This window comes from Sphaerodactylus townsendi, linkage group LG05, assembly GCF_021028975.2.
Source record: "Sphaerodactylus townsendi isolate TG3544 linkage group LG05, MPM_Stown_v2.3, whole genome shotgun sequence".
Taxonomy (NCBI): domain Eukaryota; kingdom Metazoa; phylum Chordata; class Lepidosauria; order Squamata; family Sphaerodactylidae; genus Sphaerodactylus; species Sphaerodactylus townsendi.
The window spans coordinates 8,569,155-8,710,969 of record NC_059429.1 but is presented as its reverse complement, the minus strand read 5'-3'; the positions used below and the strand labels follow the sequence as shown (position 1 = coordinate 8,710,969).

Here is a 141,815-nt window from a genome sequence, read left to right as displayed (position 1 = left end):
TTCGCCATCACTGGTATAGTTTGATCTGGCTGGTCTTGGAAGCTAAGCTGGGTCAGTATTTGGAAGGGGGGACAACTGAGGAAGGCAATGGCAAACCACCTCTGCTTCTTACTTGCCTCGAAAGCACCTTGCTGGGGTCGCCAGAGGTTGGCTGTGACCTGACCGCGTTTCATGTGCACACGAGGTCATGCATAGCTCTAACGGGGACATTGCAACATTTCAGGCCAAAGTTCTGTATAACAGAACACTTTTTCACATGAACTTGATGTCTGCAAATAGTGTCTCGCCTGCACACAACTTCACTACCTGGCGGAAAGTAAGCAGCCGATACCAAAACAAAATTTAAAAACCTGCCCAGCCAATTAGCTCTCCAGTGGCCAGTGACTAACTCTACAGGGCACCAGGGCACCGCACTGGAGTTGCTGGCCCAGAGACGTATGGGGGAAAAATGGCACCTGAGGCAACGCCTGCCCCTGCACCCCCCGCCCCTTAATGCCCCACCTACCTTAGGACAGTGATGGTGAACCTTTTCGAGACCGAGTGCCCAAATTGCAACCCAAAACCCACTTATTTATCGCGAAGTGCCAACATGGCGATTTAACCAGAATACTGAGGTTTTGGTAAAGAAAAAAACGGTTGGCTCCGAGGCATTGCATTACTTGGGAGTAAGCTTGGTGGTCGTTGGTGGCTTTGCTTTGAAGCAACCGTGTAACTCTTCCAACGGGTGGATCACAACCCTAGGAGCGTTTACTCAGAACAAGCCGCATTGCCAGCAACCAAGCTTACTCCCAGGTAAAGGATCGCGCTTTAGTTCTTCACATGAAAATCAGTGGGGTATAACAGCGCTTAACAGGGTTACCTACACTGCTTCCCCAAAACTAGGTCTTAGGTTTAATGCTAATAATTGAGTCCAGCGGCCCAGACCAGCCTAGATGTGGGGGCGGGCAACTCTGTTTGCACGTGCCCACAGAGAGGGCTCTGAGTGCCACCTCTGGCACCCGTGCCATAGGTTTGCCACCACTGCCTTAGGAGCAACTTGGTGGGGCAGGGTGGAACTGAGGGGCAGCAGACTCTTGGCCCAGCTGCTAGGAGTAGTCAGGTCAGGAACCTGCCGTGGCCCACCAGGCGCCCCCATGAGATCCAATGGGGGCGCCTGGTGTCAACTGCCCCCTATGTCCCTCTGGCAGATACGCCACTGCGCTGGCCTTAAAGACGAACATTTATTTCAAATATGAGCTTTCATGAGTCACCACCTGCTTCTTTGGATATGGGGAGTTCACACAGGGAAGTTTACTTAAGACAGACAGGAGGGGTGGGGGACTCAGAAGAATTCAGGTAGACAATGACGTCACGAACCTTCCAAGTGTAAATCTGCGGGAAGGGGAAAAAATGTAGATTTGTGCTTAAAAGATTCCTGATGGGATCCATTCTATGCCTTAGTCCCCCCCCCCCCAACATTCCCAGTGTGATTTCCACATATCTGAAGAAGCGAGCAATGACTCATGAAGGCTTGTACTGAAATCAATATTTTCAGCATGTCAGGTCATACTGGACTCTTCTTATTTGACTAGAACAAAAGATGAACGTGGCTACTGTCAGGCTCTCGAACGTGGAAATAATAGAGACCGTAGGAAAGTCCTAAAGCAGTTTATTTCTACAACGCGTAGAGTAACAGAGAAAGCTGAATCTAAGCTCTCCCGCTTAGATCCAGCAAATATATCCTTCAATCCCCCCCCCATTTGATTCCCACCAAATGTGTTTCACAATGTGTATACCATTTGCACTACAGAGCTTCAAGAAACCTGGGAACGTTCGCACCTTTCCACAGGAGGGCTGGCGCCAGGGAATTGCCAGGGAGGGGAGAGGGAAACAGGAAAGCATTTACAGGAAACATTTGCAATTCCTACACAGCAAGACATCTAAGCACTGACAGGCATGGACCTGACAGCTACTCCTAAGCAATGGTTAACATTGATGCCCAGGTGCTAATTTTGCATGCCCGAGGCTTGCTGAGTCTAGCTTGGTAAACTCCTGGAGACTTTGGGGGGATGGCTGGAGAAGGTAGAGTTTAGGGGAGGCAGAGACTTCAGCCAGGAAGTGATGCCATAAAGTTTGCTCTCTGGAGCAGCCATTTTTCCCAGGCGAACTGTCAGTTGGAGACCAGTTGTAAATCTGAAGAACTCTGGGTGCCATCTGGAGGTTGGCAGCCCAGACTTTCCCGGTTCTACCCCGGCCTCTCTAGCTAAAGCAGCACTCCTCGCAGGTATTGGGAAAGATATTTCTCTGCCAGAGAGGCATTGCCTGACACCAGGCAATATGTGGCAAGGAGGACCAATGGTCTTAGCTAGCAATTCTGCCGCAAACACGGAATGTTTCCTCCTTGGAGTTCCGCATTGTTTTTACCCCCCAAACAGAGCCATAGCAAGGGGGAACTGCGCCCGGGGCACGTGTGTGTCCTGCGCTCCTGCCATGCCCTGGAACCCCCCCGGAACGCCCCAGAATGCTCCCACCCCCGCACCGGCACGCGCCCTGGCAGCTACATGTCTGCCCCCAAACATTTTATTGGCAGCTTCCAAACATTTCAAATGAATATCCTTTTAAAACGATTCTTTGATTGGAACGTTTTGACAACATCCTCAGTTGCCTGTGCGATCTCTTGAAAACATTTTCCACACCTCTGTGCTGCCCAGGACGTCCTCCTGGGAAGGAAGCCACAGCTCTCAGATAGCCAGGTGGCGCTTATTGAGTGCACACACAAATGTCTTAGCCGTCAGGGCTTCTAAAATAAGAAGAAATGCAGGGGCACCCTATTCAGCCTCTTGTTTCCAACTTGTTTCCAACTTGCGGCCAGCCACACTTTTCAGGAGCATGGAGGAGGAGGAGGAGGAGGAGGAGTTTGGATTTATATCCCCCCTTTCTCTCCTGCAGGAGACTCAAAGGGGCTGACAATCTCCTTGCCCTTCCCCCCTCATAACAAACACCCTGTGAGGTAGGTGGGGCTGAGAGAGCTCTGAGAGGCTGTGACTAGCCCAAGGTCACCCAGCTGGCATGTGTGGGAGTGCCCAGGCTAATCTGAATTCCCCAGATAAGCCTCCACAGCTCAGGCGGCGGAGCTGGGAATCAAACCCGGTTCCTCCAGATTAGATACATGAGCTCTTAACCTCCTACGCCACTGCTGCTCCAGTTCAATTAAGTTGAACCAAAACAAAAGAAGAAAGATTTAGGCAATATATGTTCCACTATCAGTGGCGTAGCGCCAACAGGGCCGGGGGGGACAAGGCCCCGGGCGGAGCCCCAGCGGAGGCATGGCCAGGCCACGGAGGGGGCGTTCTGGGGCAGGAGTGGGCAACATCGTGGCAGGGGCGCAGGGTGTGTGTGCACCCCCAGTGGAGTTTCCCCTTGCTCCGCCTCTGTCCACAATAAATATATTATTAGACATTAAGACATATTGAAAAGACAGAATAATGTAACACTAATTTTAAAAGTATCAATTTAGATAGTAAGCTCCATACAATTAGGGCACAGGTGTCAGACTCGCGGCCCTCCAGATGTTATGGACATCATGCTGGCAGGGGATGATGGGAACTGTAGTCCATAACATCTGGAGGGCCGCGAGTTTGACACCTATGAATTAGGGGGGCATACTAATTGTATGAATGCAAATTTTTATGTTTTATGTCTATGTTTTGTGCATTCAAATAAATTTTTTAACTAAAAAAAAGACTTGTAAGAACTCCTTTCTTTCCAAATTAGGGTCGGATTAAAAAAAAAATGTGCTGGAGACCCATTCATAACCTTTCCTGGATCTCATCCCGTTGGAAAGAATTGGCGTAGGAGGTTGGAAAGAATTGGCGTAGGAGGTTAAGAGCTCGTGTATCTAATCTGGAGGAACCGGGTTTGACTCCCAGCTCTGCTGCCTGAGCTGTGGAGGCTTATCTGGGGAATTCAGATTAGCCTGTACACTCCCACACACGCCAGCTGGGTGACCTTGGGCTAGTCACAGCTTCTTGGAGCTCTCTCTAGCCCCGCTACTTCCTGCAGGGTGTTTGTTGTGAGGGGGGAAGGGCAAGGAGATTGTAAGCCCCTTTGAGTCTCCTGCAGGAGAGAAAGGGGGGATATAAATCCAAACTCTTCTTGTTCTTGTTCTTGTTCTTGTTCTTGTTCTTGTTCTTGTTCTTGTTCTTGTTCTTGTTCTTGTTCTTGTTCTTGTTGTTCTTGTTCTTGTTCTTGTTCTTGTTCTTGTTCTTGTTCTTGTTCTTGTTCTTGTTCTTGTTCTTCTTCTTCTTCTTCTTCTTCTTCTTCTTCTTCTTCTTCTTCTTCTTTTTTTAAAAAATGAAAACTTTGTTCCGATCCAGTTTTGTTTCTAACAGCTGCTGAGCTGACTCAAGCCACGTGCCGTCCGGAGAACAATTCTGTGCAGTCCTGATAAGGGGCTGGAACCTCGTCCTTAACTGTTATGGAGGGAAATGAGATGCTTGTCAAAGCTGGCTTCAGGAGATAATGACTTGTGACAGATAACCTTTTGCATAATACTGCCCAGTTGATCGTCACTGACTCTCTAGTATCAGATCCTCTCCCCTCGGATAACCAGACGCACTAGATTTCAGGCCCCTTGACGGTTGACTTAGCCCCGGTCATTGAGAGTCACAAGAAAAGCTTCCATTTTGGTTGGGACCCAGATTAGAAGATTCAGGGGTGGGGGGGTGTCATTTGCTGAACAGGCAGTGCTTGGCCTCAGAGGAAGTGGAGTGGGCTAGGCTGGGACTTGGAAATTGTGTGCCAACGGAACAGCAGGCATACGGCGAATAGGAAGAAAATACGTTGGATGCTAAAACTGCAAAATTGGCATAAATATGTTTTCAACTGATCCTAACATTGATGGTACATCTATCACAATACAGTACTGTATACCCATCAACCCAGGTGTATATACATTAATATGCTTATACTTATAAGTACCAATCTATTACAATAACATCAACGGCAGTGACTGCACTTCATCTTGTATTGGATGTATAAGACTTACCTGTAAGAAAATTAGGAAAGCATTTGACAATATGGATAATTATGCAATTTCCTCAAAGAGCGTACAATCAGTTTTGGACAATTGTCTAAACCAGGGGTCTTCAAACTATGGCCCCCAGATGTTCATGAACTACAAATCCCATCAGCCCTGCCACTTAGCCATGCTGGCAGGGGCTGATGGGAATTGTAGTCCATGAACATCTGGAGGGCCATAGTTTGAAGACCCCTGGTCTAAACCTATGGCACCTATGGCACTCCAGATGTTCATGGACTGCAATTGGCCGTGCTGGGAGGGGCTGATGGGAATTGCAGTCCATGAACATCTGGAGTGCCATAGGTTGGCCACCCCTGCCCTGTGGAGTATTTTTACCAGCTGTTTGTGTGTGTGTGGGGTGGGGTGGGTGTGGGTGTGGGTGTGGGTGTGGGTGAGTGGGTGTCCTGTGCTGTGGGAAAGCCTTTGGAGAGGCCAAGATGATGCCGGAGCAGCCCTATCCCCATCCACCTGCCCGATCTGGATGGGGCTAGAAGTCTATCAGTGGTGTTAGCCATGGTTTGGTAAAGAGAGCCTCCATGTATAGAGGCAGCCAATTTCTGAATATCACTGCCTCGGCCTCTATGACCTGGCTGGCCACTGTGCAAGACAGGATGTTAGGTCCACTGGTCTGGTCCAGCAGAGCTTTTGTGACATTTGTATACAAGCAACATGTTTTACAATCCCAATTTGGCTGTCAAATCATAATCCCTGTTCTTGGCAGACACAACGTCTGGCATTTCCTCCCCCTGGAATTACGCTTCCCTCACCCAGTCCTTCCGACATCAGCCAAAGACTCCTCCCCTCATTTTGGAAGATTTTTTAAAAAATTGAGTTCTTGCACTGACATTAAGCTCTGTGTTCAAAGTTTCCCTGAACTTTTAAAACAAATGTTGATTTCAGTGTTTTTGAATCTCGTTACCAGGCTTTCTCAATAATGTACATTAATTTACCTAATATTGAGGATAATTTTGATTTTTTTAAAAAAATTGCAATGCAACACTATGTCAAATAACTTTTAAAAAAATGTTTGGGAGAACTCACCCTCCCCCAGAAAATTATAAACAGACATTATAGCCCGGAAAACCCACCAGAACCAGTATTAAAAATAAATATAAAGCTGATAACTTGTTGATATAACAGTTACTTAATTATCACTGTTTTGACTATTTATTCGTTTCCATCATCCTATTTAATATAAAAGTGAGGCACAATTGTCCCAGTCTAATGTCTCATTTAATTCCTTCCTCCAGAATTCAAAATAGGATTTCCAGGTGTCAGAAAATAAGCTTTTAAAAATATGATTGTCATTTACTTGAACAAATTCTGAGCATTTTGGTAGCATCACAATGCTCCAGAGATTTTGAATGCAAAATGATTGAGAGATGTTTATACACTTTCCATTTTTTTGCTAGTAGCAATTTTGCCACTGTAATCATATCACGCATCCCGACGTTTGAACTATATGCATTAAGTAGTCCCTAGAAAACTCCAGCCTTGCGTTCTAAAAGAGTATTAACTCAGTAAGGAGCAGGGAGGACTTTTTTTAAAAGTGGGGCAAACGTATAAAATTATGCCCCCCCCTATATTATATGTATATATTTTATTTTATATCCAATCCAATCCAAAAACCTTTATTAGGCATACACCAGAAATACCATACATTCCAAGCACAATATCAGGATCATTGTTATATATCATGTAGAACACGGATTAAAAATGTAGCGACTGCTTCAGAAATTTCTACATTAGGGCTGTTCAGTCGCTTAGACATTTTTAGTTTGTCTGAGAGAAACATAAATTCTAGAGGTAGCAAAGCTCCCAGATCGGTTCTAATATCATTATACCTCCAACAGTAAAGCAGGATACGAGGGATTGAGTCCATAGCGTTGGGACAATACCGACAACAACACTCACTTTGTGGGATGTTAAGGAAACGACCTCGAAGATAGACAGAGGGGAATGAGTTGCACCTTGCTCTTGTCATGACCCATCTGCACATAATTAACAAGCTGTTCTAAATATACAGCAGGGCTAGATTTTGGGGGTGTGATCCCAAAGTTATATTACTTTGGGAAAATGGGAGCGGGAACTAACATTGGAATAAAGGGGATAGCAAACGCCTGATTCGCCAGAATTGTCGTTGTCAAGCTGGGTGCTTCGGTGCCTATCAATAAACATTTCTGATCAACAATACAGAGTCAATTTATTGCTTCAAGGTTCTAGATCTAACATTAAGCCAGTTCTCCTGGATCCCCGCGCATACTTTCATTCCTGCAGCTATGGATGGAGCTACAGGTGGGACGGCTTCCAACAGTGGTATGGACAACAACAGTGGGCCCCAAGCTGCGAACGGGCACCCTACCGGGGATGTCCATGGGACCCAGGTGAGGTGCACACATTGTGATAAAGTCTTAGATCTGGAAGAGCCCAGCCTCCCCTTTCCTTCGCATTAATGAGTGATAAATATTTAATTCTAGGCTTTTTTCCCTGTCCGTATGAATTCGAAGATTACTTGCCTCCAAGTTAAAAAGACTTTTGGTGACGTTACTATTGACATATTTTGAAAAAGACACAGTATAGGAGTCTGGGCAGAACTATCATCTTAATTAGGGCTATATGTCCCGATAGTGAAATGGTTAAATTTTCCCAGTTTTAAAATTGTCCTTTCATTTCTTTCCATATTTTTTCATAATTAGTTCTGAATAAATTCTTATTTGTTTTCTCTAAATTAATTTATCTAAATATTTAACCTTTGTTGTTGACTGTATACTCGATTGCTCTTTTAATCATTTTTCTTTTTCTTTTGTTAAATCGTAGAGGAACATTTTGATTTTGGTCTTGTTTAACATATATCCTGCCTGTGCTCCAAAATCTTGCACTATTTGTAGAATAGAGTTCAAGGTTTTTGTAGGATTATCTGCAAACAATACCACATTTAATTTGATGCTAATTTTCCTTGATCTTATTCCTTCATATGCACTACTCTTAACTTGTTCAGTAAGACTTAAACAGTAAACACCAACATTAACAAAAGGAAAGTAATTTTACCATTCTCTTTTTTTAAACAAAATGTTTATTTAAGTTTACATATACAGAAGAAAAAGGGTTTGAAAAGTGAAGTAAAGAGGATAAAACATAATATAATATACTGAAAATACATTTTACAGTAGTAAATTAAGTCGTTTAACAAAGAAAGAAAATAATAGCCTTACCTGTTGTACCTAAACTCTTATATAAAGTGAAATAGAGACCCTTAACTCCCCCCAGACTGTGTAAAAATGACTCCCCCCTCACCAAATCTATTAAGTTTAAAAAGTTCATATCTAGTCAAGTAAGTAGTAGTAATTCAGTTAACCCTAAAGTCTTTATGTATAACTAAAATATATTATATCTCGTACTTTTAATTATATCAAGATAATAATGCCATTGAAGTTTATGTTTGTGTCATTTATCTTTGAAAGGTATATATATAAAAAACACATTTTCCAAGATTATATCTTCAGTTAATATAGTTTGACCATAAATTCCATATCATTAAGTTTCTGTCGTCTTGAATTTTTCTTCCCTGTTGTCATATTCAATAGCTGTGAAATTCTGTCCATAGTATGATATTTTCCAACTTTATGGATCCATTCGTCTATTGATGGAGTGGTTGGCTTTTTCCAATTTGCAGCTAGAATTAGCCTTGTGGTTGAAGACAGGTAAAGAAAAAGATGTCGTTCTTGCTTTGTAAAATGAAGATCGGCAAATGTTGGATTTAACAGGTATGTTTCTTTAGACATTCTGAATTGTGTTTTCATAATTTTTTGGATTTCTTTATGCAATTTTTTCCAAAAACATTTTATTTTTCTGCAGGACCACCAGAGATGTATATATGAACCAATTTCTTTCCCACACTTCCAACATTCTGGTGAATATCCTTTAATCATTTTTGCTAGTTTCTGAGATGTGTAATACCATCTGTAAAACATCTTGATATCATTTCCCCTTAAGACTACACAAGGGGTAAATGAGTAAGTGTTTTTCCAATATTTTTCCCATATGTCTAATTGTATATTTCTTCCTAGGCTACTATAAACCACATCATCCTTGTCTGCTGTTGGCCTCTCTACCAAACACACAGCATGCAAACCTTCCCTTAGGAATTCCAGTTTTGGGGTACCAGCAGATAGCGTTCCCCAGACATAATGTTTGAACTAGGTCAGTGATGGCGAACCTATGGCACGGGTGCCAGAGGTGGCACTCAGAGTCCCCCGGGCATCGCACAGAGTTCGGGCTATGTGGGTGCGGTACTCACCCCACCCCACACACATACATCTAGGCTGGCCTGGGGCCACTGAGCATCTACATGCTATCACCCACGTGAGCAGGGAGGACTCGGCTGGAGGACCTGGTGCCTGTGTTCCTGCCCGAGGTGGGGGTGCAGAGGAGGCAGAGATGCTAGAGAGGCACAGAGCAGTGTGCGTGGGACTTGCTGGAGGCTTGAGCAGGCTGGCCCCTTCTCGAGCAGGTGGGGCAGAGGAAGAGGGAGCGAACCGGTTTGTTCTAAACTAAAACCTCAGCATTCAGGTTAAATTGCCGGGTTGGCACTTTGCGACAAACAAGTGCGGCTTGGGTTGCAATTTGGGCACTCGGTCTCAAAAAGGTTCGCCATCACTGAACTAGGTGTTACCCACAGCTCTGTTAAAATGCTTCACTTGTACAAGAAGACAAAGCTCTATTGTTATTTTAGTTTACATGTGAACTCCCTTGAGGCTTCTGTTATCCTGTAGACAGGATATATATTAATAAATGCGAACATTAAAATAGCAGTTGTCTAGGAGGGGCGCTGCACACCATTTTGTTGCGTTTCCTCTGTTCACGCTTGCAGGTAACGTGGGTGGGCTCCTCATGTGAGGACAGCTCATGCACAAAGAGAAACCGTGCCCAATTAGGAGAAGTGTAAAAAGGGAATAAAAACTCACTTGCATTTTGCTCTTAGCCTGAAACCCTAAGCGATGTCCTTAAGCGATGTCTTACAGCCATTGATTTTAGCGGGCTTAGGTGCACCTCACTCTCTACACGAATCTGAACAGTCTCCACATATTCTCCAACTAGCATGTGAACTCCGCTCTGAGCACGCTAAATTTTTTTGTAGAAAATAAGAACCTGCTGGACATTTGGCTATCACAATAGCACATGAGCACACTGAAGAAAAATATGCTGCAGAAAGCCAAGGAACCATAATGCAAACTGAGCAGTTGACTCATGTAAGAACATAAGAACAAGCCAGCTGGATCAGACCAGAGTCCATCTAGTCCAGCTCTCTGCTACTCAGTACCACCAGCCTTTGGGAGCTCACATGTAGCATGAAAGCAACGGCCTTCATGCTGCTCCCGTAAGCACCTGGACTGTTAAGGCATTTGCAATCTCAGATCAAAGAGGATCAAGATTGGGAGCCATAAATCAACTTCTCCTCCATAAATCTTGTCCAAGCCCCTTTTAAAGCTATCCAGGTTAGTGGCCATCACCACCTCCTTCTGTGGCAGCATATTCCAAACACCAATCACACGCTATGAAGAAGTGTTTTATTATTAGCTCCAATTCTTCCCCAAAGTATTTTCAATGAATTTCCAATTCTAGTAGACAGGAGAAAGAGGTATCTCTCTGTCAACATTTTCTACCCCATGCATAATTTTATAGACTTCAATCATATCCCCCTCAGATATGATAACTGGCAAACCCAGGGCTGACAAGAGTACATCATTTTTGAGGCCTGATGGTGAGGCCAAGAAGCAGAGCTGTAGCAAGGGGGACCAGAGCCCGGGACACGTGTGTGTCCTGTGCCTCTGCCACACCCCCACCACGCCCCTGGTGCGTCATGTCCCCCCACCCCCTTGGCGCTACGCCACTGCCAAGAAGCAACTGTGCAGCCTTTAGCTCCAGCTAAACGGCATCAATAAATGGGAACACCAAAAAGGAGAGATTAAAGCCATAACCTTAAAGAGGCTTAGTAGGAAGTCGGAAATCAGTGGGCTTTATTTCTGAGCAAATAAGTCCAAAATTCAGCTCTAAGACTGCAGTCTTATATAGAAACAAGGACTCTCATCTGCACTGATTTTACTAGCCTGCAGAGCACCGAACTGGAAAAAGTGTGTTTGCCTAGAAATAAGCCTCTTTAAAAAAACAGTGGAGTTTACCCTGAACAAACAGGCACAGCTGCAAGACTACCACCCAAACAGGTAGGCAATAACAAATGAATGAAACAACTTCTGAGTAAGCTCTCACTGAACTGGAGTGGGTAAAGAGTTGTATCTTTACTACTTTGTGCCAATTGGTCCAGCAGGGCAGGACCAGTTTGTCCCATTTCCTACAAAAAGGACATAGCACTCCAGCCCCTTTGTCCAGATTTCAAAAGCAGTTCAGTAATGGGCTGGCAAGGAAATCGGGAAACTGAGTAGAAGAAGGAGTTTGATTTATTTTTCCCCTTCTCTCCTGTAGGAGACCCAAACGGGCTTACAATCTCTGCCCTTCCCCTCACAACAAACACCCTGTGAGGTGGGCGGGCTGAGAGCTCCAAGAAGCTGTGACTGGCCCTACACGTTCTAGAAATGGCGTGTGTGGGAGTGCCCAGGCTAATCTGAATTCCCCAGATAAGCCTCCACAACTCAAATGGCAGAGCTGGGAATCAAACCCGGTTCCTCCAGATAAGAGTGCACCTGCTCTTAGCCACTACGCCACTGCTGCTGGAGCAGCAACGCTCATCAGTAGCGCCTCTCAGACTCAGGGTCACAGAGATGGATTCATTGGCTGTCCATTAAACCAACCACAACAAAGGGATTCTGATAATTCAAGAGGGGTATTCTTGTTAGTCCGTTGCAACAGAAACAAGCAAGGAGGCTGCGGCACTTTAACAAGATTTTGTTCCAGCATCGGAAGAACCACTTTGTAAGGGGCGTGTCCTCCGCAAGGCAGACGCTGATATGAGGTTAGGATAAAGAGGAGTACCAGCAGGAATATTGGGGTGGGGGTGGGGGTGGGGGTGGGGGGGGTGGGGGTGGGGGGGGGGGGAATTTGGATGGTTGGGGAGTGGGAGGACTTCTGTGGCTCACAGATCAGCTGATCCTGTCTCACACAGTGGGCAACTAGTTGCCCTGGAGGGCACAGGCTTGCCCAACCTGGACACCTGAATCTACACTGGTTAGACTACAAGAATACACTCTCCGTGGGTCTGCTGTGAAATGGAATTGTAGACTCAGATTGCCACAGGCCCCTGGGTTGTTATCGGTAAGCTGGGAACAGAACAGCGCGTTTTCCACATTATTTGACATTTCTCTGTTTTGGAATACGAATGCCTTTTTCCCCAAGCCGCGGTTGGCATTATCTGGATTGTCCACCTTGGGTTTCAGTGAGAAAGGCTGTCTCCAAACAACAGAAACAAAACAGAGACCAAAGCGCCTCCCCCCCCCCCCAAATGATGATGCATCTCAGCCTCAGCATCCACGAGGTTTAATACTTCTGCATATGGAGGCTCATTTTAGCCAGCAGCCAGCGATGGACCTCCTCCTCCTCCTCCTCCTCCTCCTCTAATTCCATCTCACTCAGGCCGTGTACATTCATGCATCCACTTGTTCATTTCTGCTGTCCATGTCTTCCCAAATGGGGGACCCAGCAGCTGGACTTTTGTGCCTTTGCTCACAACAACTCCAGTGAGGGGGGGCGAGCCAGGTTCGCCACATCACCCAAGATCCCCTGTGAGCTGCTTCCCAGTAGAGGAGGGGTTTGAGCCTGGGTCTGCTCTGCTCCCTAGCCCCCCCCCCCCCCCCTCCCCTCAGGGGCCATCCATCACCAACCAGCGGCAACGCCACCCCCCCCCTCATTACTGGGATCAAGCGGGACTTCCTACCTGAAACACAAGAGGAAGTGGGAGCTGCACACGACAAGATGGCTCCAGGAGGGGCAGAAAGGGAACGGCGGCCCTTGGCCGGCTCCGCTGGGCAGGTTGAAAGGCTCCGTTTCCGTCGGCACAGAGTTCTTTCCCTGGTTGCCCTGTGTAGCTCCTGCATGTTTGTCTTTGAGCACTTTAAGAGAGCCCCGCGAGTTGCTGCTGCGGCCCCATCCCCGAAGCAGCCCCCCCACCCCACCGCAGGTCCTGGGAGGGAGACCTCTGCTGGCCGCTGGGAGGGAGGGAGGGCCCCTGCCTGCCCCTGGGCCAGCCACCCGCCCAGCCCGAGAAAGGCGGGCTCCCTCCGCACCCGCCCACAGCAGGTTGGATGATCGTGCCACGACCCTACAGAAGGGGCTCTTGACCCTCCACGCACGGGGAGGGGAAAAGTTCCTCGCCTCCTTACCTGGGGCTTCATTCGCAACCCCCACCCTGAGAAGCAAGTGGCGCCCAATCGCTGCTCCGCGCACCAGACCCACGGCGCCCCTGCCTCCCTCCCGACGGCGCGGCTGGTTGTACCTGGGCTGGCAGGGCCTACCTGGAACTGCCGCCGCCATGCCCGGCCGGCTCGACGGCAAGCGCCGCTCGCCCGGGGTCCTGCCCTGCTGCCCGGGGCGCTGCGGCTGTGTGCAGCCTCCTCCCCAGAGGGAGGCCAGGCTGGCCGGCGGGGGGAGGGGCGGGAGGCAGGCTGTAGCGCCCGCCCAAGGAGGAGGCCGCAGAGGTGCCAACAGTGGGCGGGAATTCTGAGGGAGGTCGGGGCCCAAATGCCCCCACGGACCGCCCCGCCCAGAGGTGGGGATCCAACCAGTTCTCACCCACCCCTCTAGAAGTGGCTACTAATTTTTTCCAGTGCCCAGAAGGCTTTACCAAGCAACCCTCCCCTGCCCAAGAGGGGACTTGGGGTGTGTGTGTGGCGGCGGCGCCACTGTTTGAATCCCACCACCATCGGAACCTGTTAAAAATGTTGATCCCACCACTGCCCCCCATCCCCTGGCAAGCAGTTCTCCTCATCGCCGGGACAGGGACGTAGGTGACTTTAGCTAGCCACTCCCCGCACCTGCCCCCCTGTGGGCATGGCCATTATCGCCTCCCCACCCTTGGCTCCAGGGCATGGCCAATGCCTCCCCAATTCCTTGGTTTTAAGAGCCTGTGAGTGACCTTATATCTATTAGATACAGGACTACACCCTTATCACCCCCCCCCCACCATGCCGAATCAAGGGCTGGCAGGTCGAGGCACTGTAGTCCATAACATCTTGGAGTGCCAAAGGTCTGCCACCACTGCTGATAAAAGTAATGAGGTCAGGACAGCAGACTCCTCCCCTGCCTCCCACCAGCTGGTCGCCCACGGCAGAGGCAGCTGAAAAATGGAGCCTGGTGCAGCACCCGAGGGGCCCCCCCCTACTGGGCAGCTGCTGTGATGGAATCCACCCCACACTTTCAATATGTTTAACTAGAGAGCCCAAATTCTCCCTTTAAATCCACCTTTGGGAGTAAAATCCCAGTCCCCAGCTAAACAACGTTGAAAGTGATGCTGTTTTGGTAATGGTCCCCCACCCTGAAACAGCATCACTCTATTGTGGTGTGCGTGGTTAAGAGCAGGTGCATCTAATTTGGAGGAACCAAGACCCCTGCCTGTCAGCTGAGCTGTGGGAGGCTGATCTGGGAAACCCTGCATTAGCCTGTGCACCCCACATGCCAGCCAGGTGACTCCTATTAGTCAGCTTCAGAGCCTTCAGCCCCACCCACTTCACAGGTGTTTGTTGTGAGGGGAAGGCAAGGAGCTTGTAAGCCCCTGGATGTCTCCCCACAGAGAGAGAAAGGGATATAAATCCAAACTCTCTTCTTCTAAACTGACTCAGATTCTCCCTTTAAATCCATGCCAAGGGTGGATTTAAAAAGGAGAATCCAGGAGATTTGGGTGCTCAGCTGTCGTAGTGCAAGTGTTAAGCTAGAAGCACCAGTTAGGAGACTTCTCCTATCGATAGAATAAATTCAGGTTTGCGAAGTTTGTTCAGGGGTCCAAAGTTGTGGACCCTGAAAGGTGTAGCCCCCATCTCCTATTAGCTCCCATTAAAACAATGGGAGTGAAGGGGGGCACCCCCTTTGGGTGGGAGTCTGAGCAACTTGGACCCCTTAACCAAACCTCAACAAACCTGGGCAGTATCACCAGAGAGTCCCCCCAAAATCAATTCCTGAAAGTTTAGTGCTGCAGCTAGCTAAAACAATGCGTGGCCCCCCCCTGCAGGCCAAAACCCAAAAAAACACTAAAATGTTTTAAAACCCACAAACGGTATGGGCGGAGCTGGACATGAAATGGGGTTCAAACCCGAGAACCCGCCCTTACCTACGGGATGTCGCCGTTTGCTGCGCCGGTTTCGGTCTCTATGCCACCTAGAGCTTGGCAAGCTTCCAGAAACTGTGCGGCAGGACCCCAAGCAAGGCAGCAGGCCAGGCAGCATCTGTCAAAGCAGGTAGCCAAAAGCCAGACAACTCCTGCCTTGAAGAGGTGGTGGCTCAGCAGAAACCCTTTCCAGTGGAGGAGACTTCTGGTGGGCTGGGTTTTTCACCTTGGTTGAGTTCTCTGAGTGTCTCTTAGTTACACGCCGCTGAGACAGGCTATTTTGTCGGCCTTAGAGCAAGTTTTCTTCGTTTGGCTCATTCACATACGCAAGAATAACAATCCACTTTCTCAAACTGCTTTCTGTGCTCTTTGAAGTTGCAAAGGAATAGCAAAATCCACTTGCAAACAGTTGTGAAAGTGGTTTGAAAACGCATTATTTCATAAAGCGGAAGGGGCCACTCTGGCTCCCCAAATACTTTGGACCTTAAATTTGACTGGTGGATTGGCTGATCTGGATTTAGCCCACCAGTTCTGAAAAAAAAAAATCCAGAATCAGCAGTGTATGTGATCTGCTGGAGCTATTGGAAACAGCCTCCCTTTCCTTTGTTTTTTCTCTCATTAATCTTTGTTTATTTTCTTTTTATCTCTTTTATTTTTTTAATCATAGGTGGATCTATATTACTTGAGGGACTAGTAAATGCAGATCCATTCTAATAATTTCTTTTTAAAATATACATACGTCATTGTTGTTAATTTTCTTTATACACTCAAGTAGATCCCACTCGTGTGTAACGAACAAATAATTGAACCTAAAAAATCACACACACCAAAAAAGACGGAGGTTAAACTAATCCAACATGTACAGCTTCATTTTCACAAATTCAAACACATAGATTCATATGGAACAATAATATATTTATCCAACTGATAAGTATTCAATGAATGATAGACCCAAAAACATGGTTCATCAAACTGAAAGCAAGTCATATACTCAATGTGTTCTCATATGAGGACGAACATATCCATTTCTGCAATGTTTTATAAAGTCAATAAGTTCCTATCCATTTCCAGTAATGTTTCTTTGTAAGTCAATCTCAAACGCCTCATGCGCTTCAAAATGCTTTTGTAGATGTCTCCTCAGGAAGAGTAATTTCTTTTCCTTTTTCACATTTCTTAACTGACATATACAAGTGTTTTTGTCTCTCCTCAGAGCTGACAAGTTCAAATACTTATCAGTTGGATAAATATATTATTGTTCCATATGAATCTATGTGTTTGAATTTGTGAAAATGAAACTGTACATATTGGATTAGTTCAACCTCCGTCTTTTGGTGTATGACGCGATTTTTGGGTTCAATTAATTGTTAATTTTCTTTACCTGTCTTCTTTTGTGTTTTGGATAAATTCTTAAAAAAAAATCTCTTTACAGTCAATAACCTTTTACCCAATTCTCACAAGGGGAGACACTCTTACAGCAGCAGGAAATACTCTAACAAGGGATTGCATTTCAGGATTTTCTGAAAAGACTGAGGGGGTAAATAAACAAATAATTTTAGCAAGCATGACCACCACTCTATATTTTCTCAGCCTCAAGGGTTCTAAACCCTTTACTATCTCCAAGCACTTTGCAATGTTGGGTTAACATCTTGCTCTGTCACCTACATTTATGCTCTGTAGGTGAATTCCTTCCCTCCCAGACAGAATGTCCTCTGGCCATTTGCAAAATCCTATTTTTTTTTGGTAAGATAATTTTAAGTATCTGCACATGCTTATATATCTAATAACCTGTTTATTCCATATTGAATCCAAAATAAGAACCTCTAGGATTCTATCTTGAATTTCAACCTCTTTAACGAGGGAATATATATTTAGATTGCTCAGCCAAAGACTGATTGATATGGAATTTCAGTCCCTTCACCCAGTACAAATCTGTGTATGTTCCCAGGTTTTCTAAACCTACCCATCCTACATGGAAGATAGCAAAATACCTCTATAGTCTCACAGTCCATGTCACGAGAGCATTTATGCTTGCTAGAGTAAACTTTCCTTCTAAAGTTACAATCGGAGATTAAGGTGTTTCATTCGGGCTGGACAGACTATGCCCATGCTCTGTAAATGCCGTGGATACAATACATATCCCTCCTAGAATGTCAGCTACACTCTGCATTACGAGTCACTATATAATCCCGATTATTAAAGCTAAAACAAATTTGCCTTCGGCTTATGTAGTGAAGTATTTACTTAGTGATGCATCTTCTGAGATAACTCTTTAGGGTCGCTAAGCATATCTAGCTGAAGCATTATCTCAAAGATCTAAAACAAAATGTGTCCCTCGATGTATCAAACCATCTAAATTACATTGATTTACCGTCTGAGGCCCAAGTCATTGTAATAAACATGAGAAGTCATTCAAATTGGCTTGAATTAACATATGGATACCGGGCAATAGATCTCCAGAAAGTTTATGTATAATTCATCCCAACGAAAAAAAAATTGGATTCCTCGTTGTATTGGTGTTGTTTATCATACAAACATACTGTATGCAGAATTATTTATGCCTAATAAAGGTTTACTTGTACATCTAATAACCATTAATTAGCCACAATAGGTTGCATAAGAAAAGGATAGTGTTAAGACAGCATTGTTGTGTGTTCCAACTCAAGGACAGAGATAGGGCTCCTTCCGGCCTCCAGGAAGGGGGAGGAAGGAGGTATGCCTATTTCACTAGTTCCAAGCACAGCAATAGGAACAGGATGGGCCATTCGGCCCCAGATAACAGCAAGTGCAAGTGTGACCTTGGGTCCAGCCTGCTGATGCCCGGGCAGGCAGGAGCCAGGTCTAACACTTAGCTGCTTCTCTCTCTCTCTCTCTCTCTCTCTCTCTCTCTCTCTCTCTCTCTCTCTCTCTCTCTGTGTGTGTGTGTGTGTGTGTGTGTGTGTGTGTGTGTGTGTGTGTGTTACCGCTGCTGCTTAGGCAACATTAAGTGATTTCAGCTCAGGCAATGTAGTGAGGCGCGGTGTTTTTCAAAGCAAAATATTTTATTTGGAAGTGGTGGTGACAGCACGGGCAGGAGAATCGCGCTCTCGTAACCAAGCGCAAGAACTTTTGTGCACACACATCAAAAGGGGCAAAGGGGCAGGTAAAGGGGGCAGGTAAGGGGGCAGGTCCCTTACCAAACACCAATAAAGAAACATCAATACAAAAGAAAGATACAGTTACCGCTTCTGTGAATGGGACCACGAAATCTCGCTGTCAAGTGTTCTCCTGCGAGACTTTACAATGGTGCTAAAAGGAGAGCGGAGTTATCTCTGTTATCAGATGGACTATTTCCTTCAGTTATGACCTGAGGCTCCCGTGCCTCAGTTCTGCAACAAAAGAAAGTTCAAACTGTCCAATGGTGGTCCCGACACGTTTTCCAACGGCTGGGACATCTGGGTGCTGTCATCAGATTTGATTTGCAAAACCAAAGGGGGTCTTTGTCTTTGCTGAGGAGTCGGCTGGGTGTTGGTCTAAGCTGAATTCCAAGGCTAACTTCCTTGTCCCTTAATATCAGCTTCTACAGGCTATTGCTTTAACTAACAAACACAAATATCAAAAATAACATTTCTAAACTTAACAATTAGAGAAAACCTTAAAGAGTACAAGCACATATACTTATAGGCAAGAATATCCTAAATTGACAATAACGAAACCTTAAATCAACTGGAAACACCTAGCTAAAATATAAACCTAGACAATGGGCAAATAGTAAATTCAACACTAAAGGGCTTTCATTATATCCTAAAAGGGGTAAAGGCAAGAGGGAAACCATGCAAAAAATCGGCATAATCACCCATATATGTCCTTTGCAAGCCTTATGCAGGCTTCTGAGCCACACAGGTCTCTGTGTCCTGACCTGGAGCCAGTGTAGTCAGGTAACTCGACTCAGGAAAATATTTTGGCTATTTTCCTGGCAGTAACGTGTGTGTGCGCGCTCGCGCATGCGTGCGCGCGCGCGCGTGCACACGCAGCCTTTCCTTTTCAAGTTGATGAGATGTGTTGGGGAAGATAGGTGGGAGGTAAAAAGTTACACTGAGTTTGTTGTTATTACAACATTTTAACATATTAAGGGGGAAAATTGGAAAGGGTCACCTATGTCCACTTGTGATGTCTTTGTTTCCCTGATGAAGGGACACACACACAGCCTCCTACTATTTGGGGGATTCTCGATTCTTTTCCAACTCTAAACCTTCCCATAGTTTCCAGGCATTTTACAGCTAGGCTTAGGGCTTTCCGTCGAGAGATTAGCTCGGTGGTACTCAAGGACGTTATTGAGTTCACCGAGGCTGGATTTAAACCACACAGGAGATTTATTTACTTACAGGTCAGTTTTAAAGAAACCAACCGGCAACACAGATCCCCAGGTAGACAAAGGAGAAACCTGGCTGAGGAACGTAAATTTAAACTGGTCATCAGTTCAGAGAGTTCCCATCTTAGAAATATGCGAGAGTGTAGCTAAATTTCTGCAGGAAACCATTAAGCTCCATCGTCCAAAGAAAGGGTGCTAATTTTTGCTCCCGTTCTTTTAAAAATTGTATCAACTCTTTCCTTTTTAACTCTACGCCACAGGTGTCAAACTCGTGGCCCTCCAGATGTTATGGACTACAGTTCCCATCATCCCCTGCCAGCATGATGCTGTCAGGAGATGGTGGGAACTGTAGTCCATAACATCTGGAGGGCCGCGAGTTTGACACCTATGCTCTACGCGATGTTGTATTGTATGTCTCTTATTTATTTTACATCTCCGTATGTTTACAATTTTTGCATATCATGTGTGACTCAATAGCCTAGATGCCACTAAAGGACTGGAACTGGATTTCAGAGACAGAATTTAGACTCAGGGGCTCACCTGAGTGGCAGATTTTCCCGTTAGGGGCAGGACAGACGCTTGTCAGTCACAACTCCGCTCTGTGCTCCTTGGAGGAAGGGCGTACCTTAACCCTCTGCCCTTTGGAGAATGGCAGGCTAATAAGATCAGGCTAATAATAAGATAATGAAGATGCAGATTTGAAATGCAGGGGTGGTTTATTGAATGAATCGTACAGCGAAAGAAATGTAAAACCAGTTTGGTCGTGCCACACAGAAGCGCTTAGCATGCCTGCACTAAAGTGCAGAGAGAAAATGACATGTAATAACCCGCTCCTGCCTGCGCAATATTCTTTCTTTCTGGTGCAACCTGGGTAGTTTTGCACTCTGGTGGGCATCCTGGGTCAAGGGGAAGACAGAGGGCTACTTTGGAAGGGTTGGCATCCCAACTTTGTACAAGTGCAGCTTCCCCCAGGAGAGAGAATTTGGGGAGGGGGATTCTGAAAGCGGGCAACAAAAGCCAGTAGTGGAAGGCACTGATTGGATAGCATCGGGATGTCAACAACCCCCCTTCTCAGAATAAGGACTGGCCATGTCTCTTGTTCAGATATCATGCCGGCCTTGCTGAATCAGGCTCACATAACTCACTCCAACGGAGACACAAAGCAGCTCAGCAAAAGGTGTGAATGGTTTCAAGGTGGCTCAGAAGGCCGGTGGTTTTTGCATTTCCGGGCCTTGTTCCATGACCTTTCTGATCCAAGGAAGGTAATTAGCCACACGGGTGTAAATGGACGGGGGCACTTGGTAGCCGTAGGAGACTACCCCATGGGCCGCTCCGTTGCACACCAGAGCACTTCCGGAATCCCCCTAAGGACATTAAAAAATTGAAGCAAACAAAAACACATTAGTTTGACATGAGAAGAAAGTACACAGGCTGCAGCTCCTAAATTTAGCTATGCTGTCTGTGTGACACAAAAGTCAGAATATGTAATCTGTGGCTCTTGCAACCTGTGGAGAAATGGCTCCCCCCTCCTTTTCTTTTTCTTTCCTCCTCCCCTCCTCTCGTCAAGTATCATAGATTTGGAGGACTTAGAAATTCCAGAAGAACATCAGGAAATGCTACCTGACCTGGGGGGGGGAAAGTTATCTTGACCCAGCCTGACCAGGTCAAAGGAGGGTGGGGTCTGGGATCTGATAAATTGCTGGGAGTGATGTGGAGAGGTCTCTTCTCTCTTTCCTTCTGCTGGGGAGCAGACCTCTTGCCTGGGCTGTGAAAGCAGCAACCATTTTTGGACCATCTGCTTAGTCAGGTAATGTGGATTCTTTGAGAATTGCAACCTTCTAAGTTAAGAACATAAGAACATAAGAACAAGCCAGCTGGATCAGACCAGAGTCCGTCTAGTCCAGCTCTCTGCTACTCGCAGTGGCCCACCAGGTGCCTTTGGGAGCTCACCTGCAGGAGGTGAAAGCAATGGCCTTCTGCTGCTGCTGCTGCTCCTGAGCACCTGGACTGTTAAGGCATTTGTAATCTCAGATCAAGGAGGATCAAGATTGGTAGCCAGAGATTAACTTCTCCTCCATAAATCTGTCCAAGCCCCCTTTAAAGCTATCCAGGTTAGTGGCCATCACCGCCTCCTATGGCAGCATATTCCAAACACCAATCGCACGTTGCGTGAAGAAGTGTTTCCTTTTATTAGTCCTAATTCTTCCCCCCAGCATTTTCAATGTATGCCCCCTGGTTCTAGTATTGTGAGAAAGAAAGAAAAATGTCTCTCTGTCAACATTTTCTACCCCATGCATAATTTTATAGACTTCAATCATATCCCCCCTCAGACGTCTCCTCTCCAAACTAAAGAGTCCCAAACGCTGCAGCCTTTTTGGAGATGGGGCACAGTGGTGTAGCGCCAATGAGGATGGGTGGGGCATGATGTCCCGGGCACACACCTGTACAGGGGCGTGGCCAGGGCGTTGCGGGGGAGTTGGCAGGAGAGAAGGATGCAGGCATTCCCCGGATGCAGTCCCCCCTCGCTCTGCCCTTGGTGGAGCGGGGCACACAAGAATAGCCCAGTTTCCAAAGGCGAAGTCACAACTCCATTTTATCAGTTTGTGCAACGGAATCCTATCAACCTTACATCTGCCCCACTTTAATGTCAAGGGATGTTGAAGAGAGGCCAAAAGGTCAACTTAATTAACCAGACATATTTTGAAACCTCTCAGTGACTCGGCGAGCATTTTAGGAGTGAAAAACAAAATGGCGCCCACTCACATTGCTGACGTCGCAGAGTTTGGAGCGAACTCCCGCACAAACCATTCCGTCGGTGAGTTCTGGGAAGAATTGCAGGCACTTCCTACGGTCAGGGAGCGTGACGTTGGTCACGAAAAGCTTTGACGAGGCGTGATCCGTGGCATCGATGCGTCCCCAGCCCGCGACGACACACTCGGTGTCTTTGGGGAGATAGTTCTCAGTCTGGGGTAAAGGAATGAGTTGGACATACTTGTTGAGCTTGGCTTCGCGATCCAGCTGTCAGCAGGGAAACAGAAGGGATAATTTTTGTGGTGAAAATTACCCCAGTAGCCTGCTGGCTGTATGAGCCACTGATAGAGTGAGTTTTGTGAGCTGAGGAAGGGAAGCTCGCTGAGAGTTGCCAACCTCCAGCTGGGCCCTGGAGATCTCACATGATTATAACTGATATTTAGACTTCAGAGAAGAAAATGGCGGCTTGGGGGGTGGATGGACTCTATGGCATTATGTCCCATTCAGGTTCAGGCTCCATCCCCAAATCTCTGGGAAATTGCCATCCCATAATTGGCAACCTGTAAGACCGAGTTCAAATTCAAAGACCTTTATTAGGCATCGAGAGAAAATACAGATAAAACTGTGCAGTAATATGATCCTGAGTTTGACAGGGTAAAACAGCTGCTCATAGTTCATACAGTACAAACTCCAGGAAAATAAATAAATAAAAAGAGAGCCGGAAACTTATTTTCCAATATCGAGCAGGAACTTGGCCACCATTTTCAACTGCCTGGGATCCTCATTGTTCAAGAGGCGGTTCAATTTGGAATATGGAGGGCACAAGTAAGTCAGTGTTGAAAAGAACAAGCTAGGTCTGAGACCTATGAATTTCGGGCAGACTAATAGAACATGCTCCAAAGATTCCTCAGAGGTTGAGCAATATGGACATGTACGCTTTTTCTGTGCGTGTGCCATGAATCTCTCCGGGGAGAAGGTGAGAGGGAATGTGTTTGTTCTTGCTCTGGTGAATAACCACCTAGACTTAGGGTCGAGCAAGATATTTAGGTAAGCAACTGTCCTGCAGTTCCCAGGCATGATTTCAAAGTGAAGGGGGGAAAACAGGCTCCTTGCTTTGCTAACTAGGAGTTGATGTTCCTGGTCAAATAGCCGTTCCTTAATACGGTGGTGCAGATCATTGGGGGAAAGCATAAGGAGCTGGTCCCAAGAGAAGCCCAGGGAGGAGATCTTAAGCTTGATGTGGGCCCACCAGGCAGATGACTGAAGTTCGGGGAGGGAGCAGTGAATGAGGCTGTTAGGGTCACTGAAAAAACAAAGCCGGATCCAGAATTTAAGGGTGATCCACCATGCCCTTGTTTCCAAGAGGTGTTGTCCTGCCTCTAGGCAGAGGGCCGCGTAGGGTACACAGTGGGGGACCCCAAAAAGCTTATATAGAAATTTGGATTGTATTCGCTCCAGAGATATATGCCAAGCTTCAATCCACAGGGGAACCCCGTAGAGAAGTTGTTGGGACACCTTAGCGTTAAATACCCTTAGGGCAGCCGGAATAAACTTGCCACCCTTGGAGAAAAAAAAACCTTTCCACTGCGGAAGTAATTTTGCAGCCCTTAACAACAGTTTCCCTATGCTTGGTCCATCTGTCTTTGTGATGGAGATGAATGCCCAGGTATTTATAGAACTTGACCTGTTCAATAGTTTCACTGTCTAAGTACCGGTTGGAGATCTTGAAGGTGCTTGAAAAGACCAGGATCTTAGACTTGAGAGAGTTAACGTAAGACCGAGTTGTTCCACCGGGCCTTTGGAGAGACCAGCCACTGACGGTGCCTCTGCCCCGCCCCCCTCTGCTTACAGGGGGTCCCTGTAACATCATCGGGACCCATTATTCCTTTCTGGGGAGGGTTGTATATGGGTTTCGCGGGACATGGTTTTAGAATGTAACTGTTTTAAATTGTATGTGTGCTTTTTAAATATATAATAAGCATAAGCATAAGCATTTATTGTCATTGTGCACGCACAACGAAAATTTACAGCAGCATTCCTCGATGCACACAATTCCAGACTCATCCCCCATCCTCACTTTCCCCTTCCTCCACCCATCCCTACACAGCCCCAAACTCATCAACACGAAGCCCTGGAGTTCAGCATAGCCACAGCTCTAGAGCAGAAGCTGTCTCGAAGCCTCTTTGTCCTAGTTTTTATAGACCTGTATCGTTTGCCAGATGGCCAATATAATATTTTATATTGTTCATCGCCCTGAGCCCTTCAGGGATAGGCCGGTATATTAAATCCAATAAACAAACAAACAAACAAACCCTACATGACATGCAGGGAAGCAACAGTTGACCTAAGAACAGGGATGTGAGTTGTGATTCTCTAGTGGGAATATTGGAACACTGAACCACACCTGAAGTTGAGGAGCAGGAGAAATAGGAGCTGGTTGGAAGACAGAAATTTCAGGAAAGCAGCTCAATCAGGGGCACAGCGAGCAACCTCTTCTCAGTATTGGTCCTTAAGGCACGTACTTCTGCCAGCAAGTTCTCAGTTGCTTTCTCGTGCCCCAAGTAGTGACTGGAGTTGAGAACAGAAGAGAAAAGATGATGGATCTGTTCTAGAGTTTGTAAACTCCTTCTTGAATCCCCTGAGATTATCCAGCCTGCCACGTGCCTACACTTCCATCTTGTGTTTCCCAGTTGAAACTGACAAAGTCGAGTCCCCCCTGGCCATGCTTTTGACAAATAAAATTAATTTCTCTTAACATTTGATTCCCCACTCTGCTGCTTGAGCTGTGGAGGCTTATCTGGGAAACTCCGGCACATGCCAGCTGGGTGACCTTGGGCTAGTCACAGTTCTTTGGAGCTCTTTCAGACCCACCCACCTCACAAGGTGTGAGGGGCAGAAGGGAAAGGAGGTTGTAGGCCCCTTTGAGACTCCTTACAGGAGAGAAGAAGGGATATACATTCAAACTCTTCTTCATATTATTCTCTAAGAGGCCTGCACTGACCCTGCAAAGGACCCCTAGTGCTCCTGGCCGCTGAGGAATGCAGAATATGTGATACAGCAGAATGAGTGAGTGTACATCAGGGCCAGCTGATGGCTTTTCCTCTGACCTTTAGGAGAAGGATGTCGTTGTATGGCACATCAGAATTTCTGTCGTAGTCTGGATGCACATGGTAGCTTTCAACGCCGAACACTTGCTGGGTTTCTTCTACGGCATCCAAATCATGGGCTCCCAGAACGACGAGGATCTCTCTTGGGAAAATAACAAGAAGACACAGACCAAAAAAACTGATTCGGATCAAATGTATCAGCAGTAGCCCTTTCCACACAAACCTTTGTAAACGGTCTTGAGGCAGGATTCAAATGTTTCCTCTGTGGAATTCTGCATTGTTTCCCCCTCCTTTGATTCTGAAAATGTTTTCTTTCCAGCCGCGAAATGTTTTCCGTGAACCTCCTTTAAAACGCTTCTTGAGGCTGAAACATTTTCAAGATGGCTTCACAGCTGTGGGATCACTTTAAGACGTTTCCCACGCCACTCTGCCGTTTTCTGAACCTCCTCCTCAGCACCAATTTCTGAGCCCTCATCTCTTCTTGGAGCTTCTGTGAGCTTCCTTATTTGGGTGGTGGAGTAAGTCTTCCAGACCTGGATTATACAAGGTTTGGAGAATTGCAAGCTTTTGAGAATTCATCAACTAACTTTTTAGAAAGGGGGAAATCTTTTGGGATTTTGCAAGCGTCTTCACAACTCAGTCACAAAAGGGTTAACTGTTTGTATGTAAACAGGTTGCTGAAGTCACTGGTTATGACCTGATCTATTGATTAGCTATTGGTCTGTCAGATAGCCATTACTTGTATGCTAGTGAGCACGTACATCTGAAGCTATAAAGTTACCTTGGTTTCTTTGTTTGAGGAGTACAATAGCATGTGAGACAGCAGACATGTAGCAAGATCTTACCGAGTGCATAGCAATGTAGACAAGTAACAGGAAAGGAAGGATTTCTTCTTTTATCTCCATGTAAATCCCCCCTTCCCAGCTAGTAAACTTTTATATAAAAGTTATCTGCTTATCTGAGGGACCGTCTCTCCCTATACCGCCCTTCTAGGCCCCTCCGCTCGTCGGAGGCGGACCTACTGGTGATCCCTGGCCCCAAGGCGATCCGGCTGGCCTCTATAAGGGCCAGGGCTTTTACGGCTCTGGCCCCTACCTGGTGGGACAGGCTCCCAGGTGAGATCAGGGCCCTGCGGGACTTACAAAGTTTCCGCAGGGCCTGTAAAACGGACCTGTTCCGCCAGGCGTTTGCCCAGCCGGGATGATGTCAACTCCGCCATAAGAACATCTGGCCTCCCGTGGGTACATAAAGGGGGAAGGAGGGGCTGAAGCCATCTGCAGTTTCAGTATTTTATATATTCTTTTATTGTAAATTATGTATTTGATGTTTTAAACTGTTTTAGTGTTGATGGACACCGCCCTGAGCCTTCGGGGAGGGCGGTATATAAATATAAATGAATGAATGAATGAATGAATGAATGAATGAATGAATGAATGAATGAATGAATGAATGAATAAAAAAGCAACTGAGAATCGGCCTCCTGTATTCCACTCCACTAAGTATATGATTGGGGTGTCTTGCTAGGACCACCTCCCCACATTTACATACCGTACAAAATCACACAATGGCAGCCATGAATCCTTTTGAGGAGGTGAGTGCGGACACACATCGTGGCAAAGGCAGTTAAGGACATTTTCCAATTATTTTAGGAGATTTGTGTGGAAAGAGCTTGTGGCTCACAGCATAGTGATTCCCAGGGCACAGTTGCTCAGTACATTGAAATGCAGAACCTTCACCTCAGGGCCCCTCCTATGCCCCTCCCCCTCCACTGACTACCACCTGATGGACTTTCTAGACCCCACAAGATGACATAAGAACATAAGAACATAAGAACAAGCCAGCTGGATCAGACCAGAGTCCATCTAGTCCAGCTCTCTGCTACTCGCAGAGGCCCACCAGGTGCCTTTGGGAGCTCACATGTAGGATGTGAACGCAATGGCCTTCTGCGGCTGTTGCTCCCGATCACCTGGTCTGTTAAGGCATTTGCAATCTCAGATCAAGGAGGATCAAGATTGGTAGCCATAAATCGACTTCTCCTCCATAAATCTGTCCAAGCCCCTTTTAAAGCTATCCAGGTGAGTGGCCATCACCACCTCCTGTGGCAGCATATATGACTTACCCGTTGCAGTGGGCTGCAGTCATCACCCACTGAGGGGCCACCAAGAAGCCTCCACAGCCATAACGGCCATAACGGCCATTTAATTTCAGAGCTGCAGCGTAAGGTCGAGAGTGTGGCGGGGCTTCCTGCCCTCCCACAATCTGGCTGCGAAGAGCGCCTGAAATACACAAAAGTGGACGGGTGGGCTTGAACCGCTTTGAAAACATGGGTCGGGTTTGGGTCGGAGTGAGGAACTTCATGTGCTGGATCAAACCAAAGTTGTTCTTATCTTATCAAATACCTTTTGGTCTTACCCTTCCTCCATGAAGTTCAGAGTAATGTACACGGTTCTCTCCCCTTCTTAGTTTTATCCTTTGAACAACCCTGCGAGGGAGTCGAGGCCAAGACATGCACGACAACACCCCATACACAGCCGAGTGAGATTTTGAACCTGGTTCTTCCAAACCTTTGTCCAGTACTCCAACCACTACACCATCATTCAACCCTAGCCAGACAAAAGCCGTGTAAAACTCCCAGGCAAATTATTTGGATCCAGCAACTGGAGGCTTCCAAGAAATAAGGCTCCATTTTCAGCAGTGGCGTAGGAGGTTAAGAGCTGGTGTATCTAATCTGGAGGAACCGGGTTTGATTCCCAGCTCTGCCGCCTGAGCTGTGGAGGCTTATCGGGGGAATTCAGATTAGCCTGTGCGCTCCCACACACGCCAGCTGGGTGACCTTGGGCGAGTCACAGCTTCTTGGAGCTCTCTCAGCCCCACCTACCTCACAGGGTGTTTGTTGTGAGGGGGGAAGGGCAAGGAGATTGTCAGCCCCCTTGAGTCTCCTGCAGGAGAGAAAGGGGGGATATAAATCCAAACTCCACCTCCTCCTCCTCCTCCTCCTCCTCCTCCTCCTCCTCTTCTTCTTCTTCTTCTTCTTCTTCTTCTTCATTTCTTGAATTTGTCTTCTGAAAACGGCTGGCAGGAATGCATTTTTTTAAAGTCATCACACTCTTATCCACTTCACCTCCATAAGTGTTGATGAATTCCACAAATAAAATTTGCATTGTTAAGTGCCATAAACATCTTTTTTTAAAGAGAGATATGACATGTGGGGTTTTCCCCCTGTGCAAAATGGCATGATTGACCCCCTCCTTTACCATTTAAAACACCGGGGATACGGTAGCAGATTAAAAATTCATCTGGGACCACTTTCTTCGACAGTAGAAGTTGCCTTCTGAAAAGTCCACAAGGAGAACAGGAAGGTACCAACCTGTTGCTCCCATTCTGGTACCCTGAGGTATCTAACTATTTATTTATTAAAAGTATTTATGCTCCTGTCGAAGGCTTTCACGGCCGGAATCACTGGGGTGCTGTGTGGTTTCCGGGCTGTCTGGCCGTGTTCTGGCAGCATTCTCTCCTGACCTTTCACCTGCATCTGTGGCTGGCATCTTCAGAGGATCCACAGATGCAGGCGAAACGTCAGGAGAGAATGCTGCTAGAGCACGGCCATACAGCCCGGAAACCACACAGCACCCCACTATTCATGCTCCGTTTTTTCTGGTCATATTTAAGGTCATATTATGCTTTGCTTTTTCTGGTCATATTCAAGTGATTCCACAAATTAAATAATGTGCTGTGTGCAGAACAACACAGGGTCAAACTGGGACACAGTTTAGATTCTCCCCAATAACCGGATTCCTCCCCACAGCACAGGAACCTGCTACTCACCCCCAGAGACCCCCTGGGCAGCCAAGAAGGCCAGAAGCAAGACGCTCAGACTTGGGGAGTGGTCCATCTCTGGCTCCTTCTCTTGGGTGTTCTTCTAAAACTGTTGTTAACGTGACCCGCTCTCAACTTCACCCTTTATCAACTGGCTATTGACCGTTGGAAGCCCCAAGGGGAAACCACCTGATCTTTCTGTCTGTTGTAGCTGCCATCTCTACCGTTATAGACAACCACGATCAGTTTGCGGACTTGTGTTTGGGGAGGGGAGAGGAGAGGAGAAATAATGGTGGACTAGAGATTACTGCAAAGAGATCTGTGTACATTGAGCATTTGGGAGGACTGGTGCCGTCTTGATTCCGCTGTGGGACCATCGGGTGGAATCATCCCACTGATCCCCTCAAAACAAAAGACACAGTGTAGATACCAGCAAAAAAGGAAATAATCACCACATCTAAGCTGCTAATCCTAAACACTAAAACTCTAATAAGTTGAATGTTCCAACAACAAACCCTCCAACAATGGGAGAGCAGAACTACAAACTGCTCTCCGTGAAAGTGCAGACTGTTGGTATTCACAAGTGTCTGGCACAACCAGTCATAAAAGGGTTAACTGTTTGTATGTAAACAGGGTGCTGAGATGATATTGTAAAGAGCTGACCTATTGATTAGCTATTGGTCAGTCAGAAAGTCATTGGTTACATGTTAGCACTTAGATCTGAAACTATTAAGTTAATTTGTTTTCTTCGTTTCAGAGAAGAGTGCATGGACAGAGAGAAATAGGATGATCACAGTAAGATACAGTCACAAGAGGTGGGATCCAGCAGGTTCTCACAGTTTCCAGAGAGTAGGTTACTAATTATTTGTGTGTGCCGAGAGGGGGTGACTAATTGGTGATTTTGCCACGTGATTTTTGCCTTAGTTACGCCCCCTCCTCTCAGCAGTAGCGTGCAGAACTTGGAGCAGTCTAGCAGGAGGTGCACCGGCGTGCGTGGCAGCCTGCGTCTGCGTGCATTGGTTTCCCGCCCAAGGACCGGTGCAGCGGCTGCATTCTTGCCACAGCCCCACCCAGGAATGCCCCGCCCCCAAAATGCCCGGCCATGCCCCTGTCGTGCCCCGCCCAGCCCCATTGGCGCTACGCCACAGTTTGAATCCCACCACCATGGGAACCTGTTACTAAAAATGTTGGATCCCACCACTGCTCTCATCCCCTCTTCTTGCTCTCCCCTTATTTTAAAAAATGTTGTCTCTTATTCCCTTTCCACATAGCAAATATATAGTGGGCTGCAGTCAGGATAAAGTAATCCGTTTTCCTGCTGTGATGTTCACATGCAGCCATGCAGGCTGCGATGGGAGCCCACGGATACAATGACGGTTGCTATCATGCCTTCACACGGAGAGGCGTGTTTTTTAAAAAAATTACTTCCCACACATGTGTACCTAAGCAACTATGCACAGATGAACCCCCATAAACAGCCTGCAACCTGAGATTTTTTTCAAAGACTAGCAATTAGCGCAATTCAAAAAAAAAAACCAGTTCAGGGAAAATAATACGGAGTAGACTCGTTTTAGGGATGGGATCTATGTAAATTCTTGGGGAATTCCGCAGGGCCTGTAAAACGGTTTTGTTCCACCGGGCTTTTGATGAGGCCGGCCGTGGATTCCCCCTCTGGGATGCCCCCCCAGTGTTAAGGGCAAGGGCACATTCCATCATCGGCACGCCTAACATAACATCTTAATCCATCGCTACTACCCCACCGTCCCTTGGGTTCTCACACATTTCCATAATCCATTGTTATATATATCAGGAATCGATGCTCGCTAGTTTTATGAATCTTGTAAATGGTCTTTAACCCGTTCCATATATATCTTTATTCCTGTGCATTGGTTGTTCTGGCCCATTCAGAACGTGAAGACCGTGGTTCATTCATAATACACTCCAGAGCCCTTTGGGGGTAATGGCCTTATAACCTGGATATATTAAACAACAGATAGATAGATAGATAGATAGACAGATAGATAGATAGATAGATAGATAGATAGACAGATAGATAGACAGATAGATAGACAGATAGACAGATAGATAGATAGATAGATAGATAGATAGATAGATAGATAGGATGGGTGACGGATGGATGGACGGAGGATGGATGGGTGACGGATGGATGGACGGAGGATGGATGGGTGACGGATGGATGGACGGATGGATGGATGGATGGATGGATGGATGGATGGATGGATGGATGGATGGATGGATGGATGGATGGATGGATGGATGGATGGATGGATGGATGGATGGATGGATGGATGGATGGATGGATGGAGAGATAGAGAGATGGATAAATAGAGAGATAGAGAGATGGATGGATGGATGGATAGATGGATAGATGAATAGATGAATAGATAAATAAATTCTCCCACCCCCAAACAGGGTGTTTACTGTTCTACACCTGTGTTTATTGACCTATGGGGAGTGGGCCTTAGTGTAAGGGTCTGTTTCCCCTGTCAATAATTAGACTCAGGAAAGTTTCAAGAGCTTTATTGAACTGTGTCAGGACCTTAGATGCAGAAAGCCACAGCTGAGGCTCAGGCTTTTGCGGCACAGATATATCTCCAAACAATTCCCCTTTGGGTGCTCCCCCCACCTGTTCCCACAATAGGTTGCATAAGAAAAGGATAGTGTTAAGACAGCATTGTTGTGGTTTCCAACTCAAGGACAGAGATAGGGCTCCTTCCGGCCTCCAGGAAGGGGGAGGAATGAGGTATGCATATATCACGAGCTCCAAGCACAGCAATAGGAACAGGATGGGCCATTCGGCCCCAGATAACAAGAGCAGGTGTGACCTTCAGTCCAGTCTGCTGATGCCCGGGCAGGCAGGAGCCAGGTGTAACACTTAGCTGCTTCGGGGTCTGTGTGTGTGCGTGTGTGCGTGTGCGCGCATGCGCCCGCAGCCTTCCCTTCTCAAGTTGATGAGATGTGTTGGGGAAGATGGGGAAGATAGGTGGGAGGTAAAAAGTTACACTGAGTTTGTTGTTATTGCAACATTTTAACATATTAAGGGGGAAAATTGGAAAGGGTCACCTATGTCCACTTGTGATGTCTTTGTTTCCCTGATGAAGGGACACACACACAGCCTCCTACTATTTGGGGGATTCTCGATTCTTTTCCAACTCTAAACCTTCCCATAGTTTCCAGGCATTTTACAGCTAGCCTTAGGGCTTTCCGTCGTTGGTGGTACTCAAGGACGTTATTGAGTTCACCGAGGCTGGATTTAAACCACACAGGAGATTTATTTACTTACAGGTCAGTTTTAAAGAAACCAACCGGCAACACAGATCCCCAGGTAGACAAAGGAGAAACCTGGCTGAGGAACGTAAATTTAAACTGGTTATGAGTTCAGAGAGTTCCTGTCTTAGAAATATGCGAGAGTGTAGCTGAATTTCTGCAGGAAGCCATTAAGCTCCATCATCCAAAGAAAGGGTGCTAATTTTTGCTCCGGTCCTTTTAAAAATTCTAAACTCTTTCCTGTTTAACTCTATGTGATGTTATATTTTACAATGTCTTTTATTTATTTTAAATCTCTGTATATTTTAAATTTTCGCCTATTATGTATGACTCGATAGCCTAGATGCCACTAAAGGATTGGAACTGTTGATAGTTCCATGGGAATGTCAACTCAATGCATGGCGGCTGTGAAAAAGGCAAACTCTATGCTGGGGATAATTAGGAAAGGAATTGAGAATAAAACTGCAAAGATTGTCATGCCCCTATATAAAGCAGTGGTGCATCCGCACTTGGAGTACTGTGTTCAGTTCTGGTCGCCACATCTCAAAAAGGATATTGAAAAGATAGAAAAAGTGCAGAGAAGGGCAACGAGGATGATTGAGGGACTGGAGCACCTTCCTTATGAGGAGAGGCTGCAGCGTTTGGGACTCTTTAGTTTGGAGAGGAGACGTCTGAGGGGAGATATGATTGAAGTCTATAAAATTATGCATGGGGTAGAACATGTGGACAGAGAGAAATTGTTCTCTCTTTCTCACAATGCTAGAACCAGGGGGCATTCATTGAAAATGCTGGGGGGAAGAATTAGGACTAATAAAAGGAAACACTTCTTCACGCAACGTGTGATTGGTGTTTGGAATATGCTGCCACAGGAGGTCGTGATGGCCACTAACCTGGATAGCTTTAAAAGGGGCTTGGACAGATTTATGGAGGAGAAGTCGATCTCTGGCTACCAATCTTGATCCTCTTTGATCTGAGATTGGAAATGCCTTAACAAACCAGGTGCTCAGGAGCAACAGCCGCAGAAGGCCATTGCTTTCACATCCTGCATGTGAGCTCCCAAAGGCACCTGGTGGGCCACTGCAAGTAGCAGAGAGCTGGACTAGATGGACTCTGGTCTGATCCAGCTGGCTTGTTTTTATGTTCTGATGTTCTTAACTGGATTTCAGAGAGAGAATTTAGACTTTTCTGCAATGCTTTCAAGCACAACCAGACTTTTCTTGGCAGGCCCCGTTTGGTTGGATCCTCTCCTACATACATGATTCCATGTACCCCAGCCTGCCTTTTCCCCAGCATCAAACTTAATGGGACTGGGTCGGCCCATCACCAGAAACAGACCTAACCACTGAGCCTGCTGTTCTCTCCCAGAGATGGAGCTCAACCGCTCTGCTATTCTACCCAGCAGAACAACCCTTCCCTCTGAGCTAGACCTGAGCTATTGCGGCCCGCTCTTCCTGAGGCAGACCTGAACTCAGCTCTCTCTCCCCCTGAGTTCTTTCCATCATCTCACCCTCCTTCCTTCTCGAAGGTGATTCGATGCTAAAGTAGCACACCTCGGGGCTCACCTGAGTGGCAGATTTTCCCTTCAGGGGCAGGACAGACACCTGTCAGTCACAACACCGCTCTGTGCTCCTTGGGGGAAGGGCGTACCTTAACCCTCTGGAAAATGGCAGGCTAATAGGACCAGGCTAATAATAAGATAATGAAGATGCAGATTTGAAATGCAGGGATGGTTTATTTAATGAATCTTGCTGAATCAGGCTCACATAACTCACTCCAGTGGAGACACACAGCAGCTCAGCAAAAGGTGTGAATGGCTTCAAGGTGGCTCAGAAGGCCGGTGGTTTTTGCATTTCCGGGCCTTGTTCCATGACCTTTCTGATCCAAGGAAGGTAATTAGCCACACGGGTGTAAATTGACGGGGGCACCTGGTAGCCGTAGGAGACTACCCCATGGGCCGCTCCGTTGCACACCAGAGCACTTCCGGAATCCCCCTAAGGACATTAAAAAATTGAAGCAAACAAAAACACATTAGTTTGACATGAGAAGAAAGTACACAGGCTGCAGCTCCAAAATTTAGCTATGCTGTCTGTGTGACACAAACATCGGAATATGTAATCTGTGGCTCTTGCAACCCCAAAAGAGAGGAGGCTTTCTGTTGCAGCTCTGCATGATTTCAAGTTCCAGTATGACCCCAATCTCATCAGTCTCAGGTGCACAAGCTGGCAATTCTGGTGCATTATCAAAATTGGGAGTGATTGATGCATTCGGCCAAACCTCCTGCAGAGAAATGGTTTCCCTTGAACTAGATGGTTGTTGCATCTCTGCATGATTCAATTAGAAAAAGTGCAGAGAAGGGCAACGAGGATGATTGAGGGACTGGAGCACCTTCCTTATTAGGAGAGGCTGCAGCGTTTGGGATTCTTTAGTTTGGAGAGGAGACGTCTGAGGGGGGATATGATCGAAGTCTATAAAATTATGCATGGGGTAGAAAATGTTGACAGAGAGAAGTTTTTCTCTCTTTCCCACAAAACTAAAACCAGGGGGGGCATACATTGAAAATGCTGGGGGGAAGAATTAGGACTAATACAAGGAAACACTTCTTCACGCAACGTGTGATTGGTGTTTGGAATATGCTGCCACAGGAGGTGGTGATGGCCACTCACCTGGATAGCTTTAAAAAGGGCTTGGACAGATTTATGGAGGAGAAGTTGATTTATGGCTACCAATCTTGATCCTCCTTGATCTGAGATTGCAAATGCCTTAACAGTCCAGGTGCTCGGGAGCAGCAGCCGCAGAAGGCCATTGCTTTCACATCCTGCATGGGAGCTCCCAAAGGCACCTGGTGGGCCACTGCGAGTAGCAGAGTGCTGGACTGGGTGGACTCTGGTCTGATCCAGCAGGCTTGTTCTTATGTTATTACTCCAATTAGCAGGACAACTCTCCTTAGTGCATTTTTATCTTGCACCTCCTCCATGGGGCCCAGGACAATGTAATGAGGATTCTTGCTTCCCTATTGGTCTTGCTTTAAAAAGTCATGTAAAGCCATAAGGGTCTGGCTTGGGTAGGATTTTTTCAGTGTTTGATAAGACCTTTTAGGGGTTGAGGAGCAATGGTGTAGCGCCCGTGGGACAGGCGGGGTGCAATGTCCCAGGTACGCATCTGTACAGGGGCGTTGCCAGGGCATTGTGGGGGAGTTGCAAAGCAGGGCAGGCAGGGGTGTGGCAGGAGCAGAGGATGCAGGCATACCCTGGATGCAGTCCCCCCTCGCATGTCCCCTTGGTGGAGCAGGGCACACAATAGCCCATTTTCCAAATGCGAAATCACAACTCCATTTTATCAGTTTGTGCAACGGAATCCTCTAAACCTTACCTCTTCCCCACTTTAATGTCAAGGTAGGTTGAAGTGAGGCCAAAAGGTCAACTCAATTAACCAGCCACATCTTGAAACCTCTCAGTGACTCGGCAAGCTTATTAGGAGTAAAAAACAAAATGGTGCCCACTCACATTGCTGACGTCGCAGAGTTTGGAACGAACTCCCGCGCAAACCATCCCGTCGGTGAGTCCTGGGAAGAACTTCAGGCACATCCTACGGTCAGGGAGCGTGACATTGGTCATGAAAAGCTTGGATGAGGGTCGATACGTGGCATCGATGCGTCCCCAGCCAGCGATGACACACTCAGTGTCTTTGGGGAGATAGTTCTCAGTCTGGGGTAAAGGGATGAGTTGGACATACTTGTTGAGCTTGGCTTCGCGATCCAGCTGTCAGCAAGGAAACAGAAGGGATAATTTTTGTGGAGAAAATTACCTCAGTAGCCCACCGACTGAATGAGCCACTGATAGAGTGAGTTTTGTGAGCTGAGGAAGGGAAAATAGTTGAGACAGTTGTTCAACCTCCAGCTGAGCCCTAGAGATCTCACAGAATTATAACTGATATTTAAAATTCAGAGAAGAAAATGGCGGCTTTGAGGGGTGTGTGTTTGTGTGTGTGTGTGTGTGTGTGTGCGTGTGGACTCTATAGTATTATGTCCCTTGCAGGTCCCTGTCCAGGCTCCATCCCCAAATGTCCAGGAATTTGCCATCCCATAACTGGAGACCCTACATGACATGCAGGGAAGCAACACTTGACCTAAAGAAGAAAATGGCGGTTTTGAGGTGTGTGTGTGTGTGTGTGTGTGTGTGTGTGTGTGTGTGTGTGTGTGTGTGTGTGTGTGTGTGTACACTCTATGGCATTATGTCCCTTGCAGGTCCCTGTCCAGGCTCCATCCCCAAATCTCCAGGAAATTGCCATTCCATAATTGCCAACCCTACATGACATGCAGGGAAGCAACACTTGACCGAAGAACAGGGATGTTTGTTGTGATTCTCTAGCGGGAATACTGGAACACTAAACCACACCTGAAGCTGAGGAGCAGAAGAAATAGAAGTTGGTTGGAAGACAGAAATTTCAGAAAAGCAGCTCAATCAGGGGGACAGCGAGCAACCTCTTCTCAGTATTGGTCCATAAGGCATGTTCTTCCACTGGCAAGTTCTCAGTTCCTTTGTGGAGTCCCAAGTAGTGACTGGAGTCAACAGAGGCATATCAAGGGGGGGACGCGCGGGTGTACTGGGGCGTCCTCCGCCCCTGCCACGCCCCCCTCTGCCCTGTCCCCCTCTGTAACGCCCCTAACCCGCCATGCCCTTGCCATGCCCTTGCCATGCCTCCACAGGGGCGCGCCTAGTGCGTCGCGCACCACTGCCCCATTGGAGCCACGCCTCTGGGAGTCGAGAACAGAAGAGAAAAGATGATGGATCAGTTCTGGAGTTTGTAAACTGCTTCATGAATCCCCTGAGATTATCCAGCCTGCCACATGCCTACACTTCCATCTTGTGTTTCCCAGTTGAAACTGACAAAGTTGATTCTCCCTGCCATGCTTTTGACAAATAAAATTAATTTCTCTTAACATTTGACTCTGCTGCTTGAGCTGTGGAGGCTTATCTGGGAAACTCCAGCACATACCAGCTGGGTGACCTTGGGCTAGTTCCACAACACAAGCCTTTATTGGCATATAAAACAGGACAAAATTTTAAAACAAAACAAGGTTAAGAAATGCAGTTAAAACTACTAATTTCCAGTATAAAATTTGCAACAGTTTCACAAAAGAGCATATCAGAGCTGTTCAGGAGATCTTATAACACTCATGCCACTGAGAACATTGCAAGAAAATGGAATTCATGTATTTCATGCGTATCTTATTGTATTTAGGGCATAGAAACAAGGAATGGTCAAGGGTTTCAACCGTAGTCATATCACATGAACAAACTCTGTTAGAACGTTCCATATTCTTAAATCTTCCCTCCAGCAGAGCTGATGGCAGCACATTACATCTTCCAGTAGCTGCTGGCTCTCCTTCAAGTGGGATTAATCAGCAGATCGAAGATATGCTGCCATCATTCCACGCTCGCATGGGATTAATAATGTAGTCGGAGAACAGGTTGTCTTGGCGGCACGAGTCAAATTCTGAAAATCAAGATCCAAGAGCCTATTCTTATCTAGTCTGAAGGCTTCCACCTTTGTGAGCATAAGGAGTGATTCCAAGGGGAAACCAATAGCTTCAACCTTTCTAAAGATCAAAGTATACCATTCTGAAATAAAGTGATCTGATAACAGAGAGGGAATATAGCTACCCTGTTTCCCCGAATATAAGACATCCCCTAAAAATAAGACATAGTAGAGGTTTTGCTGAAGTGCGAAATATAAGGCATCCCCCGAAAGTAAGACATAGCCAAGTTTTTGTTCGGAAGCATGCCCATCGAACAGAACACAGAAATATAAGACATCCCCTGAAAATAACACATAGTGCATCTTTGGGAGCAAAAATTAATATAAGACACTGTCTTATATCCGGGGAAACACGATATTGGATCCCACTAGAAAATGTATATGCAGCCAATATTTTATGGCCCTTATCCATGCCAAGGTTTCTAGAAACCTTGGACTAGTCACAGTTCTTCGGAGCTCTTTCAGACCCACCCACTTCACAAGGTGTCAGGGGGAGAAGGGAAAGGAGATTGTAAGCCCCTTTGAGTCTTCTTACAGGAGAGAAGGGGGGGGGGTATAAATTCAAACTCTTCTTCTTCTTACTCTCTAAGAGGCCTGCACTGACCCTGCAAAGGACCCCTGGTGCTCCTGGCCACTGAGGAATGCAGAATATGTGATACGGCAGAATGTGTGAGTGTACATCAGGGCCAGCTGATGGCTTTTCCTCTGACCTTTAGGAGAAGGATGTCGTTGTATGGCGCCCGACCACGTCTGCCGAAGTCTGGGTGCACATGGATGCTTTCAACGCCGAACACTTGCTGGGTTTCTTCTACTGCATTCAAATCATGGGCTCCCAGAATGACGAGGATATCTCTTGGGGAAAATAACAAGACACAGACAAAAAACGATTTGGATCAAATGTACCAGCAGAGGCGTAGCTGGGCCAAATTGCGCCTGGTGCGCAGTCTATATTTCTTTCTCATTCTATGATCTCCCGTGGTATTTCTCTTTCCATTATCTTTCCTTAGTTCCTTTCCTTTTCCTATAACTTTTTCAGGCTGAAAAAAGGCCTATTCGTAGTTCAGGCTTAAAAACGGCCTGATGGGAACTATTCTGCCCAGGAGACCTTGTGAGCCCCAAGGCCTCCTGGGAACTGTAGTTCCTCAGCCTGTACTGTGAACAGGGCTTTTTTTCAGCCTGAAAAAGTTATAGGAAAAGGAAAGGAACTAAGGTAAGTGTGGGAAGGAGGGGGGGCGCCACAAGGGGGTGCTGCGGTGGGCGGTGGGAAGGGGGGAGGGGCCTGGAGGTGATTTTCCGCACCCCCGCACGGCGTACCCCCTGTCCCCTTGTTGCTCTGCCACTGTGTACCAGCAGTAGCCCTTTCCGCACAAACATTTAAAACCGCTTTGAGGCAGGATTCAAATGTTACCTCCGTGGAAAAAGATTGTTTTTCCCTCCTTTGATTGTGAAAACATTTTCTTTCCTGCCTCAAAAGCGGTTTTCAGTGAATCCCCTCTAATAACGATTCTTGAGGCTGAAACGTTTCCAAGATGGCTTCACAACTGTGGGATCACTTTAAGACGTTTTCCTCGCCACTCGGCCGTTTTCTGAACCTCCTCTTCAGCACCATTTTCTGAGCCCTCATCTCTTTCTGGAGCTTCTGTGAGCTTCTTTATTTGGGTGGTGGAGTAGCTCTTTCAGACACTGATTATACAAGGTTTGGAGAATTGCAAGGTTTGGAGAATTCAACAACTAACTTTTCAAAATGGGGAAAATCTGTTGGGATTTTCCAAGTGTCTTCACAACTCAGTCACAAAAGGGTTGTTCGTATGTAAACAGGTTGCTGAAGTCACTGTTTATGACCTGATCTATTGATTAGCTATTGGTCTGTCAGATAGCCATTACTTACCTGTTAGTGAGCACGTAGATCAGAAGCTATAAACTTGGTTTCTTTGTTTGAGGAGTACGATAGCACATGAGACAGCAGATAGGTAGCAAGATCTTACCGAATGCATAGTAATGCAGACAACTAACAGGCAAGAAAGGAGTTCTCCATGTAAATCCCCCCCCTTGCCCAATAGCTAGTAAAGTTATATATAAAAAGCAACTGAGAATCTGCCTCTTGAATTCCACTCCACTAAGTAAACGATTGGGGTGTCTAGCTAGAACCACCTCCACACATTTACATATCCTACAAAATCACATAATGGCGGCCATGAATCCTTTTGAGGAGCTGAGTGCGGGCACACATCGTGGCAAAGGGGGAGGCGGTTAAAAATGTTTTCCAATCATTTTAGGGGATTTGTGTGGAAAGGGCGGGGCACAGTTGCTAAGTACATTGAACCTGGGACTCTCGTACCTGAGAGACCGCATTACCCCATATGCCCCTGCTCGGCCTCTGCGCTCAGCAGAGGCCAATTTGCTGGTGGTTCCTGGCCCCTCAACGATGCGGCTGGCCTCCACACGGGCTAGGACCTTTATGGCCCTGGCCCCGGCCTGGTGGAACACTCTTCCTCCAGCTGTCCAGGCCCTGCGGGGTCTTGGTGAATTCCGCAGGCCCTGTAAGACTGAGTTGTTCCGCCGGGCCTTTGGAGTGTCCAGTCGCTGAGGTGCTTCCTTGGCTCTTTCGCTCCCTATTTTTTTATAATTTATTTTTGCATATTTATTGTTATTTTTAGGGAGGAGTCCGGCCACTCCCTCCTTTTTGGGGTGGTTTTAAAGGAATTGGGTTACGGGACGCCATTATTATTGTTACTGCTTTTGACCGCTGTTTAAATGGTTTTAATGGTTTTTAAGGGATTTTAGTATAGATGGTCACTATTGTGACCCTTGTTATATATTGTATACAGAGAGTGTTGTGCACCGCCCAGAGCCCCTTGGGGATTGGGCAGTCTATACATTTAAATAATAAATAACAATAAATAAATAAATAAAATGCAGACCCTTCACCTCAGAGCCCCTCCTATGCCCCTTCCTGCCCCCCTGCACTGACTACTACCTGACGGACTTTCTGGACCCCACAAAATGACTTACCCTTTGCAATGGGCTGCACTCATCACCCACTGAGGGGCCACCAAGAAGCCCCCACAGCCAAAGCGGCCATTTACTTTCAGAGCTGCCGCGTAAGGTCGAGAGTGTGGCGGGGCTTCGTGCCCTCCGACAATCTGGCTGCGTAGAGCGCCTGAAATACACAAAAGTGGACGGGTGGGCTTGAACCGCTTGAAAACATGGGTCGGGTTGGGGTCGGAGTGAGGAACTTCAGGTGCTGGATCAAACCAAAGTTGTTCTTATCTGTCAAATACCTTTTGGTCTTACCCTTCCTCGAAGAAGTTCAGAGTAATCTACGTGGTTCTCTCCTCCTCTTAGTTTTATCCTTTGAACAACCCTGTAAGGGAGTCGAGGCCAAGATGGGCACTACAACACCCAGTGAAGGGCTTGTAAAACAGTTTTGTTCCACCAGGCCTTTGGTGAGGCCGACCGCGGACTCCCGCTTCGGGATGCCCCTGTGTTGCGTGCCATCCCATCATTGGCATGCCCAATATAACATCTAACCTACATTACTTCCCGCCCCCGCCTGGCCTTGGGTTCGGGCGCCATACTTTCATATTTTTATAATCTTACTGGTATAGATATTGTATTGATGCTGCTTATTTTATGACTTCTGTAAATTGTTTTAACTTGTTTTAACTTACTTATTCTGTGTATTGTTGTTTGGCCAATCGTATATGATATTGTGTCTGGCCTTGTGTACAACGCCCAGAGCCCTTCGGGGATGGGCGGTTTATAAATGTGATAAATCAATCAATCAATCAATCAATCAATCAATCAATCAATCAATCAATCAATCAATCAATCAATCAATCAATAAACTTCACAGCCGAGTGAGATTTTGAACCTGGTTCTTCCACTCTAACTCTAACCACTACACCACCATTCAACCCTACCCAGACAAAAGCCTTGGAAAACTGCCAGGCAAACAATTTGGATCCAGCAACTGGAGGTTTCCAAGAAATAAGGCTCCATTTTCATTTCTTGAATTTGTCTTCTGAAAACAGCGGGCAGGAATGCATTTTATAAAGTCATCACACTGTTATCCACTTCACTGCCATATGTGCTCAGGAATTCCATTAAAAATTTGCATTAAGTGCCATAAAAATCTGTCTCTGAAAAGATATATGTGGGGTTTTTCCCTGTGCAAAACGGCTTCTTTAACCCCCTTCTGTACAGAGGTGGGATCCAACCAGTTCTCACCACTTCTCAAGAAGTGGTTACTATTTTTTTTCGGAGTGCCGAGAAGGGGTTACTAAAGCAGCCTCCTTGCCCAATAGGGACTGTAGGTACGTGTGTGCGGCGGCGCCACGGTTTGAATCCCACCACCATCGGAACCTGTTATTAAAATTTTGGGATCCCACCACTGCTTCTGTACCATCTAAGCAGGTTAAAAATTCATCTGGTTCCACTTTCTTCCGCAGTTGGAGATGCCTCCTAAAACGTCCACAGGCAGGACAGGAGTTTTGCTCCCATTCTGGTACCCACAGGTATTTATTAAAAGTATTTATGCACCGTTCTTTCTATAGTCATATTCAAGGTAGCTTACGAAATACAACAAAATACAACAAAATCACACCGGACCAATGGCCTCTGCCCGTGGAAACACTTTTGCCTTGTTTCAATGACTTCATGTTTGTTTGTTTTTAAAAAAAATCTGTTAGGAAATCTGTCTACTCTGTGATAAATCTTCTCCTCCTTCTTGGGCTGTATTCCCCTTGAGTGGGTTAGCACTACTTTGTGATAAATCATTCCACCAATTAAATAATGCGCTGTGTGCAGAACAACACGGGGTCAAACTGGGACACAGTTTAGATTCCCCCCCAATAACCAGATTCATCCCCACAGCCCAGGAATCTGCTACTCACCACCAGAGCCCCCCTGGGCAGCCAACAAGGCCAGAAGCAAGACGCTCAGACTCGGGGAGTGGTCCATCTCTGGCTCCTTATCTTGGGCGTTCTTCTAAAACTGGTGTTAACGTGACCCGCTCTGCTCTCATCTCCACCCTTTATCAACTGGCTTTTGACCGTTGAAGCCCCAAGGGGAAACCACCTGATCTTTCTGCCTGCTGTATCTGCCATCTCTACAGTTGTAGACAACCGCGATCAGTTTGCGGACTTGCGTTTGGGGCGGGGACAAGAGAAATAATGGGGGATTAGAGATTACTGCAAAGAGATCTGTGTGTATTGAGCATTTGGGAGGACTGGTGCCTTCCTGATTCCCCTTTGGGACCATCGGGTGGAATCATCCCACTGATCCGCCAAAAGCCATAGTCGATTCCTGCACCTGGACGGGCCCGCATCCATTCCCCCACAACTTCACTTGGAACGTGGCATCGACAGAATCTGTGCCCATCCATCATTTATAAGCGTGTTTTTAGCTACACAGTGTAGTTGTTTCTTCAGGTTTCAGCAGAGGCGTATTGGGGGGAAATGGTGCCTGGAGGCCGGGGGCGGGGTGTAGTGGCATGTGGCTCAGCTGCACGGCCTTTGGTCACATGGGGCGGCGCCCAGTACTCCACCCCCTTGTGACCAAAAGGCATGCACCTGGGGACAAAGGTGACCTCATGTCCCTATAGGTTGGACGCCTCTGGGTTTTAAGGTTTTGGAGCTCAGAATGAGTTTCTTTCTGATCATAAAGTGGGGGAAAAGAGGAGGTTGCTCCTAGGCGTAGGAGGTTAAGAGCTCGTGCATTTAATCTGGAGGAACCGGGTTTGATTCCCAGCTCTGCCGCCTGAGCTGTGGAGGCTTCTCTGGGGGATTCAGATTAGCCTGTGCACTCCCACACACGCCAGCTGGGTGACCTTGGGCTAGTCACAGCTCTTCTGAGCTCTCTCAACCCCACCCACCTTACAGAGTGTTTGTTGTGAGGGGGGAAGGGCAAGGAGATTGTAAGCCCCTTTGAGTCTCCTGCAGGAGAGAAAGGGGGGATATAAATCCAAACTCTTCTTCTTCTTCTTCTCCTCCTCCTCCTCCTCCTCCTCCTCCTCCTCCTTCTTCTTCTTCTAGTAACTGTTGCACTGACTACTCTTATGGTAAACGTGGGCCAGGCCCTCCTGACCTTCTCCAACCAATCATTGGGCTGCCTTCACCGACCTTCCAGGAGATGTGTGAGTTGCCCCCTCCCAACAGGAATGAGCAGGTGACCTCCCTCCCAATTGTGACTAGCTTGGGGACCTCCTTGAAATAAGCGATGGCTAGGGGGACGGGGAGTGCGCTGTGCAGACGGCAGAGGCGACTGACCAATTAAAGCTGGAAAGTTCCTCCAAGGTGCATATTCTCTTGACAGCCACTTCGAGTGCCATTATTAATTTAGCTCATTTAGAGGCCAAATGTCTCACTGGTGCTCAAGACAGGTTACAGAGGGGTGTCCACAGGGTGGGTAGGGGGTGGAGAGGGTGACTTTGGCGGGAAAGGGGAAGGCGATTCTGCCAGACCCTCCGTGACCCAGTTTCAGTTCAGGGGAGTGCCTGGCCGAAACCAGAGGTGGGATCCAGCAGGTCCTCACAGGTTCCCGAGAGTAGGTTACTAATTATTTGTGTGTGCCGAGAGGGGGTGACTAATTGGTGATTTTGCCACGTGATTTTGCCTTAGTTACGCCCCTCCTCTCAGCAGTAGCGCGCAGAGCTCGAAGCAGTCTAGCAGGAGGTGCCCCGGCGTGCGTGGCAGCCTGCGCCTGCGTGCATTCGTTTCCGGCTCAAGGACCTGCTCAGCGGCTGCATCCTTGCCACAGCCCCGCCCAGGAATGCTCCGCCCCTGGAATGCCCCAGCCACGGCCCCGTTGTACCCTGCCCAGCCCCATTGGCGCTACGCCACAGTTTGAATCCCACCACCATGGGAACCTGTTACTAAAATTTTTGGATCCCACCACTGGCCGAAACCCCCTACCCGCTTCCACCCTCTGCCAGGCCCTCCGCGGCCCAGCTTGCATTCCAGGGAGGTGGGGTGGAAGGATGGTGGTGGAAAGGGGCAGGTTGGGTTTTTTGCTAGCACAGACATTGGAGTCTCAGGAGAGGGCAGTAGAGAGTCAGCATGTGGCTAGATAAAGGGCTTCCTGGCCATCCCTTGACCACTTCCGCAGCTTTTCCTCAGTTACCCAGAATGCTATCCTTAAGGTTTTGTTACTTCTCTCTCTGGGGGACTCCGCACAGCACAAATACAACGTCTTCGGAATGGCTTCAATGGCATTTTGGGGAAGAACTTTGCAGTGGTGTAGTGGTTAAGAGCAGGTGCATTCTAATCTGGAGGAACCGGGTTTGATTCCCCGCGCTGCCGCCTGAGTTGTGGAGGCTTATTTGGGGGATTCAGATTAGCCTGTGCACTCCCACACACGCTAGCTGGGTGACCTTGGACTAGTCACGGTTCTTTGGAGCTCTCTCAAGCCCCACCTACCTCACAGGGTGTTTATTGTGGGGAGAGGAAGGGAAAGGAGTTTGTAAGGCGCTGATGCCCCCTCCCCCTCTTTCTCAACAGCTGGGGCCCTGTTGCCCCCCCTTTTAGAGGAGTTTAGCTGTTGGACGCCATCTGTTGTCTTAAAATGGTATTTTATGATTGCGCGCTGTATTTTAATGTAGATTAGTTCTAAATGTATGATGCTGTTTATTTATTTGCCTGTTTGTTTTGCCTATTTGTTGTAAACCGCCCTGAGCCCTCCCGGGGAGGGCGGTATATAAGTTTAATAAATGAATGAATGAATGAATGAATGAATGAATGGATGGATGGATGGATGGATGGATGGATGGATGGATGGATGGATGGATGGATGGATGGATGGATGGATGGATGGATGGATGGATGGATGGATGGATGGATGGATGGATGGATAAATGGATGGATGGATGGATGGATGGATGGATGGATGGATGGATGGATGGATGGATGGATGGATGGATGGATGGATGGATGGATGGATGGATGGATGGATGGATGGATGGATGGATGATGGATGGATGGATGGATGGATGGATGGATGGATGGATGGATGGATGGATGGATGGATGGATGGATGGATGGATGGATGGATGGATGGATGGATGGATGGATAAGCCCCTTTGAGTCTCCTACAGGAGAGAAGGTGGGGGGATCTAAATCCAAACTCTTCTTCTTCTTTTTCTTCTCCAAAATGTTTTCAGCCTGTTATAGTCCTCTCAACCCGAGTTTTTCAAAAATTGCTAAGCTAGTGACCTTTTTATCAAAATCCTGGGATGCAGGTGCTCCTGGGCGAACACAATGGGCAGGAGATGTTGAAGGCTGACTCTCTGAGTGGCCTCCATGGCACAAGTCCCCCAAGCACGTTTTCTCCCCGTGGCAGCGGGTACGACCGCCATTTCACTCATAGGTCTCACTCTCACTTTAATATGCAACTTATCCCTGAAATCAGGCTCCATCCCTGAAGACTGGAAGATGGCCAATGTCACACCAATCTTTAAGAAAGGATCTAGGGGGGACCCGGGAAATTACAGGCCAGTCAGTTTGACATCTGTTCCTGGCAAATTAGTGGAATCTATCATTAAAGATAAAATTATAAAACAGGTAGAAAAGCAAGACCTGCTGAGAAATAGTCAGCATGGCTTTTGCAGAGGCAAATCCTGTCTTGCAAACTTACTAGAGTTCTTTGAGGGTGTAAACAGGCATGTGGATAAGGGGGAACCAGTGGACATTGTCTACTTGGATTTCCAAAAGGCTTTTGCCAGAGTTCCTCACCAGAGACTATTGAGAAAACTCAGCAATCAAGGAATAAGAGGGGAAGTCCTCCTATGGATTAAAAACTGGTTGAGAAACAGGAAGCAAAGAGTGGGTGTAAATGGGAAATTCTCACAATGGAGAGAGGTAAGGAGTGGTGTCCCCCAAGGATCCGTTTTGGGACCAGCGCTCTTTAACCTATTCATAAATGACCTGGAAGTAGGGGTGGGTAGCGTGGTGGCCAAGTTTGCAGATGATACCAAATTATGTAGGGTGGTGAGAACCGCAATGGGCCATTGCGAGTAGCAGAGAGCTGGACTAGATGGACTCTGGTCTGATTCAGCTGGCTTGTTCTTATGTGAGGTCTGCAGTCACACATGCATTATCTCAGTAGACAAAAACAAAAGACATGGTGGAAAGACCAGCAAGGAAGGAAACAATCGCCGCATCGAAGCGGCTAATCCTAAACAATAAAACCCTAAGAAATTGAACGTCTTGATGAAAAATGGCAGGCTAATAGGATCAGGCTAATAATAAGATGCAATAATGGTCATGATTGACCATTATTGCATCAAACATAATAATATAATTCGTACACTTTAGAGAAGATACCGCAGCACGGGGGGTGAGGAGCTACTCAGCAACATCACTCAATTAAAAAGAAAGTTCCAATTTGTAGTTCAACTGAAACACATGAACTACATTGAATATCAATGGAATCAATTATACCAGGCCACTATAACTAATAACATCCAACAATTCTGGCAGTTAGTAAATAGAAGTACCTCAACCTATGGCACGCATGCCTCACATATCTCTCTGGCTCACTGGCACAGATATTTTTCCAACCTTTTCAATGTGGGTACTATTATGAATCCTGTTCTTGCCCCAGCCCCAGCTTCAGCTGAGCTACCTGAATGGCCTGCGGTTAAACTTTAGGAAGTGATCAATTTAATAATAAGATAATGAAGATGCAGATAATGAAGATGCAGGGATGGTTTATTGAAAGAATCGTACAACAAAAGGGATGCAAAGACAGTTTGGTCGAGCCACAGAAGCGCTTAGCATGCCTGCACAAAAGTGAGGAGAGAAAATGACATCTAATAACCCCCCCGCCCACCCACCCACTATTCTTTATATTTGGTGCAACCTGGGTAGTTTTGCACTCTGGTGGGCATCATGTGGTGTGTATGTGTGTTGTCCGACCTTGAAAAGGTTCCCGCCAGAGGTTTTTGGCTTAACGCCTGGGAAGGGGAATTTCGCTGTTTTGGTTATCTTTCACTTGCTTGCTTGTCTGTGTGAAACCCTGTGCCTTGTTTATACTCTTTGGGCGGGAGCCTGTCTGTTACCCTGTAAAAGCTGTTGATCAAGATCTGGGTTTCAGTTCTCGCATCGCTTGTTTCCGACTAAGAAGGCCAGCTCAATAAAGAACTCATAACGGTTGCTTTTGCCTGGGCTTTACTAGTTCGTTACACATCACTGATTAAAGGGATGCTTAAAGAACTGGTCCAGAGGAAAAGGGAAGGGTGTTCTGAAAGCTGGTAACAAAAGCCAGTAGTGGAAGGCACTGATTGGATAGCATCGGGACATCAACAGCCCCCCAACTCAGAATAAGAACTGGCCATGTCTCTTGTTCAGATATCATGCCAGTCTTGCTGAATCAGGCTCACATAACTCACTCCAACGGAGACACAAAGCAGCTCAGCAAAAGGTGTGATTGATTTCAAGGTGGCTCAGAAGGCTGGTGGTTTTTGCATTTCCGGGCCTTGTTCCATGACCTTTCTGATCCAAGGAAGGTAATTAGCCACACGGGTGTAAATGGACGGGGGCACCTGGTAGCCGTAGGAGACTATCCCGTGGGCTGCTCCGTTGCACACCAGAGCACTTCCGGAATCCCCCTAAGGACATTAAAAAATTGAAGCAAACAAAAACACATTAGTTTGACATGAGAAGAAAGTACACAGGCTGCAGCTCCAAAATTTAGCTATGCTGTCTGTGTGACACAAAAGTCAGAATATGTAATCTGTGGTTCTTGCAACCCCCAAAAGATCTCCCCAGAGAGGAGGCTTTCTGTTGCAGCTCTGCATGATTTCAAGTTCCAGTACGACCCCAATCTCATCAGATACACAAGCTGGCAATTCTGGTACATTATCAAAATTGGGAGTGATTGATGCATTTGGTCACACCCCATGCAGAGAAATGGTTCCCTTGAACCAGATGGCTGTTGCTTCTCTGCATGAGTCAGTTACTCCAATTAGCAGGACCACTCTCCCTAGTGCAGGGTTGGCGAACCTTTTCGAGGCCGAGTGCCCAAACTGCAACCCAAAACCCACTTATTTATCGCAAAGTGCCAACACGGCAATTTAACCTGAATACTGAGGTTTTGGTTTAGAAAAAACGGTTGCCTCCGAGGCGTGCGTTACTCAGGAGTAAGCTTGGTGGTAGTCGGTGGCTTTGCTTTGAAGCAACCATGCAACTCTTCCAACGGGTGAATCACAACCCTAGGAGGGTTTACTCAGAAGCAAGCCCCATTGCCAGCAACCGAGCTTACTCCCAGGTAAAGGATCGCGCTTTAGTTCTTCACATGAAAATCAGTGGGGTTTAACAGTACTTAACAGGGTTACCTACACTGATTCCCCAAAACTAGGTCTTGGGTTTAATGCTAATAATGCTAATAATCAATTAGATAATGCTATTAATAATGCTAATCATCAAGCCCAGTGGCCCAGGCCAGCCGAGATGTGTGTGGGGGGGCATTCTGTTTGCGCGTGCCCACAGAGAGGGCTCTTGAGTGCCACCTCTGGCACCCGTGCCATAGGTTCGCCACCACTGCCCTAGTGCATTTTTACCTTGCCCCTCCTCCATGGGGCCCAGGACAACTTAATGATGGTCCTTGTTTCCCTATTGAGTCGCTTTAAAAAGTCATGGAAGGATAGAGTTGACAAAGTTTATTGTATCGGCCATAGGCCTTCACAATCTCCTCACACACAGTATGATAAATAAAAAGTCATGTAAAAATGCCATAAGAGTATGACTTATGGGGTTATGACTTATTCAGTGTATGATAAGGCACTTGTGGGGGCAGGGCGGGGCACACAAGAATAGCCCATTTTCCAAATGGGAAGTCACAACTCCATTTTGTCAGTTTGTGCAACAGAATCCTATAAACCTTGGTCGTTTCCCCACTTACCTGCTGCTGCGCGCTACTCTCCCCAAGTAGCACGGGGTCCCCTGGCACTCCCCACTACAGGGGCGGCGACAACGCAGCTGTCCCGACGCTGCCGCTGTCGCGCCCCCTCAGCACGCGTCATTCCTGGCGCTCCTCAAAACAGCACCTTTTGGGGAAGCCCGGGAGTGCGCCAGAAATGACGCGCGCTGGGAGTAGCGCGCAGCAACCTTGGGTCGAGGTAAGTGGGGAAACGACCCTTGTCTCTGCCCCACTTTAATGTCAAGGGAGGTTGAAGTGAGGCCAAAAGGTCGACTTGGGCTGATTTTTCACGTTCAAAATGCCCCGTGGTAGATCTGGGGAGCGTGCCTCCCACAGCGCTTTTGGCCCCACTGTTGACTCTTCACTGCTCCCCGGTTCTCTGTAGGATTTGAGGCAGGACAGGCACATTATGACCCAAATATTTCTTCCTCACCCCGGTGCTCCTCCATTTGCATTGGGAGCTCATCTGCAATGTCTTCCATGCAGTGGTGGGATCCAAAAATTTTAGTAACAGGTTCCCATGGTGGTGGGATTCAAACTGTGGCGTAGTGCCAATGGGGCTGAGCAGGGCACGACGGGGGCGTGGGCGGGCATTCCAGGGCAGGGTATTCCTGGGTGGGGCTGTGGCAAGGACGCAGCCACTGCGCCGGTCCTTGGGCGGGAAACGAATGCACGCAGGCGCAGGCTGCCACGCACGCCGGTGCACCTCCTGCTAGACTGCTTCAAGTTCTGCGCGCTACTGCTGAGAGGAGGGGCGTAACTAAGGCAAAAATCACGTGGCAAAATCACCAATTAGAAACCCCCTCTCGGCACACGCAAATAATTAGAACCTGTGAGAACCTGCTGGATCCCACCTCTGCTTCCGTGGGTGCGCAGACAACCTCCGTTTCTCACTTTCTGATCGGCTGAATCTCCCCCGTTCTCCCCACTCGCTTTCACTATTTTAGTTTTGAATGACTCTAAACACAAAAGAGGCACTGATGATCGGTGCCATCGCCCCTCCCGTCTAAAATCCTTCCGTGTGCAACAGCATTACGGTCCTCCACCCCCCTCCGTCTAAAATCTAAATTCCCATTCGTGGCACCTGCACATGCCGCTTTCCTGCCCAAAGTTTCTCCCTCCTTTCTAAAAACCAAGGTTTCTCCCTCCGGGGTGCTGTGTGGTTTCCAGGCTGTATGGCCGTGTTCTAGCAGCATTCTCTCCTGCCGTTTCGCCTGCATCTGTGGCTGGCATCTTCACAGGATCTGATGGTAGGAATGGAAAGCAAGTGAAGTATATATACTTTGAGGTGAAAAGGTGAGGCCCTCTGAATAGAGTAGCCTGGCATGTGAGTCACAGAGAAGTCTGTAGCATGGGAGTGACAATGAAGCTAGCAAGGTCAATAGGTGAATGGATCTGAATAGAAGTATCCTGGTCTTTGTTCGCTTTGAGTGCTATAGACTATAGTTCCACACAAACACAGGACAACTATAGTCTATAGCACTCAAAGGGAACAAAGACCAGGATGCTTCTATTCAGATCCATTCACCTATTGACCTTGCTAACTTCATTGTCACTCCCATGCTACAGACTTTGTTGGGGGGCACAGCGCCTGGGAGACTCCCGAGTAAGGCAGCTATTCTGCTTGGAAAAGGGCCCCCCAACATCCGGGGGGGGGGGTGCCTGAGTACAGCAATAGACTGCTTGGAAAAAGGCCTCTCACGTGCAACTGACCTTTCCTTCCCAAATATGGTTTCGGAGAAAACTGCTGACATTGCAGACTCTCTGGCCCCAATATGTGTACGTGCAAATACTGAATTCTCTACTCTAACCCCCGTGCTCTTTGCTCTCTTCATTGTATTGCGTTCCCCCCCACCTGCATGCCCTGTTTGATTTTCCACCTGTAACTGTCAATAAAAGGGCTGGGTGGGAAACAGTACGGCAGAGTTGCTCCCTGCTTCTCTCACTGGCCGAAACGACATGCTGTCTCCATTGCTGTAAGACAACAAGACTTCTCTGTGACTCACATGCCAGGCTACTCTATTCAGAGGGCCTCACCTTTTGACCTCACAGTATATATACTCCACTTGCTTTCCATTCCTACTATCAGATCCTCTGAAGATGCCAGCCACAGATGCAGGTGAAACGTCAGGAGAGAATGCTGCTAGAACACGGCCATACAGCCCGGAAACCACACAGCACCCCAGTGATTCCGGCCGTGAAAGCCTTCGACAATACGTTTCTCCCTCCGTTTTTCTTTTCACCGCAAGGAAGTGGGAGGGTGCCGATTCTCAGCGCCTGTCCATTAGGTGCGGTGGACCAGAGTGGCAAGGTGGGGAAAAATGGCCCGGTTCTGCTACGGAGGAGTTTTGCACGGCAGCAGAAGCCTCCAGAGCAGCAAAGGGGCATTTCAAAAGAACCTCAACCTTTGTGGTTCAGGAAATTCACAGAGCAAAGCCAAGACCAAGAGGTGGCTCTGGGGCAAAAAGGTGGCAGCCAGGCAGCAGCGCCGGACACAGCGAAGAACTCCCGAGGGCACCGGGCCATTCCCTGTGGCAACGAAGGAGCAATTTCACAGTGAAAAATCGGCCTTAATTAACCAGCCACATCTTGAAACCTCTCGGTGACTCGGCAAGCTTATTAGAAGAAGAGAAGAAGAAGAGTTTGGATTTATATCCCCCCTTTCTCTCCTGTAGGAGACTCAAAGGGGCTGACAATCTCCTTGCCCTTCCCCCCTCACAACAAACACCTTGTGAGGTAGGTGGGGCTGAGAGAGCTCTGAGAAGCTGTGACTAGCCCAAGGTCACCCAGCTGGCGTGTGTGGGAGCGTACAGGCTAATCTGAATTCCCAGATAAGCCTCCACAGCTCAGGCGGCAGAGCTGGGAATCAAACCCGGTTCCTCCAGATTAGATACACGAGCTCTTAACCTCCTATGCCACTAAGAAACAAAATGGCGCCCACTCACATTGCTGACGTCGCAGAGTTTGGAGCGAACTCCTGCACAAACCATCCCGTCGGTGAGTTCTGGGAAGAACTGCAGGCACTTCCTACGGTCAGGGAGCGTGACGTTGGTCACAAAAAGCTTTGATGAGACGTCACGCGTGGCATCGATGCGTCCCCAGCCTGCGACGACACACTCGGTGTCTTTGGGGAGATAGTTCTCAGTCTGGGGTAAAGGAATGACTTGGACATACTTGTTGAGCTTGGCTTCGCGATCCAGCTGTCAGAAGGGAAACAGAAGGGATAATTTTTGTGGTGAAAATTACCTCAGTCGCCTGCTGGCTGTATGAGCCACTGGTAGAGCGAGTTTTGTGAAGAAGAAGAAGAAGAAGAAGAAGAAGAAGAAGAAGAAGAAGAAGAAGAAGAAGAAGAAGAAGAAGAAGAAGAAGAAGAAGAAGAAGAAGAAGAAGAAGAAGAAGAAGAAGAAGAAGAAGAAGAAGAAGAAGAAGAGGAGGAGGAGGAGAAGAAGGAGGAGGAGGAGGAGGAGGAGGAGTTTGGATTTATATCCCCCCTTTCTCTCCTGCAGGAGACTCAAAGGGGCTTACAATCTCCTTGCCCTTCCCCCCTCACAACAAACACCCTGTGAGGTAGGTGGGGCTGAGAGAGCTCCGAGAAGCTGTGACTAGCCCAAGGTCACCCAGCTGGAGTGTGTGGGAGTGTACAGGCTAATCTGAATTCCCCAGATAAGCCTCCACAGCTCAAGTGGCAGAGCTGGGAATCAAACCCGGTTCCTCCAGATTAGATACACAAGCTCTTAACCTCATACGCCACTGCTGCTCCTCCAGATTAGATACACGAGCTGAGGAAGGGAAATAGTTGAGACATGAGAGTTGAGACATGAGAGATCTCACAGAATTATAACTGATATTTAGAATTCAGAGAAGAAAATGGCGGCTTTGAGGTGTGTGTGTGTGTGTGTGTGTGTGTTGACTCTATGGCATTATGTCCCATGCAGGTCCCTGTCCAGGCTCCATCCCCCAATTCTCCAGGAATTTGCCATCCCATAACTGGCGACCATCCCATAACTGGAGACCCTACATGACATGCAGGGAAGCAACACTTGACCTAAGAACAGGGATGTTTGTTGTGATTCTCTAATGGGAATACTGGAACACTGAACCACGCCTGAAGCTGAGGAGCAGGAGAAATAGAAGTTGGTTGGAAGACAGAAGTTTCAGGAAAGCAACTCAATCAGGGGCACAGCGAGCAACCTCTTCTCAGTATCAGTCCTTAAAGAGCAGCAGTGGCGTAGGAGGTTAAGAGCTCATGTATCTAATCTGGAGGAACCGGGTTCGATTCCCCGCTCTGCCGCCTGAGCTGTGGAGACTTATCTGGGGAATTCAGATTAGCCTGTACACTCCCACACACGCCAGCTGGGTGACCTTGGGCTAGTCACAGCTTCTCGGAGCTCTCTCAGCCCCACCCACCTCACAGAGTGTTTGTTGTGAGGGGGGAAGGGCAAGGAGATTGTAAGCCCCTTTGAGTCTCCTACAGGAGAGAAAGGGGGGATATAAATCCAAACTCTTCTTAAGGCATCAATTAAAGCCAGCAACTTCTGCTGGCAAGTTCTCAGTTCCTTTGTGGTGCCCCAAGTAGTAACCGGAGTTGAGAACAGAAGAGAAAAGATGTTGGATCTGTTCTAGAGTTTGTAAACTGCTTCATGAATCCCCTGAGATTATCCAGCCTGCCATGTGCCTACACTACCATCTTGGGTTTCCCAGTTGAAACTGACAAAGTTTCGCAGTTGAAACTGACAAAGTTGACTCCCCCCTGCCCTGCTTATGACAAATAAAATTAATTTATCTTAACACTCTGCTCACCAACCTGAGTTTTTGCAAACTAACCAGTATTATTAAAAGATGTAATTTCTTTCCTTGTAAGAGACCTGGGCTGACCCTGCAAAGGACCCCCGGCGCTCCCGGCAGCTAAGGAACGCAGAATACGTGACACATCAGAATGCTGTGTGCATGTGTGAGAGTGCGTCTGGGCTAGCTGATTGCTTTCCCCCTGACCTTTAGGAGAAGGATATCATTGTATGGCGTATCAACAGGTAGCTTGTAGTCTGGATGCACATGGTAGCTTTCAACGCCGAACACTTGCTGGGTTTCTTCTACTGCATCCAAATCGTGGGCTCCCAAAATGACGAGGATATCTCTTGGGAAAATAAAAAGAAGGCAAAGACAAAAAAAAACCTGATTCGGATCAAACGTACCAGCGATGTCCCTTTCCGCACAAACCTTTTCAAACCGTTTTGAGGCAGGATTAAAACGTTTCCTCCACGGAGTTCCACATTGTTTCCCCCCCCCCCACCACCCTTTGATTCTGAAAACGTTTTCTTTCCTGCCTCAAAATGTTTTCAGTGAATCCCCTCTAAGAACGATTCTTGCAGCTGAAACGTTTTCAAAATGACTTCACTGCTGTGGGATCATTTTAAGATGTTTTCCACGCCGCTCTGCGTTCCCCGAACCTCCTCCGCACCACTTTCTGAGCCCTTATCTCTCTTTTTAAAGCTTCTGTCAGCTTCTTTATTTGGGCGGTGGAGTCAATCTTCCGGACATGGATTATACAAGGTTTGGAGAATTGCAAGGTTTGGAGAATTCATCAATTAATGTTTTTAAAAGGGGGGGGGGGAAATATGTTCTGATTTTGCAAGTCTCTTCACAACTCAGACACAAAAGGGTTAACTGTTTGTTTGTAAACAGTTTGTAAACAGCTGAAGTCACTGGTTATGACCTGATCTATTGATTAGCTATTAGTCTGTCAGATAGCCGTTGCTTGCATGTTAGCGAGCACGTACATCAGAAGTTATAAAGTTAGCTTGGTTTCTTTGTTTGAGGAGTACAATCGCATGGGTGACAGCAGATAGGTTGCAAGGTGTAACCAAATGCATAGCAATGTAGACAAGTAACAGGATTTCTTCTTTTATCTCCATGTAACCCTCTCTTGTAGCTAGTAAGCTTATATATAAAAAGCAACTGAGAATCGGCCTCTTCTATTCTACTTTGCTAAGTATGTCTTGCTAGAACAGTGATGGCGAACCTATGGCACGGGTGCCAGAGGTGGCACTCAGAGCCCTCTCTGCGGGCACGCGCAAACAGAGTCTCCCTCCACACACACACACATCTAGGCTGGCCTGGGCCGCTGGGCTCGATTATTAGCATTAAACCTAAGACCTAGTTTTGGGGAAGTAGTGTAGGTAACCCTGTTAAGCGCTATTAAACCCCACTGATTTTCATGCGAAGAACTAAAGCGTGATCCTTTACCTGGGAGAAAGCTCGGTTGCTGGCAATGGGGCTTGCTTCTGAGTAAACCCTCCCAGGGTCGTGACTCACCCGTTGGAAGAGTTGCACGGTTGCTTCAAGGTAAAGCCATCGACTACCACAAAGCTTACTCCTGAGTAATTCACTCCTTGGAGCCAACTGTGTATTTTCTAAATGAAAACCTCAGTATCCAGGTAAAATTGACGTGTTGGCACTTTGCGATAAATCAGTGGTGGCAATTTGGGCACCCGGTCTTGAAAAGGTTCGCCATCGCTGTGCTAGAATCACCTCCCCACATTTACATGTCCTACAAAATCACAGGATGGCCGACATGAATCCTTTTGAGGAGGTGAGTGCGGACACACATCGGACGCACGTCGTGGCAAAGGGGGAGGCGGTTCAAAACATTTCCCAATCATTTTAGGGGATTTGTGTGGAGAGGGCGGGGCACAGCTGCTAAGTACATTGCAATGCAGAACCTTCACCTCAAGGGCCCCTCCTATGCCCCCCCCCACTGACTACCACCTGACGGACCTTCTGGACCCCCCAAGATGACTTACCCGTTGCAGTGGGCTGCACTCATCACCCACTGAGGGGCCACCAAGAAGCCCCCGCAGCCAAAGCGGCCATTTACTTTCAGAGCTGCCGCGTAAGGTCGAGAGTGTGGCGGGGCTTCGTGCCCCCCGACAATCTGGCTGCGTAGGGCGCCTGAAATACACAAAAGCGGATGAGTGGGTGTCAGGATGCTTGGAGACACGTCTTGGGTTGGGGCCTCCTGGCTAGGTATCCTTTGCTTTCAGTCTTGGGGCTTCCTTTGCTTGCAGTCTTCCTTTGCTTTCAGTCTTGGAGCAGCAGTGGCGTAGGAGGTTAAGAGCTCGTGTAGCTAATCTGGAGGAACCGGGTTTGATTCCCAGCTCTGCCGCCTGAGCTGTGGAGGCTTATCTGGGGAATTCAGATTAGCCTGTGCACTCCCACACACGCCAGCTGGGTGACCTTGGGCTAGTCACAGCTTCTCGGAGCTCTCTCAGCCCCACCTACCTCACAGGGTGTTTGTTGTGAGGGGGGAAGGGCAAGGAGATTGTAAGCCCCTTTGAGTCTCCTGCAGGAGAGAAAGGGGGGATATAAATCCAAACTCTTCTTCTTCTTCCTGGCTGTTTGCTAGTTGCTTTTTCTTCTGCCCTGCTTGGAACGTCGATACCGTGTTTCCCCGAATATAAGACAGTGCCTTATATTAATTTTTGCTCCCAAAGATGTGCTATGTCCCACAACACAAGCCTTTATTGGCATATAAAACAGGACAAATTTTTAAAACAAAACAAGGTTAAGAAGTGCAGTGAAAACTACTAACTTCCAGTATAAAATTTGCAACCGTTTCACAGAAGAGCACATCAGAGCTGTTCAGGAGATTGGGTATCTTAGAACACTCCTGCCACTGAGAACATTGCAAGAAAATGGAATTCGTGTATTTCATGCGTATCTTATTGTATTTAGGGCATACAAACAGAGAATGGTCAAGTGTTTCAAGCGTAGTCATATCACATGAACAAACTCTTTTAGAACGTCCCATATTCTTAAATTTTCCCTCCAGCAGAGCTGATGGCAGCACATTACATCTTGCAGGAAGATGCGCTATGTCTTATTTTCAGGGGATGTCTTGTTTTTCTGTGTTCTGTTCGTCGGGCATGCTTCCAAACAAAAACTTTGCTACGTCTTACTTTTGGGGGATGCCTTATATTTTGCACTTCGGCAAAGCCTCTACTATGTCTTATTTTCAGGGGATGTCTTATATTCGGGGAAACAGGGTAACAGCCGGCATCTCAGGATCTCTCCTTTCTGCCAGATGGCTTCTTGTCACCACCTGACCTTGCGGGGGGTGAGTGGGGTGGGGGTTGCATTTGCTTTCATGCACTTTTCATGGTTTCTGCTCTGCATGGGAAAAGGGAACAGAGAGGAGGAGGAGGAGGAGGAGGAGGAGGAGGAGGAGGAGGAGGAGGAGGAGGAGGAGAGTTGGATTTATATTCCCCCTTTCTCTCCTGTAAGGAGACTCAAAAAGGCTGGACATGCCCCTTGGGCTCTGATCTTGTAGGAAAGACTCTTGGGTTTTTATTCTGGTAACTTGACTTGGGCTGATTCTGCATGGGCCAAAAACAGAAGTGTGAAAATGGTGTGAAAACAGTATAAACCCTTTTACACCATTTTCACACCGTTTTCACACTGCTGTTTTTGGCCCATGCGGAATCAGCCTTGGTTTCCTGGTTTGTTGACACCGTTTCTGACTTGGAGCTCTCGGTTGCTTGACTGACTGCCTCCCACCAGGCAAGACAACTTGCGGTAACCTGAGACGCCGGCCTGCAGCCTAGCTTAGCATATGCAGTTTATAAGTTATACTGAACCAGAGCCAGGGAACCATTAACTAAGAAGAAGAAGAAGAGTTGGATTTATATTCCCCCTTTCTCTCCTGTAAGGAGACTCAAAGGGGCTGACAAACTCCTTTCCCTTCTCCCCTCACAACAAACATCCTGTGAGGTGGGTGGGGTGGAGAGAGCTCCGAAGAACTGTGACTCGCCCAAGGTCACCCAGCTGGTGTGGGGGGGGGGGAGTGCACAGGCTAATCTGAATTCCGCAGATGAGCCTCCCCGGCTCAAGCGGCAGAGCGGGGAATCAAACCCAGTTCCTCCAGATTAGAGTGCACCTGCTCTTAACCACTACGCCGCCGTTGCTCCCGAGAGGGTTGGCTTTAGTGGAAATTGACTGGGCGAAACTGGGGGTTGCCTCAGAACGATTTGCAAAGCCAGGCTCCAGGTTCAATGAACACTTCAGATTGAGGAAATGCAGATAGGGTTGGAGATTCGAGTAAACCGAATCTCAGATTCGGTCCGAATCTGGCCAATTCGGACAAATTCGGGTCACATGGAACCCGAATGTTTGAAGTCCAAATCTGGGCCGATCCGAATGCCTGGAATTCGGATCGGCACCCTGCATATTCGGGCTTTGGCCCCACTAAATAAAAAGCACTGCAGGCTTCCCCTTCTCCCTCCCAGTCCAAAAAAAGACTCAACAACGCACCAGGCTTCTCCGTCCCCCTCCCTCCCAGTCCAGCAAAAAAAAGATTTAAAAAGACTCACCCCCGCTGCAGCTGCCACGAACACACACACACACACACACACACACACACACACACACACAACCGAGGCTTCCCCGTCCTCCTTCCTCCCAGTTCAGTAAAAAAAGTTTTAAAAAGACTCACCCCCGCTGCTGCTGCCACGAATATAACATACACACACACACACACACACAAACGAGGCTTCCCCGTCCTCCTTCCTCCCAGTCCAGCAAAAAAAAGATTTAAAAAGACTCACCCGCACTGCCCATGAGTATAACACACACACACACAACCGAGGCTTCCCCGTCCTCCTTCCTCCCAGTTCAGTAAAAAAAAGTTTTAAAAAGACTCACCCCTGCTGCTGCTGCCACGAATATAACATACACACACACACACACACACACAACCGAGGCTTCCCCGTCCTCCTTCCTCCCAGTTCAGTAAAAAAAGTTTTAAAAAGACTCACCCCCGCTGCTGCTGCCACGAATATAACATACACACACACACACACACACAACCGAGGCTTCCCCGTCCTCCTTCCTCCCAGTTCAGTAAAAAAAAGTTTTAAAAAGACTCACCCCTGCTGCTGCTGCCACGAATATAACACACACACACACACACACACACACAAACGAGGCTTCCCCGTCCTCCTTCCTCCCAGTCCAGCAAAAAACAGAAAAAGAAAAAGAAAGACTCAAACTCGCTGCTGCACGGGGCTTGGGAAATGTAAACAAAACTTTTCCAAAGCCCACGTGCACCAGCTGAGAGAAAAAATTAATTTGCCAGTTTTTAAACATTTACAAGCCTCATGGAAGCAGCAGGGGGGGGGGGGATTTGCCAATCCATCCCTCTCAGCCTACTCACAAGGATTGTAAAAGTTTTTTTTTTTAAAAAACCCTGCAAATCCACCTATCTCTCAGCTGGTGCACTGGGGCTTTGGAAGAGTTTTGTTTACATTTTCCAACATCAACTGAGAGAAAAAGGGGAGGATTTGCATTGGGTTTTTAAAAAACTTTTACAAGCCTTAAAGCTCAAGCCACATGTCTGACCAAAACAATCACTCAGCACATGCTCCCTGGCGCACCAGTGGCGCAAAAACGTACCTAAAAAACAGGGATGTTCAAGGATCCACAGGATTTTTGCACTAAGTTACCACAAAACCACCAACACATCACAGCTCCAGCCCTTAGCCACATGTCTGACCAAAACAATCACTCAGCACATGCTCCCTGGCGCACCAGTGGTGCAAAAACCTACCTAAATAACAGGGATGTTCAAGGATCCACAGGATTTTTGCACTAAGTTACCACAAAACCACCAACACATCACAGCTCCAGCCCTTAGCCACATGTCTGACCAAAACAATCACTCAGCACATGCTCCCTGGCGCACCAGTGGTGCAAAAAACCTACCTAAATAACAGGGATGTTCAAGGATCCACAGGATTTTTGCACTAAGTTACCACAAAACCACCAACACATCACAGCTCCAGCCCTTAGCCACATGTCTGACCAAAACAATCACTCAGCACATGCTCCCTGGCGCACCAGTGGTGCAAAAACCTACCTAAATAACAGGGATGTTCAAGGATCCACAGGATTTTTTGCACTAAGTTACCACAAAACCACCAACACATCACAGCTCAGCCCTTAGCCACATGTCTGACCAAAATAATCACTCACCACATGCTCCCTGGCGCACCAGTGGTGCAAAAACCTACCTAAAAACAGGGATGTTCAAGGATCCACAGGATTTTTTGCACTAAGTTACCACAAAACCACCAACACATCACAGCTCCAGCCCTTAGCCCACATGTCTGACCAAAACAATCACTCAGCACATGCTCCCTGAAAAGCACCAGTGGTGCAAAAACCTACCTAAATAACAGGGGATGTTCAAGGATCCACAGGATTTTTTTGCACTAAGTTACCACAAAACCACCAACACATCACAGCTCCAGCCCTTAGCCACATGTCTGACCAAAATAATCACTCACCACATGCTCCCTGGCGCACCAGTGGTGCAAAAACCTACCTAAATAACAGGGATGTTCAAGGATCCACAGGATTTTTGCACTAAGTTACCACAAAACCACCATCACATCTCAGCTCCAGCCCTTAGCCACATGTCTGACCAAAACAATCACTCAGCACATGCTCCCTGGCGCACCAGTGGTGCAAAACCCTACCTAAATAACAGAGATGTTCAAGGATCCACAGGATTTTTGCACTAAGTTACCACAAAACCACCAACACATCACAGCTCCAGCCCTTAGCCACATGTCTGACCAAAACAATCACTCAGCACATGCTCCCTGGCGCACCAGTGGTGCAAAAACCTACCTAAATAACAGGGATGTTCAAGGATCCACAGGATTTTGCACTAAGTTACCACAAAACCACCAACACATCACAGCTCCAGCCCTTAGCCACATGTCTGACCAAAACAATCACTCAGCACATGCTCCCTGGACACCAGTGGTGCAAAAACCTACCTAAATAACAGGGATGTTCAAGGATCCACAGGATTTTTTGCACTAAGTTACCACAAAACCACCAACACATCACAGCTCCAGCCCTTAGCCACATGTCTGACCAAAATAATCACTCACCACATGCTCCCTGGCGCACCAGTGGTGCAAAAACCTACCTAAATAACAGGGATGTTCAAGGATCCACAGGATTTTTGCACTAAGTTACCACAAAACCACCAACACATCACAGCTCCAGCCCTTAGCCACATGTCTGACCAAAATAATCACTCACCACATGCTCCCTGGCGCACCAATGGTGCAAAAACCTACCTAAAAACAGAGATGTTCAAGGATCCTCAGGATTTCGCCACTAAGTCACCCCAAAACCACCACCACTTTATAGCAAAAGACCTTAGACATATGTATGCACAAAACAATCATGGATCCCATGCTCCGTGGAACTGCAGTGGCACAAAAACATGGTTAAAAGCATGGATCGCATGGATCCACATGATTTTTGCGGTAACTAACCCCTAAAACACAATTACATCACAGCGCCAAGGCCTTAGACACATGTTTGAATGCAACAATCCTCCTCCATGCTCCATGGCACTGCAGTGGCCCAAAAATCTGCTTGAAATTTCTGAGGGTACCTGCAGGGGGTGCATTTTTAGACATATCGGCACCAAAATTTCAGGATATCATCAGGAGACTGTCCTGATGATACCTCCCAAGACTAGTGCAGTTTGGTTAAGGGGCCAAAGTTATGGACCCTCAAAAGCTGCACCAAACTTGGGGGATATCATCAGGACAGTCTCCTGATGATATCCTGAAATTGTGGTGTCACTAGCTTTAAAAATGCTGGTTTGTGTGTTTCACCACTCACTCACTCCAGCAGGCTTCATGTGCAGGAACGGTGAAACACGAAAACCAGAATTTTAAGCTAGTAGCACCAAAATTTCAGGGTATCATCAGGAGACTATTCTTATGACACCACCCAAGCTTGGTGCAGTTTGGTTCATGGGGGCCAAAGTTATGGACTCCCAAAGGGGTGGCCCATCCCCCATTGTTTCCAGTGGGAGCTAATAGAAGATAGGGGCTACCTCTTTGAGAGTTCATAACTTTGGCCCCCATGAACCAAACTTCACCAAACTTGGTGAGTGTCATCAGGACGGTCTTCTGATGATACCCTGAAATTATGATGCTGATATGTCTACAAATGTGCCCCCTTCAGGCCCCCTTAGAAATTTCCCCAAGATTCTTTGTTCTGCAGTGACTTAGCTGCATTGCTGTCAATGTGGAATTTCTGTTGGAGGGCTGTGGGGTGCGCATGTCTGGATGTGCAGTGACAAAACTTCCATGATATCGTAAGGAGAATCTCTGGATGACACCATGCAGGTTTGGGGAACTTTGCTTCAGGGGGTTTAAGTCTATGGGAACCAAAAAGGGTAGGGCTCATCTCCTGCCCTGAAGCAAAGTTCCCCAAACCTGGATGGTGTCATCCAGAGATCCTTCTGAAGATACCATGGAAGTTTTGTGGCTGTACATTCAGACATGTGCACCCCACAGCCCTCCAACAGAGAATTCCACATTGACAGCAATGCAGCTTAGTCACTGGAGACAACCGGAATCTTGGGGAATTTCTGGGGGTGCCTGCAGGGGGTGCATTTTTAGACATATCGGCACCAAAATTTCAGGGTATCATCTGGGGACTGTCCTGATGACATCCCCCAAGTTTGGTGCAGTTTGGTTCATAGGGGCCAAAGTTATGGACTTTCAAAGAGGTAGCTACCATCTCCTTAGCTGCCATTGGAAACAATGGGGGATAGGGGCACCCTTTTGGGGGGTCAATAACTTTGCACCCCCTGAACCAAACTTCACCAAACTTGGAGAGAATCATAAGGACTGTCTCCAGATGATACCCTGAAAGTTTGGTGCCGCTAGCTTTAAAAATGCGCCCCCTGTAGGCCAAAACGTGTAAAACACCCAAAAATTACAAAAAAATTAAAACGGACCCAAATTTTTCGGATTTACCCGAATTTTCGGGCATATCCGAATCGGCTATGAGTCGGATTCGGGCATACAGATCATTTTATGCCCCAAAACAACCCAAATCCGAATTTTTCCGAATTTTTTGGGTATCGACCAACCCTAAATGCAGAGTCAAACTTGGACACAGTTTAGATTCTCCCCAATGACCAGATCCATCCCCACAGCCCAGGAACCTGCTACTCACCCCCGGAGCCCCCCTGGGCAGCCAAGAAGGCCAGAAGCAAGAAGCTCAGACTTGGGGAGTGGTCCATCTCTGTCTTCTTCTCTTGGGCGTTCTTCTAAAACTGGTGTTATATGACCCGCTCTGCTTTCATCTCCACCCTTTATCAACTGGCTGTTGACCGTTGAAGCCCCAAGGGGAAACCACCTGATCTTTCTGCCTTCTGTATCTGCCATCTCTACAGTTATAGACAACCACGATCAGTTTGCAGACTTGTGTTTGGGGAGGGGAAAAGAGAAATAGTGGTGGATTAGAGATTACTGCAAAGAGATCTGTGTATATTGAGCATTCGGGAGGACTGGTGCCATCTTGAGTCCCCTTTGGGACTATCGGGTGGAATCATCTCACTAATCTCCCAAAATATATGCCAATAAAGGCTTGTGTGTGGTGTGTTGTTGTAATCTCCCAAAAGCCATAGTCGATTCCTGCACCTGAATGGGCCCACATCCATTCCCCCACAACTTCTCTTGGTGTTAACGCCAGGAAAAGAAGCAAAATATTTTCCTGAAGTCAGGTTGCCTGGCTACACTGGCTCCATGCCCAGATGCGGAGATCTGTGTAGTTCTCCATAAGGTTCCATAGTTCTCCAGAAGCCTCCATAAGGTTCACAGAGAACACATATGTATGTTTGTGCCAATGCTATATGGTTTCCCTTGTGTTTGTGACATTTAGGATGTAATAAATGCCCCTTTTAAGTTGAAATTAGGATGTGCCTGCAGCTTAAAATGTTAGTGTTAGTTAGGTTAAGAACATAAGAAGAACATAAGAACATAAGAAATAGCCTGCTGGATCAGACCAGAGTCCATCTAGTCCAGCTCTCTGCTACTCGCAATGGCCCACCAGGTGCCTTTGGGAGCTCACATGCAGGATGTGAAAGCAATGGCCTTCTGCTGCTGCTGCTCCCGAGCCCCTGGTCTGCTAAGGCATTTGCAATCTGAGATCAAGGAGGATCGAGATTGGTAGCCATAGATTGACTTCTCCTCCATAAATCTGTCCAAGCCCTTTTTAAAGCTATCCAGGTTAGTGGCCATAACCACCTCCTGTGGCAGCATATTCCAAACACCAATCTTCAGTTAGCTTAAGGTTTTTGTTATTGTTAGATTTAAGAAAGCCATGCCAATAAGTAGTTGTGAAGTCTTACCTATAAGTATAAGTACATGTGTGATCCTTTAAGATTTCCCTAATGTTTAAGTTAGAAATGTTATTTTTGAAATTTGTGTCTGATACTAAAAGCCAGTTAAGGTATGATATTAAGGGACAAGGAAGTTGGCTCTGGAATGCAGCTTAGACCAACGCCCAGTCGACCCTTTGATAAGGACAATGACCCTCTTTGGATTTACAGATCGAATCTGCTGCCAGCACCCAAGGGTCACCCAGCCGTTGGAAGACGTGCAGGAACCACCATTGGACAGTTTGAACTTTCCTTTTGTTCCAGCAAAGCAAGGCGGGAGTCTTAGGGCATCACTGAAAGGTGCAGCCACCTGTTAGGGGATAGCTGGGTGCGAAGGTAAGCCCATCTGGATTTCGCGGACAATAGACGCTATCTGCTTTCCATTCGGGACCATTGCGAGATCCCGCGGGAAGACGCCTGACAGCGAGATTTGGGTTTCCCATTCAGAAAAGTGTAACTGTATCTGGTTTGTAAACTGTTTTGTTTCATGGTTGGTGTTTTGGGTGAGGGACTCGCCCCCTCACCTCCCCTTTGCCCCCTTTTGAAGTTTGGGAATAAAAGTTCTTGCACTGCGTTGCAAGGGTGCGATTCTCTCCTGACCGAGCTGTGACTGTAACCCCTGTGTAAGAATGGGATGACCCAGAAAGGGGTGGAGTCTGAAAAGAAGCAGAATGCTGCAGAACTCATGAGGTTGGAAGAAGCAAGGCTACCAGACTGGGACCTTGATTGATTTTATTAAGCCCTTAACACCTTGTTTAAGGTAACTGCAATGTTGTGGGGAACTAGTGGGAAGGGAGTTTATTTTTTGCTATATTGTAAATGTTAGAATTTATTGTTTCAGGGTTTTTTGTGTATGTAAATGCTGAGAGTTTTCTGGGAACCTTCAACACCTTGAATCCCGTTCACCAAGCCTCTGAAGTCTTCAAAACCAACCACCAGCAAAGAAGAATTGGACTTGGCAATATCAGTAGACTGTAAATATAAGGACTCGAAAATGCAAACTTAACAGGACTGTAAAGTGTAAATGTTTTAAAAGTGTTATTTGTTAAGAGAAGTAAACTGTTTTGTTTAAACTTAGTTCTTTGCAACTCCTTCCAAGTACTGCCCCACAGAACCCACAGAAAGAGGTTACATGACCACCACCTGCAATGAAATCCTTTTGAATTTGAAAAATGTCTGCTTCCTGCGCCTCATTAAGTTGTTGAGCTGAAATCACTTATTGTTACCTGGCAAATTGCGGTAACATTGGAACATGGCATCCACAGAATCTGTGTCCATTTACACCATTTATAAGGGTTATTAGGTCCTACTTATTAAACGTTGTGGTTTCTTGAGGTTTGTAAGGAACTTCAGAAGAACCAGAAACAAAGCAACTCTAAACAGTTCGTTTATTTCCAAGCTTCGACGGTCTCAATACACGCCATGCGAGAACTGGCTTTCCCCAACAAGGCTCGTCGTTTTTACAGACAGGAGAACAGCCCCTCCTTTCCCCCCATCTCTCAAACACAATTTTCACACAGGAAAGCCAGAAAGCGAAAGTAAGCATAGACAGAGACGATAAGCAAAACAAGGTCATTTCCCTGGGCAGGCAGCCCGGTACGAAGAAATGCACCAAGGTCAGGACGGCTGAACGAGCGAGTTAGCCCCCACTCTTACATGCCGCCTCCTCTAAGAAAGCCCCCTCCCCCCCAGGCTTGTGAGGAAAAGCTTTGTGAAAGGCAGCGATCAATGGGGGGCGTCGATATTCTCCACATAGATCCATTGATTATGCCCGGAGGGATATCCCACCCAGGAGACCAAATATTGCAAGCGATTGCGAACAAAACGAGAGTCCAGAACAGCGTCGATCTCGTAATGCTTGCGTGGCCATCAAGCGATCACCGGCGGGGGAGCCTCCGTTGGAGGCCGTGCCAGACATCTGAAGCGGGGCTATAGCCTGCTTGACAGGCAAACTAAGAGTGAAAAGACAGGATGAATATTACTTAATGAGTTAAAGAGCTTAATTCCAAAGCGGCGGTCCCCCCGTTAATGACCTGGGAGATCCTAAAAGGCCCTATAAATTTCTTGCCTAGCTTGGAATATTTATGCACATCTCTTAGGTTTTTGGTAGACAGATAAACCCAGGCGCCCACTTGCAAAGGGAAGTCAGCCCTATGTTTGTCAGCTTGAGTCTTTTGAGCTTCTTGCGCCTGAGAAAGTGAGGTGGAGACCGTTTTCCAGCCCTCCGCCAGGGTTTTAATCCAGTCACCAAACTCTGGGGGTTGCAATGTAGAGTCGGGGAGCTCAGGTAGAGGGGGAAACGATCGACCAGACATGATTTCAAAAGGTGTTTTATTGGTGCTACTGTGCACCGCATTATTGTAGGCGCATTCAGCGAAGGGGAGCAACTCGACCCAATTGTTTTGATGGTAGTTGGTGTAGCAACGTAGGTACTGCTTCAATGTACGGTTGGCCCGTTCGGTCTGGCCGTCACTTTGCCTGCGTGGTAGAAGAGGCTGCTGACGGCCGAGGTGGTCCCCAGAATGTCCAGAAAAGCCTTCCAGAATTTTGAAACGAATTGGGGGCCCCTATCCGAAATTACTCTCTCCGGAGCGGAGTGTAAACGATATATGTGTTGGACAAACAACTTGGCTAGTTTAGGCGCCGACGGGATGGTTGGACATGGAACAAAATGAGCCTGTTTCGAAAAAAGGTCTACCACCACCCATAAAGCCGTATTTCCATGGCTCTCCGGTAGATCTGTTATAAAGTCCATGGAAATAATTTGCCAGGGTCTGGCAGCTGGAGGGATGGGATGCAGCAAGCCATGCGGTTTCCCGGGGATCCCCTTAGCTTCTACGCACGTGGGGCACCCCTTAATGTAAGCCTCAATATCCTTGCGCATGGAGCGCCACCAAAATTGACGCCGCAGCAGATGTAGTGTTTTCAAAAACCGACGAGCCTTGTTGGGGAAAACCAACAGGTTTCCCGAGCCTTGTTGGGGAAAACCGACGAGCCTTTTCAAAAAACGACGAGCCTTGTTGGGGAAAGCCAGTTCTCGCATAATGTAAGGAACTTCAGAAGAACCAGAAACAAAGCAACTCTAAACAGTTCGTTTATTTCCAAGCTTCGACGGTCTCAATACACGCCATGCGAGAACTGGCTTTCCCCAACAAGGCTCGTCGTTTTTACAGACGGGAGAACAGCCCCTCCTTTCCCCCCATCTCTCAAACACAATTTTCACACAGGAAAGCCAGAAAGCGAAAGTAAGCATAGACAGAGACGATAAGCAAAACAAGGTCATTTCCCTGGGCAGGCAGCCCGGTACGAAGAAATGCACCAAGGTCAGGACGGCTGAACGAGCAAGTTAGCCCCCACCCTTACATGTTTTTAGGTTTTAGAGCTCAGAAGAATTTCTCTCTGGCAATAAAATGGTGGGTGGGAGGCAAGGACGTAGGTAACGGGGGTTCTCGGGTTCAACCCCCCCCCCCATTACATGTCCGAAGCGCCGCCCCCTGTTTGTGGTTTTTTGTATTTTTAAAATTCTTTTTGGTTTTTGGCCTGCAGGGGGCGCAGTTTTTAGGCTAGCAGCACCACAATTTCAGGGTATTTTTAGGAGACACTCTTGATGATACTATCCCCATTGTTTCCAATTGGAGCTAATAGTAGATGGGGCTACCCTTTTGAGGATCCATAACTTTGGACCCCCTGAACCAAACTTCACTAAACCTAGGTGGTATCATAAGAATAGTCTCCTGCTGATGCCACCCAGGTTTGATAAAGTTTGGTTCAGGGGGTCCAAAGCTATGGACCCCGAAAGTGGGTGCACCATCCCCATTGTTTCCAATGGGAGTTAATAGTAGATGGGGCTACCCTTTTGAGCATCCATAATTTTGGACCTCCTGAACCAAACTTCACCAAACCTGGATGGTATCAGAAGGAGAGTCTCCTGAAGATACCCTGAAAGTTTGGTGCTGCTAGCTTAACAATTGCACCCCTGACAGCAGGCACCCCCCAAATTTCCCCAGATTCTCCTTTTAAATCCACTCTCTTCGGCATGGATATAAAGGGAGAATCTGAGGTCCCCAGTTTAAACATTGAAAGTGATGCTGTTTCAGGTAGTGGCGTAACTAGGCAAACTGGAGCCCTGGGCAAAACCTGAGTTTAATCCCCCCCCCAGGCACATGCCCGGTGCAACGTGCACCCCCGGCCCCCTTGTATCTATGCCCAGTGGCGTATCTAGGCAAACTGGAGTTTGGTGCCCCCCCATGGGCAGCCGCCCTCCCCCACTGTGACCAAGCAATGATTTTTTACACTAGGTCATTTCAAAGTTACCATCACATTATAGAATATGCCCCAACTCACAAATCTGAACACAGCAATAGGCCATGCCACACAGCAGAAATAATTATTTTGAAAACATTTTCAAAATGCTTTCAAAATGTTTTATTACTGCTATGAAAACATTTTATGGTGTTGTATCCAGTCCCCCCAAATGGGGGAAACAGCATCACTTTCAATGTTATTTAAACTGGGAACCCCAGATTCTCCCTTTAAGGTGAATTTAAAAGGAGAATCTGGGTTCCCTAGTTTAAACAAGTGATACTGGAATCCACCCCCAAACAGCATCATTTTCAGTGGTGTTTAAACTAGGGAGCCCAGATTCTCCTTTTAAATCCACCTTAAAGGGAAAATCTGGGGTCCCCAGTTTAAACAACATTGAAAGTGATGCCATTTTGGGGTTGATTCTCCCCCACCCTGAAACAGTATCACTTTCAATGTTTAAACTGGGGACCTCAGATTCTCCCTTTAAATCCATGCCAAAGGGGGGGGGATTTAAAAGGAAAATCTGGGGAAATTTGGGGAGTGCCTGCTGTCAGGGATGCAATTGTTAAGCTAGCAGCACCAAACTTTCAGGATATCTTTAGGAGACTCTCCTAATGATACCAACCTCACCAAACCTGACTGATAGCATCAGGAGAGTCTCCCAAAACATCCCTAAAATTTTGGTACTGCTAGCCTAAAAACTGCGCCCTCTGCAGGCCGAAAATGGAAAAACACTGAAAATACAAAAAATCCCACAAACGAACCTGCAGTTTTTGCGCCCCCCACAAGGGGGCGCCCTGGGCAACTGCCCACTTTGGCCAATGGGAGGAACGCCTCTGGTTTCAGGGTGGGGGATAATCCACCCCAAAACAGCATCACTTTCAATGTTGTTTTAACTGGGGACCCCAGATTCTCCCTTTAAGGCGGATTTAAAAGAAGAATCTGGGCTCCCTAGTTTAAACACCATTGAAAGTGATGCTGTTTAGGGATGGATTCCAGCATCACAACAGCTGCCCATGGGTGTGTGTGTGTGTGTGTGCAAAACTCAGATTTTGCACCGGGCTCCATTTTCCGTAGCTACGCCTCTGCCTGGAAGGGAGGGCAGAAGAGACTGCCGGCTGCCAGCTGGGAGCCCAGACGGAGGGGGGGGGGCAGGGGAGTCTGCCATCCCTGGCCTTGGAGAGCTGCTTTTATAAGCACTGAGGCCAGGGTCGGGGCTTGGGGAGATGTAACCCCACCTCCAGGGGTGGGTAGGGGCATATCCCCGCCCCCGAACCTCCCCATAAAAAGTCTATACCTATGTCACTGGCGGGAGGGGGAAAAGGAACTAATTGCTAGTAGTTGCTAGTAGTACTGACTACCCTTATGGTAAACATGGGCCATACTCTGCTGACCCTCCTGACATTATTTCACTGGAGTGGGGTCTCAACAGAAGGATCATGGAAGAAAAGTTAAAAATGGGAAGGGAGCAATTGGTGTTGGCAGGGGCTGATGCGAACATCTGGAGTCCATGAACATCTGGAGGGCCAGAATTGTAACCTGTCTTGAGCCTCAGTGAGAAAGTCGGCCGCTAAATGAGCAAAAACAAATATTGGGACTTGAAGTGGCTGTCAAGAGAATGTGTGCTTTGGAGGAATTTCCCAGCTTTAGTTGGTTCGTAGCCTCTGCCATGTGCAGAGCGCACTCCCCGTCCCCCTAACCATCGCTTATTTCAGTGGTGGCAAATCTATGGCACAGGTGCCAGAGGTGGCACTCAGAGCCCTCTCTGTAGGCACGTGCCACCCCCACCCCCACACATCTAGGCTGGCCTGGGCCGCTGGGCTCGATTATTAGCATTAAACCTAAGACCTAGTTTTGCGGGAAAAGCTTGAGGTGGCGGTAGGAAGTAACCTGCCCTGTTACAGCGCTGTGCCAAATCTGACTGATTTTCATGCGAAGAACTACAGCACGATCCTTTACCTGGGAGTAAGCTCAGTTGCTGGCAATGGGGCTTGCTTCTGAGTAAACCCTCTTAGGGTCGTGATTCACCCGTTGGAAGAGTTGCACGATTGCTTCAAAGCAAAGCCACCGACTACCACCAAGCTTACTCCCGAGTAACTCAGAGCCAACTGTTTTTTTCTAAACTAAAACCTCAGTATTCAGCTTTAATTGCCATGTTGGCCCTTTGCGATAAATAAGTGGGTTTTGGGTTGCAATTTGGGCACTCGGTCTTGAAAAGGTTCGCCATCACTGGCTTATTTCAAGGAGGTCACCTTATAATAGAACTTATAACAGGACTAGCAGCAAATTGCAGGGGAGATGCAATGGGCCCTAGGAAAGGGTCGAAGAGGAAGCATCTCCCCTGCTCCCCACAATGGGGCTGGAGTGGCACTCACCCCACCCTTCCTCACTGCATACCACTTACCTGGGTCTGGGTAGAAGGGGGCAGGTTGGGTTTTTTGCTAGCACAGACATTGGAGTCTCAGGAGAGGGCAGTAGAGAGTCAGCATGTGGCAGATAGAGGGCTTCCTGGCCTTCCCTTGACTGCTTCCGCAGCTTTTCTCAGTTACCCAGAATGCTATCCTTAAGGTTTTGTTACTTCTCTCTCTGGTGGACTCTGCACAGCACAAATATAACTAGAATGGCTTGAATAGTGTTTTGGGGAAGAACCAGAGGTGGGATCCAGCAGGTTCTCGCAGGTTCCCAAGAGTAGGTTACTAATGATTTGTGTGTGCCGAGAGGGGGTTACAAATTGGTGATTTTGCCACGTGATTTTTGCCTTAGTTATGCCCCTCCTCTCAGCAGTAGCGTGCAGAACTTGAAGCAGTCTAGCAGGAGGTGCACCGGCGTGCGTGGCAGCCTGCGCCTGCGTGCATTCGTTTCCCACCCAAGGACCGGCGCAGCGGCTGCGTCCTTGCCACAGCCCCGCCCAGGAATGCTCCCGCCCCCGGACTGCCCAGCCACGCCCCCGCCGTGCCCCGCGCAGCCCTATTGGCGCTACGCCACAGTTTGAATCCCACCACCATGGGAACCTGTTACTAAATTTTTTGGATCCCACCGCTGGGAAGAACTTTGCACCGGTCTCTTCTCCAAAATGACTTAAGCCCATTATATTCTTCTCAACCCGGATTTTTCAAAAATGGCGAAGCTAGCGATCTTTTTGCAAAATCTCGGGTTGAAGATGCTCCAGTATGAATGCAACAGGCAGGAGACGTTGTAGGTTGACTCTCGATGTGGCCGCTGTTGCACAAGTTCCCCAAGCACGTTTTCTCCCCCGTGGCAGCGAGTGTGACCTCCATTTCACTCGTAGATCTGCAGTCACACATGCATTGTCGCAATAAACAAAAACAAAAGACACGCTGTAGATACCAGTAAAAAAAGGAAATAATCACTGCATCTAAGCCGCTAATCCTGAACAATAAAACTGCTAATCCTAAACAATAAGATCCTAAACAATAAAACTCTAAAACATCAAATGTTCCAACAACGAATCCTTCACCAATGGGAGAGCAGGACTCACAAACTGCTATATATGAAAGTATTTTTGAGTATCCTGAGCCCTCCGGGGGAGGGCGGTATATAAACCTAATAAATAAATGAATGAATGAATGAATGAATGAATGAATGAATGAATGAATGAATATCCTTATAGGAGAGAAAGGGGAGATATAAATCCAAATCTTCATCTTCTTACCATCTATCTGCATGGGACAATCTTGGCATAAAGTGGAACCTCGGTTTTCATTGCCTTTGGTTTTCATCAGTTTCGGTTTTCATCGATTTTTTCAGTGAAAAATGTGCCTCGGTTTTCATTGATTTGCAGTAAGGTGCAGGGGTTTGTGGAGAAAATTCACCCGGACAAAGCTATTGCAGGCCGTGTCTGCAACTTGTTTATTGACAATGTCTTGCCCCATTTCAGGCAAATCTTAAAGAGGTGTCAGAAACAGACCTCTTTGGACAGCTTTCTGGTGCGACATTGGTCCACTGGCTCTGAAGCTGGTCCTCGTGTTATTGTTTGTTACTGTTTTCAGCATTAAACACTATGTTTATTCACCAAAAATATGTATTTTTGGTATGTTTTTTGGAGTGCCTAGAATGGATTAATTGGATTGATTCCTATGGAAAAGTTTGCCTCGGTTTTCATTGGTTTCAGTTTCCATGGATTCTTTTTGGACGGATTACCAACGAAAACCGAGGTTCCACTGTACATAGGTTACTGATCCCAGTTACCCCCTCTTGCTGTCTGTCTCCAGTTAATTTCCCCAACTTAAGCAGAGATTGCTTCCCAAGGGTAACATTTGGCTAAACAAACAAACAAACGCACCCTTGACCAAACCCCACCCCCTCTCTCACACCTCACTTTTCCTCAAGTCTGTTGTAAAGTTTGACCATGGCCACAATATGTGATCCCAGATACACCACTCCAGAGCCATAGCAAGGGGGGAACTGCGCCCAGGGAATGTGTGTGCCCTGCACCTCTGCCACACCCCTGCCCACCTTGCCCCTAGAATGCTCCACACTGCCACACCTCCGCACCTGGTGCAAGACACCCCCCTGTCCCCTGGGTGCTACGCCACTGCACCACTCTTCCCCCTCCCCATTTATTACAGAAGCAGTTTTTAAATATTTTCAGGGGGGAGGGGTTAAGCTGAATGACGAGGCTGGCCAGCTCTGGATTGGGAAATTTCTGCAGATTGTGGGGGTTGGCTCTGTGGAGGTTTGGGCTTGGGGAGGGATGTCCGCAGGGTATAATGCCACAGAGTCTGCCTTCCATAGCAGCTATTTGCTCCAAGGGAGGAGGAGGAGAAGGAAGAAGAGTTGGATTTATATCCCCCTTTCTCTCCTGTAAGGAGACTCAAAGGGGCTTACAAACTCCTTTCCCTCCCCCCCAACAAACACCCTCTGAGGTGGGTGGGGCTGAGAGAGCTCCAAAAAGCTGTGACTAGCCCAAGGTCACCCAGTTGGTGTGTGTGGGAGTGCCCAGGCTAATCTGAACTCCCCAGATAAGCCTCCACAACTCAAGCGGCAGAGCTGGGAATCAAACCCGGTTCCTCCAGATCAGAGTGCACCTGCTCTTAGCCACTATGCCAGAAATGGGTAATCAGCCAGATATTCGGCCAGTAGCAAGACTATTCCCATTCTTGCAGTGTCCTCCTTGGGTGTAGCTTTCACGTATTCCATTGGGTTTCAAATTCAGTAAATACAATCTTGAACCACAGGATATTCCAGTGTCACCAATACATACGGCTGCCATCGTGGGGGGTGAGGAGTCCTCAGAGGAAGAGCTAGGACAGGAGAGTTCAGTCCCACCAGAACCCTAGCAGTGGGTAGCTCAGGGCATCTAGACCCCCAGTAGGGTGGTCTTGAACACTGGGCTAGCCAGGACTCCAAAGTTCTGTTTTCCTGACTCTGCAATAGCTGAGGATCTTTTAGCTCACCTGAGCAGGCCGACCAAAGTGTACAGTGCTCAGTTGCTGAATGGAGGTGCCTGTTTGGCCAGGAAGGGAGTGAGTCCTCACAGGATGAGGCGTAGTCTCCTGTGGGGACCTATAACACGACCTGTGGGGACCTATAACACAACCTATAACAGGACGCAAACGTGAATGCAACCGTGTTCCTTGACTGCTGCCTCGCTTCCAATCACTGAGGAGAATTCTGAGAGAGCTCCAAAGAAACACTGAGAGAGCTCCAAAGAACTGTGACTAGCCCACGGTCACCCAGCTGGCATGTGTTGGAGTGCACAGGCTAACCTAGTTCCCCAGATAAGCTCAAGTGGCAGAGCGGGGAATCAAACCCAGTTCCTCCAGATTAGAGTGCACCTGCTCTTAACCACGACACCACACTGGCCTCTGACCTCTGTCAACTGGAGACCAACTAGAATCCCCAGGAGATCTCCAGCCACCCCTTGGACATTAGCGGTGAATTAAACAAATGTACACTTCGGTAATTAAAGTACGTAAGCGAAACCGTGTGGGGTACGACCAAGACGCAATTTGCGCAATTTGTAAGACTAGGACAGTGGTGGCGAACCTTTGGCACTCCAGAGGTTATGGACTACAATTCCCATCAGCCCCTGCCAGCATGGCTAATTGGCAGGGGCTGATGGGAATTGTAGTCCATAACCTCTGGAGTGCCAAAGGTTCGCCACCACGGGACTAGGAGGAGGTCTGGTTCATACACCGTGTTTTCGAGCTTCGGCGTCTCCACCCTTCCTGGTCTGCAAACCACATGTTATCAGTTACCAGAAATCTAGCAGGTTAGCAGGAAACTGATTTAATTCTGAAGGTGGTTCAAAAGCAGAGCTTAAAATTCTCTCCCTTCTGCCCTCTCCCCATAGCAGGGTTGACACAAAGAAAGAGGTCCACAAACAGTGACCCGCTCTGAACCTGTAGCAACTTAACGTTCACGATCTAGGTCAAAAGGTACAGTTTCCCCTTCAGTCGTGTCCGACCCTGGGGTACGACTGCGTGCAGTGATTTTATAGGCAAGCCTCTTTTGCGGGGTCGTTTGCCATTGCTTTCCCCAGCTATTGTTTACCCCCTAGTGATGAGCTAGGTCAGTGATGGCAAACCTTTTCAAGACGTTTCCTGCCTGGGTTAGGCAAAGGAGAACACAAAAGGTCCCAAATTCAACACCTAGTATCTCCATTTAAAGAATCTGGCACTTGGGCCTAAGAAGAAAAAGAGTTTGGATTTGTACCCCACCTTTCTGTCCTGTAAGGAGACTCAAGGCAGCTCACGAACTCCTTTTCCTTCTGGTTGTTGTGGGTTTTCCGGGCTGTGTGGCCGTGGTCTGGTAGGTCTTGTTCCTAACATTTCGCCCTCATCTGTGGCTGTCATCTTCAGAGGTGTATCACAGAGAGAAGCCTGTTACACACTGTGTAATACACCACAGATTCAGGCGCAAGACCTACCAGACCACAGCCACACAGCCCGGAAAACCCACAACAACCAGTTGAATCTGGCCGTGAAAGCCTTCATCAATCCTTCTCCTCCTTTCCCCCACAACAGACGCAACAGAGTTGGTGGGGCCGAGAGAGTTCTGAGAGAACTGTGACTGGCTCCAGATCACCCAGCAGGCTTCCTGTGCAGGAGCAGGGAAACAAACCCAGTTCACCAGATCAGAGTCCGCCGCTCCCGTGGAAGAGTGGGAAATCGAGCCTGCTGCTCCAGATTGAAATCCATAGCCCTTAACCACTACACTACGCTGTCTGAGACCCCGAGGAGCCACTGCTGGTTTCCGTAGCAAGACTGACTAGTCCAGTGGTGGTGAACCTATGGCACGGGTGCCAGAGGTGGCACTCAGAGCCCTTTCTGTGGGCACACGTGCACAGAGTTCATCATTGGGGGGGGTGGAAAATCACCCCCCCACACACATCTAGGCTGGCCTGGGCATGATCCTTTACCTGGGAGTAAGCTCGGTTGCTGGCAATGGGGCTGGCTTCTGAGTAAACCCTCCTAGGGTCGTGATTCACCCATTTGAAGCATTGCACGGTTGCTTCACCAAGCTTACTCCTGAGTAACGCGCACCTCGGAGCCAACCGTTTTTTTCTAAACTAAAACCTCAGTATTCAGGTTAAATTGCCGTGTTGGCACTTTGCGATAAATAAGTGGGTTTTGGGTTGCAATTTGGGCACTCGGTCTCGAAAAGGTTCGCCATCACTGGACTAGTCCCTTCCGCCAGCTTACAGTGGTGGCCGAACCACTATAGCTGGAAGTGCCAGAGGTGGCTCTCAGAGGCCACTCTCTGTGAGCCGCGTGCCCCTACACACATCTAAGAGCTGGCCTGGGATGTTGGGCTCAATTATTAGCATTAAACCTAAGACCTAGTTTTGGGGAAGCAGTGTAGGTAACCCTGTTAAGCGCTGTTAAACCCCACTGATTTTCATGCAAAGAACTAAAGCACAATCCTTTACCTGGGAGTAAGCTCGGTTGCTGGCAATGGGGCTTGCTTCTGTGCAAACCCTCCTGTGTCGTGATTCACCCATTGGAAGAGTTGCATGGTTGCTTCAAAGCAAAGCCACCAGCTACCACCACGCTTACTCCCGAGTAACGTACGCTTCGGAGCCAACCGTTTTTTCGAAACGAAAACCTCAATATTCAGATTAAATTGCGGTGTTGGCACTTTGCGATAAATAAGTGGGTTTGGGGTTGCAATTTGGGCACTCGGTCTCGAAAAGGTTCGCCATCACTGGCATAGCACAAAAAAGACGTTACGTGAGACATCTTCAAAAGAAGAGACTGCCTCTTTTCACACACCCAAAATAGGACACCGGGAGGTCCTAAAAAGAGGCAACGTCTGGCGTGCTTTCCAGACGGTAAAAGCGTTAGAGGGGGAAACAGGCTGTTTCCTGCCTGCTTGTGTGTCTATCATTTTCTCCTCGGTCCATTACAGCCGCTCTTGCTACAGAGACTAGTCGTTGCTCCCCAGGGTTTTAGCCAGCACAGTGTAGTGGTTAAGAGCAATGGACTCTCAGTCCGTTCCGCACAGCTGAAATAACGTGTCCTGAGGATTCAAGAAGACATGTCCTGGGAAGTATTGCAAAGGTATTGATTCTGAGGGAGAGAATTGAGTCAGTAATCCACTTCCCAGTGAGGTTTCCATGAAGAGAAGGGGCAGGGGAAGGGGGGACTACTCCCACCCCATAGTGGCCCCATATGTCCCACGTCGGTCTCTGCGCTCGGCAGAGGCCAATTTGCTGGAGGTCCCCGCCCCCTCTATGATGCGGCTGGCCTCCACTAGGGCCAGGGCTTTTACGGCCCTGGCCCCTGCCTGGTGGAATGCTCTCCCTCCAGCTGTCCGGGCCCTGCGGGACCTAAATGAATTCCGCAGGGCCTGTAAGACCGAGTTATTCCGCCGGGCTTTTGGGGAGGCCGGCTGCTGATAGGTGCCCATTAACAACTGAGATCCGCTGTTCCCCTCTCAGAGTTAGAGGAGTTAAAGGTTGAACGCCATCTGTTTTAAATATTTATGAACTTGGAGCGCTGCATTTTAACTGGTATAAAATTTTAGCATTTTATTCTGTTTATCCACTTGTATGTATTTATGTTGTAAACCGCCCTGAGCCCTTTGGGGGAGGGCGGTATAAAAGTGGAATGAATGAATGAATGAATGAATGAATGAATGAATGAATGAATGAATGAATGAATGAATGAATGAATGAATGAATAAATAAATAAATAAATAAGTCTGTTCAGATCAGTGATTCCCAAAGTGGGCGCCACCGCCCCCTGGTGGGTGCTGCAGCGATCCAGGGGGGCGGTGATGGCCACAGGTAGAAACATTAATACATATATCTTTCTGTTTAATTGCTACTAAAAATTTTAAAAAAAATTAATTTCCAGGGGGCGCTAAGTACTATTTTTTCTGGAAAGGGGGCTGTAGGCCAAATAAGTTTGGGAACCACTGGTTTAGACTCTCTTTTATTTTTTTAAACGCCATTCTTTGCAGCTGCTGCACAGCTTCAAGGACCCCGAGAGAACCCAAACTACAAACGAGCGGGCCCGGACCCAACTTGTTAAAAACCTGAACATGTAGTTTGGCTGTCAAGTATTCTGCATTCAGGTTGCTGGAGGCAGCATTTGACCTCCGTCGTTTTCCATGTGCGCTCTGCAATTTCCAGAACACGAGTTCCTAGAATGAGAGGTCCCTTTGAGCCAAAACGCACACAGGCGCAAGAAACAAACTGGCTTGGATCATCTCTGTCTCAAAATGAAGGAAAATGTGTATATGCCAAATGGCAGGGCTGTGATTCACATTCAACTTGAGCAAAGTTCTGCAAGAGCTTAAATATTCAGTAAAGTTGCATGGCCTCTAAACTAGCTGGCAGTCTGGATGTGGCTTAAGAAACATGCGGTTATTACTTTTTCTTGATCATATATTTCTTTTTATGATCATAATTGCAAAATAACGACATTATAATGAGCAGCGGATGCGGCCGAAAAGAGAAAAGCAGTCGCTAATACTTTCCCTGACCACAAGGAAAGGGAGTCAATTAAACATCACATTCAAGATTGATTATGAGTAAACGGGTGAACTCTGATCTGGAGAGCAGGGTTTGATTCCCTACTTGTCCACCTGAGCGGCAGACTCTTATCTGGTGAGCCTGAGTTATTTACCTGCCTACAGGAAGTACAGAATTAAGCAAAGACTAGGAAATTACTAGTCAAGCATGTAAATACATCTGGCACGTCTGTGCCCCCTCTTGCCAAGGAAATGAATAGCTTAAATGGGATGGTTGCAGAGTGGAATAGAATAGGACAGCGGTGGCGAACCTATGGCACGGGTGCCAGAGGTGGCACTCAGAGCTGTTTCGGTGGGCACGCGTACACAGAGTTCATCATGGAGTGTGTGCGGAAATTCCCCCCCCCCACACACAAACACCTAGCCTGGCCTGGGCATGATCCTTTACCTGGGAGTAAGCTCGGTTGCTGGCAATGGGGCTTGCTTCTGAATAAACCCTCCTAGGGTCGTGATTCACCCATTGAAAGCATTGCACGGTTGCTTCACCAAGCTTACTCCTGAGTAACATGTACCTCGGAGCCAACTGTTTTTCTAAACTAAAACCTCAGTATTCAGATTAAATTGCCATGTTGGCACTGCGATAAATAAGTGGGTTTTGGGTTGCAATTTGGGCACTCGGTCTCGAAACGGTTCGCCGTCACTGGAATAGGACATTTGGGGATAGGTCTTGATAATTATTTGCAGCCATGATAAGGGTCGTATGGATCGCCCATGTACAATTCTGCTTGCAGCTGGCTATATAGAAGAAGAAGAAGAAGAAGAAGAAGAAGAAGAAGAAGAAGAAGAAGAAGAAGAAGGAGAAGAAGAAGAAGAAGAAGAAGAAGAAGAAGAAGAAGAAGAAGAAGAAGAAGAAGAAGAAGAAGAAGAAGAAGAAGAAGAAGAAGAAGAAGAAGAAGAAGAAGAAGAAGAAGAAGAAGAAGAAGAAGAAGAAGAAGAAGAAGAGTTGGATTTATATCCCCCCTTTCTCTCCTGCGGGAGACTCAAAGGGGCTGACAATCTCCTTGCCCTTCCCCCCTCACAACAAACACCCTGTGAGGTGGGTGGGGCTGAGAGAGCTCCGAGAGGCTGTGACTAGCCCCAGGTCACCCAGCTGGCGTGTGTGGGAGTGCCCAGGCTAATCTGAATTCCCCAGATCAGCCTCCACAGCTCAGGCGGCAGAGCGGGGAATCAAACCCGGTTCCTCCAGATTAGATCCACGAGCTCTTAACCTCCTACGCCACTGCTGCTCCTTCAAAAAGGTCACATGGAAGCAGTTTGGGATTTTTGGGGGGAGGGGGAATGGTCCATTCAACAATGAAGGGTGAGGGGGGAGAATTGCGCCTGCCCAGTGCAAATGTGAGAGATGCATTGATCAAGAGAGAAATTTGGGGGAATCCCTGGGCCCACGTCTGCGATCCAGCTCTCCTCTGCATTTTTTGAGGTGTGGGAGAGGAAGATCATGTACCACTTGCTCTCTGGCCACTGCAAAAGAATCTCAAACATCCATCAGCTCCGGGAGAGCGAAGAAGAAAAAGAAGAGTTTGGATTTATACCCCGCCTGTCTCTCCTATAAGGAGTCTGAAGGCAGCTGACAAACTCCGTTCCCTTCCTCTCCCCACAACAGACACCTTGTGAGGCAGGTGCTGCTGAGAGAGTTCTGAGAGAACTAAGGTGACCAGATGGGGCGCTCCCGTTTCCCGCTCTGTCACAGGGCGGGAAACGGCAGAGCCCCAGAAGGCCGTGCTCCTGCGGCCGCGCGCACGGGAGGCTGCCGCACTGCCTTGCGCCCCAGAAGGCAGTGCGGCAGCCTTCCAAAAATCAGGACAATTGAAATAACCCATGGGAAGCGGGACAAATTGTTTGAAGGCGGGACTGTCCCACCAAAAGCGGGACGTCTGGTCAGCCTAGAGAGAACTGAGACTGGCTCAAGGTCACCCAGCAGGAAGGTAGCAGCAGGGAAACCACTCAAGTTCACCAGACAAGAGTCTGCAGCTCAGGTGGAGGAGCGGGGAATCAAACCCGGTTCTCCAGATTAGAGTCCACCACTCTTAACCACTACACCACACTGGCTTCCAGTTTGTAAAAGGGTCTGGGGACAAGTCAGGCCAGGGGGAGGCACCCTTCCCATCCCTCAGTTCTTAGTGCAGTGGTTAGTGCAGTAGGTGGACTCTAATCTGGAGAACTGGGTTTGATCCCCCAATCCTCCACATGGGCAGCAGACTCTTATCTGGGGAACTGGATTGGTTTCCCTGCTCTTCCACATGAAGAAGAAGAAGAAGAAGAAGAAGAAGAAGAAGAAGAAGAAGAAGAAGAAGAAGAAGAAGAAGAAGAAGAAGAAGAGGAGGAGGAGGAGGAGGAGGAGGAGGAGGAGGAGGAGGAGTTTGGATTTATATCCCCCCTTTCTCAAAGGGGTTTACAATCTCCTTGCGCTTCCCCCCTCACAACAAACACCCTGTGAGGTAGGTGGGGCTGAGAGTGCTCCGAAGAACTGTGACTAGCCCAAGCTCACCCAGCTGGCGTGTGTGGGAGTGCACAGGCTAATCTGAATTCCCCAGATAAGCCTCCACAGCTCAGGCAGCAGAACTGGGAATCAAACCCGGTTCCTCCAGATTAGGGTGCACCTGCTATCAACCACTACGCCACTGCTGCTCCCTGCCAGTCCCAGTTCTCTCAGAACTCAGAGCTTTCTCAGCCCCACCAACCTCACAAGGTGCCTGTTGTGGGGAGAGGAAGGGAAGAGGAGTTTGTAAGCCCCTTTGAGACTCCTTACAGGAGAGAAAGGCAGGGTACAAAGCCAAACGCTGCTGCTGCTGCTGCTGCTGCTTCTTCTTCTTCTTCTTCATCTTCATCTTCTTCTTCATCTTCTTCTTCTTCATCTTCTTCTTCTTCATCTTCTTCTTCTTCTTCTTCTTCTTCTTCTTCTTCTTCTTCTTCTTCTTCTTCTTCTTCTTCTTCTCTTGCCAGTGATGCTGGCCATTTCCTTCCCCCTCCCCTTACCCGTTTGGGTGGGGTCCATCCTGTAACATGTGGTTTTACAGCTCGCTGTGTGTGGCAACGGCTCCTTCCTCTCCACTGCTAGGTAGAAGAAACACCACTGACAAAACTAGGCAGCCGCAATGGGCACTTGGCCAGTCACGGAGAGCACAGTTCGGAGCAGACAACAGGAGTGACATCCATTTGAGCAGGTGAGTCCACGGATGTAGCTCCTTCTGTTCCTAGATACACCCATGCCCCACTCCTTAACCCAGCCTTTCCCTTTTACTCTCAATCTCTGCAATTCCCCCTTTACATCTTCTCCGGCAACCGTCTTCCGCCTTTAACCTCAGCCTAGAGCACGGGACTCTTTTACTTGTCCCTCGTTCCCCTTCTCGCACCAGGGACCTCTCTTTGGGAAATGGCGGAGCCTGCCGTTGGGTGGGGCATTCAGGCCCAAAATGCAGGTGGAGCAGCTCAGAAGATGAAGAAGGTGGGTCTTAATTCTCCCCCATCCTATTTTTTTCCTTTTCTTGCCGCAGCTGTAAATCCTGCTTGAGAAAAAAGAAAGAAAGACAGGCACTGATTTCAGGCCCGTCTTTCCTCTGCTAATGCAGCCAAAGCAGCTACGATAGGACGGGAGTTTTTGAGCTGGGAAATGGTGCCAGAGTTCAACCCCGTCCCCAGAACTGTGTCCCTGATCCATACCAGTCACCCCCCTCCCGCCACCCTAACCCTAACCCTAACCCCTCCCGCCACCCCCAGCTACTTTTGCAACTACGTCAGATATTACAGTGATGGTGAACCTTTTCCAGACCGAGTGCCCAAACTGCAACCCAAAACCCACTTATTTATCACGAAGTGCCAACACGGCAATTTAACCTGAATACTGAGGTTTTAGTGAAGAAAAAATGGTTGGCTCTGAGGCGTGCGTTACTCGGGAGTAAGCTTGATGGTAGTTGTTGGCTTTGCTTTGAAGCCAGCAACCAAGCTTACTCGCAGGTAAAGGATCGTGCTTTAGTTCTTTGCATGAAAATCAGTGGGGTTTAACAGCACTTAACAGGGTTACCTACATTGCTTCCCCAAAACTAGGTCTTAGGTTTAATGCTAATAATCAAGCCCAGTGGCCCAGGCCAGCCTAGATGTGGGGGGGGGCAATCCCCCCCCCACATGATGAACTCTGTTTGTGCGTGCCCACAGAGAGGGTTCTGAGTGCCACCTCTGGCACCTGTGCCATAGGTGCGCCATCACTGAGATATTAGGACTTCATCGCTCCCTGATGTCATAAGCAACTTCACCTAAAGGTGAGATAATCAAGAACAGAAGTTTGGCAGATAGAAGCTTTTCATAAAAAGATTCTGGGACAGTTTTGTCTTTCTTTAACCACCATCCTGACTTCTTTCTTTCTTTCTTTCTTTCTTTCTTTCTTTCTTTCTTTCTTTCTTTCTTTCTTTCTTTCTTTCTTTCTTTCTTTCTTTCTTTCTTTCTTTTCTTTCTTTCTTTCTTTCTTTTCTTTCTTTCTTTCTTTCTTTCTTTCTTTACTCTGTCTCTTTTCTTTCTTTCTTTCTTTCTTTCTTTCTTTCTTTCTTTCTTTCTTTCTTTCCTTTCTGTCTCCTTTCTTTCTTTCTTTCTTTCTTTCTTTCTTTCTTTCTTTCTTTCTTTCTTTCTTTCTTTCTTTCTTTCTTTCTTTCTTTCTTTCTTTCTTTCTTTCTTTCCTTTCTGTCTCCTTTCTTTCTTTCTTTCTTTCTTTCTTTCTTTCTTTCTTTCTTTCTTTCTTTCTTTCTTTCTTTCTTTCTTTCTTTCTTTCCTCTCTCTGTCTCTTTTCTTTCTTTCTTTCTTTCTTTCTTTCTTTCTTTCTTTCTTTCTTTCTTTCTTTCTTTCTTTCTTTCTTTCTTTCTTTCTTTTTTTCTTTCTTTCTTTCTTTCTTTCTTTCTTTCTTTCTTTCTTTCTTTCTTTCTTTCCTCTGTCTCTTTTCTTTCTTTCTTTCTTTCTTTCTTTCTTTCTTTCTTTCTTTCTTTCTTTCTTTCTTTCTTTCTTTCTTTCTTTCTTTCTTTCTTTCTTTCTTTCTTTCTTTCTTTCTTTCATAGCAGTGCCCCACTGGTGCACTCAGATCATGCCCCATTTATTCCCCAAATGGTGCCAGGCAGTCTTGATTTCTAACCTTCTCAAGTTCAACCTTTAACCTTACAGCAAGATATGGCCCCTTTTGCACATGCAAAATAATGCAATTTCAATCCACTTTCACAATTGTTTGCAAGTGGATATTGCTATTCTGCACAGTCAAATTCAGCTGCAAAGTGCATTGAAAGAGGATTGAAAACAAAATTATTTTGCATGTGCAGAAAAGGTCATCTCTCTCTCCTTCTTGAGGTACTTCAAGCTTTCGGCCTTCCCACATCAGCTCTCCGTCAGGATCCTCGGCACACTTGCTGCAGCATCCCAGTGCTTTGCAAAGAATTCTGGGTAGTGCTTTAGGGTGCACCCTTTGGGTCCTGCGGGGACTACTTTGAGTGGGCCCCTAAGCTCCCAGCCATGTGTTTCAGGGAGAAATCCGTAGCTATCTTGCAGGGACTGTGATTGTCGTTGCAGGGGAATCCCCAATAAGCTTTGGAGGAACAGCAGAGCAGTTCGGCAATAACAGCTCTAGAGCACAGGTGTCGAACGCACGGCCCTCCAGATGTTATGGACTACAGTTCCCATCATCCCCTGCCAGCATCATGATGGCAGGGGATGATGGGAGCTGTAGTCCATAACATCTGGAGGGCCACGAGTTCGACACCTGTGCTCTAGAGTGACAAGCTGCAACCACATCTCTGATCGTTCTGTTGAAGGGGGGGAAGTTTGACAAACGCAGCTTGTCCCGCAAGAAAGGGAAAAGCTGCCCCGGCCAACTCCTCTCTTCCGTGTGGAAATTATAGGAGGCCTTTCTCGCTTTGCGTCTTTGCCCCTGCCTTCTTTTTCTCCTCTTTCACCAATCTTTTGCTTTCTCTTAAACCTCCCACCTGAAGCAGTGAGAAAGGGGGGGGGATTGACGGTGGGGCAAGCTCCTCAGCGTGCCCCCCATTCATTGGTCACCACCCTCCCAGGGGAAGTGCAACGCTCTGTGGAGAAAGGATGTGCGTTGTTCACGATGAGCTGGAGTGGCAAACTGAGGCTGCGTTGCTGGTCACTTCTGGAGGGAGGTGGGTTGAAAGACCCCCCTGTGGCTGTTTTTCAGAGGAAGAAGAAGAAGAGTTTGGATTTATATCCCCCCTTTCTCTCCTGTAGGAGACTCAAAGGGGCTGACAATCTCCTTGCCCTTCCCCCCCTCACAACATACACCCTGTGAGGTGGGTGGGGCTGAGAGAGCTCTTAAAAACTGTGACTAGCCCAAAGTCACCCAGGTGGCATGTGTTGGAGTGCACAAGCTAATCTGGTTCACCAGATAAGCCTCCACAGCTCAAGCGGCAGAACAGGGAATCAAACCCGGTTCCTCCAGATTAGAATGCACCTGCTCTTCACCACTACGCCACTGCTGACTATATTATCAAATTTTGGTTTCTGTAAATGTTTATGTTATAGATCACCTGGCAAAGAGGCTCATTGGAAGGACTTTGGGACCGAATCTCAGTTTATAATCCTGTGTTGGAGGAAGGGATTGATCTAGAAGGTCTTGGCAGGAGTGGGGTGTGTGTGTGTGTCCTTCCTAACTCCATTATTTTACAAAATGCTCTATATTTTATGCTGAAATGTCCCAAATCAGGAAGGCAACTAGCTTCTATGTGCAAACAGGAATAATATTTAAATTTACCCTGACGGGGTATGCTTAACTTAATGTGTTGGAACCAGCAATGCACAAGAGGGAATACAAATATATTGTCGAAGGCTTTCACGGCCGGAATCACCGGTGTGTTGTGGGGTTTCCGGACTGTTTGGCCGTGTTTTATTAGCACTATTTCTATTAGTTCTGTTTCTCCTGATGTTTTGCCTGCATCTGTGGCTGGCCTCTTCAGAGGATCTGATGGCAGTAAAGCAAGTGGAGTATATATACCTGTGGAATGTCCAGGGTGGGAGAAAGAACTATTTGCCTGTTAACAAGTGTAAAGGGTACAAATAAGCTTGATTTGCATGAGATAGGTGGGATCCAGCCATTTAGCATGTGAGTAACCATAAAGATAGCACAATCCATTAGTGAGGGCATCTGCATTGTAGTAGCCTGGCCTTTTGATCCCTTTGATTGCTATCAAAGGGATCAAAGGCCAGGCTACTACAATGCCAGCCACGGATGCAGGCGAAATGTCAGGAGAAAATGCTACTAGAACAGGGGTCTGCAACCTGTGGCTCTCCAGATGTTCATGGACTACAATTCCATCAGCCCCTGCCAGCATGGCCAATTGGCTGGTGGGATTTGTAGTCCATGAACATCTGGAGAGCCGCAGGTTGCAGACCCTTGTACTAGAACATGGCCATACAGCCCGGAAACCACACAGCACCCAAGAAAAATGTACTTCGTGCAATACGGGAATCGTGCGCTATAGTAAGTAAACGCAGATTACAAACAACTCAGTCCAAACAGACTTCTGACAGAGATGTATGGGAGCTACATGGTTGTTTAAATATCCAGGTTCCAACTCCCTTAAGCTGTTGGAATGTGCTCAAACCCATTTCAAGACAAGTGAAACAGCCCGAAATCTCAAAATGTGCTGGTGTATGAAAGAGCGGGTTCTGCAGAATCCAGTACTCGTCTGTAATCTTGCAGAAAATATCTCTCCAACCCCCTCGTCCTTGAACTTGGGTGCAAATAATCTTCCACATGCATTGATTTGGAGAAGAATCAGAAATGTAAATCAGCTGCTTTTCACTACACATTTGCGCTGCCCTCCCTAAAAAAAACAAACCAGGCGTTGGCAGAGATGATGCCACGAGCGGAAGAAATCTTCAACAACAGGAAACGGTGCCCTCAGGTGACCTCTTACCACTTTGAGAACCGTCTTTGTTTACCCCTTTTTCTTTGCTCTCTTTTGCAGAACCGTGAGCAGCTGCGGAGCTTTGATCCTCCATCTTTTGGGGAGCTGTGACTTGCTCAGTGGAAACAACCGTGCTGATTCTGCCGCAACGGGCGCGAGGGATTACAGTGTTTACGCTGTTGGTTCCCATTCCCCAGGTGTACATCAATGAACCTCTGGGCTTACACCAGCTCATACCACTGGTCACTGTTGCCATTTTGTGGCGAGAGCTGGATTTCTTTTGTCAGAGGCTAAGACAGTTACTGCCTTGACCTTCCCTTTCACTCCGACATCTGTCCTTCATGCAATAATAATCCGGTTCCATTCCGATCCCTCGGACGGTTCAGTTTTCACGAAGATGACTGACCCGGGGCTTCTCTCGGCATCCTCTTCCTCCCTGCCTTCAACTCTTCCCACAGATTTCCCGGATGCCCAGCTCGGTTTGGTCCGTGGCAGGGACCTCTGCCTTCACTATGCCGCCACAGATAACGGCAAACTCATCTTGCACCATTACAATCTCACGGGGAGGATGGACGGACGGCGGCCCCAGGAGGACAACATGGCCACTCTGAAGGTGATCTTTCTTGTCGCTGGCTGCCTGATTGTCATGGTGAACCTTCTTGTGCTCACGGCCATCGTTCGAAAGCTGCAAGACCGCCGGTGGGTCTACTCGTGCATCGCGAGCATCACGCTCAGCGACCTGGTGACAGGGGTGGCCTATATCGTCAATCTCTGTCTGTCCGGCAGCAGGACCTTCCGCTTGTCCCCCACAATGTGGTTCCTCCGAGAAGGGGTCCTCTTTGTCGCCCTGGCAGCCTCCACCTTTAGCCTGTTAGTGACGGCGATCGAGCGCTACAGCACCATGGTGAGGTCCATTGCGGAGACCGAGTCCCGAAAGAAGGCCCGCCTGAGACGCCTCTTAATATTCTGTTGGGTCCTCGCCATCGTCATGGGCTTGCTGCCTCTGCTGGGCTGGAACTGCGCCTGCGATTTGCCCAGATGTTCCTCGCTGCTTCCCTTGTACTCCAGGAACTACATCCTAACCTCAGTGGTCATGTTCATCGTTATCTTGGTGGGAATTGTGGCGCTGTACGTCTCCATCTATCGCCAGGTCCAAAGGAGCGCCTTGCAAGTGACCTCCAGGTGTGGCCGCAAGAAGTCGCTGCAGCTGCTGACCACAGTGTTGATCATCCTTTTCGCTTTTCTCGTTTGCTGGATCCCCCTCTTCATCCTCCTCCTGATCGACTTCTTTTCCGAAACCGGGAGCTGGAAGCTCCACAAACATTTGGACTGGGCTTTGACTTTGGCGGTGGCCAACTCGCTCGTCAACCCCATCATCTACGCCTTCAGGAGTCAGGAAGTGAGGAGAGCGGTCATGAACTTGCTCTTCTGCTGCTGCCCCGGAGAATGCCTTTCCGTCGCCGATATCCCATCGGGTTCCTCCACGGGCACGGAGTCCTTGAAACGGCAAGAAAGCTTGCGAAACTGCAAGGCCCTCGACACGAGGAGGGCGAGAGAACCCCTCTCCAGCAATTCCAGCGTGATGAGCACTCTGCCGCCGGATGACGCGTCAGAGCAGACGAAAGGGGAGGAAAGCCACATACATTGTCCGGAATCCCAAGAGGAAAGGCTGAATAAAAACGGGAAAGGCTCTGTGAACTGGAATCTCGACTGTTCTGGACCTCAGCAAGACTTCACGGTTCACCTTAAAAAAGCTAAGAACGTATGTTCCTGCAGATGATTGAGAAGGAAACGAGGAGGGCGGTTACCCACCATGCTGGGACACATGGTGGGATTGGAAATGTCACTGAAGTCTTGTCCTGATGCACTTGTCCTGATGCAGGAAGTCTTGTCCTGATGCAGGAAGTCTTGTCCTGATGCACTTCATTTTTGTGGTGTGCCCAGAGAGGAGGCGCGTCGGGGCAAGATTTCTTGTCCTGACACACTTCCTATTGCCTCACACATGCTTTTGCGAGTACTTCTGGCGTGACTTTGGATGAGGGTGGGGAACAGCCAGAAATGGGTCATCAGTCAGAGATTCGGCCAGTAGCAAGGCTATTCCCATTCTTGTAGTGTCTTCCTTTGGGTGTTGCTTTCATATATTCAACTAGCGGGCCCGGCCACGCATTGCTGTGGCAATTGTCCTTCTCATCACAATCCGCAACCCACACAGATGTCAACGCAGGTCCAATGATCCCCAGCATAGCCTTTTGGGGTGGTCAAATGGAATCCCTCTTTCCCTTTTCAATGCACATCGTTATATGGTGCTGTCTTGTTTTTTTAGTATAAGGTAACCCTTTCCATTCCACAACAGAATTGTTCAGAGTGCGAATCCCGCTATCCATGAGGCTGGTTGACACGTACAGTCCTGGCTTGGGTAAGGCAGAACTGGGGCAAGCAGGCTATCCCAGTCAGGCAGCAGAGGCAGCGTGGTGAGGCGCTGAGATCGAGGCCAGCTCCCTGGGTTCTTAAAGGGCCACACACAGGGACAAACACACTTTTAGATTTTTATATATATAGATTGGGTTTCAAATTCAGTAAATACAACCTTGAACCACAGGATATTCCAGTTTCACCAATACATACGGCTGGCATCGTGGCGGGTGAGGAGTCCTTAGAGGAAGAGCTAGGTCAGGAGAGTTCAGTCCCACCAGAACCCTAGCAGTGGGTAGCTCAGGGCATCTAGACCCCCAGTAGGGTGGTCTTGAACACTGGGCTAGCCAGGACTCCAAAGCTCTGTTTTCCTGACTCTGCAATAGCTGAGGATCTTTAGGCAATTAGCTCACCTGAGCAGGCCGACCAAAGTGTACAGCAATGCTGAAGGATACTGCAGACAAAAAGACACAGTGCTCAGTTTCTGAATGGGGGTGCCTGTTTGGTCCGGAAGGGACTGAGTCCTCACAGGATGAGGCATAGTCTCCTGTGGGGACCTATAACAGAGCTGTTTGTGAGACACGCAAACGTGAATGCAACCGTGTTCCTTGACTGCTGCCTCGCTTCCACTCACTGAGGAGAATTCAGTGGACTCTGACCTCTGGACATGCCCCTTGGGCTCTGATCTTGTAGGAAAGACTCTTGGGTTCTGGTTCTGGTAACTTGACTTGGTTTCCTGGTTTGTTGACACTGTTTCTGACTTGGAGCTCTCGGACGCTTGACTGACTGCCTCCCACCAGGCAAGACAACTTGTGGTAACCTGAGACGCCGGCCTGCAGCCTAGCTTAGCATATGCGGTTTATAAGTTAAGAACATCAGAAAGAGCCTGCTGGATCAGACCAGAGTCCATCTAGTCCAGCACTCTGCTACTCGCAGTGGCCCACCAGGTGCCTTTGGGAGCTCACATGCAGGATGTGAAAGCAAGGGCCTTCTGCGGATGCTGCTGCTTCCAAGCACCTGGACTGTTTAGGCCTTTGCAATCTCAGATCAAAGAGGATCAAGATTGGTAGCCATAAATCGACTTCTCCTCCATAAATCTGTCCAAGCCCCTTTTAAAGCTATCTAGGTTAGTGGCCATCACCACCTCCTGTGGCAGCATATTCCAAACACCAATCACACTTTGCGTGAAGTTATACTAAACCAGAGCCAGGGAACCATTAACTAAGAAGAAGAAGAGTTGGATTTATATCCCCCTTTTCTCTCCTGTAAGGAGACTCAAAGGGGCTTACAATCTCCTTTCCCTCCCTCCCCTCACAACAAACATCCTGTGAGTTGGGTGGGGCTGAGAGAGCTCAGAAGAACTGTGACTAGCCCAAGGTCACCCAGCTGGCGTGTGTTGGAGTGCACAGGCTAATCTAGTTCCCCAGATAAGCCTCCATAGCTCAAGGGGTAGAGTGGGGAATCAAACCCGGTTCTCCAGATTAGAGTGCACCTGCTCTTAACCGCTATGCCACTGCTGCCCCCACTAAGGTTAGTGGGACCTCCAGGCAGATAGACATCCATGAGTTATGCTTGGCTGGCTATTCAGCATCACAGGCCAAGTGAGTTTGCAAATCATAGCCTACCTATGCTAACAAACTTGGTATAAGGGGCAAATTCACAAGCTGTTGTGGCAGCTATTGGGCAATTTCCTGCAGAGGCGTTCCTCCCATTGGGCAAAGTGGGCAGTTGCCCTGGGCGCAGCCCTGTGGGGGGCGCAGGTTTGTTTGTGGGATTTTTTGTATTTTCAGTGTTTTTCCATTTTTGGCCTGCACAGGGCGCGGTTTTTAGGCTAGCAGCACCAAACTTTCAGGGATGTTTTGGGAGACTCTCCTGATACTATCACCCAGGTTTGGTAAGGTTTGGTTCAGGGAGTCCAAAGTTATGGACTCCCAAAAGGGGTGCCCCATCCCCCATTGTTTCCAATGGAAGCTAATAGGAGATGAGGCTACACCTTTGAGGGTCGATAACTTTGGACCCCCTGAACCAAACGTCACCAAACCTGGGTGGTATCATTAGGGAAGTCTCCTAAAGATACCCTGAAAGTTTGGTGCTGCTAGCTTAACAATTGCACCCCTGCCAGCAGGCACCTCCCAAATTTCCCCATATTTTCCTTTTAAATCCCCCTGCCTTTGACATGGATTTAAAGGGAGAATCTGAGGTCCCCAGTTTAAACATTGCAAGTGATGCTGTTTCAGGGTGGGGGAGAATCAACCCCAAAATAGCATCACTTCCAATGTTGTTTAAACTGGGAACCCCAGATTCTCCCTTCAAGGTGGATTTAAGAGGAGAATCTGGGCTCCCTAGTTTAAACACCATTGAAAATGATGCTGTTTGGGGGTGGATTCCAGCATCACTTGTTTAAACTAGGGAGCCCAGATTCTCCTTTAAAACACTGAAAGTGATGGTGTTTCCCCCAATTGGGGGTACTGGATACAACACCATAAAATGTTTTCATAGCAGTAATAAAACATTTTGAAAGCATTTTGAAATTTTTTTCAAAAAATTATTTCTGCTGTGTGGCATGGCTTATTGCTGTGCTCAGATTTGTGAGTTGGGGCATGTTCTATAATGTGATGGTGACTTTGAAACAACCTGGTGTAAAAAATCATTTCTTGGTCACAGTGGGGGAGGGTAGCTGCCCATGGGGGGGCGACAAACTCCAGTTTGCCTAGATACACCACTGGGCGTAGCTACAAGGGGTGTGTGTGCGCATTGCATTGGGCACGCGCCTGGGGGGCATCAAACTCAGGTTTTGCCCAGGGCTCCAGTTTGCCTAGTTACGCCACTGATTTCCTGAGGCCTTTGGAGATCCGAGGAGATGCAAATGACAGTAGATCTTAATGTCCTGTCGTGCCTAAACATATGAAATCTTGAACCGGGAGATGGATTTTCAAATGCTAAATTAGCATAAAAACAAGGCACAACACAATGTCTGATTTGAACCATAAACTTGCTTGAGGCACGGCACCAAGCCGAGGTTAGTAAGATGGTCCAAATACAAGTCACTCGACTAACTGCAGCTAGGGAGGGTACGTCAAGCAAGAACCTGAAACCGCAGTTTGAAGTCAGTGGATTAAACACAGTTGCTCTTAACTGCAGTTTTGCACAACATGCAAATTCTGGTTCGATCCCTGCTTGTTCCCTGCCTTGTTACAGCGCTCATTTCAGGTGGGGTGTGTGGGGAGACAGCCAAGGTGGTAAAATCAGCACTTGTCGAGGATCGGCAAGCTAAGTTAGGGTTTTAAAAACTGACCATAGTTAAACTAGGGCTGTGTGTGGTGCCTGAATCAAGCCATTGAATTTGGGATTAATTTTAATAATTAGAATACTCTCATGATAATGATTAAAGTGTCCTATATTTACAGTGCCCTTTCTGCAGGTGTGTGTGTGTGCAGTGGTGGGATCCAAAAATTTTAGTAACAGGTTCCCTTGCCAGCCCCCCCCTCAGCAAAGGGGGCAGAGGTGTACCTAGGCAAACCTGAGTCCTGGGCAAAACCTGAGTTGGATGCCCCCCCCCCAAAGGCAGCCACCCCACCATGACCCCCCCAAATGTTTTTGCACCAGGTCATTTCTAAATCATCATCACATTATAGAAAATGCCCCAACACAGCAATGGTGAAACACACAGGTTCTTTGATGGAGACTGGTGAGATAAAAGGCACGAAAGGCTGAGAATCCATGAATGGCAGTACCTGGAAGGGATGAACCCAGTTCAGGGAGTTACGTTATTAGTCGCAATGGCTATATGGAACCTTCACGTTCAAAGGCAGTAGGCCTCTCGGGGAGGCGAGGGCGTGGAGATGGAAAAGCGGACCCAATTAGTAACCCCCTCTCGGCACACACAAATAATTAGTAACCCACTCTCGGGAACTGGTGAGAACCTGCTGGAACCCACCTCTGTGTGTGTGTGAGAGAGAGAGTGTGTGTGTGTGCGTAAGTAAGACTCGCTTTGCTACTGACCCATGATAACAAGTGGTTCACTAAAACAGAACAGTTCTGGTTTTATTACCACTAGGGTCATAGTTGGTTGCGTACTTATATCGCTCAGTGAAAAACACGCACAGGTATTTCTAACCTTGGCCACTCAATTGCTCTGGTTTTACCCCACAGTATTAAATCCAAGCATGTTACCTTTTTATTGACTGAATTATTTTCCTGAATGGACATTCTACATAGGCGCGGTGACGGTTCTGCTGGCACAAGCAACAAACCCACAACAACACAACAACCTTTATTAGGCATTTAAGCAACAAACCCCCTCCAGAACTGGAGAAGAGACAGCTGGAGCCAAACATTCTTCTCTCCGGATAAGACACTCCGTTGGTAGAGATGCTCCCTGCTGAAGGAGTTCCCATGTTCTACCTGTATGCTTGTAAATAAAGCAAAGATTACAAAATGTCTCCAGGGCTCACAGTCTCTGACTCTTGGACACTAAACCTACAACATTTCAGCTCAACAAAGCTGGCAGCATTGATTAGAAGAAGAAGAGTTTGGATTTATATCCCCCCTTTCTCTCCTTCAGGAGACTCAAAGGGGCTGACAATCTCCTTGCCCTTCCCCCCTCACAACAAAAACCCTGTGAGGTAGGTGGGGCTGAGAGAGCTCCGAGAAGCCGTGACTAGCCCAAGGTCACCCAGCTGACGTGTGTGGGAGTGTACAGTAAGGTGACCATCTGTCACGCTTTTCGCGGGACACTCACGCTTTTGCGTGACGTGTCCCGCGTCCCGCCGGGCTTCAGTAATGTCCCGGGTTGGGAAATGTGCTCCTGCGGCCGCGCACGCACGGCCGCAGGAGCACACTGCCTTTTGCGTGGCGCTTCCGGGCAGGAGACAGGGAAGCTCCCGAGAAGGCACTGCGGCAGCCGCGGTGCCTTCTGGGGCGCTTCCCTGTCTCCTGCCCGGGAAGCGCCGCGCAAAAGGCGCCAAAAAGGCAGCGTGCTCCCGCGCTGCCTTTTGCGTCGGCGCTCCCCGGGCAGAAGACAGGGAAGCGCCCCAGTGCCTTCTGGGAAGCTTCCTGTCTCAATGCCCAGCTCGGCTTGTGTAAGCGCTACAAGCACGCAGCCAGCCTTAGCACGCACCCCGCTTTTTTTAAAATTCTGGTCACCTTAGTGTACAGGCTAATCTGAATTCCCCAGATAAGCCTCCACAGCTCAGGTGACAGAGCGGAGAATCAAACCCGGTTCCTCCAGATTAGATACACGAGCTCTTAACCTCCTACGCCACTGCTGCTCCTTAATAGGTAGCAATGCTTTTGTAATTTTCCTCTTCCATATTTTTCCCCCAGGAGGGAAAGCTGTGTGGTATAGCCGGTGGCGTAGCTTCCACATGGCAGCAGCCGACATTGGGGTCAAGTGGGGGGCGGAAAATCAAGGGGTGTGAGGGGGCAGCGGCGCATGGGCCCATGGGGGGGGGGGAAACTCAGAGTCTGCCCCAGGCTCCATTTTCCCTAGCTGTGCCCCTGAGTATAGCCAAATTCCGTCAGAACTCAGAAGCAGAGTCGGTACTTTTTACTTTTCTGTATTTTAAATTTCTATCCCACCCTACCCCCGGCAAGCCAGGCTCAGGGTGGCGAACAGCAATAATGTAATACAATATAATAGTATAAAAATGAAATTCCAGTCTCATAATCAGCACCTTAGTAAAATTAAAACTGTAATAATAAAATCTACCTTAAGACCTACCACACTGGTGTCATCGGGCTTTCCAGTTGTTATGAATAAAGATGTCTCCACAGGGAACCCCCCTTTTAAGAACCAAAAACTCAAACTCTCACCCCATCAATCACCAGCGTGATTTCTAATATGACAGGCAGGGGAAAGGGGGAGGGGAAAAGATGGGGGGGAAGCAGGGAAGGAAGGGGAAGGATTAGAAAAGACGAGGGGAGGGAGTTGGAAGGAAGACCACCAAGGAAACCTCTGCAGGAGAAGGTGATGGCAAACCACCTCTGCTTCTCACTTGCCTTGAAAGCCCCTTGTTGGTTGGTTGTGACTTCATGGCAGTTATGTACATAAGATTCTCCCTAACCCTAACCCTCCCTAACCCTAACCCTAACCCCCACCTGGGCCAAAGCAGAAACAAATCCTTCCTTGTTCTGATTTTAAAAACACAAACAAAAAACTATTTTGTACAGTGTTACGCATACTAAAACAGAGCCGCGTGGTGTAGTGGTTAAGTGCTTGCACTGCCACTCACATGGTCAGGAGTTTGAGCCCCCTGTGGGTCAGATATCCTGGCAGCTGGCTCATGGTCAACTCAGCCATCCATTCATTCCTTGGTCAGTAAATGAGTACCTAGCTCATAGCTAGGGGGTAAAGAATAGCTGGGGAAAGCAATGGCAAACTACCCTGCAAAAGACGCATGCCTATGAAATCACTGCTTGCAGTGGTACCCCAGGGTTGAACACAACTGAAGGGGAAACTTTACCTTTGCACATACTAAAATGTATGATTGACGGCATAAGGGTTGCTAGGGTTTTATCACTACACATATGCCCATTAGTTAAAGGTTGGGCGGGGAGAGGAAGATGTAGATGATATTTTTTAAAAAAACCCTGGCAAAATTTGAGAGTCACCAGGGAATAGAGCTAGAGTGAATTTTTTGTGCGTGGCCCTATGAAGAACAGATAGGTTGCACACGGAAATGTGATTTGGGAGAGGGCAGGCCTTTCCATAAGTGGTAGGTTTGATTCTCTTCTCACCTCAATCAGGGAGAACAAAGAGAATCTGGCTCTGCTGTTGCAAAATTGCCGGCCTGGGCAACTGTTGTACTGAAGCAATGGTTTGCGACGGCCCCGCTGTCTGTGCGTAGGTTGAAATGTTCCAAAATGCAAATAGAGAGAGGGGGGAGGGGAAGAATTACTCCACCGATGTCACAACAGCTTTTTCATTCTACTTTCTGAAAGTGATGGAACAAATATAGCCCCAATTGCTACATCTGTTAGTCAGGAATTATCTTGTGGGTTTTTAAGAAGGCAGGGGGGCAAGTTTCCAGAACAATGTTGAGTTTCAAAATAAGATACCCCTCCAGTTCGGAGGAATTTTTCAGGTTCTGCAGGTGTGGAGTGCCTTTTACCTGCACCCCCGCTCACCGTTTATCTCAAGAATGAATTCTCAGGTTAGCTTAATTGGAACATCCGTTGTAGCTGGCGGCTTTCAAGTGAGCGGGGATCATCGAATCATAGAGTTGGAAGAGACCCCCAAGGGCCATCAAGTCCACTCCCCTGCAATGCAGGAACACACAATCAAAGCACTGCCGACATAGGTTAAGAACATAAGAACTAGCCTGCTGGATCCGACCAGAGTCCATCTAGTCCAGTACTCTGCTACTCGCAGTGGCCCACCAGGTGCCTTTGGAAGCTCACATGCAGGAGGTGAAAGCAATGGCCTTCTGCTGCGGCTGTTGCTCCCGAGCACCTGGTCTGCTAAGGCATTTGCAATCTCAGATCAAGGAGGATCAAGATTGGTAGCCATAGATTGACTTCTTCTCCATAAATCTGTCCAAGCCCTTTTTAAAGCTATCCAGGTTAGTGGCCATCACCACCTCCTGTGGCAGCATATTCCAAACACCAATCACAGGTTCATCCAGCTTCTGTTTAAAAACCTCCAAAGGAGGAGACTCCACCACTCTCCGAGGCAGTGAATTCTACTGTTGAACAGCCCTGACGGTCAGGAAGTTCTTCCTAATGTTTAGTTGGAATCTCTTTTCCTGCACCTTGAATCCATTGCTCCGTGTCCTAGTCTCTGAGGCAGCAGAAAACAAGCTTGCTTGCTCTTCGACAGGACATCCCTTCAAATATTTAAACATAGCTATCATGTCCCCCCTTAACTTTCGCTTCTCCAGACTAAACATCCACAGCTTCCTAAGTCTCTCTTCGTAGGGCATGGATTCCAGACCTTTTACCATTTTGGTTGCCCACCTCTGGACACGTTTTAGCTTGTCAATATCCTTCTGGAATTGCGGTGCCCAGAACTGTACACAATATTCCAGGTGAGGTCTAACCAATGCAGAATAGAGAGGTACAATTATTCCCCTTGATCTAGGCACTATACTCTTATTGATGCATCCCAGAATTGCATTGGCTTTCTTGGCTGCCACGTCACACTGCTGACTCATGTTCAGTTTGTGGTCCACTAAGACTCCCAGATCCTTTTCATGTGTACTGTTGTCAAACCAGGTGTTACCCATCCCATTTCTGTGCATTTAATTTTTTTCTGCCTAAGTGTAGACTCTTACATTTATCTCTGTTGAAGTTCATTTTGTTTGTTTTGGCCCAGCTCTCCAATTTGTCCAGATCATTTTGAATCCTGCCCCTGTCCTCCAAGGAATTAGCTACCCCTCCTAATTTGGTATCAACTGCAAAAAGGATAACCTGCTCATTCCTGTTGGGAGGGGTCAACTCACTCTGTCCCTGAAAGATTACTATGATTAATTGTGAAGGTCAGGAAGTTATGTCTAGCATTTACCATAAGGGTAGTTACAGCAACAGTTAGAGGATTTCCTCCCCCCCCCCGCCCCTTTGCTGTCAGAAATAAATGCACTTTCTCTGAAACCTGAAAGCCTCAAGAGAAAACTATGCTACTGTAGAACTTCAATAAGTTGTTAGTAAGTTAGCTCTGTCGTTCTCTGTGCGCTGTCATTGCAGAGCTGTATTTGTTTTTACTTTAAACCTCTTTCTAATTTTTTTAAAAAATAAAGCTCTATTTTGTTTTTTTTGAACAGTGTGAGTTTACTGACCAAACCTAGGCCCCTTCCACACATGCAGAATAATACAGAATAATACACTTTTCAGCAGTGGCGTAGGAGGTTAAGAGCTCATGTATCTAATCTGGAGGAACCGGGTTTGATTCCCAGCTCTGCCGCCTGAGCTGTGGAGGCTTATCTGGGGAATTCAGATTAGCCTGTGCACTCCCACACACGCCAGCTGGGCGACCTTGGGCTAGTCACAGCTTCTGGAGCTCTCTCAACCCCACCTACCTCACAGGGTGTTTGTTGTGAGGGGGGAAGGGCAAGGAGATTGTCAGCCCTTTTGAGTCTCTTGCAGGAGAGAAAGGGGGGATATAAATCCAAACTCCTCCTCCTCCTCCTCCTCTTCCTCTTCTTGTTCTTCTTCTTTCACAATTGTTTGCAAGTGGATTTTGCTATTCCGCACAGCGGCAAAGTGGATTGAAAATGGATTGAAAGTGCATTAATTTCTGCATGTGTGGAAGGGCCCCCAGAAGTGCTTGGGTGCATTACTGTCAGCAGTGGCGTAGCACCAACGGGATAGGGGTGGGCCGCATTGACCCAGGCGTGTGCCGGTGCAAAGGTGTGATGGGGCATTCCGGGGCAGGGTGGGGGCGGGGCGCAGGGCAAGTGCGTGCCCTGGGCTCAGTTCCCCCTCGCTCCGCCCCGACTGTCAGCAGCCAATCTGCAGTTACACTGGGTCATATGCTGATCTCTGCAGTGAAGATACATATGCATATTCCTGTTCTCAGCTGTGAGTTCTTTGAAGTTTCAGAAATTATTTAGGGGCTGCCCCACTCCTGAAAGTCTATGGTTTCTCCAGCCATCTTTTTCTCCACTAGATGGGGTCTCTTTTCAGGCCTAAAGGAGCCACTGATCAGAGTCACTTACAGGCATGCACATTTGTCGTGGAGGCATGCCTAGAGCAGTATTCTGGTGCTGTTATTTAAACTTTTTTTAATAAATGCTGCCAGTGGTGGGATCCAAAAATTTTAGTAACAGGTTCCCATGGTGGTGGGATTCAAACTGTGGCGTAGCGCCAATGGGGCTGGGCGGGGCATGATGGGGGCGGGGGCGGGCATTCTGGGGGCGGGGCATTCCTGGGCGGGGCTGGGGCAAGGACGCAGCCCCTGCGCCGGTCCTTGGGCGGGAAACGAATGCACACAGACGCTGGCTGCCACGCACGCTGGTGCACCTCCTGCTAGACTGCTTCAAGTTCTGCGCACTATTGCTGAGAGGAGGGGCGTAACTAAGGCAAAAATCACGTGGCAAAATCACCAATTAGTAACCCCCTCTCGGCACACACAAATAATTAGTAACCTCCTCTCAGGAACCTGTGAGAACCTGCTGGATCCCACCTCTGAATGCTGCTGTAAATAGGATGTATGTTGCAAATAAATGTTGCAACATCCAGCTTGCAAAGGTCATCTTTCTGTTTTGCAGGCAAGGCCTTGGTTTTCCAACCTGCGAGGACTTGCCCTATAAAAGCATTCTGGCAAAATCCTTTCTCAGTACCATAGTAGCTTGCATCACAACAGACAAATCGCTTCTCATATTTTCATTTAATAGGATGGTCAGACATGGTTTGTGTGCCCCCCCCCCCTTAGGATGTCTTATCCCACCACTGCCACCAAATTGTGTTGTTTTTTTCCTGACAGTGTCCCTCAGAGAGAATTTTGACACTCTTAATGCTGCCGCCCAAATGTTATGTGCTTTCCCCCTTTTTATATTTCACTGTCTTCTCTCCAGGTATGCTGCCACCAGGAACAAAATTCCAAAACCCTTTTATTTCCTCTTTTATTCTATTATTTTCTTGGTAGTGTGTATGAGAGGTAAGGAAAACGGATGGCATACCTATACATACTAAGGAAAATCAGGTGAAATTTCCAACATTTCAATGAACCAAAATAAGATTTTATTTATAACTGCTAGGTAACTTCAAGGTTCCAAGCAAATTATTTTCAAAAGATAAAATAAAATATAACTGAGGCATCAACTTTTAAATAACTTCCAGTCAGCCCAAAATCATTCTGACCCCTTTCACTCTTATACAGCTTCTGTCTCTTGTCTGACTCTGGCCCCTTCCGCACACGCAAAATAATGCGTTTTCAAACCACTTCCACAACTGTTTGCAAGTGGATTTTGCTATTCCGCACAGCTTCAAAGAGCACTGAAAGCAGTTTGAAAGTACATTATTCTGCGTGTGCGGAATGAGCCAGACATTTTTCTCAGAGAGAGTTTTGACACTCTGAGTTCTCTCTTGTAAAAAACCACACAGCCAAAATTCTTCTCACATAGATATGACAGAACTCTTTTCCACACAGAACTCTTATTCACAAAGAACTCTTTTCCACACAGAACTCTTATTCACAAAGAACTCTTTTCCACACAGAACTCTTATTCACAAAGAACTCTTTTCCACACAGAACTCTTATTCACAAAGAACTCTTTTCCACACAGAACTCTTATTCACAAAGAACTCTTTTCCACACAGAACTCTTATTCACAAAGAACTCTTTTCCACACAGAACTCTTATTCACAAAGAACTCTTTTCCACACAGAACTCTTATTCACAAAGAACTCTTTTCCACACAGAACTCTTATTCACAAAGAACTCTTTTCCACACAGAGCTCTCAATCTCACTGTTCAGCACAGCCTTTTAATCTGACCATCTCTCTGTCATACACAGACTCTCTGTGTTCAGCACAGACTTTCAATCTCACACAGAGCTCTCTCTCTGTGTTTCAGGACAGACCCTCAGGCTGATTCCACATGGGCCAAAAACAGCGGGGTGTGAAAACGGTGTGAAAACAGTATAAACCCTTTTACACCGTTTAAAACCCTTTTACACCATTTTCACACCGCTGTTTTTGGCCCATGCGGAATCAGCCTCAGTCTCACACAGAGCTCTGTGTTTCAGCACAGCCTCTCAATCTCAGATCTTTCACACAGAGAACACTCACTCTCTCTTTTTTTTCTCCCAGATACTCTTAACAAAAACCAACCGCAGCTCTCCTGCCTTTCTCTCCCCGATTCAGCATTCAGTTGAAAGCCACACAAACCTGAACTCATGACAATCCAACATTAAAATCGTGACAGCTGGGTTTTCTGTTTCCCTTGAATCTCTACAAATCTCAGGGTAATGGGTGCCAGAGGTGGCACTCAGAGCCCTTTCTGTGGGCATGTGCAGAGTCGTGCCTTCCCCCTCCACACACATCTAGGCTGGCCTGGGCCGCTGGGCTCAATTATTAGCATTAAACTTAAGACCTAGTTTTGGGGAAGCAGTGTAGGTAACCCTGTTAAGCGCTGTTAAACCCCACTGATTTTCATGCGAAGAACTAAAGCGTGATCCTTTGCCTGGGAGTAAGCTCAGTTGCTGGAATAGGGCTTGCTTCTGAGTAAACCCTCCTAGGGTCGTGATTCACCAGTTGGAAGAGTTACACGGTTGCTTCAAAGCAAAGCCACCGACTACCACCAAGCTTACTCCCGAGTAACGCACGCCTCGGAGCCAACCGTTTTTTCTAAACTAAAACCTCAGTATTTAGGTTAAAATGCCATGTTGGCACTTTGCGATAAATAAGCGGGTTTTGGGTTGCAATTTGGGCACTCGGTCTTGAAAAGGTTTGCCATCACTGGTCTAGTGCATATGAGTTCCCAGGTAAGTGCCTGTTTCACTTTGCTCATGATTGCCAATAATAGGTACACAAATTCCAGACATGAAACATAAACATGAAAAATATGTATAACTTATTCAGTTTTATATGGCGTACATACCATAATTCATAAACACCACTTAAAACACATTGACCATATTATTTGAATACCAACATTTATTGATTTTTAAAACTTTTTATTCTTTGATTTCGTGGCCACTTTTCCACTTCAACCGAAGGGACCAAAGCCGTCACCAAGCACACCAGCTCCAAGTAATCCTTTTTCCCTGGAAATCTCAAACGAAAGCAAGAACTATAATTTAATTGTTTCATGTTTGCCAATATATGGAGCAATTTTACACAAATTCCCAGGCATTAATTATAAATATAAACATGAAGAATATGCATAACTTATTCAGTTTTGTATAATACACATACCATAATTCATAAACACATTTGAAACACATCGACTCTAATATTTGAATATTAACATTAATTGATTTTTTAAAGTATTTTTATTCATCATTTTGGTTTTGAACCAGTGCTGGGTGAACTATTTGAGATAAAACTGAAACAGGAGGTGCCAGAGGGCCTTAATAAAGAAAATTACATTTCTGAGACGATGGGTTCAGATTAATGTGGGAATAGAGAGAAGTTGAGAAAGGGGTGGGGAAGGAACTTATTTTTATGCATTTGTTAAAAACCTTTCTCCTTTGTGGAAGTCAAGACTGCTTTCAACTTAAATGAAATGTTATTAAAATAAAATTTAAAAACACAATAAAAGCAGTAATTAGAAAAAGTAAAAAGTCAGAGATTCAAAGGCTCCATTCAAAGCTCCCAGTAATAATAATTTTGAAAATAAAAAAGCCTACATCAATCAAATGCAACCCTAAATAAAAATGTCTGCAACTTTACCCATGTCCAATAGTGCAGAGGACCCTCAGTCACCAATAACACTTTGGGGTGGATCCCAATATTTCAAAGTTTGATACTTGCAAAAAGCTCACATTTCCACAGGGGGGCGGGGGGAATGGAGGAATGCCATAACGGGACTACATTTCCCAACATCCCAATGGAATGTCTTTTACATAATAAACCTCCCTTGTCACAGTTCGTTGGCATCGCTTAAAATAGATGACGGGTGTCCGTCCAGCTCTGGCCCGCCAGGTGTTCACGGACTACGATTCCCATCAGCGCCTGCCAGCACTAAACTGGCAGCCGCTGATGGGAATTGTAGTCCATGAATACCTGGAGGGCCAGAGTTGGACACCCCTGGCTTAGACTGAAACGATGGCCTTAGAGCATAGGTGTCAAACTCGTGGCCCTCCAGGCGTTATGGACTACAGTTCCCATCATCCCCTGCCAGCATCATGCTGGCGGGGGATGATGGGAATTGTAGGCCATAACATCTGGAGGGCCGCGAGTTTGACACCTGTGCCTTAGAGCAGCAAGACGACACCAAAGCCTTCCCCAATCAGAGGTCTGCCACCTGCGGCTCTCCAGATGTTCATGGACTACAATTGGCCATGCTGGCAGGGGCTGATGGGAACTGTAGTCCATGAACATCTGGAAAGCCGCAGGTGGCAGGCCCCTGCCCCACATTATAGGTGTGAAACGGAAGAGTGAACCCCTCCCCTGCGACCAGCATGCCTTGCGTCCACCTCTTCCCGGCGTCCCCTGCGGCAGGGCCTCCTCGCCGAGGAGTTTGACAGCTCCTCGGGCACCGCCCCCTTTCCCCCATCGTCCATTGCGGGACAACCGCCTCCAACTCCCGCTATGCCTTGCGCGCCAGGGCCGCGACAGCCGGGGGAGGGGGGGGCGGACTCCATTTCCCGACGTGCCTCGCGCCGGCTGAGGCGATGGTGTGAGAGAGCGAGGGTCGCCGCGCCGCCGCCGCCTGCCTTCCCTCGTCGGTGCCGCCGCCGCCGCCGCCGCGATGCTGGAAGAGGCGGGCGAGGAGGTGCTGGGCTCGGTGCTGCTGAAGGCCTCGTGCCTGCCGCTCAGCTTCCTGCTGGTGCTGCCGGCCGTCCTGCTGCTGCTGCTGGGCCCGCCGCCCGCCTCGGCCGCCCACGAGTTCACCGTCTGCCGCATGCAGCAGTACGAGCTGGGCGGGCAGCCCTACGGTGAGGCCGGCCGCGGGGGGGAGAGCCAGCGGTGGCCCCCCTCCCCTCCCCTCTGCCCCCAGGGGTGCAGACCAGGGCGTTTAGGGGTACAGTGTTAGGGAAATGGCTGCGCCAGTGGGAAAGGGTTGCGCCCCGCTTGTTCAGGCCGATGCAAGCGGGGAGCCCATTTGCATGGCTGAATAAATGACCTTGCCGTCCCGCTCCCGTTTTAAGGGGGTGGGGGCGAGTCGGTGTATGGCTGTGGCCTCCTTTTTTGGATGCATTTGGCCCTCTCCTGATGTAGGGAAAAGGAGAAGGGTTTTGATTTATACCCCGCTTTTCTCTAGCTTTAAGGAGCGTCAAAGTGGCCCAGGACCGCCTCTCCCCCTCCCTGCAACAAGCACCTTGCGAGGCAGACGGGGCTGAGGGAGTTCTGAGAGAACTGTGGGGTCACCCGGTAGGCTTGATGTGGAGGAGAGGGGAAACAAATCTGGTGCACCAGCTCAGAAGAAGATAAGGGGTGAGTTTGGATTTATACTGGCCTTCCTCTCCTAAGAGTCTCAAGGCGGCTTGCAAACTCCTTTTCCTTTCCGCAGACGCCTTGTGAGACAGGTAAGGCCGCGGGAGTTCTGAAAGAACTGCGATTGGCCCAAGGTCACCCAGCAGGCCGGGAAACAAATCCGATGCACCAGATAAGAGTTCGCTGCTCATGAGGAGGGGTGGGGAATCAAACCCAGCTCTCCACTTTAGTGTCCATCATTCTTAACCATTACACCGCACTGGTTAAGATACTCCCAACCTTTTCTCTGTAGCGGTATTCATCATGCTGTGCTCATACATGCCCCTCCTCGACATTTTGCCCTGCAAAAGGTAGGCAGGGCCAAGTGTAAGGTAGCCCTGTAAGGTAGGCCTGGCCTCAAGTAATACAGCCGTGATGGCGAACCTTTTTGAGACCGAGTGCCCAAACTGCAACCCAAAACCCACTTATTTATCGCAAAGTGCCAACATGGCAATTTAACCTGAATACTGAGGTTTTAGTATAGAAAAAACGGTTGGCTCCAAGGCACGCGTTACTCGGGAGTAAGCTTGGTGGTAGTCAGTGGCATTGCTTTGAATCAACTGTGCAACGCTTCGAACGGGTGAATCACGATCCTAGGAGGGGTTACTCAGAAGCAAGCCCCATTGCCAGCAACCAAGCTTACTCCCAGGCAAAGGATCACGCTTTAGTTCTTCGCATGAAAATCAGTAGGGTTTAACAGCGCTTAACAGGGTTACCTATGCTGCTTCCCCAAAACTAGGTCTTAGGTTTAATGCTAATAATCTCCCTGAAATAATTACACTATTATCACATGATGAACTCTGTGCACGCATGCCCACAGAGAGGGCTCTGAGTGCCACCTCTGGCACCCGTGCCACAGGTTCGCCACCACTGTCATACAGTATGTTTTATGGCAGGGGTTGGATTTGAACTCTTGACCTTTCACATTCTCTCCCCCAGCACGTGGGGGAAACTTAACAATTCTTGTTAATTTGTTGAACTCAGGTTTTAAATGCTTGCTTACCTTGTCTCCAGTTGATGTTTCCGGAAGAGACATATTTTGACCCAGATCTTGCATCCCCTTCCCCTCTTTTTCCAACTTTTTCTACGTATGAAGTTATTATTGTTTAAAATTGTGAACTGTTAAAAAAATGAATTGTGGATGTACTTGATGAAGAAAGGAAGGAGAGGCTACTAGTGCAATCCTAAATAGAATTATGTCCTTCTAAGCCTGTTGACCAAGGTTTGTTTCCCTGCTCCTTCTCATGAAGCCTGCTGGGTGATCTTGGGGCAGTCACAGTTTTCTCCGAACTCTCTCAGCCCACACTAAGGCAGGTAATGGCAAAACCATTTCTGAATGTCTCTTGACCTGACAACCCTACAGGGTCGTCGTAAGTGACTTGTCCGCCAATTACGGTAATGAGAACAGGGGGGAATGAGGAGAGAACGGATCCCACGTCCCGATCTGGAGAGACATGGGCTGCCCAGTTGAATAAGGAGATCTTGGAAGTACATCACCCAGAGTGTATTGAGGCTAGCTCCCAGGCAAACATATTTGGGACTGCAGTCTTAGTTGTGATTTAATCAGTCCGAGCTGCATATGTTTGAATACCAATGAAATATCCAAAGCAAATAATGCTTTGGGGTTCTGTGTAGTTTCCGGGCTGTATGGCCATGTTCTAGCAGCATTCTCTCCTGATGTTTCGCCTGCATCTGTGGCTGGCATCTTCAGAGATCTGAAGATGCCAGCCACAGGCTCTGGCACAACATCAGGAAAAGATATTCTTAACACCATTACTGAATCGGAAACCAGGCTCTAGCACACCAATCGATTCCGGCCGTGAAAGCCTTCGACAATACATCAAATAATGCTTTACTTTTTTTAAAGTAGTTGCATTCCATGGTAGGCCCCACCTTGGAAGAGGCATTTTCAGGAGTTAGGAATATTGCTTCTAAGATGGCGCCCAGCTGCCTGCACTCTTTGAAATGAGCGTGTTCAATATGGGAAATAATATAGGAACGAACTCTTCTGATTGACAGAACAGAGGCAACTTTTCAAATGTCTTTTAATATTTCAGTTAGGCAGTTAAACACGTCAATATTTCTGTGTTGCAATAATGACTTGTATTAATCTTCCCACAAGGTGTGTTTCCCTCCCCTCGCCGCCCACCCCCCCCCCCCCTGGAGGTGGTGGTTATGTACCCTATCTAAAAGGCTTTTAACTAGCTAGGTTTTTGCAACCCTGAAGGGTGTGTGTGGGAGATAGGAAAGAATTGTTGTGCCGGTCTTACTGGTTATTTGCCCAAGAGGCAGGAATGAAAGGGGGGGGCGGGGTGAGATGTTGCAAGCGGAACATGTGTTGTGTCACAACTTCATGGAGATGTCTCCAGGAACTCCTCTGCAGCCCACATCCTTTTGGGGGGGAGAGGATGACAAGCAGTGTGCGGAAGTCAGCACGCGAGGCTGATTTATTGGATCTCTAGGCTTTGGAACAGCGTCTGTAGAGAACTTCTGTATTTATCACGTTTTTATTTTGCCCTTCCTCCACTTTACCCGTGCAATTATATAAAGCAGTAGAACGACCGCACTTGGAGTTCTGTGTTCAGTTCTGGTCGTCACATCTCAAAAAGGATATGGAATAGATTGAAAAAGTGCAGAGAAGGGCAACAAGGATGATTGAGGGACTGGAGCACCTTCCCTATGAGGAGAGGCTGCAGCGTTTGGGACTCTTTAGTTTGGAGAGGAGACGTCTGACGGGGGATATGATTGAAGTCTATAAAATTATGCATGGGGTAGAAAATGTGGACAGAGAGAAATTTTTCTATCTTTCTCACAATACTAGGACCAGTGGGCATACATTGAAAATGCTAGGGGGAAGAATTAGGACAAATAAAAGGAAACATTTCTTCGTGCAACGTGTGATTGGTGTTTGGAATATGCTGCCACAGGAGGTGGTGATGGCCACAAACCTAGATAGCTTCAAAAGGGGCTTGGACAGATTGATGGAGGAGAAGTCGATCTCTGGCTACCAATCTTGATCCTCCTTGATCTGAGATTGCAAATGCCTGAGCAGACCAGGTGCTCGGGAGCAGCAGCAGAAGGCCATTGCTTCCACATCCGGCATGTGAACTCCCAAAGGCATCTGGTGGGCCACTGCGAGTAGCAGAGAGCTGGACTAGATGGACTCTGGTCTGATCCAGCAGGCTCTTTCTTACGTTCCTATGTTCAACAGCTCTATCAAGGGTGTTCAGCAGAGCGTGTTGGACCGGCCCCAGGTCACTCAGTGAGCTTTCCAGCTGAGTGGGAACACGAGCCTGGGCCTTACAAATCCAAGACGGAATCCCAAGCCTCTCTAGGTCCCCAACTTTTTAAAACCTGTGGGCACCTTTGGAATTCTGTCACAGTGTGGTGGGCTCAGCCCCAAAATAGCTGCCATACAAGGTAGAACCGGCCACAAAATGGCTGCTGCAGCTTCCCTTTGGCCCCGGTGAAGATCTTTGTGCTGGGGTGGTTGCTGCTGCCAAAGCAGCGTTTAAAAAAAAAAATCTCCGCCAGCGCATTAGAAGGCTTCCTGGCCAAAGTCCCACCTGGCCACACCCATGTTCTCAAATCATTTGCTGGGTACACCTGCTCTAATGACTTCACCCCCCTGACTCTCTGTTATAGTCGACTCTGTGTCTGTGGTGGGGATTATGAATTGTTCCCTGGTCGGTTTACCTGGATTAATTATTCAGTTGCTGCCCTAATGGAGATGTTTGTAACTGGCACTGTACGACGCCTTGGATCACAAGAAAAGCTGTGATATTTATTGGTAATAAGCACATGGTATGGCTCTGGCTCCACAATCCTCCTTCCCAGGATACTACATGAGGAGATATTCGTGTTCTAAATCTAGGGCAAACGAGACATGAGTTTGAGGCCCTTTGGTTTTGGCATATCGGTGCACAGCAGCTGTGTCCTCCTGCCGAGCATGTCGCTTCTTGTCCCCGAGGCTTCCAGTGGCCTGCCATCCTTGCCACGTGCAGCATGTGGGGTGTCCGTCACTTGAGACGGTCGGCACTGGTAGCTTGATTTAGCTTAAGGAAACCAGCCTGGGGTGTGTGTGTGTGTGTGTGGAAAGCATCTGGTTCTCAGTGAAGCTTACTGTTCCCGTGCAATGGAGTTGCAGCTTTTACAGGGTTAACTTAAAGGGGTTTGCAGGGTTATTTATTTATTTATTTATTGGTTGGGTTTATATACCGCCCTCCCCCGGAGGGCTCAGGGCGGTGAGCAAAATATGATATAGAGCACATACATCAGATGTATACATCATTAAATATCAGTTAATATCAGTTAATTAAATATCAGTTAATAGGCTCTAATAAAATAAACCCCACCCCATTAAAATGCAGCATTATTCAGATCAGGGGTCTTCAAACTATGGCCCTCCGGATGTTCATAGACTACAATTCCCATGAGCCCTACCACTTGGCCATGCTGGCAGAGGCTGATGGGAATTGTAGTCCATGAACATCTGGAGGGCCATAGTTTGAAGACCCCTGATTAAGGTCAACATAAAAGATGGCAACTGCTATCCATTCCCTGAAAAACCGGAAGGAAGGGCAGCAGGATCTGCTTGATGTTATAAGGAGGGGGGGCCCCATCAGTGGCTGGTCTCCCAAAGGCCGGGCGGAACAGCTCGGTCTTACAGGTCCTACGGAACTCACTAAGGTCCCGCAGGGCCCGGACAGCTGATGGAAGAGCGTTCCACCACGCCGGGGCCAGAGCTGTAAAGGCTAACTTAAAGGGGCTTTGAAGGGGATGAAGTGAGCCCCCCCCCCCTCATTTTCTTCCTCTCTAGAGCTGCTCTTTGCCCTGCTGGCCGTCTTTCTGTTTCTCCCAGCAGGGCACCAATTGCCCACTGAAAAATGTGCTCCTCGCTGGGACAGCAGAGTATCAAGGGGTCATAAACACATGAAGCATCTTCAGTTCAGACACTTAGTCCATCAAGATCAGCATAATATAACAGCTTCTGAGATTTATTTGTTTGGATTATAAGGAACCTGTCATACAGTTACAGCCGTAGAAGCTTGACATGTAAACCATTTGTGTTTGTTGTTGTTTGTTGCTCTATGTGGGTGTGTTTGTTTCATACCCTTTTCTTTTTTAAAAAACAATAAAGCATATTCATTTTTTAAAAAAGATCAGCATAATGTACTTTGCCTGGCAGTGGGTCTTCTAAGGTTCGGTTAGAAACTTTTCACACCAACTCTCAGGGGTGGCCAACCTGTGGCGCTCCAGATGTTCATGGACTACAATTCTCATCAGCCCCTGCCAGTGTGGCTAACCCTAACCCTGTCCTATGCGATCCTTTAAACTAAGTCCAGTTTGCACTGAACCTGGAGCCTCCTACCTGCAAAGCAGGTGCTCTGCCACGGAGCCGTGGCCTCCCCCTCTATACAAAGCTGACTTGTCTGTAATATATACTCAGAGCAGCATAGAAAACTGATAAGTGTATCTGAATGGTTGTAGCAGAGGAACTGTTGGAAGAGAGCAGCTAGAACAGGAACAGAGTCAACATTCTGGCAGTTCCGGGGAAGAGCTGGGATAGTAGATGCTGCCTCACTGGCTGCTGACTGTAGGACAAAATTGTAAATTGATCTGCAGCTCTAGACTGATGTTTGGTGCAGTCAGGTGGCCCTCTTTGAGAAAGTGGGGCATGCTGGCACATTCTGGCGCAGCCCCTGATGAACTTGGCATTATCCTCGGGCCGAGGATTCTGCCAACCTTCTTGTTCTCTCTTTCTCACAATACTAGAACCAGGGGGCATGCACTGAAAATGCTGGGGGGGGGGGGGAAGAATTAGGACTAATAAAAGGAAACACTTCTTCACGCAACGTGTGATTGGTGTTTGGAATATGCTGCCACAGGAGGTGGTGATGGCCACTAACCTGGATAGCTTTAAAAGGGGCTTGGACAGATTTATGGAGGAGAAGTCGATCTATGGCTACCAATCTTGATCCTCCTTGATCTCAGATTGCAAATGCCTGAGCAGACCAGGTGCTCGGGAGCAGCAGTAGCAGAAGGCCATTGCTTTCACCTCCTGCATGTGAGCTCCCAATGGCACATGGTGGGCCACTGCGAGTAGCAGAGAGCTGGACTAGATGGACTTTGGTCTGATCCAGCTGGCTTGTTCTTATGTTCTTATGTTCTCCCCTGTCTTTTGGCAAGACGCTTTTGCCCGTATTTGTTATGCCTTTTTGTATTCTGTATCATATTAGCTTGATTCAGACCAAAGTCCTTTTCAAGAGCCCTATACCGAACAACCTGGAGTGTGTCAAGCCCTGGATCTGGACCAATATCGGACTCAGTGATTATGATCAGAAGTCTTTATTGGCAGACAGAAGCATGGCCTAGAAGAAGCCAGTTCTAAAGACTGGCTCTTCTAGCGCCCTTTTAATGCCCCAGAGTTGTCCCCCTCCCATCCATCTCCAGGAACATCAAAGGAAAGCATTACAAAGCAGAAAGGTGACAATCATTCATTCTCAAGCTGACAGAGAGGGTTCTCAACCTAACTGGCGCTTGGGCGCAATTGACATACTATAGGCTGCAAAGTGCAAAGGCGGCTCGCAAGTCTGGGAAGCACATTATCATTGCAGAACCCATAGCCCTGTTGGATGTCAGGGGCCCTTTGATTCCTGGGGCACTACCTGACAGAGTAGGAATATGGGTGGAACTAAAAAATGAGGCTCTGTGAGTGTGATTGTGGGACTTCTCTTGAGTCTGGAAGTTGGGGGCTGTTTGTGGCGTCAGAGTGTTATGTGATGGCTTAAGAGGTCCTTTCCTCTGCTCCCACCAGGCACAAGGAATGCCGTGCTAAACACAGAGGCGCGCACCGTGGAAGCGGACGTGCTGAGTCGGCGCTGCGTGATGATGCGGCTAATAGACTTTTCCTTCGAACTGTACCAGAAGGCCCTCCGCCAGTCAGCTGGCGCCGTGGTGATCATCCTGCCGCAGAGCATGTCGTCAGTGCCTCAGGACGTCATCAGGGTAAGTTGCGGTCTTCCCGATAGGTGTTCGGCCGAGTCTGCCGCCATCTGAGTTTGGCAGAGTAGATCTGGAATGAGGAGTGTTTACCTCAGCAGGGTTCTTGGCAGGAAGTTGGATATTCTGTTCCTCAAAGCCTATAATACTGGGGTGTCCAACTCTGGCGCTTCAGATGTTCATGGGCTACAATTCCCATCACCCCATGCCAGCAGGGGGTGATGGGAATTGTAGTCCATGAACATCTGAAGCACCAGAGTTGGACACCTCTGCTATAATATCTGCATAAAGTCTGAGTTGAGCGACCGTGCTACCAAGTGACTGTGCTTGTGAGGAGGCCTTAGGTCCCACACTAAGAAGGTCTGTATGGGCACACCAGGTTCCGTAAATACAGCCAAGTCACTGTTTTGTATCTTCTACAATGCTTATCTGTGTTAGTCTCTGTTACTACAGTCAATAATTCAAACTCAGGAAAGGTTCAAGAGCTTTACTGGACTGTGTCAGGACCTTAGCTACAAGAAGCCAGAGCTGGAGGCCCCAGCTTTTGCAGCCTGCATATATCTCCAAACTTTCCCACTTCCTGCAGCAGTGGCGTAGTGGTTAAGAGCAGGTGTACCCTAATCTGGAGGAACCGGATTTGATTCCCCGCTCTGCCACCTGAGCTGTGGAGGCTTATCTGGGGAATTCAGATTAGCTTGTGCACTCCAACACACACCAGCTGCGTGACCTTGGGCTAGTCACAGTTCTTCGGAGCTCTCTCAGCCCCACCTACCTCACAGGGTGTTTGTTGTGACAGGAGAAGGGAAAGGAGTTTGTCAGCCCCTTTGAGTCTCCTTAGAGGAGAGAAAGGAGGGATATAAATCCAACTCTTCTTTCTCAGACTCCCCCCTCTCACCTTTTCCCACAATAGGGTGAATAGAAGAAGCACAGTATTTTGTTCAGTATTGTTATGTGTTCCAGAATTTAAGGGTGAGCAATAGTCTCATTCCAGTCCCAGGGAGGGGTAGGAGCGAGGCAGACGTACTTCACTAGGTTACAAGCACAGCGATTGAAACAGAATGGCCTATTAGCATGCAGATAACAGCCAGGACCAGGCTTGACAATCTACAAGGGAGAATAGAGTGGGTAACTGGTGGGCCCTACACTCCAGGTGTGACTCAATATGGCCTGACTGATTCTGGGTTTCCAGAATGTGCCTGAGAAGGTTCTTGGCTGACCAGCTAATGTATAAAGTTTGTATTGTTGAAGGCTTTCATGTTGCATCTGCTGCTATAACATCTATTGTAGCAGAATTGCCGGAAGCAGTAGAAACGTCCTGCAAAGTACTGCACACCATATTTTAGGTAATTCAATGTCCATACACCCGTAGTTTGCGCGATCTTCTTCGCTACTGAGTTCTCACACCAACGAAAATTGATCCTGATAAATTGATCCTGATGAACGGGATACGCGATTTTTCGCCGTTTTCAAACCTCGTCGTCATCAGATAGCGACGCTCCTTTTACTATGAGTTCCACTTAATCGGGGTATTCATTCCAAGTGACTCCCTCGCATCTCTAAGATTCCCCTCCAAGGCTTATTCTGCTTATACTTCACAGGACGCCGTGTCGGAATATTTGTTATCGAGCATTTTTAGATTGCGTAGAGCACTTTAAGATTGTTGTATGGTATATAAACCACTTTTGTTTGTATAGTTCAGGGGTAGGGAACCTTTAGCACTCAAAGAGCCATTTGGACTCGTTTTCCACGGGAAAAGAAAACACTTGGAGCCGCAAATAATTTTTGACATTTAAAATAAAGATAACACTATATATATATATATGGGGTTTTTTACCTTTTACTCCGCTCATTCTGAGAAGTGCATGGATGCGCCCGCCCTGCTACCTGCAGGGCGGGCAAGGATGAAGCCGGCTGCTCAGCCTTGCCGGCCGCCGGGAAAGCGCCCGCCCCGCTCCAATGGGGCGGGCGAGAGGGGAAGCCCGCGGCACGGCCCAGTCGACCGTGGGCAGTTGCAGGGCAGGCAAGGATGGGGCCGGTGGCTTGGCTCGTGGAGCCACAGTGCAAGGGCAGAAGAGCCGCATGCGGCTCTCGAGCCGCAGGTTCCCTGCCCCTGGTATAGTTTATGATATGCTGTTTTCTACAATAGATGTTATAGCGGCAGGTACAACGCATTTGTTTTCCTTTCTGTGATTGGTCGTTGTACCTTCTCTTGCTTGTGTATACCTGAAGGCTTTCACAGCCAGAATCACTGGAATGTTGTGGGGTTCCCGAGCTGATGATGCCAGCCACAGATGTAGGCGAAATGTAAGGGGAAATGCTGCTGGAACACGATCATACAGCCTGGAAACCCCACAGCACTCCAGTGTGAAAGCTTCTGGCTCAGAAGCTAACTGTTTGTGCTGATAGTTTGCCCAAACAGTGTCAGATCTGCAGGTGAGCAGTGGTCATGGGCAAGCAGGTGAGATCAGTGTTGGAAGAAGCGGCTGCATTTTCCTTCTGTTCTCTTCTGGGGTGTTTTGGAAAGGCAGTGAGGTTGCTGGAGCTGTTTCTGTCTTGTAGCTGGCTGGCAAGGCTATGGACGCCTGCCTTTAAATCGTGCTTCAGGGTATTGAAATGGCTTCACGTAAACATCCTGCAAGTAAGATTCGCTGTTTCAGAGAGTCAGTCTCGTTAGTTTGCCATCTGTTGAGCCTGGCAAAGGTAAAATCTAGAGCACGGACAGCAAGCTCACGGTGCTTAGCCACTGCCCTGCGGAGCGTCCTTTTCGAAAGCAGGGGCTTCCGTTCCTCAAGGCAGAGAGGAGTGTCATGGATGTTGCTTGTGGGGCTGTCCAGAAAGCAGAGGGGGGGGGGGTCAGCAGTTGAAGCAGAACAGGCTATGCAAATGTGACATGCACGGGGTAGAAAATTATGCATGGGGTAGAAAATGTTGACAGAGATACATTTTTCTCTCTTTCTCACAATACTAGAACCAGGGGGCATACATTGAAAATGCTGGGGGGAAGGATTAGGACTAATAAAAGGAAACACTTCTTCACGCAACGTGTGATTGGTGTTTGGAATATGCTGCCACAGGAGGTGGTGATGGCCACTAACCTGGATAGCTTTAATCTGAGATTGCAAATGCCTTAACAGTCCAGGTGCTCGGGAGCAACAGCTGCAGAAGGCCGTTGCTTTCACATCCTGCATGTGAGCTCCCAAAGGCACCTGGTGGGCCACTGCGAGTAGCCCTGGTCTGATCCAGCTGGCTTGTTCTTATGTTCTTATGACAGAAGCGGTCCATTGCTGCAGTTGAACATAAGAACATAAGAAAGAGCCTGCTGGATCCTATCAGAGTCTATCTAGTCCAGCACTCTGCTACTCACAGTGGCCCACCAGGTGCCTTTGGGAGCTCACCAGGTGCCTTTGGGAGAAAGCAATGGCCTTTTATTGCTGCTGCTGCTGCTGCTGCTCCTGAGCACCTGGTGAGGTGGTTTAGCAAAGGTGGGCTGCAACGCACTGTTTGCTTTTCTTCAGAGCAGTCTGTGTGTTTTTTTCCTCTAACCCCCGGCACATCTTCCTGTGTCCTCAGCAATTCATGGAGACGGAGCCTGAAATGCTGGCCATGGAGACCATCGTGCCGGTCTACTTCGCCAAGGAAGACGACAAGCTTCTCTCCATCTACGACCAAACGCAAGCAGCTTCTGCATCCCAAGGCTCGGCCTCTGCTGCTGAAGGTAGGCCTCTTGGAGGTGCGTGGGCTTCCTCCGGAATGTGTGTAGAAGAAGAAGAAGAGTTTGGATTTATATCCCCCCTTTCTCTCCTGCAGGAGACTCAAAGGGGCTGACAATCTCCTTGCCCTTCCCCCCTCACAACAAACACCCTGTGAGGTGGGTGGGGATGAGAGAGCTCCGAGAAGCTGTGACTAGCCCAAGGTCACCCAGCTGGCGTGTGTGGGAGTGCACAGGCTAATCTGAATTCCCCAGATAAGCCTCCACAGCTCAGGCGACAGAGCTGGGAATCAAACCCGGTTCCTCCAGATTAGATACACGAGCTCTTAACCTCCTATGCCACTGCTGCTCAGTGTTACACTCCCAGTTCTTAATATGAAGAAACTTAGCATTGCTGGAGGCTAAAACACTGCTGATCAGAGTGTACACCTGGCAGGCTTGGGTTCTGCCTCTCCGCCCACTGTCAGAGAGGCACTGAACGCTTTAGTTTCCTTGCGCACTCCAGAGTCACTACAGAATGTAGGCTGTGTGTTAGCCAGGCCCTGCAGGGCACCTCCACGTTCTTGGCCTCAGAGCCGGGCTCCCATCTCGCTGAGGACAGAGGATACGCGGGAACAAGCATCAGTTATCCCAGCCAACAGGGCCTGTAAAACTGAGCTGTTCCACCGGGCTTTTGGGGGGACCGGCCGCTGATATTCCGCCCCCCTCTCATTGCCCTGTTTACTGGCTATGCACTTGACCATCTGCCAGCCCCCTCCCAGAATTTGTCCACTCCCAGGTTTTGATCACTGGGGTGTGATGCCAGACGCCCCTTATTATGAATTATTAACTATTTATTGTGGGATGCTGCTGCTATAGTTTTAAGATTTGCATTTCAACTGGGGTTATTCGATTTGTTTTATTATGGTTGTTGTTGTTTTGTTGTACACCGCCCTGAGCCCTTCAGGGGTAGGGCAGTTTATCAAATCGAATTAATAATAATAATAACAATAATAGTAATAATAATAGTAATAATAATAATAATAATAAATGAAGAAGCAAAAATACTCTGGGACTTTAGAATACAGACAGACAGACACCTGGCACACAACACCCCAGACATAACAGTGATAGAGAAAAAACATGTTTGGATGATAGATGTTGCTGTGCCAGTTGACAGCAGGGTAGAGGACAAAGAGCTGGAAAAGATCACAAAATACAAAGACCTACGCAAATTGAAAGAGTTTAGAACGATTGTGGCAAAAGAACAAACAGTCATCCCACCTAGTAGCTCTGTGCTCTAGGAGGAATCCCAAGAAATCTTGGAAAAAACATCTGGAAAGCCTTGAAACTTGGACAGAACATCAGTCCACCTGCTGCAGAAAGCAGCACTTCTAGTAACTGCACATATCTTCTAACGGACAAATACCTCTAATATCCTAGGTCCTTGGGGAAGGACCTATATTTCAGAGATAAATTCCAGACACACTTGTGCTGTAGTTGTTATGTGAATAATAATACATAATAATAATAATGAATAATAATAATAATAATAATAATAATGGCCAATAATAATAATAATAATAATAATAATAATAATAATAATAATGAAATGAAGAAGCAAAATAATTCCTCTGGGACTTTAAGAATACAGACATGGTGACAGACCTGTACCCAACACCCCGCAGACATAACAGTGATAGAGAAAAAAACATGTTTGGATCATAGATGTCATTGCTGTGCCAGTCCCGATAACTGGGAGTAGAGGGACACAAGAGCTGGAAAAGATCACAAAATGCACAAGGACCTACAAATTGAAGAGTTGGAACGCATTGTGGCAAAAAGAACAACAGTCATCCCACTAGTAGCTTGGTGCTCTAGGAGGATCCCAAGAAATCTTGAAAAAACATCCTGGAAAGTTTCCTAAACTTGGACAAGGAGCATCAGTCCACCTGCTGCAGAAAGCAGCACTTCTAGGAACTGCACATATTCTACGCAAATACCTCTAATATCCTAGGTCCTTGGGAAGGACTCGATATTCAGAGATGAATTCCAGCATTACCAGCCAGCACATATTGTAAGCTGTGTGTATAATAATAATAATAATAATAATAATAATAATAATAATAATAATAATAATAATAATAATCAGCTAAACATGTTGGATTAAGACTGGGAGGGCATGAGTTCAAATCCCGGCTCAGCGGTAAATCTCCCTGGGTGACCCATCTCTCCACTAGCTTAGCCTCCGTCGCAGGGTCGCTGTGCAGATGAAATGCAGCAGGGGAGAACCTTGTACAGGGCCTTGGAAGAAAGGGGGGGAAATGTGCTAGAGATGTTTTTGCTGTCAAGCTAAATGTACAGTTAGCCAGAAGAAAAAAAACCAGGCAAACAGTTCACTGTCCATAGCGGCTCAGCCACCTGCCGACCGTAACCCATTATTTTCTCCCTGATGATTCACCTGTCAATTACTTTTTAAACCCACCATTCCTGCCAGGTGCTGAGGTTTTTTCGGTTTTCCTCTTTACAGCCCCTACAGGACCTCAGTCCATTGGGGTGTTGTGGGTATTCCGGTGCACAATAGAGGCGTGTTCAACAACATTTTCTCCTGATAGTTTTTTTTTGCCTGCATCTGCTTCAGGACTGGCATCTTCTAGAGGATCCTCTGAAGCATGCCAGCCATAGACTCGATACGTTGATCAGGAGAAACTGCTTCTGAACACGTACACAGTCCGGAAACCACACCCGAACAGGCTCTAACACCCTCTGATGATTCCGGGACCGCATTAAGTGTCAGACTCTCCAAGCATAGAAATAGCAACGGAGACCGTGGAAAGGTCTTCTACAGCATTTATTCTAGATAATACAATGGCTGAGAGTAAACATACTCAAAAGTTGGATCTGAGCGGGGCCAGCTTCGAAAGATCCTGCCATACTCTTTATTTCAATTAGCCCCTAAGCCCGTTACACGCCACAATCCAAATGGTCACTCGCGACTTTATACCTACAAAACATCAAAGGACTTGGGAACCTTTCACACCTCTTTTGAAGAGGTAGACCGACGGCCGGAGGTTGTTGAGGGAAGGAAGAGAGAGGACATTGCAAAAAGCTAAATAACATTTGCATTTTCACACTCACAGAAAAAAACATCAAGCACAGTCAAGCATAATCCTGGGACAGGAAAGCCAGCCCGACAATACATTGAATGTATCTACGGTCTGTCCATTGTATTGCTTCTTGGGTGACTCAGTCCATGATCCCCAACTTACTCTGTAGCTGGCCACTTCAGTTTCTTTCACCTAATCCTTTGGAAGTATGGGTGTTCATTGTAGGACTAAACGCTAACCGTGTGTCTCCCTGCCCCCCCCCCCCTGCAGTTCTCTTGCATACAGCCACTGCCAACGGCTTCCCAGATGGTGACCAGTGGAGCTCAGGAGCAAAGCTGTTAGCTTGACTGGCAGATCACCAGCGATGGAGGTGGAGTGGCAAGCAGGAGGGAAGGGTCTGCTAGCAGCTGTTACTCCCCTCTATTGTGGCTTCTAATTTTTCTTTATTATGATAATGGTTCCACCACCTTTCGTCAAAAACAGCAGCTGTGCAAATGCAGCAATGTGGCCTATGAGCTGTTTTAAAATGCTGTAAAATCCATCAGGGTCGGGCCCCCCCTTACAGCAACCTCGGAGAGCCATCCAGGTCAATTCACCAGCGCGTGTAGAAATCAAAGGGCCAGGGAGACTAGAGTGTTCCTGTGGCAGGAATACCGGCTTTGCTTCACCCTGCAGGTAGCCCTATTGCGAGTGATGGCGTAACCTTTGAAACCCGAGTGCTCCAAATGGCAACCCTTAAGACCCCACTTATTTATGTCGCAAAGGGTGCCAACATGGCAGGTCTAAACCTGAATACTGAGGTTTTAGTTAAGCTAAAAAAGCGGTTGGACTCCGAGGGCATGCGTTACTCATGTGAATAAGCTTGAGTGGTAGTCGATGCAAAGTCTTTGATTTGAAGCAACTGTGCAACTCTTCGAACGGGTGAAACACAACCCTAGTAGGGTTTACTCAGAAGCAAGTCCTCCTTATTGCCAGCAACCGAGCTTACTCCAAGGTAAAGGATCGTTGCTTTTAGTTCCTTTTGCATGGAAAATCAGTACTCTCATGGGTTTCTGACGAAGCTTTAACAGGGTTTTCACCTACACTGCTTCCCCAAAATCTAGGTCTTAGGTTTTAATGTTAATGTCTGAGCTCCCGGCCATTTAGACCCAGCCAGCCCAGATGTGTGGAAGTGCCCACGGAGAGGGGCTCTGAGTGCCACCTCTGGCACCTGTGCCATAGGTTCGCCACCACTGCCCTATTCCAACCCAAGCTTCTCCCAGGGGTAGCCAACTTTTCCTGGAAAGAGCTTGCTTGCTTCTCTCTGGGTATCGCTGCCACCACCTGACCATTTGAGGGACTTCCCACTGGGGAGAGGGTCAGGACACCCCAGCTCCCTTTGCAACCCTGAGGCTTGGCCTCAGTTTCCCCTGTCCTGGGTTCCACAGGGCAGACTGTAGGTTGCAGAGGAAAAGTTGCTTGCCAGCTGCCAGCCTTCCTCCCCCCTCCTATTTAGATAGTGCATCCAAGACGGTGGAGGCATTTGTGGTGGAGAGAACTGTTGCCCACATCTAAGGTTCAAAAGCATTTCTAGAATCAAAAATAAAATGGATTTACAAGTATGTTTTAGCACTGCACCCAGATTGAGCAAGGGTTTCCAAAGGCAGCTGAGATATCAACGCTGGTTAATCTTATCTTCCGTTCGGTAGAAGACCTTTGGCACTCCAGATGTTATGGACTACAATTCCCATCAGCTCCTGCCAGCATGGTCAAGTGGCCAAATCAATATGCTGGTAGGGGGGCTGATAAGGCCATTGTAGTCCATAACATCTGAAGTCCAAATACACAAAGGTCTCAGCCACGGGTACTCATCTGTTCCATAATCTAAACATACCCTAGCTTGGGTGTTAAAATAGCATAGAAGAAGAAGAAGAAGTTTGGTTATATCCCCCTTCTCTCTCCTGTGGTGGAGACTCCCGTGGCAAGGGCTTAATCTCCTCCCCTTGCCCTTTCCCCCCTCCTCACAACAAACACCCTGGCAAGTGTCAGGTGGGGCTGAGAGAGGCTCGAGAAGCTGTGACTAGTCCAAGGTCACCCAGCTGGTGTGTGTGTGGAGTGCACAGGTTAATATGAATTCCCCAGATAAGCCTCCACAGCTCAGAAGTGACAGAGCTGGGGAATCAGAGCCAGTTCCTCCCAGATTAGATACATGAGCTCTTAACCTCCCACGCCACTGCTGCTCTTGTAGGCACCTCCAAGCTTAGAAGTTTCACATATTCTGAGGAAAGAGTTCCTGCATTACCTGGATGGCTTGAGGGAGCTTCACCAGGTGAGCACGCGGTCCAAAGTATGGCTACTCTCCAGAGGCTGCAGGCAGAGGTCTGCTCCCCTTCAGTGACCCAGCCAGAAAAAAACCTTACGCCTCTCTGGCTCCTGCAGCACTTTTGTAGCTAGTTCCCTGACCCCACCCTCTTTTGACCTGGTCAGACTGGGTCAAAGTATCTTTTTCCCCCTGGGTCAGGGAGTCCTTCCTGGTGTCTTTCTAGTGTGTTTAAGCTTTCCAAGCCTATCATCTCTGCTTGGAGAAGGGAAGAAAAAAGGGAGAGGGAAGGGGGGAGAGGGAAGGCCCAGGCCGACTCCATCAAGCAGTTCCTCCAGAGTTTGGTTATGCCCTTATCTCTCTCTCCAGAGGAAGTGAGGCCTCAAAGGGGCTTGTAATCTCCTTTCCCTTCCCCTCCCCCAACAAACACCCTGTGGTGGTGGTGTGGGGCATTGAGAGAAACTCCAGAAGAACTGTGACTAGCCTCCAGGTCAAATCCCAACTGGCATTATGTTAAACGGGCATTGACCGCCATCAATGATTCACCAAATTTCAAATGGGTGCTCCACAGCCTCAAGTGGCAGAGCGGGGAATCAAACCCGGTTCTCCAGATTAGAGAAAACCTGCTCTTAACCACTACACCACACCGGCTCTCAGCTGTGCCTAGGTGTCTTATGAAAGCTGGTTCTTTCGTATGGGCCTCCTAAAACTTGGAAACAAAGGGGCCTAGGCAGACATCCTGGATGCAAGAGTTCCTGAGACTGTCCCCAAGAAGGCCCTGTCAGATATTCCCTTACATGCCAGACACATTGGGGAGGGGGGTGGTGGCTGGGTAGAGGTGCTCCCTGAGCAAGGGGCAGGGTGGAAGATTTCATGGGCAGGAGACATGTCTAGGGCCACAGGGTCTCAAACCCGTGGCCTCTCAGATGTTAATGGATTTTAGCTTTTAAAAAGGGCTTGGACAGATTTATAAGAACATAAGAACTAGCCTGCTGGATCAGACCAGGTCATCTGGTCCAGCGCTCTGCTGCTGCTACCGCCCAGTGGCCCACCAGGTGCTCTTTGGGGCTCACCTGCAGGATGTGAAAGCAATGGCCTTCGTTGCTGCTGCTAAAGCTCCTGAAAGCACCTTGGTTCGTTAAGGCATTTTGCAATCTGGAGATCAAGGAGGATCCAAGATTGGTAGCCATTTATGGAGTGAGTAAGCTGATCTATGGCTACCTGAATCTTGATCCCTCCCACTAATCTGGAGATTGCACAGGCCTTAACATTCAAGGTAACTCAGGAGCAGCAACAGTAAGAAGTTGGCCATTGCTTTCACCTCCTGCAATGTGAACTCCCAAGCACCTAGTGGTGGGCCACCATGCGAATAGTAAAGCAGGAAAGTGCTGAACTAGATGAACTTCTGAAGTCTGTTCCAGCACGTTAGCTATGTATGTTCTATATTCTTATGAGAGCTAATTCCCATCAGCCCCACTGCCATAGCATGGGCTACAATCGGGCCATGCTGGCAGGGGCTGATGGGAATTGTAGTCCATGAACATCTGGAGAGCCGCAGGTTGCAGATCCCTGGTCTAGCAGAAACCAGGCATTCCCAAAGTCTGTGCTTCCCTGTCGCCCACAAGCTGGGCTGTCTTTCAGTGGTGGACTACACTGGGCTGGTTTTACTTTGCAAAGATGCCCGTCGTGTTCTTTGAACAGCCTCCTTCTGTTGCCTTAACTAGGGGCGGTTGACCGGCCTGGGAGGAGAAGACCTGCCTACTATCGTGATTGTGGCCCATTACGATCTCCCTTTCATGCTGTCTCAGTATCGCTGGCCTCGGCAAGTACTCCTTGTCCAGTTAATTGTGTTTTCCGTAAAGCGTCGTTTTTGCGAGAGCCTCTCAGCGGGGGTCTTGTCTGGACCGTAGAGCCCCAGCCCCAGCTGATGCTGTTTAATCTCGGGGAGCTTGGAAGGTGCCAATCGAGCAGCGCTTTTTAAACTGTGATACACATCCTGCGGGGAGGAACCCCCCTAATTCAGATGGTTGTTTCTCCTCTTCCCCTTTCTGCATTCATGGCTACCAATCTTGATCCTCTTTGATCTGAGATTGCAAAGGCCTTAACAGTCCAGGTGCTCGGGAGCAACAGCCGCAGAAGGCCATTTCTTTCACCTCCTGCATGTGAGCTCCCAAAGGCACCTGGTGGGCCACTGCGAGTAGCAGAGAGCTGGACTAGATGGACTCTGGTCTGATCCAGCTGGCTTGTTCTTATGTTCTTATGTTCCTTTGGGCGGTTTTCTTGCTCTCTCTTTTCCATCCCATCTTCCACCTCCTTTCAAGAAGGGAAGCAAGTATAAGAAGGAGGAGAGGAGTTTGGATTTATCCTGTAGGAGACTCAAAGGCTCTTACAATCTCCTTCCCCCCAGCTCCACAACAAACACCCTGCGAGGTGGGTGGGGCTGAGAGAGCTCCAAAGACCTGTGACTAGCCCAAGGTCACCCAGCTGGTGTGTGTTGGAGTGCACCGGCTAATCCAGAGGTCTGCAACCTGTGGCTCTCCAGATGTTCATGGACCACAATTCCCATCAGCCCCTGCCAGCATTGCCCCTGGGCTAATCTAATTCCCCAGATCAGCCTCCAGAGCTCAGGTGGCAGAACGGGGAATCAAACCTGGTTCTCCAGATTAGAGTGCACCTGCTCTTAACCACTACGCCACTGCTGCTGCTCTGCCAGAGACTAAAAAGGCCTCTGGCAGTCGGAGATCCTGCTCGGGCAGCTGGCCTGCATGAGCTGCCCCTAGGCATTCCTCCTGATCCCCTTGGAAGTTCATGAGTTTGGTGTTGGCTCGAATCCCTGTAGGTCCATTTTAAACAAACATGGAAGCCCGGCTCTCTGAAGCCTCTTTGAAGTGCGCCAGGGAAGGCTTGAAGGCACAACAATGTTTGTGTGTCTGGTATCTGAGAGAGGAAGACTGTCTCTGATGTGACTCCAGCTAATCACGGCTGGCAGCTGTCTTCTGTTAATGTGTAGGGGGAAAAAATATTTTAAAAAAGAAAAGACAAAGGCTTCCTCTGCTTGTATTGCTGGGCTGCTTCAGTGGCGAGGATTCTGGCTGGCAGCCAAGGGTGCCTTTTGCGCATGGAGATGGTACAGCCCGTGTTGAATCCCCGCCCTGTTCTTCGGTGTTTTTCACTCCCAAGTCTGGCCCCCTTCACGTTAAAACTCCTCTTTCTTCCCCCCTGCAGTGGCTCTCCCACGGGGCCGATTCCAACGGCAGCGGCGTTGCAGTGCTCTTAGAACTGGCCAGGTTGTTTTCTCGCCTCTACACCTACAAACGGACCCATGCCGGGTAAGAAAGGGCAATCTGCTTATCTTGTTCCGAGGTCTTCATGTTCAGAGTGCCCTCGTCCATGTAACCCTCCTCTCCCACGTGCACGCAGGTATAATTTGCTGTTCTTTGCATCCGGAGGCGGCAAGTTTAACTACCAAGGGACAAAGAGATGGCTGGAAGACAACCTGGATCATACGGGTGCGGCAGACTTGTTTGATTCCCTCTGCATGAGCTGGGGGAGGGGGCCAGGTGGGAAGGAGGAGCGCAGCAACAGGGGCCGGCAGGTGAGCCGCCTCGGGAGCCTGGGACTGCTGCTCGTCCGGCCAACCCTGAGCTTTAAGAAAGTGCCAAGCCCCAAGAAAGTGGCCAGCTCCTGACCCCCGAGTCGTGGCTCTCAAGCTGTGCTTCTGCGTTCCAGGAAGAGCCCTCCTGACCGCCAGGTAGTTTCACACCTGTGGCTGCTTCTGTTTTCAGATTCCAGCTTGCTGCAGGACAACGTGGCTTTTGTCCTGTGCCTGGACACTCTGGGCAGAGGGAACAGTCTTCACCTGCACGTCTCGAAGCCTCCGAAGGAAGGGACCCTTCAGCACGCTTTCCTGAAGGAGCTGGAACTGGTAAGGGGAGTCTGGGTCAGCTTTTCGCCTTGAAACTGGCAGAGGCTACTGACCTCTTGCATGCAGGGTGTTTGTTGTGAGGGGGGGGAAGGGGAAGGAGTTTGTAAGCCCCTTTGAGTCTCCTACAGGAGAGAAAGGGGGGATATAAATCCAACTCTTCTTCTTCAAAGCAGCCAGGCATTCTGGGACATTGAGTGGGAGGATGAAGTGAATGGCCTTTCCGGCCTCTTTGTAATCAGTGAGGGTGAGCAGTAGTGCCACCTACTGGTGGCAGGAGGAGGAGAAGGAGAGGAGGAGGAGGAGTTTGGATTTATATCCCCCCTTTCTCTCCTGCAGGAGACTCAAAGGGGCTTACAATCTCCTTGCCCTTCCCCCCTCACAACAAACACCCTGTAGCAAGTGGAGTGGGAGCTGAGAGAGCTCCTGGTAGCTCGGGTGTCTAGCCTCAAGGTCACCCAGCTGGCGTGTGTGGGGAGTGTACAGGCTAATCTAGATTCCCCAGATAAGAAGAAGAGAAGAAGAGTTTGGATTTATATCCCCCACTCTCTCCCATAGGGAGACTCCAAAGAGGCTTTACAATCTCCTTTTCCCCTTCCCCCTCACAACAAACACCCTGTGAGGTAGGTGGGGCTGAGAGAGCTTCAAAAGCTGTGAGAGCTAGCCCAGGAATGGCTCAGAACCTCTTTTGACTCTCCAGATGTTCAGGACCATACAGTTCCCTATCAGTTTCCTCTGTCAGCATGGCCAATTGGCCATGCTGGTAGGGGCTGATGGGAATTGTAGTTCCTGAACATCTGGAGAGCCGCAGGTTCCCTACCCCTGGACTAGCCCAAAGTCACCCAGCTGGCGTGTGTGGGAGTGCACAGGCTAATCTGAATTCCCCAGATAAGCCTCCACAGCTCAAGCGGCAGAGCAGAGAATGAAACCCGGTTCCTCCAGATTAGATACACAAGCTCTTAACCTCCTATGCCACTGCTGCTCCTAAATAATAATAATACTAATAAGAGTTTGGATTTATATCCCCCCTTTCTCTCCTATAGGAGACTCAAAGGGGCTTACAATCTCCTTTCCCTTCCCCCCTCACAACAAACACCCTGCGAGGTAGGTGGGGCTTCGAGAGAGCTTCGAAAAGCTGTGACTAGCCCAAGGTCACCCAGCTGGCATGTGTGGGAGTGTACAAGCTAATCTGAATTCCCAGATAAGCCTCCACAACTCAAGCGGCAGAGCTGGGAATCAAACCCAGTTCCTCCAGATCAGAGTGCACCTGCTCTTAGCCACTACACCACTGTTGTGAGTTCTTGAGCATCAGTGCTCTTTGAGGTCCTGACCTGGACCTCGCAGGCAGGTCCTACCTCATCAGATCGTGGGAGCTAAACAGGACTGGCCCTAGTCAGTGCTTGGATGGGAGACCACCAGAGTTGCCTCACAGGTTGGCAGAGGCAAGCCACCTCTCAACATCTCTTGCCTCGAAAACCTTAGAAGACAGGGGTGGCCAACCTATGGTGCTCCAAATGGTCATGGACTACCTTTCCAAGGTCACCCAGCTGGCGTGTGTGGGAGTGCACAGGTTAATATGAATTCCCCAGATAAGCCTCCTCAGTTCAGGTGGCAGAGCTGGGAATCAAAACTGGTTCTTCCAGATTAGATACACAAGCTCTTAACCTCCTACGCCACTGCAGCTCCTAAATAATAATAATAATAAGAAGAAGAAGAGTTTGGGTTTATATCCACCCTTTCTCTCCTATAGGGGGGGGGAAGAGGAGACAGGGGCTGATGGGAATTGTAGTCCATGAACATCTGGAGCCCCATACGTTGGCCACCCCTGGTATAAGGGCTTGCCATGTCAGCTATGACTTGATGCTCCCCCCTCCCCCCCCCCCCCCCCCCCACACAAGGCTTTGGTGCCTCCCTGCTTGTGCAGACCCGAGAGTTTTCTAAGCATTCCCGTTCCTCCATCTTGACAGGCCCATCTTGACAGAAAGGCGACTGATAAGGTGTCAAGTGCAGTTGCGTAATGGGCAGTCACAATGGGCAGGCGGGAGGCATCGCCCACTGGGGGGGCTTCTTGCCAAATCATAGTAAGGGGAGGGGTACTTTTTCAAGTGGCCTTCATGAGGTGCGGCCTCCCCCTCTCCCTGCCTCCGCTCTGGAACCACAAAAGGTGCGCCATGTGCGGAGGAGCAGGGGACCCACATTCACACAGAAGGTGGAATTAAAAACCCAAAAGCAGTTTATGACTTGTATATAAGTTTCGACTCATCTTTTCCAATTCTGGCATTAAAATCCCCCGCCAACAGCAACCTGTCAGGATTGTAATTTGGAAGAATATCATTAACATAATTATATAAACCCGACCAGAGTTGGTCGTTCTCTGAGACCTCAAGACTAGGGGGAAAATATAGATTTATAATTAGAAAAGTATAATGCTCCCCACTTAACAACAAAGACCGAGCCTGCAAATTTGCATCTAGCAGCCAAACGAACCTGCTCTCCAACACAACTCCTAATTCCATTTGAGCAGAGACGTATGGCCTATTACCTCCATACCTTAACTTGCAACCCAACGCCAAGCAAGGAGAGCCTCCTTACTACGCGAATTGGAAGCCTTTTAACGTTATGCCCTCTGCCCTATTAAAGGGTAGGTTCAGCAATTTAGATAAATCCGCAAGGTTTCATGCAGTTTGCAAATTTAATGTGGTTGGGGAAACCCTGACTCACCTCAACTCTTGCACTGCACTCAGATTTGATAACACTCAGATCTAAATATACCAAAATCCCTACATTTTTTCTTCCAATCTGGGCTGCCTGATCTGACTAGGTTATCTCTATTGTTAAAACAAACCCTGGACCCCGGGTCTTTGTGGAAGAGATCGCATGAATTCATTCATTGCGGAGATAGTTGAGAGTTCCCAGTAGAACGTATTTGTTGTGCTTCCCGTGGGGCCTTTTATCTATCATGTATCCATGCAATTGTTCCCGATTCATGTAACTTTTTTCTGACTATGCCAATAAAGGCTTGTGTATGGAAAAAAAAAGACTGAGCCCACTGATCAAAAGGTTGGAGTTCCTTAATAGTAAAGGGAAAATTTACGGAAGTGAGGATAGCAAGGCCAGATTTAAAGCGCCCTTTTGTATGGCTTTTAAAAGCTGAAAGATGATAGGTGTTAAACCCTGATAAATGTGGGTGGGGGGTGGGGTAAGGGAGCAAGTTTCTTGGAGCATAATGATATCAAACCTGGTTAGGAGATTGGAAAATTCAACATCCTGGATCTTATTATGCCAACCAGCAATATTCCAAGTTATGATCTTTAAACAATGATCAAATAGTCAGTCTAGTTCCATAAGTTTGTTTAAAGAGCCATTTGTGTCCTCGTAAACACATCCATTAGTCCCCCTATTAGTTGCTTGAAGATGTAATCTATTCTTGAAGGGAGTTGAAGAATAGATTACATCTTCAAGCAACTAATAGTGGGACTAATGGATGTGTATATATGCAAGGGTGAAAGAAGATATGTTTAACGTAGCACTTTCTGCCTTCACTACTGGTAGCCTGAGTGTGTGTACGTGGGGCACGCAACAGGAACTGGGGTGCCTCCCGCCCACCCCAGCCGGGTCCCTGTTCCCAAGGGCTCCCTGCCTTTTGAAAGTCGACCACATGTTACCACGCAGGGAGCCAGGGGTTGTGTTTGAATTCCACCTTGATTGAATGTGAAAGTCAAGATGATGTAGAAGGCCGGCTCAGTTGCTGTTCACACCGGGGAGGAAGGTGTTAAAGGACCCTTGATCCACATTTTGGCTCACGGGAGGAAGGTGGGTCAGTGGGTAGAACCAGCGCAAAGTAAACCCTTCCTTGTTTATATGATTTTACCAAATCTATATCCCACCTGTCTGCCTTCCCGAGGGCTACTGTGGTTCTTGCTTGTGCCGTGGGGGACAGAAGAGACGGGGCGGTGGCTACTGTAACTCTTGTGACTGCGATCCTTTGCTCCAGGTAGTTGCCAGCCAGTTCCCGGAAGTGACGTTCTCCATGGTGCACAAAAAGATCAACCTGGCGGAAGACATGCTGGCCTGGGAGCATGAGCGTTTCGCCATCCGCCGCCTGCCGGCCTTCACGGTCTCCCACCTGGAGAGCCACCGAGACGGCCCACGCAACAGCATCATGGACGTGAGGTCAGCCACTGGGTGAGAAGGCTGTGCAAAGAGCTTAGATGGTTGGGTGTACGGAGAGTAGGTCTGTGGGGATCATTCTTTGCTAATGACTGGGGTCTGCTCTTTGTCCCCCCGGGGCCTTAAAAGAGTTTTGTGGCAGAGCTTACGCTTTGGAGACCCAAGCCGGTGCTGTTAGTTGCTCTGGAGCAGGGGTCTGCAAACTATGGCCCTCCAGATGTTCATGGACTGCAGTTCCCATCAGCCCATGCCAGCATAGCTGATGGGAATTGTAGTCCATGAACATCTGGAGAGCCACAGGTTGCAGACCCCTGGACTAGACTCTCCTAGACCCAGGGTTAAATCCCCACTCCACCATGGAAGCTCTCTTGGTGACCTTGAGCCAGTCACACATTCTCAGCGTAGCCTACCTTGCTGGGTTGCTGTGAGGGTAAAGTGGAGGAGAGGAGAAAGGTACGTCCCTGTTGGAGAGAAAGAGTTGGGGAGCAAAGTAAAATACAACTAATACTTATTTGATGTCTTGTCAAAGGCTTTCATGGCCAGAATCACTGGGGTGTTGTGGGGTTTCCGGGCTGTACGGCCGTGTTTTAGTAGCATTTTCTCCTGACGTTTCGCCTGCATCTGTGACTGGCCTCTTCAGAGGATCTGATAGCAGTAAAGCAAGTGGAGTATATACACCTGTGGAATGTCCAGGGCGGGAGAAAGAACCATTTGCCTGTTAACAAGTGTAAAGGGTGCAAGTAGCAAGCTTGATTTGCACGTGTTGGGTGGGATCCATCCATTTAGCATGGGAGTAACCATGAAGTGGCTAAGAGCATGATTAGGTGGATCCCACCCAACTAAATATCCCTGAAGCCTGAAAGAGTTTTTCCCAAGTAGAGCCAGAGGGGCCAGCTGCAGCTTTGCTTCTGATGTTGTTCCAGAAGGACAGTTGCTGGGGGGGGGGGGGGGGGGGGTTTAGCCCCTCATTTTGTGCTCCAGGAACCAGGGTGCTGTTCTGCCTCCTTTGTGCCTTTTTGTGCCAGTGGAGCAGTGAGAAGTCCACCCCCATCAGCCTGATGTTGCCTTGACTGAACTGTGCAGAAAGAGGGGGTAACAATTTCAACAGGAAGGAAGAAACCATGAAAATGAACAGAATTTGGCTGCCAGTGTTGAAAAACTCTAGAATCAAGACAGTGACTGATCAGCTCCACACAAACACGGGACAACTATAGACTACAGCACTCAAAGGGAACAAAGTCGGATGGGCCCCCTCGCAGTGATGTTTTGCGTCTTGCACAGCAGGCGAAATCATCGCCACGAACGAAATGGATCTTGGATCCATTCTGGGCTGTCGACCGAGGATTTGGGACGAAGAGAAGAAGAGTTTGGATTTATACCCCCCTTTCTCTCCTGTAAGGAGAGTCAAAGTGGCTTACAAACTCCTTTCCCTTCCTCCCCCACCAAACAACAAACACCCTGTGAGGTGGGTGGGGCTGAGAGAGCTCCGTAGAGCTGTGACTAACCCAAAGTCACCCATCTGGCGTGTATTGGAGTGCACAGGCTAATCTAGTTCCCTAGATAAACCTTCACAGCTCAAGTGGCAGGGTGGAAAATCAAACCCGGTTCTCCAGATCAGAGTTCACCTTTTCTTAACCACTATGCCCCTGCTGCTTCCCTTGGAGGGCAAGCAGAGACTTCCCTCGGGAGCCGGCTGGAGTCTCCCCTGAAGCCGGCTGTGTTCCGGGGGAGATGAAAGAAAGCCGGTTCTGACGCCACGGTCTGTTTTGCAGGGCGCAGGTGGACTCCAGAGTTCTAACCCGCAACACCCGGATCGTGGTCGAGGCCTTGACGAGGGTAATCTACAACCTCACAGAAAAGGTCAGGCTCTTCCTCCCAGGGTCGTGCAGTTGCGGGACCCCAGCTCCGCCAGATCTTCCCCGTCACACCTTTCTCTCTCTTTTGCCAGGGGGTTCCTGCTGACCTCCAGGTCTTCACAGAGCAGATGGTAAGCGAATGCGACTCCCTTGACACGGGGCAGGGCGGTGCCCAGGGTTTTTTTTTGGGGGGGGGGGGGGTAGACTTCGGCCTGCAAAACAGTCATCAGTTTGTTCAGCGAGTGGATACTCTGTGCAGCACCACATTGGTTCTATTTTATGGTTCTGTTATCACTGTTTTGATTCTAATTTGAGCAGCAGTGGCGTAGGAGGTTAAGAGCTCGTGTATCTAATCTGGAGGAACCGGGTTTGATTCCCAGCTCTGCCGCCTGAGCTGTGGAGGCTTATCTGGGGGATTCTTATGTTCTTATGTTCTTATGTTCTTATTCAGATTAGCCTGTACACTCCCACACATGCCAGCTGGGTGACCTTGGGCTAGTCACAGCTTCTCGGAGCTCTCTCAGCCCCACCTACCTCACAGGGTGTTTGTTGTGAGGGGGGGAAGGGCAAGGAGATTGTAAGCCCCTTTGAGTCTCCTGCAGGAGAGAAGTAGGGGGGATATAAATCCAAACTCTTGCTTCTGGGGAATTCAAGATTAGCCTGTACACTCCCACACCGCGCCAGCTGGGTGACCCTTGGGCTAGTCACAGCTTCTCGAGCTCTCTGAGCCCACCTACCCTCACAGGGTGTTTGTTGTGAGGGAAGGAACAAGGGGTGTCAGCCAGGTCTCCCATGGGAGGTGGGGATATAAATCAAAGCTCTCTCTCACCTCCTCCTCCCTCCTCCTCTCTTCTTCTTCTGGGGAATTCAGATTAGCCTGTACACTCCCACACACGCCAGCTGGGTGACCTTGGGCTAGTCACAGCTCGGAGCTCTCTGAGCCCCACCTACCTCACAGGGTGTTTGTTGTGAGGGGGGAAGGGCAAGGAGATTGTCAGCCCCTTTGAGTCTCCTATAGGAGAGAAAGTGGGGATATAAATCCAAACTCCTCCTCCTCCTCCTCCTCCTCCTCCTCCTCTTCTTCTTCTTCTTCTTCTTCTTCTTCTTCTTCTTCTTCTTCTTCTTCTTCTTCTTCTAATTTATGGTTTTATTATCGCTGTTTTATCCTGATTGGTTCATCGTGAACGGTTATTTATAATTGTTTTTACTGTTGCCTCTGTTGTTCACCGCCCTGAGCCCTTTGGGGGAGGGCGGTTTAGAAATCTAATTATAAAATAAATAAATAAAATTGGGACTGTGCTTGTGCCACGGAAATTTCAAGCTTTTTGTCTGCTCTGCGACTCTCAAGAGCGCTTGCTCCCCCTTCTCTTGGGAGTGAAGATTCCTGCCTCGGAGGAAAGAAGTTCTTGCTTCAACTCTGCTGATTCTGTACCTCCCATCAGGTCTCTGGTTCTGTGAGGTGGTTTTCTTTATCAAAGCTGTGAGGTTTTTTTCCCCTTTTCTGCCACGGAAAGTTGGGAAGGATTCTGCCTTTCTTTCAAGAAAACATCTGCGCTGCTGATGTTTTTCCTCTTCACACCAGACCTCAGGCCCTGTTAGGAGACCTGTGCAATATTTGACTTTTGATTCTCACTAAGTGAATCGGAATTCCCTTTGAACCTATGACCCCCAATGGCTTAGGCTTACCGGTCCTGTCCTATGAGACTGCCCTCCTCATCGCCATCCCCTCTGCAGGAGGGCGGGAGATCTGTGAGATCAAAGGTGCGACCCACTTTCAATGGATTCCGTCAAGAAAACATGCTGTGGACCCCCGACCTAGAGTATTCCTAAGTTGGCTTTGGCATTCCACATGGGCCAGGACATGGTGTGGCTGGTGTTCTTCCCCGAACTGTCTCCCCCAGTGGAACAGTCCCTGCACCCACTACACCTGCATAGGGCATTGCTTTTCAACCTGCATCACATTGCCCTCCACACTGTGGAGGGCAGTAACCTTTTCATTTTGTTAGGGGACCACTTAGAGCAGTGGTGGCGAACCTGTGGCACGGGTGCCAGAGGTGGCACTCAGAGCCCTTTCTGTGGGCACACGCAAACAGAGTCCCCCCACCCCATATCTAGGCTGGCCTGGGCTGCTGGGCTCGATTATTAGCATTAAACCTAAGACCTAGTTTTGGGGAAGCAGTGTAGATAACCCTGATAAGCGCTGTTAAACCCCACTGATTTTCATGCAAAGAACTAAAGCGCAATCCTTTGCCTGGGAGTAAGCTCGATTGCTGGCAATGGGGCTTGCTTCTGAGTAAACCCTCCTAGGGTCGTGATTCACCCGTTGGAAGAGTTGCACAGTTGCTTCAAAGCAGAGCCACCGACTACCACGAAGCTTACTCCTGAATAACGCACGCCTTGGAGCCAATCTCGATATTCAGGTTAAATTGCCGTGTTGGCACTTTGCAATAAATATGTGGGTTTTGGGTTCTAATTTGGGCACTCGGTCTCGAAAAGGTTCACCATCACTGACTTAGAGGACTACATCTGTCTACGTGAGCGTCCAAGCCCATGAAGTTGGCCTGCGGCTCATCGGGGTGGTTTGGCCATTGGAAGTTCACGCTCACTCCACCAGAGCGCAGGTAGCATCAGCTGTCTGGCCATCAAATGGTCACAGTCAGGACATTTACAGGGTGGCCACAAGGCCCTACCTGACATCCTTTTTTTACAGTAGTCAGCGGACGTTAACTCCTACAGGGAGGCTGCAGTGGGCTGAGCAGTTCTGCAGGCATTAGTCAAATAGACAACCACGTGCCCACCGCTAAACTATTTCAGCTTGTTAGTCTCCCAGTGTGGGGCTACACAGAATACCAATGAAGATGAAATCCAGAGTTGCACTTCCCTGTAGCTGTCATTCATCGAGTGGCTTTCTGTGCAGACACACGTCCTTCCCTCCTACCCACTCTTGTGCTGCTATTTTTTTACTGTGCTGCAGCTGGCTTTCCAGGTCTCCCTTGTCTAGCCATGGCGGCAGTAGGAGAACTGAGGAAATAGCACTCCTTCCCCGGCCATCATGTGACCCTTTGGACAGGAATCTTCCCTCCCAAGAGGAGGGGGAGCGAGTGCTCTTCAGAGCTGCCGAGCAGGCAAATATTTCCGTGGCAGGGCCCACATAAGCGCAGCCCCAGTGTGGGGCTGCACAGAATACCCACTCAGTGCACCAGAGTTGCAGACAAGGGCAGCTCTGTATATCTCTTTGCTCTTGCAGCAGATCCAGCAGGAGCAGATGGAGTCGGTGATGGCCTGGCTCACCAGCCAGCCGAGGGCCGCTCAGCTGATCGACAAGGAGAGCACCTTCATCAGCACCCTGGAATACTACATGAGCCGGTACTTGAAAGATGTCAAGCAGCACCACATGAAGGCAGACAAGCGGTGAGTAGGGGGAGGGTGGGACCAGGGACCAGATCCTCACCCACTTTTCTCTTGGCTGATCCTACCTCACAGGAATGTTGTGAGGATAAAGTGGGGGGGGGGGTGAACCATGGGCTTCCATCGGCTCCTTAGAGAAGGAGAGGAATGTTGATAACGTTGATTGGTTAGTGTTGCTGCTGTTACCTCTTAACTGTTGCCAATAAGTATGGAAAAGGGAGAGTATGTGCAGGATAGGTGGATAAGACGTGGAAGTTGAGGATCCTTTCTCCTTGCCGTGATCCCCAGCATCCATCCATCTATCCTTCCTTCCTTCCCCTTCTCTCTCTCTCTCTCTTTCCTTTCTTCCTTCCTTCCTTCCTCTTCTCTCTCCCTTTCCTTCCTTCCTTCCTTCCCCTTCTCTCTCTTTCCTTCCCCTTCTCTCTCTTTCTTTCCTTCCTTCCTTCCCCTTCTCTCTGTTTCCTTCCTTCCTTCCTTCCCCTTCTTTCTCCTTCCTTCCTTCCTCCCTCCCTCTCTTCCTTACCCTTCTCTCTCTCTTTCTTTCCTTCCTTCCTTCCTCTTCTCTCTCTTCCTTCCTTCCTTCCCCTTCTCTCTCTTTCCTTCTTTCCCCATCTCTCTCTCTCTCTTTCCTTCCTTCCCCTTCTCTCTCTTTCCTTCCTTCCCCTTCCCCTTCCCCTTCTCTCTCTCTCTCTCTTTCCTTCCTTCCTTCCTTCCCCTTCCCCTTCTCTCTTCCCTCCCTCTTTTGCCTTTTTTTTCACGTGAGTCACTTATGAGTTTAAAGGATTTATTCCGACTTCCCTCCATGCTCAGAGTGTGGCCTTGAAGCAGCTTCCATACACAAAATAATGTTAACGTAACCCAATAGAGTGTAATTAGACCCGCTGCAGAAAACAAACATTAAAATCAGCAGAGGAAAATGCCTTCGGTAGCTCCACTTAGCGGAATGGAATCGGGTCCAATAAAAGCACAAATAATGGTGAGATCCATGCCAAGGAACAGGAGGAAGCAACAAACGGGGCTTCCAGATGGCCCCATGGAGGAATCGTTTGCTCTGTAGGTGTCTGAATGCCCCGGATGTGCTGAGTGGGGGGTGAGGGGCCTCTTGCCTCCTTGGATTGAGATTTTAAGGCTCTGAGCCATAGAGAAGCGAGATATTGGGCATGGGAATGCGCACACAGAATGCAGGCTATAGCTGGCAGTCCTTAGGGCCAGGACGTAGCCATGAAAAGGTATGCTCAAGGCCTCTGTAGTGTTGAGATGTGGATCTTGAAGGGGTCAGACCTTTCCCTTGGCCTGTGGGAGATGTCAGGCTCCGTTCTCGGAGCCTCCCAGTTTAATCGCTCCCTGCCAGTTAGACAGGGCACCGTGTTTAAAATGTTAATGTTTTGGCTCTGCCGCCTCTCACCCAACAGGGATCCAGAGTTTGTGTTCTATGACCAGCTCAAGCAAGTGATGAACGCATACAGGTAAGAGATTGTGATCTTGGTCTGTCGACTTCACAGCCATTGACAACAAAGGACTGATTTGCTTCAGGGTTTGTTGTCCTGGATTGGATGGAAAGGTCTTACGGTGTGGCCCAAAAGAAGCGGAGGACGTGTGCCGTGCAGGTTCCCCTGGATTAGCCCGACCTCTGGAAGTAAGCCTGAAAGCCAGACGTGTAGCTGGGCCAGAGTGTGCCCGGTGCACACTCTGTGTTTTCCACCACCACCCCCCACCTACCCCGCAGCGCCTTGCTCCCCCGCCCCCCTCTGTTACCTTAGGTCAGCCTGGAAAAGTGGCCTGTTCCCTTCAGGCTGAAAACAGCCTGGTGGGAACTACACTTCCCATGAGACCCTGGGACACTGTAAAGGTCTCCCTGGGAAGTGCTTAGTTCCCTACAGGCCAAGTTCAACCTGAAGGGTGAGCTGCTTAACTCAGCCTGCACTGTTCGGGGGGGTGGGGGGATCCCCAGTACGCTTCCTGTGCAACGCACACCTCCTGCCCCCATTAGCTCTGCTTGTGCTAAAAGCACAGTTACACTGTGTGGCTCACAGCCCAAACAGCCGAATCGCTTATAAACATCTAAGAGGAACATCAAGTGTCCCTATAAGCCAGTGGTGGTGAACCTTTGGCACTCCAGATGTTATGGACTACAATTCCCATCAGCCCCTGCCAGCATGGCCAATTGGCAGGGGCTGATGAGAATTGTAGTCCATAACATCTGGAGTGCCAAAGGTTCGCCACCACGGCTATAAGCAAACAAAAAGCAGAGCGGCTTAAAAATAGACACTCTGGCCTTATATTGCACTCATTCTTTGACTACAAACATTCACAACATAGGTGAAAGAAAGTTCTCATATACACTGTGTACAAAATAAGCATTTACAGTGTAATTGTGCTTTCAGGCTCATTCTGAGCTACACTGAGCCCCAGTTGATTGTTGCTGTAGTCGACCCCTGGAAATGCCTGGTCCAGAGAGCTGATCAGTTTTTCTCCTCCTGGCCTTGGGAGGAGGCCTTCAGCTATGAAGAAAAGGGAACTGGGTCAGTACTAGTGAGAAAAGACTCCTCTAGAGCAGACCTGGGCATTATACAGCCCAGGGGCCACATCCGGCCCGCCGGATGACCCTGACTGGCCCTTATGACAGACTTGGCCCTGGCCTAAGAGGACCTGTTTAGAACCGCGCTGGTCACGCTAACACTCCCCCTTCCCCCCTCGCGCAGTGGCTTCTGGGGCGATCCCCTCGTTTGAAAGCCCCGCAGAAGCCGGTTGCCTTGGCTGCCTGCTTCTGCGGGGCTTTCAAAAGCGCCAGTCAATGAAAAAAGTAGGTCAAGGGACTTAAGTTTCCCCACTTGCTTGATTGTCACAGTGGACAACTATGCAGGTAGGTTAAGCCTGTGATTCTTTGTGCCAAATAGTGTTGTGTGCAGAACTGTTGCCACTGATTCCAAGTTGATCTGTGCACCTGTCTGTCACTTGCACAATGCAGAATTGAGTTCAGCCTTTTGGCCCGGCCCTCCACGATATTTTCTGTTTCTTGTGTGCGGCCCCATGGAAAAAATAATTGCCCACCCCTGGTCTAGAGCATCAGTGGATTTCTCTCTGACCCAAAAGCCGGCTTTGTCTCCTGGTGACTCTCGCCATTTCGGATTGCCTTGATGGGCCAGTCCCTCTTAAAGAAGCTAGGGTTCTTTGGGGGGCTATAAGCCTCTGTGTGGGAACCTGAATGCATTCTGATCCAGAGGGTAGAAACTTTCCTTTGTAGAAAAGGAACTGATCCTCTGAGGCAGGCAGATACTCTGGTAGACACAACGGAAGTTGACCTGGCCTCTGGACAGCTGGTCTCCCTTGGTTGTAGCTGGTCTAGGACAGTGATGGCGAACCTTTTTGAGACCGAGTGCCCAAATTGCAACCCAAAACCCCACTAATTTATGGCAAAGTGCCAACCCGGCAATTTAACCTGCATACTGAGGTTTTAGTTTAGAAAAAAATGGTTGGCTCTCTCTTCCTCCGCCCCACCCACTCGAGCAGGGGCCAGCCTGTGTAGGACCCAGCAAGTCCCACGCGCACCGCTCTGTGCCTCTCTAGCATCTCTGCCCCCTCTGCGACCCCCCCCCCCCCGGGGCAGCAGCCACCCGGAGCACAGGCACCAGGTCGCCAGCCGAGTCCTCCCTGCTCACCGCGGTGCGCACACGTCGTGCTTAGTGGCCCAGGCCAGCCTGGGTGTGAGTGGGGGAGGTGATTTTCCACCCCCACACGACGAACTCTACGTGTGCGTGCCCACAGAGAGGGCTCTGAGTGCCACCTTTGGCACCCGTGCGTGCAACGGGGGGAGGGGGGGCTAGTGAAATAAAGTAGCGAGATCTGAGCGTCCCGCTCAGATCCAACTTAATGTCAGACTCTCGAGCATAGAAATAATGGAGACCGTGAAAAGGTTCTACAGCGTTTATTCTAGATACAAAGAGTAACATACTAAAGTTGGATCTGAGCGGGACGCTCAGATCTCGCTACTTTATTTCACTAGCCCCCCCCGTTACTGCACACCAAATGGTCACTGCGACTATACTACCAAACATCAAAGGACTTGGGAACCTTTCGCACCTCTTTTGAAGAGGTAGACCGGCGCCCGGAGGTTGTTGAGGGGAAGGAAGACATTGCAATAGCTTCTTTATCTTTCTTTCTTTATTAACCTTTAATAGGCATAAATAGATCAAGATTTACACAGACACATTCTTCAGTCTCAAGTATAGTTCAGTAGCAAGGAAATAGACCACATAACTTGACAGTTGACTTCGAGGGGTTCAAATCACTTCAGATTTTTTTTTAAAAAAAGAAATAGCCAGAGCAAATGACAATAAATACCCCTACACATCAATGTAAAAATACAATCTAATATAAAATTGCAATAAAAATAGCAATAACATTTGCATTTCACTCACAGAAAACATCAAGCACAGTCAGCATAATCCTGACACACCATCACTGGTCTAGGAAATTTATTTATTCATTTATTTTTTGATTTCTAGGCTGCCCTTTCCCCAAAGGGCTCAGGGCGGCGTACAGCCGATAAACAATATAGGTACAGTTAAAACCATTAAATTACATTATAAGTTATAAAACAACAGTTCAAGGACAAGAACAAATCCAATATTCAAGATGGCGACTTCCCTGCACAGACCCCGGGAGGCCACAGTATAACATAATGGTTGATCCTGGCTGGCCAGGTGGAAAAGTCTGGCGGAACAGCTCTCCTTTACAGGCCCTGCGGAAGTCATTTAGATCCCGCAGGGCCCTGATCTCCCTAGGGAGCTTGTTCCACCAGGTGGGGGCCAGGACCGAGAAGGCCCTGGCCCTCGTTGAGGCCAGCCAGGCATCTTTTGGGCCAGGGATTTCCAGAAGGTTCACCTCCGATGAGCGGAGGGACCTGATTGGGCAATATGGGGGTACAGACTCCTATTCAAAAGGTAGCTTGATTCCTTTGCTTCATACCACCTCTGGAGTAGGAGAACTGGAGACGGTGCTGAACAGGAAGTAATCCTATGTGAACATGGGTGATCTCGTTTCAGGGTCAAGCCTGCCATCTTTGACCTTCTCCTTGCACTCTGCATAGCAGCCTACCTCGGCGTGGCCTACGTTGCAGTCCAGGTGAGTGAAACGGACATCGTATTGCCGAAGGCTTTCACGGCCGGAATCACTGGGGTGCTGTGTGGTTTCCGGGCTGTCTGGCCGTGTTCTAGCAGCATTCTCTCCTGACGTTTCGCCTGCATCTGTGGCTGGCATCTTCAGAGGATCTGATGGTAGGAATGGAAAGCAAGTGGAGTATATATACTGTGAGGTCAAAAGGGGAGGCCATCTGAATAGAGTAGCCTGGCATGTGAGTCACAGAGAAGTCTGTAGCCTGGGAGTAACAATGAAGATAGCAAGGTCAATAGGTGAATGGATCTGAATAGAAGTATCCTGGTCTTTGTTCCCTTTGATTGCTATGTCTATAGTTGTCCTGTGTGTGGAGCTGCTTAAGTCACTGTCTTGATTCTAGAGTTTTTCAACACTGGCAGCCAAATTCTGTTCATATGGACATCCCTCGTGGCTTGGTGACAGAGATGGGGAAGTATAAAGGCTTGGCTTGTGTGCATTGGCAGGCTCCAAAGTGTCTTGCAGGTGGAACAGCTAGGAGCCTGCAAACTTAGTCACGAGAAAATGCTACTAGAACACGGCCATACAGCCCGGAAACCACACAGCACCCCAATTTCATAGCTATTGATCTGTGTAGTTCTAACAGTATAACCATATCCATACTTTTTCACATAACTGTAAATCTGATCTGAAAAGTTATTAGTCTAAAAAGGTTGCTTTCATCTGGTTGTATATATCAAGGTTATGCCGGCAAGAATGAGTCCTTATGTAGAAAACCACGATTTAAATCAAGTCTCGCTGACTAGTGATTTAAATCATGATTTGAACCGGTTTGTTTTAAATCCAATCCCCCCTGCTCACCACGTCTGTCTCGTTTGGCTTCTAGCATTTTGGGCTCCTTTACAAGCTGGTGGAGAGGCTGTCCCTCAAGTCCAAGCAGCAGTGACCGGAGCTTCCTCCTTTCCAAGTCGAGCCGTCGGACGGAGCCCCTCGCAGCCGTCTTCTCCCCGGTTGGATTCCACCGCTGCCACTGGTTGCTGCTCCCCGCCACCTCTGCCCAGTGGAATGGAAGAAGAGGCTCAGAATCCGGGACGCTCTTCCATTCTCGGCACCCTGCGGTCCTGTGTTCCCTCCCCACTGCTGCCGGGGCCACCTGCAGATACGCCACCGCTCTTCCCAGACTGATCACGTACGGGGAAGCTCTCCTCACTGTCGGAAATCGCTCTGTCAACAAAGACAGTTCTGTATTTGTGATGCTACTGAACTAGGAGGGAAAACTCTTTCCTATCTCCAGCTTGGGAGGCAGAAATCTGGGGGGCCAGTTTTGGGGCCCGCCTGTCAGAAGAGAGGACTCGGAAAGGAGCAGTCGGGGTGGGGGGGATCGTGTTGGGTTTTTTTAAGTGCACATGTAAATTAAAGGACTACTAAGAGGTTTCTCCCTTCAGTATGTTGACTCATTTCACAACTTGCATAGTGTGAATGATGTTGAGAATTCCTTCAGTGGATCTATTCTGTGAGGAGGTTAGACAGATAGGCCGGCTTTTCTAGCAGGGCGGGGCACTGAGATGCTGTGTGCTGTTAGCATGCTTTTTCTTTTGAGTTACCTCAGGGGTCTGCAACCTGCGACTCTCCAGATGTTCATGGACTATTCATGGCCAATTGGCCATGCTGGCAGGGGCTGATGGGAATTGTAGTCCATGAACATCTGGAGAGCCGCAGGTTGCAGACCCCTGAGGTAACTCAAAAGAAAAAGCATTCCAACAGCACACAGCATCTCAGTGCCCCCCCCCCCGCTAGAAAAGCCGGCCTATCTGTCCAATTGGCCATGCTGGCAGGGGCTGATGGGAATTGTAGTCCATGAACATCTGGAGAGCCACAGGTTGCAGACCCCTGAGGTAACTCAAAAGAAAAAACATTCTGACAGCACACAGCATCTCAGTGCCCCCCTCTGCTAGAAAAGCCGGCCTATCTGTCCAATTGGCCATGCTGGCAGGGGCTGATGGGAATTGTAGTCCATGAACATCTGGAGAGCCGCAGGTTGCAGACCCCTGAGGTAACTCAAAAGAAAAAGCATTCTGACAGCACACAGCATCTCAGTTCCCCCCCCCCCCCTGCTAGAAAAGCTGGCCTATCTGTCCCTAATTATGGCCATGTCGGGCAGGCCATGGGAATTGTAGTCCGGTGGAACATCTGGAGAGCCGTAGGTC

At 48.2% G+C, this 141,815-nt stretch overlaps 5 protein-coding genes across 5 annotated transcripts; 2 read left to right on the top strand and 3 right to left on the bottom strand.

Annotated features, from left to right (window-relative positions):
• Positions 1-20,385: 20,385 nt before the first annotated feature.
• On the bottom strand, positions 20,386-29,460 carry LOC125433615 (mast cell protease 4-like). Its single transcript, XM_048498280.1, has 5 exons — positions 29,358-29,460; positions 27,652-27,808; positions 25,533-25,674; positions 22,438-22,692; positions 20,386-21,038 (listed from the first exon to the last, which is right to left on the bottom strand). Exons 1-5 carry the CDS (start codon positions 29,422-29,424, stop codon positions 20,874-20,876), a joined length of 786 nt encoding a protein of 261 aa, XP_048354237.1. The 5' UTR covers positions 29,425-29,460; the 3' UTR covers positions 20,386-20,873.
• A 4,893-nt stretch (positions 29,461-34,353) lies between these two features.
• LOC125433137 (mast cell protease 2-like) lies at positions 34,354-43,200 on the bottom strand. Its single transcript, XM_048497535.1, has 5 exons — positions 43,070-43,200; positions 41,187-41,334; positions 38,885-39,026; positions 36,140-36,394; positions 34,354-34,627 (listed from the first exon to the last, which is right to left on the bottom strand). The coding sequence occupies exons 1-5, from the start codon at positions 43,134-43,136 to the stop codon at positions 34,463-34,465; spliced, it is 777 nt and encodes a 258-aa protein (XP_048353492.1). The 5' UTR covers positions 43,137-43,200; the 3' UTR covers positions 34,354-34,462.
• A 5,034-nt stretch (positions 43,201-48,234) lies between these two features.
• Positions 48,235-64,295, bottom strand: LOC125433136 (mast cell protease 2-like). Its single transcript, XM_048497534.1, has 5 exons — positions 64,143-64,295; positions 56,891-57,038; positions 55,083-55,224; positions 53,036-53,290; positions 48,235-48,780 (listed from the first exon to the last, which is right to left on the bottom strand). The coding sequence occupies exons 1-5, from the start codon at positions 64,207-64,209 to the stop codon at positions 48,616-48,618; spliced, it is 777 nt and encodes a 258-aa protein (XP_048353491.1). The 5' UTR covers positions 64,210-64,295; the 3' UTR covers positions 48,235-48,615.
• A 23,656-nt stretch (positions 64,296-87,951) lies between these two features.
• On the top strand, positions 87,952-104,238 carry S1PR4 (sphingosine-1-phosphate receptor 4). Its single transcript, XM_048497759.1, has 4 exons — positions 87,952-89,316; positions 91,497-91,567; positions 94,914-95,047; positions 103,991-104,238. The coding sequence occupies exons 1-4, from the start codon at positions 87,952-87,954 to the stop codon at positions 104,236-104,238; spliced, it is 1,818 nt and encodes a 605-aa protein (XP_048353716.1).
• Positions 104,204-141,052, top strand: NCLN (nicalin). Its single transcript, XM_048497532.1, is given in 17 exon segments — positions 104,204-104,506; positions 111,862-112,052; positions 115,617-115,761; positions 119,112-119,143; positions 119,145-119,216; positions 122,865-122,941; positions 123,658-123,670; positions 124,366-124,469; positions 124,561-124,649; positions 124,926-125,065; positions 129,057-129,235; positions 131,005-131,092; positions 131,181-131,219; positions 134,336-134,499; positions 135,909-135,962; positions 139,542-139,620; positions 140,495-141,052. Coding segments are annotated over 17 exon segments (1,713 nt in total). The 5' UTR covers positions 104,204-104,319; the 3' UTR covers positions 140,555-141,052.
• The last annotated feature ends 763 nt before the right edge of the window (positions 141,053-141,815 follow it).

What these genes read in the sequence shown, in the direction of transcription:
- LOC125433615 (XM_048498280.1), bottom strand. Translation starts at nt 29,424, where the DNA reads ATGGACCACTCCCCAAGTCTGAGCGTCTTGCTTCTGGCCTTCTTGGCT. An exon ending in TGCCCAGGGGGTCTCTGGGG is followed by an intron (nt 27,809 to 29,357) that starts GTGAGTAGCAGG and finishes TGTGTATTTCAG; the next exon opens with GCGCTCTTCGCAGCCAGATT. An exon ending in AACTCTGCGACGTCAGCAAT is followed by an intron (nt 21,039 to 22,437) that starts GTGAGTGGGCGC and finishes TAATGTCCTTAG; the next exon opens with GGGGATTCCGGAAGTGCTCT.
- LOC125433137 (XM_048497535.1), bottom strand. Translation starts at nt 43,136, where the DNA reads ATGGACCACTCCCCGAGTCTGAGCGTCTTGCTTCTGGCCTTGTTGGCT. An exon ending in TGCCCAGGGGGGCTCTGGTG is followed by an intron (nt 41,335 to 43,069) that starts GTGAGTAGCAGA and finishes TGTGTATTTCAG; the next exon opens with GCGCTCTACGCAGCCAGATT. An exon ending in AACTCTGCGACGTCAGCAAT is followed by an intron (nt 34,628 to 36,139) that starts GTGAGTGGGCAC and finishes TAATGTCCTTAG; the next exon opens with GGGGATTCCGGAAGTGCTCT.
- LOC125433136 (XM_048497534.1), bottom strand. Translation starts at nt 64,209, where the DNA reads ATGGACCACTCCCCAAGTCTGAGCTTCTTGCTTCTGGCCTTCTTGGCT. An exon ending in TGCCCAGGGGGGCTCCGGGG is followed by an intron (nt 57,039 to 64,142) that starts GTGAGTAGCAGG and finishes TGTGTATTTCAG; the next exon opens with GCGCCCTACGCAGCCAGATT. An exon ending in AGTGCAGCCCACTGCAACGG is followed by an intron (nt 55,225 to 56,890) that starts GTAAGTCATCTT and finishes TATTTTCCCAAG; the next exon opens with AGATATCCTCGTCATTTTGG.
- S1PR4 (XM_048497759.1), top strand. Translation starts at nt 87,952, where the DNA reads ATGACTGACCCGGGGCTTCTCTCGGCATCCTCTTCCTCCCTGCCTTCA. An exon ending in ACCTTAAAAAAGCTAAGAAC is followed by an intron (nt 89,317 to 91,496) that starts GTATGTTCCTGC and finishes GCCCCCACTAAG; the next exon opens with GTTAGTGGGACCTCCAGGCA. An exon ending in CAATGCCCAGCTCGGCTTGT is followed by an intron (nt 95,048 to 103,990) that starts GTAAGCGCTACA and finishes CCCACATTATAG; the next exon opens with GTGTGAAACGGAAGAGTGAA.